General features: G+C 38.9%; 1 protein-coding gene across 1 annotated transcript; it reads right to left on the reverse strand.

Annotated features, from left to right (window-relative positions):
* Positions 1-4,055: 4,055 nt before the first annotated feature.
* LOC126248007 (uncharacterized) lies at positions 4,056-113,645 on the reverse strand. The gene is made up of 4 exons (XM_049948589.1): positions 113,613-113,645; positions 83,092-83,201; positions 55,267-55,452; positions 4,056-5,773 (listed from the first exon to the last, which is right to left on the reverse strand). Exons 2-4 carry the CDS (start codon positions 83,103-83,105, stop codon positions 5,488-5,490), a joined length of 486 nt encoding a protein of 161 aa, XP_049804546.1. The 5' UTR covers positions 83,106-83,201; positions 113,613-113,645; the 3' UTR covers positions 4,056-5,487.
* Positions 113,646-144,179: the final 30,534 nt, after the last annotated feature.

The following is a 144,179-nucleotide window of genomic DNA, read 5'->3' on the forward strand; positions in this document are numbered from 1 at the left end:
ATTGCAACAAACAGTGTATTTCTATCGCTGCTCGTTTAGTTTTTATTGCCGTTTCAAATATACCAGTCATTTTTGAAACACCCTGTACAAACTGATTAGTTCTGTGAATTCAGACAGTAGTCTTTTATTATGTGCTAATTTGTTCATTTGATATTTTTTATTGTCTCTGGTTATTTTTATGATCTTTCTGTTCAGTTTAACTGAACTTAATTATTTAGCTTTTGTGATCATGTAAAATTAGGTTGAAAGAATAACCCTTCTGGTGTTTGTTGTAAATTATTTATTATTTGTTTATAAGAAGCATCAATGCAATAAGAAGCATCATGTTTTGTATTTGTAAATTTATACTTCTGGGTTAAATCTATTTAATTTCAAACATCATTCTGGTTGATGCTCAGAAAGATTTAATCAGGCAGTTGACATGATGCCTTACACACATTAATATACTTTTAAGTTGTGCAATTTTTCTTTGGTCAGTTAAGTAGTTAGTCAGAGGATGTAATTCGTGTGGCTAACAAACTCAAAATGAATTTTACTTGCAATGCTTGCATCCCCATGATTAAGTTAAAGCAAACTGTTGTGTTTCAAAATTCTGTTCTGCGACTTTGACCTGTCCTGTCATGAGGCCAGCAGCCAATTTGTGCCACCCTAATGGTTACCTAGGCCCCATGTAACGATGTTGCACACAGTATGCCCATCATCATTCTTTTTTTTTAAAAAAAGGTAACTGTCTGCAGTCTGATGAGGAGGCCTCACAATGCCATGTGGCTCCTGCTCTATCACAAATTACATTGCGTCTGTTATCTCCTCAATAATGATAGAAGTCAATCATTCATTTCCATTATTATTAGAGAATATTAAAAGAAAAACTGACCTGTAAACATGTGTTGATTATTTTTTAGTTATATCCTAATCCTTGTCATTCGAGTGTTTCAGTTGCTTGTACTCCTCAAAGCTGTCTCTGAAACCAGCTTTGACTATATTTGTAGTGCCACCACTGTCACAGTACTGTGTCAATAACTGTAGTCATTGCACATTGTCATAACAATTATATTCACACTCCAAGACTTTAATTTTTAAATGCAATACATGTATTGTACTGTTAATAAAAATGAAATATTGTTATTGCCTGGAATTATGGCCCCATTGAGACTGTGAAATTGATGCGTGGTGCACTATTTCAGGGAGAGGAGTGGAGTTGTACAAGGTGGCCCCAGACCATAAGTAATTTTCATTATTTAAATTTTACAAAGAGGCTGCTTTTTTTGTCCATCACCCTCCAGCTGTTCCAACTATAATTGACCACTTCCTGCAAGAATAATTTGAATCGCCTTCAGTAAAGCCACCTTACCAAACATGTTGCTGGTTCCCCAGACTTGTAAAACTGAGGACTCTTGGAGCTGTGGCTGAAAAACATCACCCTCTTCTGTTCCACCACATGGAGCAGATGCTTATTGTCTTATTTCCTTCACCTTTGTATTTTCCATTCTCTTTTAAGATGGCTTTGGGACTACTACAGTTATCTTCTGTCACCCCCAAGCAATCCTTGCCATATAATTATATAATCCCCCACCCCAAGTGCTAATAAACAGATACAGTTTATTTTTATAAACCTCAGTACTATATATTAATTAAAAGCCTGCACCTCTTTCCAATCCAGACTATACCTACAAGGGGGTGCAAATTAGTCCTGGTTGCAGATGATACAAGCACTGATGTGAAACTATGCCCACATCTGTATTCTGAGAACCACTGTGAAATGCATGGCAGAGAGAGAGCAAATGAGCATTACTAGAGATGAAGCAAATACTTTTTTGTGAAAGTTACTGACTGATTTTGCATAAAAGGGCTAGCTTTAAAGTCTGAAAAAAAAAGTAGCTCATCCAGTTTTCTCCTCTCAAAAATATCGCATCTCCTATTAACATACTACATCAACAAGAAGTAATAAACACACTAGAAACTTCTAAGTCCTTAGGAATGTATGGTGATGAAAACTTAAACTGTAAAATCCATATAACTGACCTGTTAAAATGTTAAATGTGGCTACTTTTGACATTAGAATAATAGCTAACTTTGGAGATATAAAACTTGGTTAAGTTAATATATTTTGAATATTTTAATTCACTGATGTCTTGCAGGATAAAATAAAGTAACTCCTCACTTATGTAAAAAGTACTCATTGTACAAAATAAGTAATTAGAATTATGTCTAGAATTCACACTTGACCATCTTCCTGCAGACGTCTCTTTATGCAACTGGGAATATTAACCACAGCCCCACATTACATTTATACACTTTTGAAATTTGTTATAAACAATTCATCTGCGTTTGAGGGTAGCAGTGATATTAGCTGCCATTACATTAGAAGGAAAAATGATCTGAGACACCCTTTAATGAATCTGACTTTTAAAACTCTTTGAAAATCTACACATGAAAATAAATGTCTGACAGACAATAGCAGTGTTTCCAAATGTAGAGTAAAGATATTTCTTCTTGACAACTATTTCTATACTGTAGAGCAATTCTGGGGAATAAATAAATAGTTTATAGAGAAAAGGCCTGTCAATGGAGAGCATGTAGGTACATAAGTATTTTTCAACTTTATTTTTTAAAATATATGTACTGTGGTTTTTGTAATTAAAAAGGAAAGGGCAAAGATGGTTGGGGCACATACTGAGAAAGTCAGACAGAGCAATTAAGAAGGATGCATTTGAATGGAACCCTCAGGGACTAAGGAAGAGAAAGAGGCCCAGAGCTACATGGAAGAGGATGGTGGAAGGGGAAGCAAGGATGGTTGGCAAGTTCATGTTGGAATTGAGGGAAATGAGCAAAGACAGATGTGGATGATGAGTTCTCCTGGATGCCATATACCCCAAAAGAGGCCAGAGAAATGAAGGTAAGTCTATGTTTTTTCAGTTGACATATTATTGTGATCTGTGGAACATATGTAACTAACTAAACGTAAATTGGTTCACTTGATTTTTTTAAAAATAAAAAGCAGTCCAGGTCAAAATAAATTTTTATTTTTAATTCTGGTTATCAGTCTATAAGACCATCTTCAGATCATGCCTCCAGATGACATGAGAAACCAGTGTATAGACCCGCTGCATAGTGCAGACTTTTACCTTCTGTGAACTGCTCCAGAACTGGGCACTTCTTGGCAGGTATGCCAGTACTACATACTGACTCTGTGCACTGTCCGCCCTGGAGCTGGTCCAGAATTGTCAGTCTAACAGCAGCTCCTTGCTCTGCCTCCTTACATCATCTGGAGACTTGGACTGAGGATGGTCGCATAGATGAAAACCAGTAACCAGAATTAAAAATGAAATGTTATTACGATTTGGACTACTTTTTAATAAAACATTAAGTATGACTGCTGTGTTCCAAAATGATATCAACAATTATTAAATTATTAAACAATTTTTTCCCCTGTGTGTTGAGGATTTATTGGGTTCTTGTTTGCATATACACTGTGAATACCAAGCTCACATATCCTATTACGTCCTCTTTTGAGACTATTAAGAGTCCTGTTGGTCATAGGTATTACCTCCAGCATCACTACTATGATGTGCTTGCAGCATCAAGAAAATAAAAATCAATACATTTTAAAAATGTACCAACAAGAGTGGCTGGTTCACTATCAAAGCAGAATCTGTTAAATACCTCATTAGGGTAATGGTGCGTAGACATCTATTAGGCACTAAGGAAATTTCATTAAATGTAAATTACAGATAAATGGAAAAATTATGCCAGAAAACTGGAAAGACAGGATGACATGAATAGTAGAAAGGAGAATAGGTGGGAAATAGGAACACAGGAAAGGAATGATTTACTTGGGGGGCTTGTTTTTAAACAGCTAAAATTTTTCTTAATGACGATGAATGAGACTGGGAAGCTCATTTGTTAGAATAATAATCTTTATTTCTGTAATTTAATAATACTTTTACACTGTAATATATTTGTTAGTTTCCAAATTATAACTTATATAGTGAAGAACACAATTTATGGGTACTAGTAGTGCATTTTTATGCTCCACTTTCAAAATATAGGTTACAATTTATTAGTAACATGTAAATCAGATGCACAAAAGTTCATGTGTGTCTTATTGTTCTCATTACATATTACATACATTCTCTGTGAGTAATGCTGAACTGCAGCCAAAACAGGAAGTCCAACTACAATTACACTCATTAACTACTGAATAACACACATTTACTTATAGCTCTATTTTTGAATTTATTGTATAGCTTATTTATCGCTAATAACTTCTTAATGCTATTACTGAAACACAGCTTCTATTAAATTTTATAGTCACATATTTAAGCCGCAAGAGTAATGTAGTACCAGTGGTGACAGTGTTTGCCAACAACTAGTAACCCATGACATGAATTAATGATTCTGTAAATCACTTCCTCTCAGTGGACTGTACAGATACCACAATGTGAGTATAAGAGTGCCAATTATGTTTTGCAGATTTTATGCAAATTAATACCACCAACAGAGACATAACTTTCCTAAACCTGTACTTTTATTTTAAATTTGCAAAATTGCAGTGACTGTGCCATGAAAACATGCTGTCCAAAATGAGCACTAGGTGTAAACAGATGCATTTGAGTTTTACTTCCCTACAATGGAATTAATGCTCTGACTAGAAGATAAAAATGTGCAGAATAAGTTATACATATAGTTATCAAATACAAAGTCCTTAACCACTGAAATGGTTTCAAATATTGTTGAAATAAGTACTGAAAATGCAAAATTACAAACTGAGCTAGTACATAAGGCAATCACTGAAAACAGATCATGTTCACCTCCACTATCTCATATATGTATTCTGCTATGTGCATTATGCACCACTGCCATCTCTCATCACACACCACCTTTTTTATATTTTGTCTATATATCCTGTATGTATTCTGCTATGTGAGTTATGTACCACTACTGTCATCTCTCGTCATATACCATCTTAACATAATTTTTCAAATTGACTTGTCCTATATCATGATGTGCTTTGCTGTACAAATTGTATGATCTACAGGACCAATAATATATCAAATCAAATCACTACCTCCATAGCACTGGGATTTCAAATATCACGATGTCCCAACAGAGTACTGGTCCAAGATTTAAAACTTTACACCTTCATTGTTTACTGAACAACTGGCTGCAAATACAGATTCATTACAAATAAACAACAACAGAATTTTAATATGTGTAACAAAGCACATAAAACTATTGGTTGTAAACATTTCAAAGTGTCAAATTCTGCCAATAAATCATCAGAAAACTACCTCTAAAATTACAAAAATAAAATATGGCAAGTGCTCATAACAGTGCATAGACCTGCTTATGTCAGTGATATGCTAGAAAGAGAGTAGCCACAGCTCAACATATATCTTTAATCAAATCATCTTACTGTTCAGGTGCCAAATCATTGACCACCTCACAAAACTTTAACTCTGTCAGCATACTTAGAGTGCGTACAGCTCAAAACATTTCTTTAATCCAATCGTAATATTGTTCAGGGGTTAAATGATTGAGAACCTCACAAAACTTTAACTCTGGCTGCATGCAGCTTCTTGAACACAAGTTTATAATGAAGCCTGGACCATGTAAGTGTCCATTTCCTGGCAAAACCTCAATGTAGACTCTGAAACTGGGTATATAACGGCATGCAATAGAGCTCTCAAAATATCCACCAGAGCATATTGCACAAAATTGCACACTTTGCAGATACTCTATAAGACACCATGGTAAAGTGGTCACAGGTAATCTGAAAGAAAAAAGCACATTTGAAGATTCATATCAGTATAATGTTACCACTTAATACATAAGCTGAATCTTAAAAAAAATCTTACTTCCAGGAAATGAAGTTTCAAGTACAATTAATAGACACTTTTAAAAGTGTGTGTGTGTGTGGGGGGGGGGGGGGGGGTGGAGGGGGGGGGAAGCGGTGGCAAATTATGACTAGTTTTTGGAATGGTTAGTTTCTCCCTCAGGAAAGAAAGGTTGGTGAAGGCTAGAAAGGAGGGACAGTTCACTCAGCATCAAGGATGATAGGGATTCACCTGTTGCATGGACAACAAGAAATGGACCCATTTCAGTCTGGGGTGTGAGTGACCTGTCCCTTCTGTCTAATCTCTCCCAACCTGTATGTATGTTTTATACTTAAAGGAGAACTTTTAGTGAACCAGATAGATCCACACCTGATATCCTGTCATGCAGTTGTAAGGTGTGCCACAGAAGTCAGCAGATGCAGCTACAAGTTTGACAACAACTGGAGGTTACCACTCATGGATGCACATGCAGCCTCTTGTCTGCACACTCCACCATCTGGATAACAGCTTTTAGAGATGGGCTCAGCCAGCTCTAACTCAGTTACATGTTTACCTTGCATATGTGTCATCAGACTGTTACTGTGAGACACTCCTTATAATAAGTTGTTTTTTAGACTTAATAAAGTTCAGTGTGTCAGTTATTGTGTGGTATTCTCTTATGGGACACATTGGCAATGGGTAGGGTCATATCTTCACATGTTTTTAATTGTACAGTTGCTTTTTGCATTTTGTTATAGCATGGATTCTCTGACTCAAACATTGGTGCAGCAACAGGATCTCATAACAGCCATGCAACAGGCTTTGCCAGCTCCATTTCCTCCTCAGTTCATGCTGTTAAATAGGGCAGCAGAAGATTGGGAGGTGTACAAATACCACCCATCGCAGCATTTTCATACCTTCCACATTACAGGTGCAGAGATATGTAATTGACTATTTTTTCCACATGGATTTACCCCTAACTTTTGTGAGGTGTTGCAGCATTGTAGGAACCTTCCTCATTATTGTTTGACACCTTATGTGCATTGTTGTCTTTCTATTATCAGTGCCACACAGATGTCATGGCCACTAGGGTTGAATTTTACCAGTGCAAGAAGCAGCCCCATCAGTCTTATTGTGCCTGAGTCATGATCCTCCATGGCATTAATCACAAGTGTTATTTTGTCACAACTAAATCCAAAGAGTCATATGCAGATGTCATAGTTCACAATATAATCATCTGCTCCATCCCAGATAAGGAATCCCAACAATCGGTCCGGCTGCTAGAGAACCCTTCCTTCGAAGAGGTTTTGTCAACTGCTCAGTCACATGAAGTCTCACAAGCTGCTGGTCAGCATCTGGAAGCCTGGTGCGATGTTGTGACCCTGAAAGTTGGCCCAGCTGTGTCCAACTGCATCTGGAAAGAATAACATTGTGGTGGTACAATCCATCCAGTCCGGCAGCTCCTGCGAAGTACTGTAGTGCTCCAGCCACCACTTCCTGTTGCTGTCCTGTGTGTCATGTTACTCCAAAGATGGCAGATCAGAGTGTCCACATTGTTAGGCCATCTGTTGTAAGTGTCAGAAAAAAGGTCACATTACAGTAGTCTGCCACTCAGCTGCACAGAAAACAGCATCAGAGGCCATGGATATGGATATTCAGGAAGTGTTGTCATCAAGTCAAGTTCCTAATCAAGATTCCAACAAGCTTTTTCTTGACATTTTGGTTCTCCTGTTACAGCTGCACCTCGGCTCTTTGCAATTGTCACCGGTAACAGGCATCTCATGGGTACAGTAAACAGCACTTCCCCTTGTGTAGCCAATACATGAGGGATGTCACCTATCAAACAGTGACTCAACCTATTACGTTTATTGTCATCCATGACACTAGTTCAGTAAATCTTTCATGTCTTTAGCTTTTTGGTTACAGACTCCATACAGTTGGAATCTGCCAAGGTGCCCTGTCAGTCTTTGGAATCTCTGTGCTCAGAATTTCAGGATACCTTTGAGGAAGTCCTAGGGTGTGCCACAGACTTTCAAGCCTACATAACTTCAAAGATGTTGGCGCTTCCCAGATTTTTTCATTTTTGGCAGATTTCCCTAGCCCTCCACCCCAAAGTGGACCAGCTCACCTCTCTCAGCATTGTGGTTCACATTTACTCTAGTAAATGGGTCACACCACTTTCCATTTTTAAGAAATCCTCTGGGAAAATGCATCTTTGGGGGTGATTTTAAGGTTACCATGAATTCACGGTATGTGGTCAACACTTAGGAATTGCCATATCCTGACAAACTATTCACATGTATAGCAGAAGGTCAATTCTTCTCAAAATTTGCTCTTTCCAAAGCATATCACTAGTTACCCCTGGATGATGAGTACAAGCAATCATTGTCATTAACATGCCATTCGACCTTCATCAATACCAACAGTTGATGTGTGGGGTGGCAAGTGCTCCTGCAATTTTTCAACACTGTTGAACAGGTCATGTCCAATATTTCACACTGCTTTAATGATAATAATGTCGTGAGGCCAGAGCCTCCCGTAGGGTAGACCGTTCGCCGGGTGCAGGTCTTGCGAGTTGATGCCACTTCGGCGACCTGCATGTCAATGGGGATGAAATGATGATGATTAGGACAACACAACACCCAGTCCCTGAGTGGAGAAAATCTCCGACCTAGCCGGGAATAGAACCCGGGCCCTTAAGATTGACAGTCTGTCGCGCTGACCACTCAGCTACCGGGGGCGGACTTCACACTGCTTTAACTGCCAGGATGACATCATAATTATAGGATATACTATGAGAGACCACCTGCACAACTTCTGGGCCCTATTTCAAAACCTCTGGACTGTGGGTCTCCAATGCAATCTGCATAAGTCCATGTTTTTCAACTATCTGTTGATTATCTGGGCCTCCTCAGCTCAAGGCAGGGTATCTGACCCATGAAATGTCTTTTCAGGGCCCATACGGACCCACCACATACCTCATGATTGCGTGAACTGCAGGCTTCTTAAAGTAAAATTGCCTATTATCACTGGTTCATTACTGGGCCATCCACCATCATGCAGATACTGCATCTCTTTCTCCACAAAGATGCTCCCCCTGTCTGGTCTCCAGCATGTGACCAGGCCTCCACCATGCTGAAGGAATGCTTCCAGTAGCACTGGGTCTATCTATCTTTGATCTCAACAAACCATTGAGTTTGGCCACGGGCACATCACAGCGTGAGCACAGTCCTTGCCAATTGGAATGCAGACAGCCAAAACTCTGAGCCCAGCACTGGTTGAATACTCTCAGGTTGAGAAAGAGGCTCTGGCCATTGTGTATGTGCTCACAAAATTTCAACTAATTGTGAACCACAAGCCCTTAATTTCATTATTTAGTCTGTCCACCTGGGTCCCTGAAGAGGCAGGCCACATGTTGCAGCAGTGGGTTTTGTTCCTCTCCAAATACAACTATGACATTCGTTTTCCCACCTCAGGATGACACGTCAATGTGCACGCCTTATCCCCACTGCCCGTAGGCCTGGACCTTGAATTTGATCAGGAGGACCTCAAGTGTTTCAATTCGTAAGTCTCCTCCTGCCAAGCAGTAGACGGTTTTCTGATCACTAGAGCGCGAGTCACTGAGACAACAGTGACCGACCCCATCCACAATCAGGTACTCTGCCTCATCCAACAGGGTTGGCCTTCTCGTCCTCCAGGCCACTCGTCTGATCTACTTTGCAACTACTTCGTTTTGTGCCGTTGTCTCGCAGTCTCAGAGGGGGTCCTCCTTCTCTCCACAGACGACACAGCTCTCAGAGTGGCCACTCTGATGTTTTACAGCTCTTACTGGCGGGGCATTGGAGTGCTTCCTACACCAAAACATTGGCTTGCAGATATGTTTACTGGCCTGGTGTTGACCAAAAGCTGGAACAAATGGTTGCTGCACGTCCACAATGTGCTAGTCAACAAGCAGTTCCCAGGTCACTGATCTCTCCAGAGCCTCCAGCAAACCAGCCCGGGGAATCCATTCATGTTGATTTTGTGGGTACATTTCTGAATGTGTTCTGGTAGGTTTTCAATGATGCATTTTCATAATTACCATGTGAGGTCTGGTGCCCTCAGCCACTAATGAGGTCATTATTCAAGCTCTCTCCAAAACTTTTCCTGTGGAAGGTCTTCCCGTTACCCGTGTTTCAGAAAAAGGGCCCCAGTTCCTACCTCAGGCATTTCGTGATTTCTTTCTTCAGTCAGGAATTCGACACATTCTCTCCCCCCCTTTCACCCACACTCTAACGGGAAAGCTGAGCACATCGTTTGACCCTCAAGACCCAGAGGAAAAAAATATTAGCAAGACTTCCCCACCGAAGAAGCATTATATTTTTTTCCAACAACCTACTGGACTACTCGTATCGCTTCCTGTAGCCCAGCGGAGCCTCTCCACACTCACCGGCTGAGGACACTGCTCCATCTCCTACATTCTGGATCTCCCCGCCATCGTGTTCTGGCATACTGGTTTTTACACTGGGGATGTGGTTACCACCATTGGAAACCAGCAGTCATCATGCACCAGGATGGCTGCCGCATGTACATCCCAATGGCCAGAGGACTGGGTTGTCAAGTGCCATCAAAATCAGCTCTGAGTCTGAATAACCAACACTACCCCCTCCCCCAGTCCGGGCCACAACACCACCTTCACCAGTACCCCGGTCGCTGGGCACCACCTACCCTCACGGGTTCTGGCCTCCTGTTCCACCAGTGGCAAAACTTTCGCCCAAAGAGCCTACACCTTCACAGACTCTGGCAAGAGCTTTGGTGGAACAGTCCAGCCGTAGCACGTATCCGTCACTGGTTCGATGTCACAGAAGCAGCCTCAGCTCGCTGTGGTGTCACTTCCACCCTCCGCACTGCCGCTCGACGTCGCCATGGATCTCGACTCAGATTGCTCGTTTCTGGTTTTGTCATCTCGTGCTCTGACAGGAGGCAGGGGGGAGAGGCCAGCTCTCCTTATGCTGGCCACTTTACCCCTCGTATCCCCGGGTCTTTGGCATTCAGCAGTTGCTCGCTGCTAGCTCGTCTCGTCTGCCCGGCCTCCAAATCGCAGTTGTCCATAATTCACCTTGGGGATCAACGACATTCTCAATGGGGGAGGGGTGTAGTTGACCCACGTAGATACTCACTCGAGATCGGGGCATGCAGTCGTAAGGTGCTCCACTGAAGTTACGAGATGTAGCTAGAAGTCTGACGTCTGTCCGGGAGTGTCACTCGTGTATGCGTGCACAGGCTCTCATCCACACATTCTACCAGCTGTCTAAAAGCTTTTAGAGACAGGTCCACCCAGCTCTAACTCAGTTGCATATTTACCTCTGCATGTGTGTTATCACATTGCTATTGTGAGCCACTCTGTGGCTAGTGTACCCATTATAATAAATTGATTTCTAGATTTAATAAAGTTTGTTATGTCAGACATCATGTGGTATTATCTTGTAGGATTAGAAGAGAACTAACGGTTCCAAAAACAAGGTACACTTTTTTTCCTTTTTATAAGTGTCTACTGGCTGTATGGAAATAGGAGCTCTCCTCCTGAAAGTAGGTACCTGACAGATATTTTGTGTCCTTGTAATTTTACAGGATCGTGGCCTTCCGGTAGTAACAAAGAACTACATAGTAGTTTTGAAAAGCCGTCTTTTAACAATCACGAACCCCTAATTTTGTGAAAGTGGGTTGATAAACTTAGTAAAAACGTAATAAATTACACAGTCAGTAACATGAAACCTCAACTCTCAACATAGTCCCCACATCAACAGATTACCTCTTCATTTAACAAAAATTTATTACTTCCAAGCAACTTTTTTATGTTCGAAACAGGAAAAAATACATTGGATATTTAAAGCACAGGGTTGGCAAGAACCTACTTTGAAGCCAAGGTTTTGCACTTTTGCCATTATAATGGATGATGTATGACAATCTGAACCACTGTGATACAAAAGTAGATTTTTAAATGCTACTCTTGGTTACTTCTGCCCGGGAATTTGACTTAAATTTGCCTAACCAAAGTTTTGAAAAGTACTCTCTTGAGCATTTTGATAGGGAGTTTACAAACAAAACTCCTAATAGTGACTGAAATTTTTCATATGCAGAACTTCCTTTAAGATAATATGCACTATCTTCTAAATGAACCTTTATTGACTACCTGGAATGTGCCAAATAAGTAGTGTTTGTGCAGTCATCTTTAACTCCATTTATTTAGTTGGCTTTGAACATTAGTACAGAAAAACTCACTCAAATCAGTTAATATCTGGGATCTAGTTCTCAGTTTTTAAAATAAGAATGTTTTATCACCATATACTGTTACTACTCATCTTAGATGATCTTTCTCCAAAATGTGTGATATCAGTTACTTACACTAGATGCCAAAACACAGATGTGCATTGCATTATGTCTGAAAAATGTGAACAAAACAATTTCAGCAGTCTTACTTACCACAAAAATGTTGCCATCCTATCAAATGAAAGTGTAAGGAAGAAAAACCAGTTATTCTTCTTTTCATTGAGTAGGTGGTTGGTACAAAAGCAATAACAGCTTGATATATTAATAATAATTTCTTAAATTTAATAGAAAATATAGGGGCAAACAATTTAAGAGAACAATGAATGTTTCCTGATCAAGCACCTTCCTTAAAACATAATCATATGGTTGTCTCACTCATTTCTCCTTCTGATACTGAGAAAATTACATATTCTTTCGAAAATAATAGGTCACCTGGATTTTCTAGGGTTTCCGACACAGAGCTATATACTTGATATCGTGTAATGAGCGTTGTCTTTACTGAAGTATGTAGCACATTACTAGTTCAGGACTTTTGTCCACAGAAATTGAAATATGCCATTGTTAAATCCCAGTATAAGTCACAGGAGAGATGTCAATATCTACTAACCCATTTCACTACTGACATCATTTGCCAAAATTTTTGAGGAGGTGATGTATTCTACAACAGTATTCTGTCTGAATAACAATAACATTCTTTGTAAATCAAAGTTTGGATTTCGGAAGAGTTACTCGACTGAGAATATCATGTACACATTCACTCACCAAATTTTAGAAGTGTAGCGGCACTACCATTTGGGATAGGAAAAGTCAGTTTTGGTGCAATATTTCTGAGCGTGCAAGTTACAGCCAAGCGAGGGCCTCTTTACAGTGAGTTATGCTCACCAGCAGCTGCGAAGTAAAACAGAGGCCACAGGGGCGTAGAACTGCTGGAAAAAGTACACACAGCAGTTTGCACGGCTCAAGTCACAGGCAGAAAGGACCCATTGGCCAACCTAAGCATTACGAGTACCTGACACAGAGTGGCGCATTTAACAAAACAGAGGCACACAGCAGCATATAAATAGGTGCCGGTTCACTAACAAGGCATTCAAGTGTGGCAGCCCTCCTGGAGGGTGGCGCGTGTCACACCACTGGCTACACACAGGAGCAGATGGGGTGCCAGCATTCCAGTCCACGGCGGGTCACTGGTTTCACCCTCTGAGGCTGACACGGAGTCTGCAGCTATCCAGCGGTGGGCCACGCCACAGCTCGCTACTGTAGGGAGACTTGTCGGCTGCCGACACACGCCGGAGGCATCCCGAGGCGAGGGCAGCAGATTCGGACGCAGCATCGCAGGCACTTGTTGTCGCCCTCGATCTGAACCACGACAGCGAAGAAGTGCGCAGCGAGCTGCCTGTGGCTCCCGGCGAGCGGCACTGAGGCAGCAGGGGCAAAGACCACCGAGTCGACTGTCAGCGCATCCTGATGTCGCGGCCGTACGAGGCCATCACACGGCAGTGCGTGGACGAGTCTCTGAGGCAGCCATTCCACACCGAAGTGTTTCGCAGACAGCCGAGTAGTGTCCTCAGCATCGCGGGACCCGGTGACGCACACTGAGGGGAACGTGGCACTGTACTTGGAAACAATAAATCACTAGGAAAGCTCGAACGAGTCTTAATACGGTGCCTTCTTTCTCTTCCCACTACATTTGGTGTTGCCGTTACATTCGGTGTCAGAAATTCCGATTACATTTGGTGTCAGAATAGCTGGACGTCGTCTGTACAGCACGATGTTCGAGCCCACCACCTGCATTACAGTCACGAGATGTGAGTTTTGACCAGTTTTATTTTGAGTGTTGGACGTTTTTTTTCTTTTTTTGTGTTTTTGAGTACGGCTTGTGGCAGGCCATTGTAGATGTTTTGCGTGGGCGTAGTATTTTTTGCTGTCAGAGTAAGTGTTAGTGTATTTGGGGCAGTAAGATGTTGTTTTTGTGGCATTTGATTACTTTTGTATTGGTTTGAGTATGATGTTACTGACTATGATTACACTGAGGTGTAGAGAGTCGGGTTATTTCTGTACTTAACTGTTTTGTTTTGGAATTAACGAGGAATGAAAGCGAAACGATGGCAGAGTCGTGAACGCAAGCTGTGTTGGAACCAGAAGCAGAACAGATGTTGTTAGAAAAGGTAGCACAGTTGACAGTGGACAATACATAGTTGAGGAGTGAATTAACATCTAGAAGTGAGCAGGAGACCACATCAGATCAGTTGTTGTTGCCTAGGATGCAGCAGCAGGACATTGATCCAGCTGCTGCGAGTTTGATTATACTGTTTTCTGGCAAGGCATCTGAGGATGTGCGTTCATTTGTGGAGGACTTGGAAACTTCAGCTGTGATGAATGGTTGGTCAGATGCACAGTTGTTACATGCAGCCAAGATTAGATAATGGGTGAAGTGAAGACATATGTAAGGTGTTCTGAGGCATTAAGGAAGGCAGAAGAGTTTAAGCAGTTGAAGGAGGGGCTAGTACAAAGGTACAAGAAACAGAACAGCACTCCTTACTTTAGGGAGAGGTTGAGTACAATGACAAAGAGACAGGGGGAGACAGTAGAGAAATTTGCAGACAGAAAAAGAGAAATTAATGAGTACACTTACGAGTTGGGTCAGAGTGATGAAGCAAATGGTGTTCTGTTGCAGGAGGCCGAGCAAAGGGGACTTGATGTATTTTTGAATGATTTACAAGCGCATATATTGCGGAAAGTCAGTGAAGTGACTCTTAAAGATTTGTATTTGGCCATTCAGCTGGCAATCCAATATGAGGAAATAGACGTGGTAATGGGGGTATGTGATAGATAAACAGTGTTTACAGCGGGTATAAAATGTTAAGAGTGTGGTAGTACGGGACATGTGCAGAGGAAATGTACCCAGTCCCCAAAGAATAGAGGAACAGGTGGAAATCAACAGTGTGGAGGATGGAGAAGTGGAGTTAGTAGATGTTGTAACGGAACATATTAAAGGCTTTACTTTAATGAAGTATGCGATCCCTTCCAAATTCAACCAGTTTAACGAGTATTTATGATTATAGAAAAGTTATTGTGTATGTTAACAATGATTGCACAACATGTCTCCATAAACAGTCAACCCATTAAATTATACTGAATAACTGACCCACACAAAAGTTTATATCACTTGATCACTGATACAGCAAATGTCATCATGAAAAACACTAAGTTTATCTTAAATAATTAATATGAAGTACGAAAAATAGTGGCCAACTTAGGTATTTTGGATCTCCTTAAATAAAAATCACCCAGTGAAACCTATTTGTTCACTAGGAGCGTTTTCACTCAGTATTCACGTAATCAATCCTATTTTAGACGAAAACCAATGTAATTCTTCATAATTCACGTTACTTACTTATTTATGCAAATTAGAGAAGTCAATTGACAAACTTCTAAAAAACGACCTTTTTGTAACAAAGAATTATTCTGTCAAGTCAACAAATCTGTCTGTCATTTTAATAACATGTTAAATTATGTCACTCGATGCAAATTAACAACTTTTCTGCACAAATTATGATAACAGATGTACATGTGACTTATAAACTATATCTCTTTTTAGTAGTTCTTTGACAATGTTATAAATACAAGCAGTCGGAGGCAGTCCGGGGCAGTCGGAATGTCACTTTGGTGAAGTGTGTTTCTGTGTTATTGTTTGGAAAAACAATGCAAAGAACATGTAAAGGAAGTACTACTTTGTGTTGTGTTATGGTCTTTGGTGGACAGTGGAATTAATATGGCCACTAAAGTAATAAATATTTGATGTTTACATACGTGTTGGTTTCGCTCGTTCTTTATCATCAAAAGCACATGAAAAACACGGGACCTCATGTTTTTTAACCCTAGACAACCAGATTTAGAGCCAGCATCAGCATCGAGACACAGCAGCGATCCAGCAAGCAGCAGCGATTACTACAATACAATACATTGTAATGGCGCCAACCTAACATCAAGTGCTAACAAGCTCCGTAAATTGGAGTGAAATAGTGCGTTTACAGCAATTAGCGATATCAACGACGACCAGGTAGACCATTTACAAGGTGGACAATTGTTAAACAGTAGAGGAGGCCCAAGGCCCACCTAAGGGAGCTACTGTTCAATTTAAATGCTACAAATACATATGCAGAGGTGGAACATTCAGTGGTAGGTTCCATAGGAAATAAAAAGTTTAAGATTTTGTTGGTCACAGGGGTGCAAGTGTCAGTAGCTGTTAAGAGTTTAATGGGAGTTTTAGGCCCACCTCGTTATAGGTTGTGTGGATTGGGGGATAAGGAGGTCACACCTTTGGGGTCAGTGACAGTTGACTTTTGCATAGGGAAAGTCCAATTTGAGGCATGCATGGATGTAGTAGTACCATGGGTAAGTGAGGGCTATGACATGATCCTAGGAGTAGATTTCTTGCATCAACATCATGCCAAAATTGGCCTTGGACAACGAACTGTGGAACGTGGTGTAATGTTATCTCAGCTAGGGGAAACTGTTGTCGATGCAAAGCTGTTGCAAGGGGCGTTCAACATAATGAACAAACCAATTGAACCACGTACACTAGTATTAAGGCTTAATTCCCATGAGTGTGTGTCTGGTGGCACCGGGAAATTGCTTTGGGTAAGTGTGGGGTCGAATCTACCTGTGGGCACAGTATGTGTTATTGAGCCATTGGAGGATAATGAAGTTTTGGGTCCTTTGGGTTGTTTTGTGAAACATAGTATTTTACGTGTACAGGAGGGGAATGACGAGCGAGTAGTTCCCATGAATGTGGATAATTTTAGCGCTGTAGATGTGAGTTTGAGAAAAGGAGTTTTAGTAGAAAATTTGGATGTGCCAGATGATGAATACTGGTGTTCAAGAGGTAGGCAATGCAATCAACCACTAAATGCCAGTAGAACTGCAATGCGTGACAAAATTAAGCATTTGAAAGAAGGGGAAAGAGAGCATATGGAAGAATTATTGTGGGAATTTAAGGATTTGTTTTTCCACAAGGCCCATTGCCAACAACTCCATTAGTTCATAATAGGATACCAACAGGGAATGAAGCACCTGTTTACCATAAACCATACAGAATACCGAGGTATTTGCAGCCGATTGTGGAGGATTTCGTTGATTAACAGTTTGCGGACAGTATTGTAGAGCATAGTAATAGTTGCTGGGGAGCGGGCATTGTCGTTGTGCCTATAAAATCTATGGATGGAACTAAGAACTACAGGTTCTGTTGTGACTACCAATACCTCAATAATAAGACAGTAACGGACGCATACCCCATTCCAAACATATCGAAGACTTTGGATCACTTGGGACAGTGTGAGTACTTTTCTGCAATGGATTTCATAAGTCGTTATCATCAGTTAGAGGTGGCTCCAGAGGATCGTCCAAAAACTGCGTTGTCTACTCCTGGAGAACATCAGAATTCCATTTGGTTTGAAAAATGCTAAGGCAATGTTTCAGAGGTTGCTAGACAGTATGTGCAGGGGTTTGAAACCACGGCAGTGTCTTGTCTATTTGGATGACATTATAGTGTTTTCAGGTAGTATGGAGCAACATAGACAGCAGGTAAGGGAAATCTTTATGAGGTTAAGAGCAGCTCGTATGGCATTGAGCCTGGAGAAGTGTCATTTCACATTAGAAGAAGTAAAATATTTGGGTCATATTATCAGTAAGGACGGAGTGCGAACAGATCCGAGGTTGGTACAGGCTGTAAGGGATTTTCGGGACTGAAAACAGTTAAGGAAGTTCAGTCATTCATCAGAATTTGCAATTTCTATCGAAAGTTCATGAAGGGTTTTGCAGATTTAGCCAGCCATTGGCGTGATTGTTACGGAAGGGTGTGAAATTTGAGTGGACAGAAAAATGTCAGGAAGCGTTTGACAAACTTAAAGAAGTGTTAACATCAAGTCCCATTCTTGTGTTTCCAGATTTTCAAAAGGAGTTTATACTAGCCTGTGATGCATTGAATCAAGCATTAGGGTGTGTTCTTAGTCAGGAAAGTGATGGGAAAGAACATCCTGTAGCCTATGCGTCCAGGCAGTTTAATCCAGCAGAAAGGAATTACTCAACTACAGAGAGGGAGATGATTAGTGTAATCTATGGAATCACATATTTTAAATGTTATTTATATGGAAGAAGATTTCAGGTAATGACAGATCATGCTGAGTGGAAGTGGTTGTTGGGGTTGAAGGATCCGTCAACTAGACTCACTAGATGGGCTGGGAGGCTTAGTGAATTCGACCACGAGGTGAAGAAGCACGGTAATGTGGATGCACTAAGTAGGAAGGTGGCAAAAGTAGAAGTCATAGGTTATGACCTATTGGTATGGCAAGAATTACAGGACACAGACAACAATTGCAAATTGTATTGAACACAGTCGCAATTTAATATGTACGACAGTCTTCTGTGCAGGGAAACAAAGTCAGGACCAAGGGTAGTAGTGCCAGCGAAACTGAGGGATGAGGTTTTAAAGGAAGCACATGATCATGTGTTATCTGGTCATGGAAGGTGTAGAGCAATGAATAGGAGAGTGGTGGAGAGGTATTGGTGGAGAGGTAGGAAAGTAGATGTGGATCAGTATGTTCAGAATTGTATACCATGTGCGATGAGAGCAGATTTGAGTTGGAAACAGATACAGCTACAACGATTGCCAGAAACGACATGTCCATTCTCTATGTTGGGGATTGATGTCTTAGGACCTTTCAGGCAAACACCATCAGGGAACAGATTTGTTCTGACAATAATAGACCATTTTTCAAGGTATGTGGAGATGGTGACTATGCCAAATCAACAGGCAGCAATGGTCGTGCAAGCATTAGTAAACAACTGGATTTTGAAGTATGGTGTACCGGAGACAATAATTACTGACCAAGGAACCAACTTCATGTTGGATTTAATGAAGGAACTGTGTAAATTGCTGAACGTATAGAAGTTGAAGGTGAGCGTGTTGCATCCATAGTCCAACAGAAGTACTGAACGGGTACATAGAACAATCGGGAAGATGCTGAGTTTTTATGTGGATTCTCATCACCATCAGTTGGACGAGTATTTGAGGCATATTGTATGTGCATATAATGCAGAAATCCATAGAAATACCGGTTTGTCTCCGTATGAGGTAGTGTACAGGCAAAAAATGCCGTCACCGTTTGATTTGGTTAGGCTACAGAAAGGAAGGTCCAGTGAATCTGTACATCAGTTCGTGAGAACAATTCGGGATGTTTGGAAACATGTACAAAAGGCAAATATGAAGGCTTTGGAAAGGCAGGAAGACACAGTGAAGTGGAAAGGAAGTTTACCGGAGTATAGATTAGGGTGATGGGTAATGCTATCCACCTCCTATACGCCAAAAGGGAAAACAAAGAAGTTCCTTACAAGGTATCAAGAGCCATACCGAATAGTTGAAACCATATCCCCCATTAATGTTAAGCTTCATCTGGCAACTAGAACAACAATAGCACACATTGGGCAATTGCGGCCATTTAAGGGTTACCCAGAAGTGATTCCAGGTTTGTCACAGGAAGGAAAGAGGAAGAAAGAGAAGAGTGAAGAGAGGTGCTAAGCACAGAGAAAACCAGGAAGATAGAGTACAGCATGAAGTACCATATGCTTTGCAATCCAGAAAGCAGTAGAGCATTTGTAGTTTTTTTTTTTTGTTTTCTTGTTATGTATCATTGGGTTTGTGCAGATTAATTAGGCATTGTATTTTCATATATGTATTTTCGAGTGTGGTGAGCCTGCTAGGGACAGCAGTCTTTGTGAAGAGGGAGAAAGGGTGATAGTGATTCTGTCCTCAGGTCACTGAAAAGGGGAGCGTTGAGCAAGTTGGTAGAAGTAAAGAACTGAGGAGGTATTGCTGATCTCAGCAGTTAACAGCCAGTATGCCGAGATGACAAGGGAGGAATTACGGAGCTGGCATAGAGGGAAGGTAACAGTATGTCCAGCCATGGTGATAAGCACCAATCCAGACATGTGCACGGTGCAGTAACGTTTAGCCATGAGGTAAGAAATAGACTGTCCAAGGGACATTGTGGAGCCTAAATTGAGCTTGCAATGGGTCGGGATGCACTGGATCTTCTCCACCTACAAGAATTTGTTAGTAGCAGCAAGTTGTTTTGAGCGGGGAGTATTGGCAGAAGCGAAACATAGAGAGCTCGAGGGGAGCAGAATTTTAATCAATGGCACTGCGTGTTACATAACAGGACCAACCTTCCATCTGCCAGCGTCCATTTCAGGAGTCGTGCAATTGAATGTGACACAGCCACAGCTGTACTGGCCAGAAGCAACTTTGGCCAAGGCAGAATGTGACCTTGTTAAATCAAACTCTGGAATTGGGTCTGTTGAGATCCGTAAACCAGTACATTTTAGAGCAAGAGGGGCACATATCACCCGTAAAGCTTGTGCAGTATGTCGCTTAGTATAAGATTAGATTAGATTAGATTTACTTTCATTCCAATTGATCCGTAGTGAGGAGGTCCTCCAGGATGTGGAACATGTCAGAAAAACAACAATACATGACAAATATTTACAATTAAAACAAATAAGCTAATGTACCATTCCACAGGTCCCAAGTGGAATGATCATCATTTTTTAATGAACACTAAGAGTAATTTTACAAATACTAATGCACTGAATTTAAATTAAAAAGGTTTTTTATTTATTTATAAGGTAATACAACTACTGTAATACTTATTTACAATGAACACATTACTGCACTGAAATGGTGCAGAAGTTAGATTATATTAACACACACACACACACACACACAAATTTTCAATGAACACATTACTGCACTGAAATTGTGCAGAAGTTATGTTGTACTTATATACAAATCAGTTGGTTTTACTAAGAAATTCATCAATGGAGTAGAAGGAGTTGGCCACCAATAAATCCTTTAGGCTTCTCTTAAACTGAATTTCATTGGTTGTTAAGATTTTTATGGCTGCTGGCAAGTTATTGAAAATGTGTGTTCCTGAATAATGCACACCTTTTTGTACAAGACTAAGTGACTTTAAATCCTTGTGAAGATTATTCTTATTTCTAGTATTGATTCCATGAATTGAGCTGTTGGTTTGAAAAAGTGATATATTTTTAATGACAAATTTCATTAAGGAATAAATATATTGGGAAGCAGTAGTTAGTATCCCTAGTTCCCTAAACAGGCTTCTGCAGGATGTTCTTGAGTTCACACCACATATAACTCTCACTGCACGTTTTTGTGCCCGGAAAACTTTAGCTTGGCTTGATGAATTACCCCAAAACATAATCCCATATGACATTATGGAATGAAAGTAAGCATAGTATGCCAGCTTTTTCATTTTTATATCCCCTATGTCTGACAAAATTCGCATTGCAAACAGAGATTTGTTAAGACGCTTCAGCAGTTCTGTGGTGTGCTCCTCCCAGTTGAATTTATTATCAAGCTGTAATCCCAAGAATTTAACACTGTCCACTTCTTCTATCTTCTTGTCATCGTATGTTAGACATATACTCTTGGGACACCCCTTACAAGTTCTGAACTGCATGTAGTGTGTTTTTTCAAAGTTTAGTGACAAAGAATTGGCTAGGAACCAGTGATTAATGTCCACAAATATTTTATTGGCTGATCTTTCTAAGACTACATTTGACTTGCTATTTATTGCAATGTTTGTATCATCAGCAAACAAAACAAACTTGGCATCTGGTAATGTTACTGATGAAAGGTCATTGATATACACAAGAAAAAGTAAGGGCCCCAAAATGGAACCTTGTGGGACCCCACATGTAATTAGTTCCCAGTTGGATGAGGCCTGATAGCTTGATACATGTCTCTTTCCTAATAACACCCTTTGTTTCCTGCCAGAGATATAAGATTTGAACCATTTTGCAGCATTTCCTGTTATACTATAATATTCTAGTTTACTTAAAAGGATATTGTGATTTACACAGTCAAATGCCTTTGACAGATCACAAAATATACCAGTTGCCTGCAATTTTTTGTCTAATGAATTAAGCACATTTTCACTGTAAGTGTAGATAGCCTTCTCAATATCAGAACCTTTTAGAAATCCAAACTGTGACTTTGACAGTATGTTATTTGAGATAAGATGGTTATAAAGACGACTGTACATTACTTTTTCGAAAATTTTTGAGAATGCTGGCAACAGTGAAATTGGACGGAAATTTGATGCTATTTCTTTATCTCCCTTCTTAAACAGTGGCTTAACTTCAGCATATTTCAGCCATTCAGGAAATATTCCACTAATAAACGACTGGTTACACAGATAGCTTAATATGTTACTTAGCTCAGAATCACATTCTTTAATTAACTTTGTTGATATTTCATCATACCCACTAGATGTTTTTGATTTTAAAGATTTTATGATGGACATTATTTCTGTTGGGGTAGTGAGGGTCAAATTCATATTAAGGAAGTTACTTGAAATGTCTGGTCTAAGGTAATCCATAGCAGCATCTACCGAACCTGACAACCCCATCTTGTCAGTAACAGTTATAAAATGTTTGTTAAAAAGTTCTGCAACACTATACACATCTGTCACCAATGTATCATTTACTCTTAATGCTATTTGTTCCTCTTCATGCCTGGTTCTACAGGTCTCCTCCTTCACTATATCCCATATTGTCTTTATTTTGTTATCTGATATGACTATCTTTTCCTTGTAATATATTTGCTTTGACATCCGTAAGGAAAGGCAACGGCACTCTTAACAGCCATTGTGGCAGAACAGGTGAGTGGAAACCTTGAGAATATTTCATGTAAGTTTCCTGGTCATATTATAGTTTTAGGTGGAGATTTTATCTTAGGTGCTATAGACTGGGAGATATGAGCAACTATGGTGGATAACAGGGAAAAAGAAACATGCAAAATTGTTCTAAGTGGTTCATCCAAAGTTACCTTGAGCAGTTAATCAGAGAACTGATGCAAGAAGGTAACATCTTACACCTGATGGTGAGAAAAAGACCCAAACTTTTCAACCCAGTTAGCATAGGAAAGGGAACCAGTCATCACAAGGCCATTACAGCATCACTGAATATAGTTATAAATGAGAATACAAAGAAAGGTAGGATATCTTTCTGCTTAGCAAGAGCGACAAGAAACAAAATTTACATTAGTTGAGTGGTAAGCATGAAAATTTCATCTCCATTACTAACAATGTTGCATATCAATGGGCAAAGTTCATGATTATTGTACAATATGCTTTAGATAGATACTAGCTGAGGAAAAAAATTAAATGAACCAAAAATTAGTTTAAGTAGAGCCATGTGTGAAGCATTCAATAAATTTGAAAGTAAAATTCAGTCTACAAAATTGACAGAAAATTCTAAAAAGTTTTAGTCTGATGTTAAAACAGTAAATGGATTGAAGCCATCTGTCCAGACAGTCCTTGACCATAATGCCACTGAAATGGATGATAACAGAGAAAAGGCAGAATTACTAAATGTCTTTTACCGAAAGTGTTTCACACAGGGAGGTCGCACTGTAATGACTACAGTAGCACACACAGCAAGAAAGGCATTCTCCAATTGCTGTGATTTACTGTTAAAGTTCTGAGAGGGTATATTCCTAGAAGAGTCAAAAAATGTATTTCTTTCTCCTACCTATGAAGATGATCAAGATAAAATTAGGGAGAGTCAAGTGCACATGGAAGTTTATCAGCATTTTTTCTTCCTGCAAACTATTTCCAATTGGAACAGGAAAGGTTGAAGTGACAATGGTGCTCAAAGTGTCCTCAAAGACACATCACAAGGCAGCTTACATAGTACACAGGGTGAAGAAAAAATTCTGCACTTGGTGTTTGGTATGCGATTCCTTATCCCAGTTCTAGACAAAAGTGTATCTAGCAACACCCAGTTGGTTTAATACAAATGAGAGTTTAAAAAAACAAGGCTATGGCAACACTGTAACTGCATACAGCATGGCCAAAAACAGATAGCACGAGCTCCATGCTGTGCTAGAGCTGTCCCATTTGCTCAGTGAGGTGAGGCAATGTCATGGGCAACAGATATGCAGACGGGCCAAAGTTTGTGTTGTTTTCCCGCCAAACTTTTTTTTCAGTTAAAGCATCAAATTGTATCTCATTTACACCTCCACAATACAGTATCATGTATATTTCTTTCTGTTACTGCTAGATTTATTTAAGAATGAAGACATAACATGAACTTATTGCAGACATAAATGACCACTTTGTTTCGTTCGTGACACGCATAATGCCAGCAGAAATAATAGTCAATATAGTAGCATTGTCTATGTCCAATGATGTACAAAAAATACAATACATAGGATACACTAGACTGCATATTATGCTAAATACAATAATTGCATTCTGTACGTTTGACATCTGGGTTTATCTTCACAGAGCTAGTACATAACTGTACAAGCAACATTCCAAAGTGTGGCAGTGCACCATCATGCTAAAACCATAGCTGTTGATGTGAACACCAAGTGGAAGGTTTTCTAGTGCATCAGACAAAGTATTGCAAAGAAACATATGAGCTGCTCGGGGGAACACAATGGTAAGCGCCATCGCCGTGTATTTTGCGGTAAATGGCTAATGATACCACCTGTGGGATGCACAATGCAGTAAACTTACTAGTAGTTCCAAATTCACTCAACAGATGTCAGGGCAGAGCTTAATGGTAAGTGCCACTGTCTGTCTGTTGCGGAAACATAATGGTAAGTGACAGAGAGAATGGTGGCCAGTAAAAACATCTCCGAGATTATGGCAACAGTGAACATGGCAGAAGACGAGGAATATACTTCCAATGATACTAATATCTTCAAGAGGGATCCAGAATACATTCCTAATGATTCAGATGACTCAGAGGTATGTTATTTTGTAAATATACTGTTTTTAGTACGTTTCACGAACATAATGGTAAGTGCATGTACATAATATTATGTTCCTTAAGTACATTAATTTTGAGGTTATTTTAGAATGGCTACATTTTTTTGGCTAAGTGGTGTGTGAATGCGCATTTCTCATATATATTGTTACATGTAATAATAATAAAGGCAATGGTAATAGTAGTTTTTGTTGTTATACAGGTTAATAGCGAATCAGATCATATTGCCCAAAACAACGAACAGTGTATCGCTCCTGCAGAAACCATTCAGGAAGGGGCCCTCGAACAGACAAAGAGGTCATCTCAGAAAAGGCTGAGAGTTGATTCTCAATGCAAAATTAAACAGAAGAGGCTTAATTTGGGCGAAGAGTATGTTTCTTGTACAGGAGCAACTGTAAGTAAGACAACTGTGGGACCTAATTGCCAGTGCCTTCGTAAATGTTTCGAAAAAGTAGGAGATTTGAATGTGATAAAACTATTAAAAACATTTTGTGAAGTAGGTGATTTTAACATTCAAAATGCATACTTATTTGGTGCAATGAAATCTAATACTGTTGCACATCACCGAAAAGCAGCTGGAGAAAATTCCTGGAGAAACTGTACTATTTCCTACAGTGTAAAAGTTAGTGGCAGTGATACAAAAGTATGCAAGAAAGCTTTTCTTGCTATTCAAGCTCTACATAACAATCGCGGTTGTGTCGAAAATATACAGAAGAAAATCGCATCCGGATCGACCACGCCACCCCAGGACAAATGGGGCAACCATACCGTACGTCCGTATGCTTACTCTGAAACTAGTGTTAACCATATCAGGAAACACATCGACAAAATACCGAAATACGAGAGTCATTACAGACGCTCAAACAGTCGTGCCAGATTGTACCTGGGCACAGATGCAACAATCGCCTCCTGTTACGAGCACTATAAGAATCTGCAAGGAGATGTCCTATGAGCCAGTATCTGCAGACAAGTACAGGCGAATTTTCATTGAAGAGATATAACATATGAGTAAAGTCACCAAAGAATGATATGTGTAAGACTTGTGACATGCTCATAGTGCAAATTGAGAGCACTGATGCCCCCCAACTGAAAGTAAGTCTGGAGCATCAGTTGGAATTACACCAACATCGGGCAGAAGCAGGGCAAGCTAACATTTCCATCCACACAAAACGAGCAGAAGCAGACAGTAATGTACATGTTGTGATTTTTGACTTGCAGCAGACTCTCCCAGTTCCTAAGCTAAGTTGTGTTCCAGCTTTTTACAAAAGGAAGATTTGGTTGTATAATCTCCATATTCATGATTGTATCAAGAAGAAAGGGCGCTGCTTTTTGTGAAATGAGACTACTACTGGCCATGGATCAGAGGAAATTTTGAGCTGCCTTTTACGTTACTTTGCAAAATCTGATAACTGCTGTGGCCAAAATAAGAACTGGAACATGGTACGCCGGCCGCGGTGGTCTAGCGGTTCTGGCGCTGCAGTCCGGAACTGCGGGACTGCTACGGTCGCAGGTTCGAATCCTGCCTCGGGCATGGGTGTGTGTGATGTCCTTAGGTTAGTTAGGTTTAAGTAGTTCTAAGTTCTAGGGGACTTATGACCTAAGATGTTGAGTCCCATAGTGCTCAGAGCCATTTGAACCATTTGAACATGGTACTGTTTTGGAAATATCTAATTTCAACTGGTAGAGTTCATGTGATTGAACACCACTTCCCCGTGAGCGGGCACACAACGTTGGCGTCCGATAGAGATTTCGCGACAATTGAAAATTACGTTCGCCGACAAGTACAACATGTGTACAGTGCAGATCAGTGGTGCGAGATCATCAAGAAGTCAGCTAAGAAGAATCCATTGCTTGTATATAATATGAAAAGAGAGGATTTCTATCAAATGTGACACTCTAAAGAAGCATTTGTCTTCAGAAAGAAGACAGTTGATGGTCGAGATGTCAACCTAAGGAAAGTATGTAGGTGGAAGGTAACCTCCGAATATTCATCATCTTTATTCATCAGCGAGACATTTTGTCATAACATTTGGCATGAGATAAGCTTCAGGAAACGTGGAAGGCAAGGAGCAGTTCCTACACTTCGGCTTAAATACAATGGGCCAAGGCTTATTGAAAAGAAGAAAGTTGCTGACGTCCTGTCGCCCCTAAATTACATACCTCCTGTCCACCATGGATTTTTCCTGTCACTAAAGCCAACAGTTTTGGATGAAAAAGACATTAGTAATGAGAGTGATGAATGATTTTACAGTTTCAGTAAAGTGTTGAAGACTTAGTGTAAAATTTAATATGTAATGTTCTATCACTATGTGTTGTTAATGGTGTATGGTAATGTAATAATTTTTGTATATTTCATTTGTTTTAGTCAGTTCTGAGTTTCATTTATGTCTGTATAGTAGAAGATATATGTTAGAATCACTACAGAATAAAAGGACTGTTCAAAAAAAAATTATTCAGATTTGCAGATCAATTGAAACTTTATATGTGCTGTATCTCGAAACTGTGATTTTGGCGCTTACCATTTTGTTCCCCCGAGCAGCTCAGATGATATTGGGGCACATTCAACTTGTCCAGAAATAGATAAGGGACCAAAAGCACCCCTCCCACGATTCCAGCCCACAGGTTTATGCCAAAGCTTGCCTGAAAGCCACATTCATGGGAGACATGTGGGTTGTGTTCTGGCCAACAATGGCTGTTGTGGAGGTTGAAAATACCTTCACAAGTGAAGCTGGATTTATCAGTCTATATCATATTATTTATAAAATGTTCATGATCTTCCACTTGGTGCAAAACACTGTAGTCATCAAATTCGATCTTCTGGCCATTAGTATTGAGTTAGTATGTAATGACATGGATGCAGTTCTTCATCGTACAACACTTCTACAACCAGTATTTGAGACATCTGGAACTGTCTTGCTGTATCATAAGTACTTTGCTGAGGTGATTGGTGAACTGTTTGTTGAGTCCATTATTTCAATCATTGTACAAACACCAAACTGACAGATAAATAAGGGGATACACTATCAAAAGTCATCTAAAATCATTCAACAGAAAAAAGGCATGTGGACCTAATGGGACACCTGTACAATTCTATGTCAGATGTGCACAAGAAACTATTTCACTTTCAGCACCTATTTATCATATGCCGTTGGAGTAATGAACTGTTCCAAATTATTACGAAAATGTGCAGATCATTCTTATTATACAGCAGGGTCATCAGACATATGTACATGACTATAGGCCTGTATCACTGACCTCAGTCTGTTGTAAAAATATGGAGCAAGTTCCGGCATGATGTGAAATTTTAAATATTAAAATGCCTTACATGACCGATCAGGGAAAACAACTTGCTTTTAAATGCAAATAAGACAATGTACATACAGTTACAAGCAACTAAAACTACCAAGACTGACAATGTCTCACTTGAACTAGTTAATTCAGTTTTGGGCAAAGTAGGGAATCACAAATTCATTCATATATTGCTAATAAACACTTGACACCAGAGGACGATATCAGCAAAGTATGCTCTAAAGCAATTGCTACCCTATTCTTAACGAGAAAAATGACAAGGGCAGTGAACAAAGGTATACAGTTAACAATGTGCTATGGCCTAGTCTACACTCACTTATCATACTGCATTACAGTCTAGTGATATGCAGCACACATACATATTCATAGGTTACCGAAGCTTCAAAAGAAGGCTGTTGGATACATTATAAATGTTACCCAAAGACAATCATGCGAAAATAAATTTAAAGAACTTAATGTCATGACTATCCATTCATTATATTTATTTGCAACAATAATGCACTTCAAAGCAAATAGTACTGCACAGTTAAATAAAGATATACACTACCAGTCAAAAGTGTTTGATCAACTATCACAACTATGAATTTGTGGTTAAAACAGGGATTTCATTTTAAATATTCTATCAAATCCTAATTCTGATAACAAAACAAGTATAATCATGTAGAGACTAACTGCCTCCCTTGTGTATCTGACTGGTTGTTCACATAGACTGGTGCTGATGAGTATCAAGAACAATATTGACATGCCTTTGTCTAAGATGGTCCCTCCGAATAACCCTTATTCCTCCAGTTGTCTGTGTATCGAACAATTTGCACTAGTTTACAATACATTATGTGCACCTAGCAGTGTGTTTGTATACCTGATCAAGTACATACCACATTACCTTGTAATGGGGCAGAAGCAAGAGACTGGAATTGAAAAACACACTGTAATTGTAGCTCTGCATCAGGAAGGCTATTCTAGTAGGACAGTAGCAACAAAGGTTGACATAGCCCAATCTACAGTGGTGTATACTTTTCAGTAGTTGAAGCCAACTGGTGCTCTTCCAAGTGTCTCATGCTCTGGAAGACCTCAATTAATATCATACAGGGAAGATCAATTTATATGTGTACAGAGTAAATGTCAGAAGACATGTACAGCACCTGAAATTCTGTAGGAAATAAATAGTATACGAGCAGCTCCAATCTCCATTTCAACAGTGCAATATTGTCAGTGGATAAGCTTTAAAGGGGCCACCAAACCTTTACTCTGCTGACAAAATAAGGTGAAAAGATTGCAATGGGCACAGCAACATAAAAACTGAGGCACGCAGCAATGGTCCACGGTGTTATTCATGGATGAATCTAAGTTTGGAATATTTGTAAGCCACCATCAAATCTTTATTCATTGAGTTTTTGAAGAACATATGAAGAGTCAGTCTGTGAAGCCAATGATGAAGCATGGTGGAGGGTTGGTCATGGTGTTGAGATGAGCTGTGGGTGATAAAGCTGGTGATCTCATGAGGATTAATGAAATATCAAAGAAGGAAGGGTATCACAGGATATGGATCCAGTTCCATCTGACATGAGACTTATTGGTCATGGAATTGTTCAGAAGCAGCACAGTGATCCCAACCATGCTTCCACATTATGAAGCGGGTATGTCAACAGAAAAGAGAACTGTGAGGAACTGATGGATATGATTTGGCCATGTCAGTCACCTAGCTTAATCACACTGAACTCTTATGAGATGGACTTAAGAGGAATATCAGGAAACTGAGGCCATCTAATGTTGAAGATATATGTTGCAATTTACAGATATGTCGGATTGGACTAAAGTACCTGCAAAAATATAGCAATATCTCATATCGAGAATCACAAGAGTTTGTGCAACTGTTCTGAGGACAAAGAGTGGGTACTTTGAAGGCGCTAAAATCTAAACCACATTGTATTGTTTAATGATAGAGAGAGAAAATATTTATTTTGTTAGTCTATTTAGTTTGTGTGATATGTTTGTGCACTGAAATAAAGTATACAGTTTTTCTTGTGGGTGATCAAAAACTTTTGACTGGTAATGCACATACCTACAATACAAGAAATAGGGCTGATTATTATCTACACAGGAAGAGGCTCAAGTTACCTGAAAAAGAACCCATAAATGTTAAGACACATTTTGTACAATAAATTATCACAGAGAATAAAATGCATTGAAAAGACATCAGTTTTTAGAAACAAATTAAGACATTGTTTGAAATCTTTATTTCGTACAGCTTAAAAGGATACCTAGAAGTTAAACAGTAGAGAGGATCTCCCACAAAACAAGAAGAACATCATAAAATGTTTTTGTGTCCATGAACCAGGAAGCATGAACATACAACATACATATTTTCTTGTTGTATAAGAATGATCATGCTGTTGCTTGCTCTTTTTTTATCATTCTGGGTGCCTTAGATAGACATGGTGATACAAAGTGAGGGTGACATAGCATTAGACAGTAAAGATCAGTGGGTGCATCATGCACACTGTAGAAGTTAAATGATGAAAGTTTAAAATCACAAAAATATGAAGGTGAGTGTGTGAATTTATTGTGGACATCAAATTACTGTTATTCATATTTTTATTTAATTCATTTTATGTTAGTGAAATACTGGTTTGATGTTGGGTATGATAAATTAAATTTTGACTAAATTAGGTGATTCTTTGTAATGACATTTGTATAAATGCAACTGAAATTGTGTATGTCTTGGCTATATCTATACAAAGGAAATGGAGTCCATTTCCTCTGTATAGATGTAGCCAAGACATACACAATTTCAGTTGAATATATATTTTACCCATTAAATATGTATATTAGTATGTTTTTAATGTTACTGTTAAAAGGTTTCACTTTTCTATGTAATATTTCAGAAAATGTGAAAAATCATACAGCAGTGTTGTTGTCATAGTCTTGTTTAATCTTCGTTGATCCATTATGGATCGTGGGACGATGACTGGCATGAACTTCTTGATGCAAATAATTTACCAACAGCCGTATGTATTGTAGAAATTTATTTTATTTTATGAACTTCTATATGCTACCAGTTTCAGCATTACATTGATGCCATCTTCAGTCGCCTTTACAATGAGTAGAAGAAATGTACTATTATAAAAACTATAAAAAATATAGAACATACATTAACAATTGAGAGGTATCATGTTAACTATGTAAGTGGCTCAAAGAGATATATTGTATATCATTAAAATTGTATGTAACATTAGGGTACATATGCTTCTACCTATTTCATGCTGTTGTTAATAGTTTTCACTGTTTTACTCAAATAATTAGACAGAATATGATGACACTGGATGATGTACTTAAGATCCAGATAGTCATCTCATACACTACTACACCTGCCCCTAATGCAACCTCAGAATAATTTGACATGGTTATACGTCACACCCTTAGTCTTTGGGATTGTATACATTTCATTTTGAGATTTATCTTCATAGATATAGGCGGCCTCCTATATTTCTCTTTTTCTTCCTTTCCTTTTATTCAATCGATTCCACTTGGTATAATCCTGCATAATTGTATAGGAATTATATGTAGGGAGATAGACATTTCTTGATATACAGAGATTGAGAAACTTCTTTGTAACCATGACTACATGAGGCAGCTACTGGCGTTGCATTAATACACTCAGCAGAAATCTCTATTTGCAATGCGAATTGTGTCAGACATAGGGGACATAAAAATTAAAAAGCTGGAATACTATGCTTACTTTCATTCCATAATGTCATATGGGATTATTTTTTGGGGTAATTCATCAAGCCAAGCTAAAGTTTTCTGGGCATAAAAACGTGCAGTAAGAGTTATATGTGGTGTGAACTCAAGAACATCCTGCAGAAGCCTGTTTAACAAACTAGGGATACTAACTACTGCTTCCCAATATATTTATTCCTTACTGAAATTTGTCATTAAAGATATATCACTTTTTCAAATAACAGCTCAATTCATGGAATCAATACTAGAAATAAGAATAATCTTCACAAGGCTTTAAAGTCACTTAGTCTTGTACAAAAAGGTGTGCATTATTCAGGAACACTAATTTTCAATAACTTGCTAGCAGCCATAAAAAGCTTAACAACCAATGAAATTCAGTTTAAAAGAAGCCTAAAGATTTATTGGTGGTCAACTCCTTCTACTCCATTGATGAATTTCTGAGTAGAACCAAAAAACTTTTTTATTTTAAATTCAGTACTTTAGTATTTGTGAAATGATTCTTTCATATAGCGTTCATTAAAAAATGATGACCATGCCACTTGGGACCTGTGGAATGGTACATAAGCTTATTTGTTTGAGTTGTAAATATTTGTCATGTATTGTTGTTTTTCTGACATGTTCTACATCCTGAAGGACCTCCTCACTACGGATTAATTGGAATGAAAGTAAATCTAATCTAATATAATCTAGCACAATATGGGGTTGTCCTACATAAGGGTCCTAATGAAGTGTCTACGATGACCAGGTGTTTTGATGATTTTATAGTATGATTGCATTGGTTTACTTTACAAATGCATTTGGATTTTAAGATGAACTCTTTTATCCTTTTTATTGTTAATATTGCGGGAGCTGTTTGTTGTACCACACGTAATACGACCTAGACCACATGTAAGTAACTATGTATTCTGACATGGTTGTCACATTTTCTTGTATTTTAATTTATTTTATTGTTACTTATATTAGTTAATTTTTATTAAAAGAAATTCTTCCACTGTTCCTCTGGACATACGAATGTACGCAGTTCATCTGATGTGTTGCATGGCCTATTACAACTGTGTGTTATGGTTTTATGAATAACAGCGCACACATATGTTCATATATCATACTTTATTTGAGTAAAACGGTGAAAACTATTAACAACAGCATGACATAGGCAGAAGCATTTGTGTCCTAATGTTACATATAGTTTTAATGATATACAATATATCTCTTTGAGCCACTTACATAGTTAACACGATACCTGTCAATTGTTAACATATGTTCTATATTTTTTATAATAGTACATTTCTTCTACTCGTTGTACAGGGGCCTGAAGATGGCATCAATGTAATGCCGAAACTGGTAGCACACAGAAGTTCATAAAATAAAATAAATTTCATCAATACATACAGCTGTTGGTAAATTATTGCATCAAGATAGTCTTGTTTATGTTACGATGTAGTAAACCTATAGAATTTCATTTAATTGTTCTTTCTGCTTTCCAGTAATTTAAGTAGAGTGCATATCTTCATTATTTAGTTCACATTTCCAGAAAGCAGTGTAAATTTTACGTTGATTCAGAAAAATTGCACTAGTTGTTTGTCTACATACAGTTGTGTCTGGGCCTAATTTTTCTAAATGTGTTTTCTTGTGTATCAATAATTTAACTGACTTAGTATTACTAAAGTATTATACTTATAATGAATGAAAAGTGCCTGACTTGCCATAGAACTGTTAGGTCGAGGTGCTGTAGTTTTCTTCACGTGAGTAAATGTAGTGGTGTGGGAATTGGGGACGTAATCTAGGCTCTTCAGGATACATAGCAGAGATAGGAGGACAGTGGAACAGGCTGAATTAGAAAAGGCCAGGAAAGATCTGGACAAGTAGAGGTGGGAAGTGGCAATAGACAACAGAAAGAACAGGCTTAGGACTTCATCTGACAGCTTTGTGGTGAATGTTTGACCTGTTGCTTCAATTTAAAACTGATGGCCCTCAAGCAGATGTAGGTGTAGATAGAGCACAAAAAACTTTCAGCAGTAAATTGAAAATTAAAAATGCAGGAAAGCTGTAAAGAGAAAGTAAGTTTTGTTATTAAGTAGTTCTTGTGCTAGAGGTGTTGGCTAGTTAATGCAGAATGAACTAGGATCAGAATACCAGATCACTAATTTTTTTAAACCTAGTGTTGGACAGGAGAAGGTGACAGAGGATTTAGGATCACTTTGCAAAGATTTCACCATGGAAGACACTGTAGTTACAGTGGGTGGCCAAATAAGTGTATTGACAGAGGTCCTGGATACAAATTACTTGTGGTGTGAACTCAAGAGCATCTAGCAGAGTTCTGTTTAGGGAACTAGTAATATTAACTATGGCTTTCCAATATATACATTCCTTAATGAAATTTGTTATTAAAAATATATTTCTTTTACAAATTAACAGCTCAGTTCATGGAACCAATATTAGAAATAAGAATAAGCTTCACAAAGATTAAAAGTCACTTAGTTTTGCCCAAAAAGGTGTCCATTATTCAGGCACACTAATTTTCCAATAGTTTTCCAGCAGCCACAAAAGGTTTAACTACAAGTAACATTCAGTTTAAGATGAGCCTAAGGGATTAATTGGTGGCCAACTCCTTCTACTCTATTGATGAATTTCTTAGTGGAACCAACTGATGTGTGTGTGTGTGTTACTAATAATATCAAATAATTTTGTGTATTAGTACAGTCTGACTTCTGTACAAATTCAGTGCAAAATGCAATCACTGTAAACAAGTGTTTTGAATTATTTTTCAATTTAGTGTTTAATATCTTTTAAATGAAAATATGTTTAAATATTTTCACTCATTCTACATCCATGACAATTATTTCGCTTGGGATCTGAGGAAGGTACATTAGCACATTTGTTTTTCCTTGTAAACATTTATTGTGTATTGTTGTTTTTCTGACATGTTCTACATGCTGGAGGATTTACTCACTATTGATCAATTGGAACAAAAAGTATATCTAATCCAATCTAATCTAATCTATAATGAAGTTTTTTCACGTGCCTTATTATGTCAGACAATGCTGTAAATATCACATAACAATAGGCTTCAAAAAATGGGATAGACAAAGAGAAATATACAAATTACATCACAACTTGTAACCTTACTGGCTTGATTTGACGCCTGTAATTAGCCTTTATTGGATCAACATTTGACCTTAGCTTGAAAATTAATTTGACGCTGTTTGTTTATGAATTTCACACAATATCATTGGATTAGACTTTCACATTAATATATTTTTATTCATGTTATCACTCACAATGATGATCAGTTGTAGATTAGTGTTTAAACACTTCATTTGACAGGTCAATAAGCTTACATGCAAGTGCCAATAGCACTCTGTTCATCTCATGATGACTGTTCCATACAAGGTGCTGTATTTACATGGCCCAATTTATCACTGTGGACATGGAATGTTATACAGTGGGGGCATTCATTGATACCTAGCTATGGACTGACTTAATGAAGCAACTGCCTAACACGTAAACAATTTGGGAGTAAAGGTGACCACTCACCAAATATTAGAAGTGTTGAGTTGATGGCAGGCACATAGAAAACAGACTGAAAACTTTGACAGCTTTTGGAAGAAAACATCTGATGAGCTAGAACAGTGTTTTTCAACCTTTTTTAATAAGTGACCATTTTCCAACTAAAAAATTCTGGTGATGCACACAACCATAATAAAATTATCTTAATGATTTCGAAGACAACATAGTTAATTTTCTTTCTGTTGATACTATACTGACTGAGAAATCAAGTGCATTGTGCAAGGTAGTTGCAGTGCTCTGCAGGCAGTGATATATTCTTTGCCACAGCAGAGATGTAGGGGTGAGAAGCGATCAGTGGTTGCATAGGCACACAGTTTCACTTGCTTCATCTGCAGCTACATCTACATCTACATGGTTACTGTGCAATTCACACTTAAGTGCCTGGCAGAGGGTTCATCAAACCATTTTCATACTACTTCTCTACCATTCCACTCATGAATGGCGTGTGGGAAAAAGGAACAACTAAATCTTTCTGTTCGAGCTCTGATTTCTCTTATTTTATTATTATGATCATTTCAACCTGTGTAGGTGGCTGTCAACCAAATATTTTTGCATTCGGAAGAGAAAGTAGGGATTGAAATTTTGCAAATAGATCTCACAGTAAAGAAAACCACCTTTGTTTCAGCGACTGCCAGCCCGGCTCGTGTATCATATCAGTGACACTCTCACCCCTATTGCGCGATAACATGAAATGAGCTGCCCTTCTTTGCACTTTCTTGATGTCCTCTGTCAATCCCACCTGGTAAGGATCCCATAGAGCACAGCAATATTCCAGCAGAGCTGGACAAGTGTAATGTAGGCTGTCTTTTTAGCGGGTTTGTCGCATATTCTAAGTGTTCTGCCAACAAGGCACAGTCTTTGTTTCGTCTTCCCAACAATATTATCTATGTGGTCTTTCCAGTTTAAGTTGCTCATAATTTTAATTACTAGGTATTTAGTCGAATTGATAGCACTTAGATTTGTGCAGTTTATTGTATAACCAAAATTTATCACATTTCTTTTAGTACCCATGTAGATGACCTTGCACTTTTCTTTGTTTAGTGCCAATTGCCACTTTTCACACCATACAGAAATTCTCTCTAGATCATTTTGTAATTGGAATTGATCATCTGATGATTTTACTAGACAGTAAATTACAGCATCATCTGCAAACAATCTAAGGGGGCTGCTCAGATTATCACCTAGATCATTTATGTAAATCAGGAACAGCAGAGGACCTATGACCTACTCGATGATTTACCATCTATCACTACAAACTGTGACCTCTCTGAGAGGAAATGACAAATCCAGTCACACAACTGAGACAATCCTCCATATGTATGCAATTTGATTAATAGTCGCTTATGAGGAGTGGTGCAAAAGACTTCTGGAAATCTAGGAATATGGAATCAGTCTGAGATCCCTTGTCAACAGCAATTTTACCTCATGGGATTAAAGAGCTAACTGTGTTGCACAAGACTGATATTTCCTGAATCTGTGTTGGTTATGTATCAATAAGTCATTTTCTTCTAGGTGATTCATAACGTTAGAGTACAGTATATGCTCCAAAATCTTACTGCAAATTGAGGTCAGTGATGTTGTTGTTGTAACCTACATCCTTCTGAATCTGTTTAGTGTATTCATCTGTTGGTCTCCCTCTACGATTTTTACCCTCCACACTGCCCTCCAATACTAAATTGGTGATCTCTTGATGCCTCAGAATATGTCCTACCAACTGATCCCTTCTTCTAGTCAAGTTATGCCACAAATTTCTCGTCTCCGCAATTCTGTTCAATACCTCCTCATTAGTTATGGGATCTACCCATCTAATCTTCAGCATTCTTCTGTAGCACCACATTTCAAAAGCTCCTATTCTCTTCTTGTCTAAACTATTTATCATCTACGTTTCACTTCCATATATGGCTACACTCCATACAAATACTTTTAGAAAAGATTTCCTGACACTTAAATCTATACTAAATGTTAACAAATTTCTCTTCTTATGAAACGCTTTCCTTGCCATTGCCAGTCTACATTTTATATCCTCTCTACTTTGACCATCATCAGTTATTTTGCTACCCAAATAGCAAAACACATTTACTACTTTAAGCGTCTCATTTCCTAATCTAATTCTCGCATCATCACCCGATTTAATTCGACTACATTCCATTATCCTCATTTTGCTTTTGTTGATGTTCATCTTATATCCTCCTATCAGGACACTGTCCATTCTGTTCAACTGCTCTTCCAGGTCCTTTGCTGTCTCTGACAGAATTACAATGTCATCGGCAAACCTCAAAGTTTTTATTTCTTCTCCATGGATTTTAATTCCTACAATGATTTTTTCTTTTGTTTCCTTTACTGCTTGCTCAATATAAAGATTGAATAAAGTTGGGGATAGGCTACAACCCTGTCTCACTCCATTCCCAACCACTGCTTCCCTTTCAAGCCCCTTGACTCTTATAACTGCCATCTGGTTTCTGTACAAATTGTAAATAGCCTTTCGCTCCCTATGTTTTACCCCTGCCACCTTCAGAATATGAAAGAGAGTATTCCAAACAACATTGTCAAAAGCTTTCTCTAAGTCTACAAATGCTAGAAACATAGGCTTGCCTTTCCTTAATCTATTCTCTCAGATAAGTCGTAGGGTCAGTATTACCTCACGTGTTCCAACATTTCTATGGAATCCAAACTGATCTTCTCCAAGGTCGGCTTCTACCTGTTTTTCCATTTGTCTGTAAAGAATTTGTGTTAGTATTTCACAGCCATGGTTTATTAAACTGATAGTTTGGTAATTTTCACATCTGTCAACATCTTCTTTCTTTAGGATTGGAATTATTATATTCTTCTTGAAGTCTGAAGCTATTTTGCCTGTCTCATACATCTTGCTCACTAGATGGTAGAGTTTTGTTAGGCCTGGCTCTCCCAAGGTTGTCAGTAGTTCTAATGGAATGTTGTCTAATCCCGGGGCCTTTTGTCGACTTACATCTTTCAGCGCTCTGTCAAACTCTTCACGCAGTATCGTATCTCCCATTTCATGTTCTTCTACCTCCTCTTCCATTTCCATAATATTGTCCTCAAGAACATTGCCCTTGTATAGACCCTTTATATACTCCTTCCACCTTTCTGCTTTCCCTTCTTTGCTTAGAACTGGGTTTCCATCTGAGCTCTTGATATTCATGCAATTGGTTCTTTTCTCTCCGAAGGTCTCTTTAATTTTCCAGTAGGCAGTATCTATCTTACCCCTCATGTTACATGCTTCTACATCCTTACATTTGTCCTCCAGATCAGTGATATGGGTCTATAATTCAATGGGTTACTCCTATTTCCTTTCTTGAATATTAGTGTGACCTGTGCTACTTTCCAGTCCTTAGGAACAGACCTTCCGTCAAGTTAGCGGTTGTATACGATTGCAAAGAAAGGCGCTATTGTGTCTGCATACCCTGAAAGGAATCTGATTGGTATACCATCTGGACCAGAAGACTAGCCTTTCTTAAGTGATTTGAGTTGTTTCGCAACACCTGAGATATCTGCTTTTATGTCACTCATGCTAACAGCTGTTCTGGTTTGGAATTCTGGAATATTTACTTCGTCTTCTTTTGTGAAGGAATTATGGAAAACTGTATTTAGTAACTCTGCTTTAGTGACACCATCATCAGTAACATTTCCATCGCTATCATTCAGTGACGGTATTGACTGTTTTTTGTCAGTGGTGTACTTCACATACGACCAGAATCTCTTTGGGTTTCCTACCATACTTTGAGACAATGTTTCATTGTGAAAACTATTGCATCTCACATTGACATCTGCACTAAATTTTGAGCTTCCGTGAAACTTACCCAGTATTGGGGATTTTGCATTCTTCTGAATTTGGCATACTTTTTTCGTTGCTTCTGCAACAGTGTTCTTACGTGTTTTGTGTACCATGATGGATTAGTCCTGTCTCTTATTAACTCATGTGGTATGAATGTATCTATTGCTGTCGATACTGTATCTTTGAACTTGAGCCATATCTGGTCTACACTTACATAATTAGCTTGGAAGGTATGGAGATCCTCTCTTAGGAAGGCGTCAAGAGAATTTTTATCTGCTGTTTTAAATAGATAAATTTTGCATTTATTTTTAGTGGTTTTGGTTTATATCATTTTAAGCCTCGCTACAATGACCTTGCCTTCAATAATCCCTGTATCCGTCATGACACTCTCTATTAGATCAGGATTATTTGTAGCTAAGAGATAAAGTGTGTTTTCGCAACCATTTACAATTTGCGTGGGCTCATGAACTAATTGTTCAAAGTAATTCTCAGAAAAAGCATTTAGTACAGTTTCGGAAAATGTTCTCTGTCTTCCACCAGCTTTGAACATGTATTTTCGACAACAAATCGAGGGTAGACTGAAGGCTCCACGAATTATAAGTGTATGAGTGGGGTACTTATTTGTAATGAGATTCAAGTTTTCTTTGAAGTGTTCAGCTATTATATCATCTGAATCGGGGGGGTCGGTAGAAGGAGCCAATTATTATTCTGGCACGGCTGTTGCGTATAACCTCTACCCATAGTAATTCGCAGGAACTATCTATTTCAACTTCACTGCAAGATAAACTACTACCAACAGACACAAACACACCACCACCTACTTTATTTAATCTATCCTTTCTGAACACAGATTGCGCCTCTGTAAAAATTCCGGCAGAATTTATCTCCGGATTTAGTCAGCTTTCTGTTCCTATAATGATTTGGAAGAAAAACTTTAAGGTATCAACCTGAGCTGGACCCTGAAGGTGAAAATGGGCATAGACAGATACTAAATACTTTTTTGGATATGTCAGTACAACTGGCTGATCTGAGCACAAATATGAAACACAAATAGATTTTGCTACTGATGGCATGTTTAAAATGGCATTTAACATGCAAGAGACTGACATCTGGGTGAAGAGAAAAGAAGAATATCCACAGCTGAAAAGGGAAGCTTTGAAATTATTAGTGTCATTCACCACTTCCTACCTATTATTGTTAGCAAGACTTCTCGCATTGCGATTGTTGTCTCCAGTACTTCTGCTCTGACCTTTCTGGCAATGTTGCAAATTCTTTGTGATGATATTCCATGCTCTGCTAACTCATTAATTCATGGTCTTGAAATACCTACTCAAAAATTCCATTTTAGAATTGTCACTGTTAACCAACAAGAATTCAATAAAGCTGCCCATTAACCAATACATAAAGGGATGCTTCATTTCACTAGCTGTCTACTGTGTTTTGAACTCATTTGAGGAGAAGGCAAAAACAAATGTCTTTAGACAACAGTCTTATAAAAACAAGCATACATTATTGTATATTATATTACTATTTTATAAATCGTTTTAATTTTTTCAGACTGGAACGCATTATCCTATTTCTAAGTGAATTCCTACAGAAAAATATGTTTCACAGAATGAGTGTTTCATATTGCAGGTAATACTGAAAAGTGAACTATGCTCATTAAGCGAATCCCACTGTAGAGTCAGTTATTAAAGAGATAGATCTTTTTCAAATTTCTCAAAGTTACTCACTGTATCTCATTCATTTAGTTATTGATCAGTTCCTGAAATAGTTCTCAGGTGCTGCATTTACTTATTGTTAACATGATATAGTTAAAAACAATCTACATTATATTAATTTAGAGAGATACATGTCAGTTGCACTAATTATGTATTCAAACAGTGAGCAGTTTCAGGATTTTAAAATCTCATCTTTAGGCATAAGAAACATATAAAGGAAAGGAGGGAAGAAATATAATATGACATACCTGTAAAAACCAAAAGAGCAGACTACTGAAACAAGGCAACTCACTTAGTGTATTTGGTAATGTATAAAATATGACTGGTCCAGTAAGTGCAAGAGTACTTGATGGAACTAGAAAAATGGAGAGGGTCTAACAATTAAACTGACCTAAAGGTGTAATATACGGGCAGGTGGGATGAAGGAAACAAAAACCAAGAACAAACTCTGCACTCACACTGTGCGCCGTGAGGCAGCTGCACAGTATGTATACCAACAACAACTGACTGGAGGGCCATGCTAGAGGTCTGGAGACATAGTGCAGCACAGGCACCAGTAGCGTATGAGCAATCGGACTGACGTTATTATCATAGATATAGAAAATATCTGGACTGACTGGTCCGAGCACTTGCAATACTCCATTTAAAAATGTAATAGAATATGAATGAGCTGTAGTATGCCATTAGGCTAATTAACTCTCAAATATGTAATACCTTGTGATGTTTTTAGGAAACAGAGCAATGGAACATAGAAAAATGAATGAACAAAGGATAAAAGGCAGAACAATAATGATAAAAATTACTGGTAACATACACCAAGCTACGTAAATCATCACATATGATACATTATGGGCTCAAGTGACATAAAAATACGTTAAAAACATAAAAGCCATCACAAATGTAAAATGTTAGTGTATTAATGTAAGGAGTGTAATAACAAATGAAAATGATCAGCTGAGTGCCCTACATATACAAAGCAATAACAATATGGAATGATGACTAGGAGGTGAAACAACTAAACAAATGGCAGAAAAATAAGCCTGAACCTCAAAGATTTGTAAAAATTGTATAAAAAAGGGGATACGTCTGATGTTAACAAGTACAGCCCAATCTCTCTTCTGACTGCCTTATCCAAAATTCTTGAAAAAGTAATGTATTGTAGAGTAGCTTCACACCTTTGTAAAAATAAAGTTGTAACAAAATGTCAGTTTGGTTTCCAGAAGGGTTTTTCAATGGAAAATGCTATATATACTTTCACTAATGAAATATTAAATGCTCTGAGGCAAGAAGTAATGAAGATTTTGTTGGAATCCTGATCAACCCACATAGCTATGAAAAATAGAAATGTCAACACACAGTGTGTCAATTATAATCTGAGGTGAGCTCAAGAGTCCTAGATCCACTTGGGAGAAACTGCTGTACTTGATGCCATATTTAAGTGGTGCCAATCCTAGTGATCTATTGTTTGATTCAAACCACGGTTACTGAAATTCATTCAAGTATCTGTGGAGCAAAGTCCTGCAGATGAACTGTGTGTGTGTTTTTGCAGCCATTTTGTATCACATTTTGACATGAGCATCTTTTAAATGCACTTTCATGAACTGTTGTAGTTCTGTGTGATATTTTTACCAGCTCAGATGATCAGCGTGAAAACTAAATTGTCAGTGCTGCACAAGATGCTGCCCTGAGAAAGCCATTTCCACCCAGAAATTAATGTGGTCTTTCTCCTCTCCCCATAAACCTCTCAAAGGTGAACTCATGGATATGGTCTGAACAGGGCTTATTGACACTTGCCACACTAGTCAGGTTTTTTAGGTGTTAGATAAGTTTGATGGACATCGTGTCACATCTTACCACTCCAAGTCTTTGTCAATTTGAATTGTTCAACAGGTTTAAATTAATTTCATAGTCATTACTACAAATAAGTACCAAATCTGAATGTGGGAGTCTTTACAATGTTCTTCCACAAAACCTTGTCACTCCTGTGTGACATTTCTACCATAGCAGATGATTATCATGAAGCATATGTTATCAGCTATGCTGCTACTGCTTCCTCCCACAACTGTGGCCACCGAACAAGACTTTTCAAAGTCCTGGCAAGCTTGCAGGCACAGCCACACATACCTATGCACTTACATTGTGCCAACTGGACACACAACCACAGTAACTGCTATCTTTGAATGCTTGCTGCTGACTGATTGCCACTTTGTGTGATGTCTCTTTAAAAATATGTGTAGGACAAATATTACAAAATGTTAAAATATAAAGCTGTTACCTTTTAGATATTTATATGAAAGACAAAAAAAAGTATACAATATATATTCACTTTAGGTAAAGACATTATTTTGGTTAACAATTACTGTATTTCCTCGAATCTAAGCCACACTTTTTTCCTGGGTTTTGTAAGCGAGTGCAACATAAGCAGAAGTTCTGAAAAATGTTGGTAGGTGCCGCCACAACTAATTTCTGCCGTTGAATATGTGTAGCACTACACAGGAATGCTGTGCAGACATAAAGATAAATACTGGCGCCAAAACCTCTGCGTCAGTAAATAAATAAATAAAAAAAAAAAAAAAAGGTAGAAGAATGTAAACATAATGGCATGTATTCTTTTGTGTTTGCTGCTATCTCATTTAAATGCTGTCTGCCTAATAAACAACAAAACTAGTGTGAGACAGCAGCAAATGCGGAAGAACATACATACCATGTCATGTTTATATTTGTATTATTCTTATGCTGAATAGTGACAGTCAGAAATTAAGCATGACAACTGACTAGATTTTTAAATCCAAGATGACTCTAATTTCTGTCCAGAATACAATGTACTAAAGAGGTATCTGCAAAGATTTTCAAACGGAGAAAACTTTTTGCTTAACTCTCGTTCAGAACATCTTCTTTCATACGCAGTCTATTATTTGGTTCCTGTTGATCATTGTCAAAGAAAGCAGCAGTGTAAGTAACAACAAATAGCAGTCCCTTGGCATTGTTTCGCTAATGAGACAATTCCTCTCTTCTTTTTATTGTAAGCGGCGGTAGAGTGCACAAAAGCAAGCCATGCTGCGAGTGGCAACAGGTCATATACACTCATTATCTGAATGCAACAAACAGTGCATGACAAGGTATGATCATGCATTTTCAGCTTAGAGTGACATAAACACCTATAACAAAGAGAACGGCACTTATCAGATCAAAGCAAAATAAGCAATCTATTCAAACCAGACGAAGCACGTGAAAAAGGAAGGGAACCCGTATAAATACAGACAGAGCGCCTGATGCATAGCAATGGCTACCTGGTAAAGTTTAACTGCTAAGCTTGCGACTCGAACCAAACTACTGTAGCTGTATCTTCATCCATTCAACCTAAACTGTGTCTCATGTTACAATGGATGAACTTTGTTTCGATTTGGAGGTGCAGTCTAAAACTTTTGTCTCCCCTTGAAATTCGAGTCTCAAATTTCAGGTGCAGCTTAGATTTGGGAAAATTTTTTTTCCTTGATTTCGAGTCTCGTTTTTCAGGTGCGGCTTAGATTCGAGTGCGGCTTAGATTCAAGTAAATACGGTAGCTGAATGTCTTTAAACTAGTACAAGCAATTACATGTTGTCAGAAAAGATAACATGTTCTTTAGAAATATAGAAATATGAGCTTTCAGATGTGGTACGTCAGGCTATCTCAATTCTACGTTCCTACTTGATGTCTCACTTGATTTCATCCCATTTTTTTTTTCTACTGACATTCCTAGTGGCACGTAAGACAGACAGTTTGCACTGTGGGTGGTGGCACAGTTAACACAATATTTTAGGCCATTGCAAAGAGGGGAGACATGAAGAGGAAATACACTACCAGCACCAAAATGCACCAGAGAAATCTACTACCAGCATTGCCAGCACAACCTACAATGTTTAGCTTCACCATGCAGTTATAATACAACTACTGCTAGGTTGTGGCAGGAATGGAAAAAAATGCAAGTTAATGTGAAGTGTTATGGACTGAGCCAATATGTGACAAATAAGCCCAGCTGCCACCTTTTCTTGTGTAATTTACAGCTTAGTTTCATCTTTTTGCATGTATTGCTGATGCACTGTATTCAGCAACAATATTGATTGCCAATCTTTTAAATGGAAACACCGAGTCTCGAAGAATATGCTTGATCAGAATCAAGGAAACATTGCTTATTTCCGGCTAGTGAGCTGTTATTGTTTGGTAACTTGTTACACCACACAACAGCCAGTGCAGCTACCACACCACACTGATACACATAAAATGAGCTTACTTGCTGGATGTGGAAAAGGGAGAGTGGCCCTTCAACAACGGGAGTGCAGGTAGGGGTGAAAGCATTCTGCGAAGTGCTGAAAATATACTGTTTGTGCAGATGATTTGCTATGGCAGGGATGTCACACAGAAATAGAACAAGGTTTCCATGATAGCACATTTGAAAGACTTTCATGTTCAAATCTGGCACGATATAGTTGCAAAACCTACATACACTGTTGATCATAAAAATTAGCATCAGTGATAGAAGGCATGAAGCAAAACTATAGAGCCTGAGCTTTCTTTTAAATTTATATTTTACACATTGTACAAAATTCACTGAGCCAACTTCTAATAAGCTTCGCAATGATGTGGAATGTGTCAGGTTAATAAAAGGTGTATATACAAAATATTACATTACACAAAATATTACATGACCTTTTTTTGGGTTGGGGGTGGGAAATTACACACTTACTACATCCAAAAATTAATCTAATGGGTAGAAGGAGTTGTCATTCAGAAATTCTTTTAATTTCCTTTTAAATGCTATATGGCTATCTGTCAGACTTTTGATGCTATTAGGTAAGTGACCAATTTTGCGGCAGCATAATTTACCGGCTTCTGAGCCTAACTTAGATTTAACCTTGAGTAATGAAGATCATCCTTTCTCCTAGTGTTGTAGCCATGTACACTGATATTACTTTTGAATTGGGGAGCGACGTGTAGACAACCTCCAAGATGGTGCTCCCCGGGCAACGCTGCAGTAAAATGCAACGGTAAAAAGTCTACACAATTCCGGCGACTGGATGCTTAAATGCCTCCCGGCCCACAAGAAGGCAAACGATTCAGAAGCGGAATGACTCCAAGAAGATGGTGAGAGTGTGCCACTTCAATATAGAAGGCTACACAAGGACGAAAGGAGAAATCCTTGAAAAAATTGTAACAAGAGAAAGAGTAAGTGTTGTACTCTTGCAGGAGACACACCTGACGGATGAAAACATCGAACGATTATGCATACCAGGATTCACCAATGTGGGATACTCAGGACATGACAAACATTGTATGGTGACCCTGGTGAAAAATGATTTTCTAGGAAACCTCGAGAACAATGTGGAATCAGTTCCACACGCAATGGGCATTAAACTGGGAGAGACGACAATCTACAATGTCTACAAACCACCTTCGCAGCAATGGCCTATAGGAATCTTACCGCAGGCTAATCATCCAGCAATCTATGCCAAAGACTTTAATTCCCAGCAGACCAGATGGGGATATCAGAGAAGGCGTTGCACTAAGTGACTGGGCTGACAACCGGGACCTACACCTCCTGTTTGATCCCGAGGACAGAGCGTCCTTTAATTTAAAAGTATGGGGCACAAAGACGACACCTGACCTGACCTTTGTCACACGCGGCGCAATGGGCGTACCAATGCAAGCTACAAGAAGAGTCCTCGAAGCTTTCCCACGGAGCCAACACCTCCCGATTATTGTGGAGATCGGCCTTTCCATCCCGATCATAAAGAGCCCCCCGATTCCACGGTGGAATCTGAGAAAAGCAGACTGGGGGAAATATAAATCCTTTATTGACAAGACAATAAATCGAATACCACCAAGTCCAGAGAACTACCAAAGGTTTGTAAACCTGATATACGAGGGTTGTTTTTTAACTAAGGGCCGTTTTTATTTTTAAAAAAAGATACAAATACTTTTGTAAAAAAACATTTATTTTCTGATTCTACACACTTTTACCTATTTTTCTACATAGTTTCCTTGTTTATTTAAGCACTTGTCATACCGTACAACTAAGTTTCTAACTCCCTCTTCAAAGAATTCGGCCACCTGCTCCGACAGCCAAGAGTTCACGGCCGGTTTCACTTCATCGTCGTCATTGAAGCGCTGCCCGCCAAGATGGTGTTTCAGGTACTGGAAAAGGTGAAAATCGCTAGGAGCAAGGTCGGGGCTGTATGGTGCATGGTCCAAAACTTCCCAGCCAAAAGAATCAATCAAATCCTGAGTCTTTTGAGAGGTGTGAGGCCTAGCGTTATTGTGCAGGAGCAAAACTCCTTTTGTCAGCATGCCGCACCTTTTGTTTTGAATTGCTCTGCGGTGCTTCTTTAGAGTTGCACAGTAGGCATCTGAGTTGATTGTCTTTCCTCATGGCATAAAGTCCACTAGCAAAACACTGCGCCGGTCCCAGAACACAGTTGCCATAATCTTGCGCTTTGACAGCGTCTGTTTGGCTTTGACCTTGACGGGTGAGGTTGTGTGTCGTCATTCCATCGATTGTCGCTTGCTTTCGGGAGTGATATGGGATACCCATGTTTCATCTCCAGTGACAATTTGACTCATCATGTCATCCCCTTCTTCCTTGTAACGAATCAAAAAGTCCAATGAAGTGGCAAATCTCTTCCCTTTGTGGTCCTCTGTGAGGAGTCTGGGTACCCACCGAGAACACAGTTTCTTAAAGTTTAGGTTTTCAGACACAATTTTGTACAAAACCGATCTTGAAACTTGTGGAAATTCCAAAGAAAGAGTGGAAATTGTGAATCTTCTGTCCTCATGAATCTTTGTTTTGACTGCAGCCACCAAATCATCAGTGATCACAGAGGGCCGGCCTGAGCGTTCTTCGTCGTGGACGTTTTGACGGCCATTTTTAAACTCTCTAACCCATTGACGCACTTTACCTTCACTCATTGCATTCAAGCCATAAACTTCTGTTAACTGACGATGAATTTCTGCAGCTGATAGGCTTCTCGCGGTCAAAAAACATATCACTGACCGTATCTCACATGCGGCGGGCGATTAAATAATCGTAAACATTATAAAGTAGCACAGCGATGTGTACACGTCAGCTACAGAGCTGCAACTTGCATCAGTGTGATCGGGAAGGATGCCAGCAAGTGGCGCGGTGGCTTGTTGCGGCGTCTGCGCGAACTACGGGACTATACACGCGAACGGCCCTTACTTAAAAAACAACCCTCGTATAAAGGGGTCCTAAAGGCTATCCCCCGAGGGGCCTGGAGGGAATACATTCCTTGCTGGTCAGAGGAGTGAGAGTCACTGTTAGAGCAGTATGAGAGGAGTGGGGAGGACGAGACTGCAGAATGACTGATCAACACTATGAATGAGGAATGTAGGAACAGGTGGAAGATGGCAATGGAGAATCTGGACTTTACCCATTCTAGCAGGAAGAGCTGGGGTCTACTACAGAAACTGGGTGGTGCCACAACACCACGAAGATCGGCTGTGGGTGTGGGCCCATCCGAAATAGCGACTGCCATGAAACAGAGCTCCAAAATACGCCTGAAGACTGAGGAGAAGGAAAGGATCTCCAGGAACCTAACCGAGGAATTAGTGAATAATCCAACTAATCTAGATATTGTCAAAGCAGTAGACATCGAGGAGATTACCCAGGCCCTAACACTAATGAAAACAGGGAAAGCAGCCGGACCCGACGAAATCCTCCCAGAATTTCTGAGGGAACTGGGCCCCTTGGGAGGAAATGGATGGCCAAGCTCTTCACGGAATGCATTAAATCAAGTGCACTCCCGAAGTTATGGAAAGAAGCTAAGGTAATAGCGTTACTGAAACCAGGGAAGGATGGAGATAATCCAAAGAACTATAGACCGATCTCACTGCTTTGTACCTCTTACAAACTATTTGAGAGAATATTACTGGCTAGACTAGCACCATACATTGAGGCGAACTTCCTGGACTATCAAGCAGGGTTCCGTGTGGGAAGGAACTGCTGTGAACAAGTTTTGTCCCTTACAACATATATAGAGAAAGGCTATCAGAACAACCTGAAAACGGGCCTGATATTAATAGATCTTACATCAGCCTATGACACTGTCTGGACCGAAAGACTACTGCTCAAGCTTACTCGAATTATCAAATGCAATCAGACGTACACATTACTAAAAAATATGCTGACAGGCATGGAAAGAGCAGCGAAAGCATGGTCATAAACAATGGCCTGCCACAGGGGTCAGCCCTGGGGCTGACCCTTTTTAATTTATACATATCTGATAAGCCGAGCACCAGGCCGCGTAAATTTGTGTATGTGGATGATCTGGCAATCGCATACCAAAGCAAAAATTTCGAAGATCTTGAAAAAACATTGAATGCGGACCTTGAAGTGCTGAACACCTACTACCTTAAGTGGCATTTGCATCGCAACCCCAATAAAACGACCAGTACCATAATGCACCTTAATAACAGAGCTTCAAGCAGGAAACTACAGCTTTCCCTGAATGACCGGCATATCAGACATGAAGTTAAGCCCAAATATCTGGGAGTAAAATTAGACCGTACACTAACGTTTAGCTCCCATTTGGAAGACACCAAACAGAAATTAAAATCTCGAAATGCCATTATGTCTAAACTGGCCGGAATATCATGGGGTGCGGAGCTAATACACTAAGGACATCAGCATTAGCCCTCGTGTACAGCGTGGCTGAATATTGTTCACCAGTCTGGGTGAAAAGTGCGCATGTAAATAAAGTAGACACCCAATTGAAAGAGACGATGAGAATTATCTCAGGCACACTTAGGGCTACCCCATGTGACTGGCTCCCAGTCCTTGCCAACGAAGAACCCCCTGATATAAGGCACTCCATGGCGACCTCAAGAATATATAGGAAGATCGTACACAATCCAGAGCTCCCTATACACCAAGACTTATCACCCATCAACAGGCTAAAATCTAGGTCCCCCTTTTGGAAGATTGGCAGGGAATTACAGGACTTCGACCCAAAGCTAGCCTGCGGGGAATCATGGCGCAAAGGGACACACAAGAACCAAAAGCTTATCGATGACCTCAGCAAGAAGATAAATGGTTTTGATCTCCCTCGGAAGCTCTGGGTTGCCTTAAATCACCTTAGAACAAGCGTGGGAAGATGCAAACATCTAATGAATAAGTGGGGACTTGCGGAGAGTCCCGTGTGTGAATGTGGTGAAATCCAGACAATGGACCACCTACTGGTGTGTGAAGTGGTAGGATATAGTGGTGAACTGAAGAACATACATTACTTGCCTGACCTAGCCATAGATTGGCTCAAAACTATAAGTAGCATTGTGTAGTGTTGTAATTTCCTGGTGGATTGTAATGACACTGTAATATTTGCCTTGTATATGCCGAACGAATAAATAAACTTTTGAATTTGTTCGGATTGTTAATAACAAATTTCATAAGTGAATATATATATTGTGAGGCTACAGTGAAGATCCCTAGCTCTTTAAATAAGTGTCTGCAGGATGATCTTGCATGAACTCCTGCAATTATTCTGATTACACATTTTTGTGCAATAAACACTTTTTTACTCAATGTTGAGTTACTCCAGAATATGATGACATACGAAAGCAGGGAATGAAAATAGGCATGGTAGGCTAATTTACTGAGATGTATATCACCAAAATTAGAAATGACACTAATAGCATAAGTAGCTGAACTCAAACGTTTCAGCAGATCCTCAGTGTGTTTTTTCCTGTTCAACCCCTCATCAATGCATATACCTAGAAATTTTGAATATTCCACCTTAGCTACTGATTTCTGATCAAAGTCTATATTTATTAATGGTGTCATTCCATTTACTGTGTGGAACTGTATATGCTGTGTTTTGTCAAAGTGTAATGAGAGCACATTTGCAGAGAACCACTTAATGATTTTCTGAAAACCATCCTTTTACAATTCCATCAGTTAATTCTTGTCTTTTGGGTGTGATAGCTATACTTGTATCATCAGCAAAAAGTACCAGCTTTGCATCTTTGTGAATATAGAATGGCAAGTCATTAGTATATATTGAGAACAGCAGAGGACCCAAGACAGAACCTTGCGGCACCCCATTCTTGATTGTTTTCCAGTTTGAGAAATCACCAGTTTTTTTGATATTATGTGAACTGCTTATTTCAACTTTCTGCACTCTTCCAGTTAGGTATGATTTAAACCATTTGAGCGCTGTCCCATTCATACCACAGTACTTGACCTTATCTAGAAGTATTCAATGACTAACACAATCAAAAGACTTAGAGAGATCACAAAATATCCCAATGGGCGACTTCCGGTTACTCAGAGCATTTAATATTTCATTAATGAAAGTATATACGGCAGTTTCCGTTGAAAAACTCCTTCTGGAAACCAAACTGACATTTTGTTAAAACTTTATTTTTAGCTACTCTACAATACATTACTTTCTTCAAGAATTTTTGATAAGGCAGTCAGAAGAGAGATTGGGCAGTAGTTGTTGACATCAGACGTATCCCATTTTTTTATGCTGTGGTTTAACAATGGGATACTTCATTCTATCTGGGAAAATACACTGCTCAGAGAGCTAATACGTAAATGGCTAAGAATCCCACTTATCTCTTGGGAACAAGCTTTTATTATCCTGCTGGAAATGCCATCAATTCCATGTGAGCTTTTATTCTTGAGAGAGTTTAATATCTTCCTAATTTCGAAAGCAGAGGTGGGAATTTCAATTGTATCAAATTGTGTGAGTAAGGCCTCTTCCATTAACTGCGCTGCTTCTTCTAAAGAACGTTTAGATCCTATTTTCTCTACAACACTTAAAAAATGACCATTCAAAACGTTTTTGACTTCCGGCTTGTTATTTGTCAAGTTTCCATTCGCTTTGATGGTAATGCTGTCATCCTGTACTCTCGGTTGCCCTGTCTCCCTTGTAATAATATGCCAAATTGTTTTGATTTTGTTATCAGAGGTATTAATCTCAGACATGATGCACATGCTTCTAGACTTTTTAATAACCTTTCTTAATGTAGCACAGTAGTTTTTATAATATTTTTCTGTTTCTGGGTCATTACCCTTTCTTGTTGTTAGATACAGTTCCCTTTTGTGGTTACAAGATATTTTTACTCCTTTAGTAAGCCAAGGTTTTTTGCATGGTTTCTTATAATTAGATTTAACTACTTTCTTGGGGAAACAGTTTTCAAATTATCTTACAAGTGTATCATGAAATAAGTTATATTTTAAATTAGCATTGGGTTCCTTGTACACCTCATCGCAGTCTAGCTGCTGAAGATTTTCCCTGAAATTTCTAATTGTTGAGTCTTTAACTGAACACACAACTTTGCAGGGTAGTTTTGAATTACTGAATGGAGCTATGTCATATACTGTAACTAGCTGAACACCATGATCAGAAAGGCCATTCTCAACACGACATGAATTTATGTTTTTAAACTTATCTTGGTCTACAAAAGAGTTATCTATCAATGTGCTGCTGTCCTTTACTACCCAATTAGGAAAATTAATGACAGATGTCAAATTGAAAGAACCAAGCAAGTCTTCCAGGTCATTCTTCCTATTACACTCTGTCAGTGAATCAACATTGAAGTCCCCACATATAATAATCAGTTTTCTTCTATCTGACAGATAGCACAACAAGGCATCCAAGTTTTCCAGGAATAAATGAGTTTCCTGAAGAGGACCTATACACTGTTACAATTATAAAAGAGCCCTCCTTCAGTTTAAGTTGACAGGCAGGTGCTTCTATATGTTGCTCTAGACAACACTTAACTACATCTATTTTATTGGCGCCTCTTGCTTACTTAACTGTGGTAGCAAGACAAATCTATTGATTGTGACAATTGGGAAGCTGTCAGACACTGTTTCTGAAAGCTGTTGGGCACCAGAATTTCAAGATTTAAAACTGATACATGGTTAATGTTTAGTAATTGTACCAGTTAACATTCCACATGAAATATGAATATTCTGTAGTATTATTTATTTTTATTCTGTGCATTGAATAAATTTTTGAATACTATGTCTGCATGCTTCCTTCATGGTTTTCAAATTATATAGTACACAATCAATGTTCATTGTGTGACCTCCTGTTGGTTACATTTTTTGATACTTATTTATGCGCGGTATTAGTTGCCAATGTTGTGTTTCTCACCACTACTGGTCCCCATGTGCATTCAGATTGGCATTAAGTTTCGTATATGTATGACTTGTTTTTGATACCTTATTTCCCCACTGCTGTGTGGTTAGTTCTTGTATTTATTTCTAAGCATTGATGTAACAGCTGACTATTTTTCATACACAGTGGTGACAAACATTATGGGATACAGATATGCACATACACAGATGGCATTAGTAACACATACACAAGTATAAAATGGCTGTGCATTGCAGAGCTGTCATTTATAATCAGATGATGCACTTGAAAAGGGTTCTGAAATGATTATGGCCACACGACAAGAATTAATGGACTTTCATCTACATCTACATGATTACTCTGCAATTCACATTTAAGTGCTCGGCAGAGGGTTCATCGAACCACAATCATACTATCTCTCTACCATTCCACTCCTGAACAGCACGCGGGAAAAACGAACACCAAACCTTTCTGTTCGAGCTCTGATTTCTCTCATTTTATTTTGATGATCATTCCTACCTATGTAGGTTGGGCTCAACAAAATATTTTCACATTCGGAAGAGAAAGTTGGTGACTGAAATTTTGTAAATAGATCTCGCCGCGGCGAAAAACGTCTTTGCTTTGATCACGTCCGTCCCAACTCGCGTATCATATCTGCCACATATCTGAACGTGGAATGGTAGCTGGGGTAGATGCACTGGACATCCCATTTTGGGAATCATTAGAATACCAAATTTTGGGCATTATTTCTCACCACAGCCTTCACTTAATGACTGAGAGCAGCGCTGTTTGTGTAGAGTTGCCAGTGCTACCAGACAAGCAATACTATGTGAGATAACCACAGAAATCATTGTGGGACATATGATGAAGGTATCCACTAGTACAGTGTGGCAAAATCTGGCATTAATGGGCTATGGTAGCAGACAACTGACACAAGTGCCTTTGCTAACAGTACGACACCACCTGACACTTCTCTCCTCATCCATATTGCTTGGACCGTAGATGACTGGAAAACTGTGGACTGGTCAGATGGGTCCTGCTTTCAGTTGGCAAGAGATGGTAGTAGGGTTCAAGTGTAGCACAGAGCCAAAGAAGCCACATACCCGAGTTGTCAATAGAGCACTGTGCAAGCTGGTGGTGGCTCCATAATAATGTGGGCTGTGTTCAATGGAACGGACTGAGACCTCTGGTCTAAGTGAACCAATCATTGACTGGAAATGGTTCTGTTTGGCTACTTGGAGACCATTTTCAGCCATTCATGGACTTCATGTTCCCAAACAATGATAGAATTTTTATTGATGACAATGTGCCCTGTCACTGGGCTACAGTTGTTTGCAATTGGTTTGAAGAATATTGTGGACAGTTTGAGTGAATGATTGGGCCTCCCAGACCACCTGACATGGATCCTATCAAACATTTATGGGAGATAATCAAGAGGTCAGTTTGTGCACAAAATCCTGCACCAGCAACACTTTCACAATTATGGACAGCTATAGAGGCAGTAAGTTTCAATATTTCTGCAAGGAACTTCCAACTTGTTGGGTCCACGCCACATGGAGCTGCTGCACTAAGCTGGGCAAACGGAGGTGCAACACAGTAATAGGAGGTATTCCATGAATTTTTCACCTCAGCGTATAACTGTTCTGTGGTATTTCATGCCGTAATTCCCTCTAACATGGCTATGACTTGATGATGTTGCACGGAATTGTGTCAACAAATTAAATTGTAACCAAGACTTTCCACAGACAATCAAGTGTCAATTCTGAATGGTTGCCTATCTCGTAGATGGAAGCATATATGTACCAAGTGAAGTACAAATTTTTTCATAGGAACACAGTTTTCTGTTCTGTCAATCTACAAAGATGATACTGCAAGAAACAATGCAAGCAAGTAAGCAAGCAAATGTATAAAGGGCTATACTTCAGAAGAAAAATAAGTGATCATGGAAGAAAGTTTGATAGAATTGTGCACAAGTATATTGTAGCTGTAGAAAAAATATGCGAGAAATTACCTGTAGTCAACCACAGTTCGGGCAGCAAGTTCCTTGAGAGATGGTACTTTGTACTTCTGAGGTCTATCTGGTATCACAAAATAGCTTGAAGTGAATGGATTATTTGACAAATCCAAAGCAAATTCATGTAATGGAAACAAATTGTATGGAAAAATTCGCATCATATTGTTGGAGGCTGTTAGAACACTGAAAAATAAGAACAAGAAGATATTATCAGTTAACAAAGTGACAAATTTTATACCATCAACAACAGTTTCTCTCCAGTTCTGATCTAATTAGGTATGATAAGAAATATATATAACAGTAACTTGTGTGCCATATTTATGTCACTTTCATGAAAGTTCATTAGAAGATATAGCTCATCTGGTGCAACAGACTATGACAGTGAAATTGTTGACTGAAGAAAGATCTAGTGATGTGGTAAGTACTACGTTTTATTCTGCTCTGTGGGTAGAGAGTATATTTGCACATATGGTATCACCTCCTAAGTCTGCAAGAAGAGCTATGATCAATCAATCAATCAATCAAACTATATCATAATCAAGTAATAAATCTAATCTAAATTTTCTTATTTTTGACATAGTATTCCAAGACAATCCAGGTGCTGTAAAATATGAAGATAGATCAAGTTTATAAGATTTAACAAGTGTATCTCTAAAATTTTCGAATATATCTGCTAAAATTAAAAGATCAGATTTATTATATAATTTTGTATATCCATCCATATGCTTAATATTGACTTTTTTCTAAACTGTTTTTGCTCTTTTATAATCTGCATCAGAAATAATATTTTCATTAAGTTTTTGATGAAAACATTATTTTTATGTAATTTTGTTTATTGTAATTTTTCTGCAGAATTCATATATTCATAAGGAAAAACTTCCTTTTTACTTATTAAATCTAATTGTTCACGTTTTGATGTTTCTCTAAATTCTTCTTTTGTAAGATTAGATGATAATTTATCAATACTTGACGCCATGAATTTAAATGTATCGAAAAATGTTATTGTTAATCGATCATCATCATATTTACTATAAGGAATATTGTTTTGTTTATTATATGGAATAGAGTCAGCATCTTTACTATCTACTGCTAATTATTTGATAAACAAATGAACATCTTAATTTGTTAAATATGAGTATGAACTGGAATTAATTTAAGGTTTTGGTAATTTAGATTGGAATCTTCAGGTGCAACTTCTAGATATTTTCTGGTTAAATGGCAATGATCTCTTACTTTTTTTTCCAAATACATATCGTTTCCCAAAAAACGGAAGTTTCCGAATTTGTAAAGTTGATTACATTTTCTTTACTTATTGTCATCAGAATATTTCTTTTATATATTTTAACAATTACTAAAACAAGTTTCCGAGTTTTTAAAATTGATTACAGTCTCTTTAGTTATTGCCATCAGAATATTTCGTTGATATATTTTAGCAATTACTTTAGATTCTTATTTTAAATTTCAAGGAATTTCTTGCTGCATTTTTACTAGTATGTGTACCAGTATTTTTATAAGCACAATTAGAATGTTTAACATAATAACTGAATGAAATTGGTAAATGTCTTTTTGTTTGTTAATATAACATTCTTCAGGATTTGAATGACAAGTGTTAATATCTTTTAATAAATATTCGAAATCTGCATAAATTACAAAAGGCATCCTCAATGAATGATTATAATTTTGAAATTCAATTTTCTGACACTTATAACTCATATTTATTTATACTTCTTTGTGTTCTTTACAATTGTATTCATGAATCTCTAATTTTTACCTGTGAATGGAAATATCTTAAACATCAATCACAAAGCTAAATTCTTTGATTGGGTTCACTTGTTTGTGAACTAATTAATCTAGAAATATTTCTTATCTAACAATAATGTGAATTATTTTCTTCTCGAATTAAATGAAGATTAATAGGTTTTTCTGGTTTATTTTGTGTATGGTAAAGAGGATTACAATAATTTTTTCTTCTTCATTGCTTTCATATCCATAAACATCAACTGAAGTATTTTATTTCTTATCAAATTTTGTAATATCTGTTAAGTGATGAGGTAGAATAATTTTCGGTTTTTCAAAAATTTCATCTAATTCTAATCAAACATTTTTATAATTATTAATGGCCTCTACCTGATAACTTGCTGGATATTTAGATGATTTTATTGTAGAAAAATATTTTTGATTACATTTTTTACATCAATTACAGCTTTCTTATCTATAATTACTTTTTGCAAATCCACATAATAAGAAGCAGAAACTGGACTGTGTTAGTTAACATTTAATTCTAAACTATCTTTATAAAATAAAGGCTGACCAGAATCTTTCATCTGCATTTCTTCCATTTCGGTTAATAGTTTATCTGATGATTTTTGATATTAATCTTCTAAATCAGTTGTTCTTAATATAAATGATTAGTTGTTTTAAAATTAAACTGTTGTACTTTATCTTGATTTTTAAAATTCCAAAAATATCATGTTACATTTAATTGTACTTCTTTGTATTAAAGTATTCTTTAATTTGGTGATTATTTCCTCTTTAATTGGATTAAAACATTCTTGTGCTTCAACAATATTATCAATTCCACAAGTTATTATTCTTGATTGCACAATATTATTTCTATAAATTCGTTTGGTTGATTTGATGAAATCTTAATCATCTAGAAAATTGGAACGTGGCAAATTTTTTGGATCACGTTTTTGATTAATTTCTTGATATTCTTCTATTAGCAGCTTTTGAAAATAATTTTCATTATCATTATTTTGTTCTCAGGTTTATTGATAAGATCAATTAATGGTTGTTTATTAAGGTCAGAATAATTTTTAATTTTTTTTGTTTAACAGATTTTACAATGATCACTTAACGGTTCCTTACCCAAATATTTATCATCATTAATTTTACCTTAAGATTTGTTGATAAGATCGATTAATTGTCTTTTTCTACGTTTACAATAATTTTTTATTTTTTTTCGTTTTAAATATCTGATGAAGTTCTTTCAAAGATTTTTTGTTCAGTTCATTATCGTTATCATTGTTCTTAATATTGTCATCAAGATTTACAATAAGATCGTTAAATTTTTTTAATTAAGCTTGGAATAGTTGTTTAAATTTTCTGTTGAATTTCTGATCGAAGTTCTTTTACAGTCTTATATTTTAGTACTCACTTCTTCATTTCTTTCTTATTAAAATAATCAGTAATTACCATCAGATCTTCTCTAGTTACATTTGAATAACCATTTTCTTCCCAAATATTTTCTAAATCTCTGTAACTCAATCCATACTTAATTTTACTATAATTTTCCAAGCTTTTAAATTACTCAACTTCCTTGTTCATTTTATTTAGGTTGTAATTATATAGAATGAAATTTGATATTTATCTTATTAAGACGATTACAGTTATAATGTAGCTTTGAGTTTCTTAATCGAAATTTCAGTTGATGATATAGGTAGCTAAGATTTGATTGATGCTATTTGCAAAGAGAAACATTTATTAAGTTGCTACTTTTTAAATAAACCAGAATCTGTTTTTTTCAGTATAGGCAAATGAAGTTTGATGCTTCTTATTTATAAGGAACAAAATTTATTACATTTTTTTAATTTTTAAATGAATAATGAGAATTTAGTTTCTCAGGATAGGTAAATGATTTTTGATGATTCTTTTCGTAAAGAATAAAATTTATTATATTTGTAAATCTTTTAAATGAGCAAATGAGAATTCATTTTTTTCGATATAGATAAATAAGGTTATGATGATTGTTATTTAGATCACTAGGGAACGATTGGCAAGAATGGGGGAAAGAAATACAGTAGAGGAAGAATGGGTAGCTTCGAGATACAAAATAGTGAAGGTATGGTAGCAGAGGATCAAGTAGGTAAAAAGATGAGGGCTAGTAGAAATCCATGGGTAACAGAAGAGATGTTGAATTTAACTGATGAAAGGAGAAAATATAAATATGCATCAAATGAAGCAGGCAAAAAGAAATGGAAAAGTCTGAAAAATGAGATCCATAGGAAGTGCAAAATGGCAAAGCAGAAATGGCTAGAGGAGAAATGTAAGGATGCAGAGGCGCATATCACTAAGAGTAAGATACTGCCTACAGGAAAACTGAAGAGACCTTTCGAGAAAAAAGAATCACTTGCATGAATATCAAGAGCTCAAATGGAAACCCAGTTCTAAGCAAAGAAGGGAAATCAGAAAGGGGGAAAGAGTATATAGAGAGTCTATACAAGGGTGATGTTCTTGAGGACAATATTACGGAAATGGAAGAGGAGGTAGAAGAACATGAAATGGGAGATAAGATAGTGCGTGAAGAGTTTGACAGAGCGCTGAAAGATGTAAGTCGACAAAAGGCCCCAGGATTAGACAACATTCCATTAGAACTACTGACAACCTTGGGAGAGCCAGGCCTAACAAAACTCTACCATCTAGTGAGCAAGATGTATGAGACAGGCGAAATAGCTTCAGACTTCAAGAAGAATATAATAATTCCAATCCTACAGAAAGTAGATGTTGACAGATGTGAAAATTACCGAACTATCAGTTTAATAAACCATGGCTGTGAAATACTAACACAAATTCTTTACAGACAAATGGAAAAACAGGTAGAAGCCGACCTTGGAGAAGATCAGTTTGGATTCCGTAGAAATGTTGGAACACGTGAGGTAATACTGACCCTACGACTTATCTTAGAGAATAGATTAAGGAAAGGCAAGCCTATGTTTCTAGCATTTGTAGACTTAGAGAAAGCTTCTGACAATGTTGATTGGGATACTCTCTTTCATATTCTGAAGGTGGCAGGGGTAAAATATAGGGAGCGAAAGGCTATTTACAATTTGTACAGAAACCAGATGGCAGTTATAAGAGTCGAGGGGCATGAAAGGGAAGCAGTGATTGGGAAGGGGGTGAGACAGGGTTGTAGCCTATCCCCAACTTTATTCAATCTGTATATTGAGCAAGCAGTAAAGGAAACAAAAGAAAAATCCGGGGTAGGAATTAAAATCCATGGAGAAGAAATAAAAACTTTGAGGTTTGCCAATGACATTGTAATTCTGTCAAAGACAGCAAAGGACCTGGAAGAGCAGTTGAACAGAATGGACAGTGTCATGAAAGGAGGATATAAGGTGGACATCAACAAAAGCATAACGAGGATGATGGAATGTTGTCGAATTAAATCGGGCGAAGCTGCTGGAATTAGATTAGGAAATGAGACTATAAAGTAGTAAATGAGGTTTGCTATTTGGGGAGCAATATAACTGATGATGGTTGAAGTAGAGAGGATATGAAATGTAGACTGGCAAAGGTAAGGAGAGTGATTTTGAAGAAGAGAAATTTGTTAACATTGAGTATAAATTTAAGTGGCCGGAAGTAGTTTCTGAAAGTATTTGTATGGAGTGTAGCCATGTATGGTAGTGAAACATGGACAATAAATAGTTTAGACAATAAGAGAACAGAAGCTTTTGAAATGTGGTGCTACAGGAGAATGCTGAAGATTAGATGGGTAGATCCCATAACTAATGAGGAGGTATTGAATAGAATTGGAGAGAAGAGAAATTTGTGGCACAACTTGACAAGAAGAAGGTATCGGTTGGTAGGGCATCTTCTGAGGCATCAAGGGATCACCAATTTAGTAATGGAGGGCAGCATGGAGGGTAAAAATCGTAGAGGGAGACCAAGAAATGAATACACTAAACAGATTCAAAAGGATGTAGGTTGCATTAGGTACTGGGAGATGAAGAAGGTTGCATAGGATAGAGTAGCCAGGAGAGGTGCATAAAACCAGTCCCTGGACTGAAGGTGACAACAACAACAACAACAACATTTATAAAAAATAAAATATGAGATTTGTAAATTTTTAAATGAGAATTTTGTTTTGTGTGTATAGATAAATTTTTTGGTTGGTTTAAAAGGGAGTGGGGGGAATGGTCCAAACTGCTTGGTAATCAGTCCCTGATAAATTTTTTGGTTTGGAAATTCTGTGAAATTAGAATTTTGATTTATAACCTGGAATCTTTAATTCAAAATGTTCTATGGTCCAGAACTCTCATCAATATACTACTTCCACGTTTAATAGTTCTCCAATTAGATGAGAGCAGGACAGTATGGTTCTCATCAGTACTATATACTACTAAATTCTGCCTTTGAGGTATGTTCCACAATTCTTGTATATATACGCTTTTCCAGAATCTTTGAAAAAGCAGTTAGAAGGGAAATTGATTTTTAATTTGTGACTTCAGTTTTGTCGCCTTTCTTATTTGCTACGCCACTTATTCCTGATAGGTCTGCTTGCTGTAATGGGTTTTGGTGGTTCAGAGTGTCAAAGGCTTTTGACAAGTCACAAAATAATTTTATTGTTACCATTTTGTCATTAATTGAATCCAGAACTTCATTTGCGAAAGCATAGATTGCTTGTTCGGTTGACAGACATTTTCGAAAACCAAATAGACTTTTACTGAGAATGTTACATTTATCTGTATGTTCCACAAGTCTCTTATATATATGCTTTTCCAGAATCTTTGAAAAAGCAGTTAGAAGGGAAATTGGTTTTTAATTTGTGGCTTCAGTTTTGTCACCTTTCTTGAAAAGGGGTTTTACAACAGCACATTTCAGTCTGTTAGGCAACGTCCCTTGTTGTAAGGTTACATTGAAAATGTGACTAAGTACATCACTTATACATGCACAGCTCTGTTTCAGTAAATTATTAGAGATATTATCTAAACCAGTGGAATACTATTCCTTAGAAAGATGATTGTTCTTTTAATTTCAGATGCTGTGCCAGGTGTAATATGAATTTTACCTGTACGTTTGGGTAGAGTCTTTTGCATATGATACAGTACTTCATTAACACAGCCCTTTCAGTCTATCTGTTCTGAATCTGACAAGAAGTGGTTGTTGAAAATATTGTCTATGTTTTCAGAATCATGTACTAGACTTCCTTCATGTTCAAATCTTCAAAAGTTCTTATGGACTTCCCTGTCTCCCTTCTAACGATATTCGAGATAGTCTTCATTTTGTTATGAGATTTATCAATTTCTTTCGCATAATAACAATGCTTTTGATTATTTCCTTCTTTAGTTTTACATGATTGTTTAATTCCCATTGTGATCCAAGGTTTGTTTGGTAATGTACCAGTATTGCTTCTAAGAAACGTGTTTTGGGAATGCCTTTTCAGAGATGGCTGCGAAATCATTTATGAATATATTAAATTTAGCATTAACCTCAGCCACCCTGAATATTGGGCTCTAGCCCAACTGTTGCAGTTTTTGTGTGAAGATGTCCACTCTAGACATTGACCTAATGGATTTCCAGATGGGGATTAATTTCTTGAGAGGTGTACTGTCATACAGTGTGAGGAGCTGTCCATCATGGTTACACAACCCATTCAGGGGTGACAGTGAAGCTGTGGTACCTGCTTAATTCTATAAATACATTGTGTATCAAAGCCTGACTCTAAGGTGTGGTACTAGTGGGAAAATCAACTGCAGTAAGATTATATGAATTCATCAGATGTTGGAGCTCTACTTTGCTGTAGGTTTCAGTTAAAAAGTCTACATCAAAACCGCAAATAATAATTTCACTATTTTTAGTAAATAAATGAGAGAAATATAATTCTATTTGAACAAAAAAAACCTAAAATTAGTTCCAGGTGCTCTGTAAATTACCACGACTATTACTGAGGAGTTATCTACATTAATTTCTATTGCACACGCTCCAAATAGTTGTTCTAAACAGTATTTCCTTACATTTATAGTTCTAAACATAATATTATTTTCAACGAAAATAGCTACACCACCTCTTTCCTAGTTCTCCCCAGAACAGTAGCATGCAATATTGTAGTCAGACTCTAAATGTAATAAATTAATGCCAGTTGTGATACATTATTTAGGAAAATATAATATTTGAGCATTGTTTATACAATTTCTCTCATTTATATTAACTGATAGCTGATCTGCTTTGCTGATAATCCTCTAATGTTTTCATGAAAGATAAACAGGTTAGACTTGATTGTAGAAGTGGCACTTGTCTTGGGTGCTTTTTGTTCTTTGTATCTGTAGTTTAGTTAAAAATTCTTTCACATGAGATAGGTGCACTACTTTCCATCTTCTTACTATTCCTTGTGCAGTCTGCTTTGCTGTTGTGTTTACTTCTGTTGGTGCTGGAACTCCTTTTTCTTCTTCTTCTTCTTCTTCTTCTGCAGGTGATGTTATGCCTAAGAAGTTCTTGGTGTATTTTTAGGTGCTGCTTCATGGTGATCATCAAGTGGTGAAGCTATTTTTGAAGCTCGCAAAATCTGTGCTTCATTCACCTCTGTTCTTATTGGCTTGAACCATTTCGTGACTTGCATTTGTTTTACTGTTTAATTGTTACTTTCTGACCTACTGGGCTTAAACCACTTTGTAATTGGCAACTGATTGATGGCTTTACTGTTTGCTGCTTGCCAAACACTTTGTGGTTAGGCATTTGATTGCCACTTGTCCTAATATATTCATTGTCCAGTGAAATACGAATAAATATTTTACCAGCAAGTATCCCCTTTCCTGGTGCATTTAAATGAAGTCCATGAGCTGTGTAGAAAATCCATTCCAAAATGTCTATGTCTATAACACTGACATTCTGGAAATTAGTATATATTTTGGTGAAACTCTTTTTTGCAACACTAATTTCACGGTTCATGCATGACCAACTAGCCATTCAGTAAATCATGATGTTGTGGGTCATTCACAATGAGTACATTTGTATGAATTAAATTATTTAAGCATTTTATCAGTTCTGTGCTAGACTTGTAAATCTCACTTCGATAAAAGCCATTACAGCCTCCCAGCAATACAATGAAATTGTCCTAAGTCAAACTAGTTACATACTTCACTTAATTTTGTTAGAAACTTTAAACATTGTTATTGACTGATGTCCAGCAACCACACATTTACTTAATTACAGAATGTATGTATAGCCACTTTGGCTGCACAAATTTGTCAAATTGAACATGGTTTTGCCAGCACTAAAACGGTCTTCATCAGAATTAGTGGCTCTATCTTGAAAAAAGCTTTTGTTGCGTAATTGTAGCTGTTCATTAAGAATGAGACCACCCTTCATTCTGATTTAGACCACTATAGTGCTGTCAAAACCATGGTCAATCTGACAAGAATTTTATGCAGCCAAGGTGGCTATACATACATTATGTAATTAAGTTAAACCATGGTTGCTGGACGTCAGCCAATAACAACGTTTAAAATTTCATGATTCCCACCTGCCGAGCTCTCTAAGGCTGTGACGATATACAGAGACTTGAAAATGAAAATTCTGAATTCTTCCGATAGGCTGAACACCTAAGATGAGCTAGAGATTTTTAAACACCTATCTCATTCTTAACAAACAGTTGCAATTACGCAAAAAACACTTTTATCAAGGTATAGAGCTGCTAATTCTAATGAACACTGCCTTAGTGTTGTTGAAACCATGGTCAATTTGACAACAATTTTATGCCACTGAGGTGGCTATACATACATTCTGTAATTAATTTTGTTAGGTTTGCTAGTTCACACAATGGAGATCCAGGCTTCAGATCCCTTGAAATTGTATTTTTCCTTTACCACTGCAGATATTCCCAGTCGTGAGTATTCCCAGACACACATATTTTTTTGTATTTTATAATTTTTGCACTCAGGGGATCGACTAGCAATGGTCTGTTCAGTTTTTGTGATTGATTTCCCAACTTTTCGACTTCAGCTGGTGTGATCATTGTATCTTTAGCAGTGAACACAGAAAAGTTTTTATGCACTCGAGTTTACTGTTTTTATGCACTAAAGTTTCAGTGTTTTTGCACACAGAAGTTTCGCTGTTATTTTGAGATTGTATTTCCCGGGCGCTGTTTTCTTCCTTGTTCCACTTGTCTGCTGAGGCCGAATTTTCTTGGTTCATCAGTGCCTCACCTTTCTTGCATTGAAGTTTCTTTATGTACAGTTTCAGGGCACCGACTATAAATTGTAAACTGGAAATACGTTCATTTAGCTTTGACATTTCCTCCTATATATCCTATTGAATTTCTATAACATTGCCTTCAAGTTTACCTCCCTTGTCCAGACCTTTTATACACTCCTTTCACCTTTCAACTTTCTCTTCTTTACTTAGTACTGGTTTTCCATCTGAGCTCTTGATATTCACATGGCTGCTTATCTTTTCTCCAGAGGTGTCTTTAATTTTCCTGTAGGTGGCATGTTTCTTTCCCCTAGCAAAACTGCTTCTAAATCCTTACATTTGTCCTCTCACCATTCCTGCGTAGCCATTTTACACATCCTGTCAGTCTCATGTTTTAGACATTTGTATTCCCTTTCACCTGCTTCATTTGCTGCATTTTTATATTTTTCCCTTTCATTAGCTAAAGTCAATATCTCCTGTTTTACACAAGGATTTATAGTTGGCCTTGTCTTTTTACTAATTTGATCCTCAGCTGCCTTCACTGTTTCATCTCTCAAAGCTACCCATTCATCTTCTGCTGTATTCCTTTCCCCTGTTCTCGTTTCCTAACGCTCCCTCTGAAAATCTCAAAAACCTGTGGTGATTTCTACTTTTCCAAATCCTATCCCCTTAATTTTTTATCTTTTTGCAATTTCTTTAATCATAACCAATAAATTGTGGTCTGAACCTACATCTATCCCTTAAAATGTATTACAATTTAAAATCTGGTTCCAAAATCTATGTCTTACCATTATACAATATGAAAAAAAATGCCACATTTGGTGGTCAGCATGTGAGTCCTCATCATAATTCAAAACAAAAGTGTATCTAGCAAAATCCAATTCCACTAATAGGTTTTATAGAAATGTGATTTAAAAATTGAGGCAAAGCTGTAACTAGATGCAACATGGCCAAGAACAGGTAGCATGAACTCTACACTGTGCCAAAGCTGTCCCATTAGCTCTGTAAGATGAGGCAATGCTGTGAGGAATGATATGCAGACTCACCAATGTTCGAGTCGCACTCATGCCAAACACTTTTTCCAGTTACAGCATAAATCTGCATCCACCGTGTGTTATCTTGTGTATTTCTTTCTGTTACTGTTAAATTTACTTAAATATTAACACACACGATGACCTTCTTACAGACATAAACGACCAATTTGTTTTGTATGTGACACAAATAACGCCAATAGAAATAACTGGATACAGTAACACTGTCTGTATCCAGTGCGGCACAAAAAATTATATAAACAAACTACACTAGAGTGCACATTCTGTATGATTGATTCCCAGGATTATCTTCACACAGCCAGTATGTACATGTATGGGCAACATTCACTTGAGAGAAGATGCTCAAAGTGACCATCTTGCATTTTCAAACACCTTGCCACTTCCTGGATCATACTTTCTGGACCCTATGCAACACAACTGCATCCACCACTGCGAAAGTAGTATGTACACAAGCTGCTAGGTCATGTACATGCATACATGGGATTACAAACTGGCTCCTGTAAATGTCGCCACACATAAAACTCTAGTGGATTAAGGTCCAGGGAACATGGAGGCCAGAACATTGGACCTCTACAACAAATTCATTTCTGTGGAAATGCTTCATCTAAATATATATGCACATTCATTCAAAACTGCAGCAGTGTACCATCATTCTGAGACAATGGCTGTTGCTGAGCACCAAGTGGACATTTTCTAATGCATCATACAAAGCACTGCAAAGAGATGGGTGATAATGGGGCACATTGAACTTGTCTAGCAATAGGTAAGAGCCCAAAAGCTCTCCCCCCATGGTTCCAGCCTACAGGTATATGCCAAAGTATGGCTGAAAGCTGTACTCGTGTGGGACATGTGGGTTGTGATTCAACAAATAATGGTTGTTGTGGAGGTTGAAAATAACCTTCACAAGCGAACCTAGATTCATCAGTCTATATCACCTTATTTATAAAATGTTTATTATCTCCTACTTTGTGCAAAAGCCATTCACAAAAATTGTACTCACTGAACATGATCTTCTGACCACTGATGTTCTGTTAATGTGTAATGATATGGATGTAATTCTTTATTGTGCAACACTTCAACAGTCAGTCTTTCAGATATTTTGAACTGCCTTGCAAAATCATGGGTATTTCACTGAGGTGAATGGTGAATGGTTTCAAGAATTGCTTCCTCTGTTTGTGGAAGATGCCTAGTCCTTGGATGACCTCTGCCATTTACTAGTGGATCAAGACTACCAGTTAGGCATAGGTGTTTCTCCTGGTGACAAACAACATTCTTATTGGGATGGCACCTTTGAGGGTATTGTGCAGAATACACATGAGCAACAGCAGCAGCTTGGTTATCAGATGCACCCAGCACCAAAAGCACATTGACATATTCATTGTTTGCATAGTCTATCAGGAAGTTGCCCTACACGACCTTGATAGGACCAGTTAATGTTGAGCTCTGTGTGGTTAGTAGACATGTGCATACAGTTTAATGGAGCCCACTCTCATGACAAATGACAAAATGATGTCCTGCTTATAAACGAAGAGAACTAGGGAATGAGCAGGTAAAAATTAAAAAAGAAACCTGACATTTATTTGAACGTGGGTTTTGATGGAGTGGGGATTTTCCCACATGACCATTTCATGAGTGTACTGTGAGTATCAGGAATCCGGTAAAACATCAAATCTCTGATACTGCTACAGCCGGAAAAAGATCCTGCAAGAACTGGACCAAGAATGATTGAAGAGAATCATTTAACATGACAGAAGTGCAACCCTTCTGCAAATTGCTGCAGGTTTCAATGCTGGGCCATCAATAAGCATCAGCATGCGAACCATTCAATGAAATATCATCAATATGGAATTTTGGAGTCAAAGACCCTCTCGTGTACTCTTGATGACAACATGACACAAAGCTTTAAGCCTCGCCTGGGCCCATCAACACCAACATTGTGTTGGTGACTGGAAACATGCTGACTGGTCAGATGAGTCTCATTTCAAATTCTATTGAGCTGATAGACGTGTATATACAAGTATGGAAACAACCTCATGAATCCATGGACCCTACATGTCAGCAGGGGACTGTTCAAGCTGGTGGAGGCTCTGTAATGGTGTTGGGCTTGTGCTGTTGGAGTGATATGGGACCCCTGATACAGCAAGATATGACTCTGACAGATGACACATACGTAAGCATTCTGTCTGATCACCTGCATCCATTCATGTCCATTATGCATTCCGATGGACTTGGGAAATTACAGTAGGACAATGGAACACCCCACATGTCCAGAATTGCTCCAGAGTGGCTCCAGGAATTCTATTCTGTGTTTAAACACTTCTGCTGGCCATCAAACTCCCCAGGCATGAACATTATTTAGCATATCTGGGCTGCCTTGCAACATGCTGTTCAGAACAGATCCCCACCCCCTCGTACTCTTACATATTTATAGACATCCCCGCAGGATTCATGGTGTCAGTTCCCTCCAGAACTACTTCAGACATTACTTGAGTCCATGCCACGTTATGTTGTGGCAGTTCTGCGTGCTCTCAGAAGCTTTACATAACATTAGGCATGTGTACCAGCTCCTTAGGTCTTCAGTGTAAATATAGCCTGCTCAGTTGATACTCCTTTCTGAAATACAAACGTTTTGTAACTGATAATGTTTTCTGTGACAACTATTTATAAATTCTTTTGAACATGATTTTGTCAAAAATTTATGAAAACAGTGGCATTAATGAGATGGGTCTACAAATCTTTACCAATACTTTATCTTTTTATATCCACTGTGAAGAGATTCATTAGATAAGCAACTTATGATGATCAACCAAACAATATTTGATTATTTTACTACTGATTTTCCCAAAGCTTTTAAACATTTACTTTTAAGAGAGTTGGTTACACTGAAAACTTGTTTTGGATATGCAAGATGTAGATGAATTTTATTAAACTTATTTAGAAATGCTGCTCGTAGAATTTGTAGGTTATCTGCTAAGAAAGTGTTCAGATCTAAATTTTCTACTTCTGACTAAAACAAGTTATTAAAAGGGTCAATAGTTTTTGTAGTTTAAGTGCTCCATGCTTTATTTTCCTTGAAAGACATTTCCTCATTTTTCTAATTCATTTCTGTGTTCCAAACAGTTCTTGTTATTGGAAAAGCTTTTTTTAAACACATGTATTTTTATGCTCTGATGGCTTTGCTTACAACTGTACAACAAAGTTTGAAACATAGGTTTTTACTGTCGTAATCTATGTCCCTTCATTTCACATAAAGTCGTCTCTTAGTTTTTAAAAAGTTATTGATTCTTGAAGAGTTTAACCTCATAATGCAAATCTCTTTTTTAAGACAACAGTTTTCAAGGAACCTATGATTAAGTTACAGATTACATTATATTTTTCTCTAACACCAAGTACACCATCGACTTTGTGACCACCGATCAATGAAAGAGTGAAGGCCATTGGGTGGTACCATGTGCACGTGCCACAGTAAGGAAAGTATGTAAGTGGAGCAGAGCTGAACAGGGAGTGATTCTAGTGAAATGGGGAAATTCACTGACGTAAATGGCTTCGTCAAATGGCAGATTATTATGGGCCACCACCTGGGCATGAGCATCTCAGAAATGGTGAAGCTATAAAACTGAAACCACAAGTAGGTAAAGATGTTGGATATCCATGCATCAGTCAATCATAGTATACATAAATATACTAATTTACTGTTTTGTACATCCAGAAAGGTGACAGTTATTATAATGGTAAATATAGCTGAATGTAAATATTTTGCAGGTCTGCCATGCTGAGTGCTGTAACGGAACATATTAAAGGCTTTACTTTCCCGAAGTATGCGATACCCTCCAAATTCAACCAGTTTAATGAGTAGTTATGATTATAGAAAAGTTATTGTGTATGTTAACAATGATTGCACAACATGTCTCCATAAACAGTCAACCCATTAAATTATACTGAATAACTGACCCACACAAAAGTTTATATCACTTGATCACTGATACAGCAAATGTCATCATGTAAAAACACTAAGTTCATCTTAAATAATTAATATGAAGTACGAAAAATAGTGGCCAACTTAGGTATTTTGAATCTCCTTAAATAAAAATCACCCAGTGAAACCTATTTGTTCACTAGGAGCGTTTTCACTCAGTATTCACGTAATCAATCCTATTTTAGACGAAAACCAATGTAATTCTTCATAATTCATGTTACTTACTTATTTATGCAAATTAGAGAAGTCAATTGACAAACTTCTAAAAAACAGGCTTTTTGTAACAAAGAATTATTCTGTCAAGTCAACAAATCTGTCTGTCATTTTAATAACATGTTAAATTATGTCACTCGATGCAAATTAATAACTTTTCTGCACAAATTATGATAACAGATGTACATGTGACTTATAAACTATATCTCTTTTTAGTAGTTCTTTGACAATGTTATAAATACAGGCAGTCGGAGGCAGTCAGGGGCAGTCGGAATGTCACTTTGGTGAAGTGTGTTTCTGGGTTATTGTTTGGGATGGAAAAACAATACAAAGAACATGTAAAGGAAGTACTGCTTTGTGTTGTGTTATGGTCTTTGGTGGACAGTGGAATTAAGATGGCCACCAAAGTAATAAATATTTGATGTTTACATATGTGTTGGTTTCATTTGTTCTTTATCATCAAAAGCACATGAAAAACATGGGACCTCATGTTTTTAACCCTAGACAACCAGATTTAGAGCCAGCATCAGCATCGAGACACAGCAGCGATCCAGCAAGCAGCAGCGATTACTACAATGCATTGTAATGGCGCCAACCTAACATCAAGTGCTAACAAGCTCCGTAAATGGGAGTGAAATAGTGCGATTACAGCAATTAGCAATATCAATGAAAAAGTCGGACCACTTACAGTGCTTAGCCATAATGTTTTTCCCAGTTTAAGCTTTCATCAGTATGCATGCATAAGAACTTAGAACTTTCTAACCTGTTTATTATTTTCTGTTGGTTGAACACATTAACAGAAATATCAGTTGTGATTGACTAAGTATCCCACTGCTACACAGGTGGTGTGTTGGTGTTGTTTGGGGAAAGAGACCAAACAGTGAGGTCATCAGTCTCATTGGATTAGGGAAGGACAGGGAAGGAAATTGGCTGTGCCCTTTCAAAAGAACCATCCCAGGATTTGCCCGGAGCGATTTAAGCAATCACGGAAAACCTAAATCAGGATGGCCGGACACGGGATTGAACTGTTGTCCTCCCAAATTCGAGTCCAGTGTGCTAACCACTGCACCACCTCGCTCGCTAGACAAGTGGTGACAACAGTAAAGAACATTACTTATGAGACAAATTTATAAAATGATGTTTAGTATTCCTGCCTATAGACATCGTGATGAGGCAGATGAGATGGTACAGGTGTCACAGCAAAATAGTGCAAAAACCTTCCACGGAGGAGGCATGGAATGTGTAGTATGGGTAGACCCACTGCTGGAGGTGTTTACCTGCTGGCAGCAGAAGGCAAGGTGGGCCAGTGATTATCCAGAGTTCAACCACAATGGACCTTGCCTTGCACTTCATGCTGTGTGCTGTTGCTGAGTGCTTAGCCATTAGCCATTATCCATTAGCCATCCACACCTGTCTCTACATGGCTTCAGACTATCTGTTTCATGTATATTAAAGTGCATGGCAAATTTCTTTGCTTCTCAGGAGGTTCTGATCGCTGGCTATTATTGAGCCACTGCTAGCCTGTGAAGTATCCACACTGACCCTGTCAAGTAACAGCATTTCATGCCTATGCAGATACTAAAGTGGCAATGAAGTATGTTCTTACACATGTGACACCCCTATTTTTATCCTTTGCCCCTTTTCTTTTTGTTAACTTGGGCCACCACGGTCCCGTAACTTCTGAAATGCTGACAGGAACAGTTGTGCCTACAGAAGGAGCAACAGCTGCAGCAGCAGCAACAGGAGCAGGAGTAGGTGCTGATAAACCAGAATGCAGACTTGCTTAGTGCTCTTAGAGTTCCCTTGCCGTTTTCTACACTGCTCCTACCACCTGCTGTTTGTCAGTTTGATGGGTCGACAGAAAGCTGGAAGAGTTACCTGCACCAGTTCATACCACATTATCAGGTAACATGTATGGTTGATCCCTTTGATAGGGCTGCCTTGTTGTTGTCCAGGAGCACAGGTTTGTACCAAGTTCTCCAAAATTTGGAGCTCTTTGTTGAGCTCAAGAAACTTCCCTTTGATGAGTTCTGTCAGTTACTTACACAGTATTTGAGACATCAAACCTGTGTGGTGGTGGCACTGTTGCAGTTTAACCAGCACAACAAGCACCCTGCACAGTCGTATGTGGTCTAGATAGCTTTATCTGCAGGACATCTCACATAAGTGTCATTCTCAATGCCCAAATGAGCTTTCTCTTAAGCAGACTCACTAATTCAAGACATGATCATCTGGTTAGCTCCTGATCTAAAAGTTCAGACTAGGTCATTGACTATGTCCAACCCTTCTTTAGCCAATGTTGCCCAAATTGCAGAATCGCATGAGCATACAGAGGCAGTGAGGGATATCTTTTCTGATAATTAGCAGGTGGAGCAATTCGGTAGCATGGTAAACAGTCCCCAGTGACCTGTGTGACCTCCCAGGTGGCCTCACCTCTGACCAAGTCAGCACGTGTTGCTGCCATTGGTGATTCAGGTGCACTGGCATTGCTGCACTGCCGATCCTTGTCCTTGTGGGCTCAGCAGGTCTAGGCTGCTCACACCATCATAATTCCACATGCGGCATTTCTTGTGTCATCAGTGCCATTCTCCATCTGCTTGTTGCGTGAGCCAGCTAGCCTGCCCCAATTGTCATTTGTTGCGTGTTCACCAAGACTGCTTGAATGTGTATGGTCATCCATCAGATAAGCCATTTGGTATCTGTTTCTGACTGTAAGTGGGCCATGAGAGGCACTGGATGCCCCAGTGTTTTCACTGCACTCTGGGGCTGCCTCCGGCACCCCGCACAGGTCACCCCTACATATTTTGCTGACATTGGTAGTGGACAGGTAACTGGTCAAATTTCAGGCAAACACAGGAATGATGGTTAACCTCATTAAATTAGATACATAGAAGCTCTTGGTGTGCCTGGAGTCGCAATAGCCTCTTTATCAGGTTGTGCCTTATAGTAAACAGCGCATTCCTTTGTGAGGGCTCTTCTCCATTTCTGAGAATCTGGAATGGTAACTTACATTGTTAGTTGTCTTTGGATTAGACACTTTTTCTATTTTTGGGTTCCAGATCACTGAAAAAGTAAATATAGTATCTCAATCTGTGCCTTTTCAAGATCTGAACTCCTTACTGTAATCATACAGCCAGCTGTTTGAAAATACCTTGGGCCGGCAGAAAGTTTTGAGGTACAAATTTCTCTTAAGCTGTCAGTGGTACATAAATCCTGTCATTCCTTCTCACTTCCTTTTCCATGTATGACAAGATAAAGGCAGGGTTGACAGGATCAAGGTGTCATTTCTCCTATTTTGTTGGGTCAGTGGGCCACCCCTTAGGTGGTGATTCATATTCGCAAAAGCACTTTGCATCTTTGCTGTGATTTTAAACTGATGATCAATGCACAATGTGTCACTGATTTGTATCTCATTCTGTGGCAGGCAGAATTATTGGCAAAGTTGTCACCAATATTTTCCCTGCATCAGCTTGTAAGATGCCTACCTGCAGTTGCCATTGGACACATTTTCTTGGACTTTCCTGGTCCTCTACATAGCCAACTGGCTTTTCCAGTTTATTTGCTTGCCTTTTGGAATCTCATCTGCACCTGGACTTAATCAACACAATTTGGAACAACTGATTTAGGACATTCCCTGTTGCGTTAGTTACCTTGACTGATGATACCTGGGTAACATGCCCTACTTGGGAAGAACACCCACAAAACCTGCAATCAATTTTCCAATGCCTCCTGGAGAATGGAATTTGTTGCAAACTGGAAAAGTGCTGATTTTCTTCCTAAATGTGCTCTTTTTGAGTCATGTGCTTAGTAAAGATGGTGTCATTCCTATGGATGACCACATCAAAGTCATCATGAACCTGCCACCAAACCAGAACCTGAAGGAGTTCCCATCTTTTTGGGTAAGATTTTGTATTATTCCCAGTTCACTCCATGAGGTGTGCACATCTGCCAACCTCTTAACCGGCTTCAACAGGAAGGTGTTAAGTTTGTCTGGGTTGCAGATTGTCAATGGGATTTTCAGTCTCTCAAGCAGTTGTGGCGTAGAGCGCCATAAATATCGATATTTGTTCAGTGTATAAGTGTGCTATCTTTGAGGAGAGGGCTTTGGAAAGATGTTGGCCGCTAATGGCAGTTAGCCTCCGGACTTGGTTCTGTGTAGAAGGGAAGTGCTAATAAATCTGTGTCTGAGAGAATTCTAGTTGTTAACCTACAACTATATCCTATACCCTCACTGATGACCCCATTTTTTGTGTAATATGCATCCGAGTTACCGCCCGAAGGTTATTTATGCGCCTACCACGTTGGGTTTCTTCGCGATCACGAGGGCCGTTGTTCAGTTTCAGACAATGGCCTTTCAGCACTCACCGCCGCCCGGATTTCAGCAACATCTCTCCAGCACTCCTGCCGTCATAGTGGACATGCTGCAAGGCTCTTCGGAATCCTTCAGCCCAAACATGCAGTGGAATTCATCGAGTGCCGCCAGTTTCTTCCAACCGCCAACGGTTGTGGACTCTGGCTTTGTTAGCCTAGACCTTTCCACGTGTTCTCCACAGAGTGTTGTTCGGAACATTCCTACTCCTGTGTCAAACGCACAATTCAATACAGTTCGTGGCGCCGAGCGAAGTTTTGCTACTTTGGAAAATCCAGTAGTAAATTCAAACTCGAATCAGTTCCCACCACGTGTGTATCCTCAATGCTCGCCAAACAGCAAATATTACACCGATTGTGCATCCTAGTGGACGTGTGTGGGATCCTTGTGTTGCTTCTAATCAGGTCAACAATTCTGTGCTGGACAGTAATTACTCCGACATCTACAACCAGCCCCACCACTCATGGTCGAGTGAATACTGTGTCCATAATGGACATTCACAGGCATACTTAAGCACTTGTGGCTTCTCTCCGAGCTACCACGTCAATTGAGAATGCACATTTTGACTACGATCCTCACACCGTTCGAGCGTCCGTTGCTTCTCAGCCCCCCCCTCCCCCCCAGCGTCAAGTGAATTTTTTGATACCCGCATTACAGGACGCCAATAATTCGGACTCACTATCTTCTGCATGCTCTACTTCCATCCGAAGAAATAGGCGCACCTCCGCAGTGACTGCAGTGCCGAATCTGCCGAAACTACTGACTTTAAATCCACTCACCTGGAGTTCTGGTTTAACCTAGTTGAGCAAACCTTCAATGTCTGGCTTTGGACGACGACACACGCTTTTCCTGCCTCATGAACCATCTTCACGACCGCGTTGATTTAATTTACGATCTGGTCAAAGCACCCCCCCCTAGCAGGGAAGCATGCTGCGGCGAAATAGATGATACTGGAGCTCGTCTCGAAAACCAGGAGAAAAAATGTGCGACAGCTCATCTACAAAGAGCTTCTCGGCAACAGGTCTCCTTCCCAGCTGTGGCGGTGCATCTGTCTTCTCGTCGATGAGCGCCGCTTTAAATTGAGCACAAGTGCTGCGTGTGGCAATCTACATGCCTTTGTTAGGCCTTTTGGCAAGGTGATTCTCCGCCCGCCTGCTGACGAAGTGCTATACCTCCACTCTAGGACGGGACGTCGTCTTCAACCACCGGCATATTGCTTGCTGACTTAGCCGTCGACCGCTTCCGCCGCCTGACGCGGAAGAACTGTCGGTTACCTTCGTAACTTCTCACCCCCCCCCCCCCCCCCATTCATAGGGACGTACTCCATACTGTGTGGGGAGGGGGGGGGGGGCTATGTGGTATAGAGCACCATAAATATCGATATTTGTTCAGTGTGTAAGTGTGCTATCTTTGAGGAGAGGGCTTTGGGAAGATGTTGGCCGCTAACGGCAGTTAGCCTACGGACTTGGTTCTGTGTAGAAGCGGAGTGCTAATAAATCTGTATCTGAGAGAATTCTAGTTGTTTACCCATTCCCTCACAGTGCTTGTCTCTGTATCTCTGCCTGGCTTTCTTTACACCAGATAAACCTTTTAACCCTGGCCTGTGACGTCTAGCAGTGTGGTATTATCACAGAAAAAAGTGCTGATGGCTTGCACTAGATTTTCTTCTAAAATCATTTTTGTCAATGTTACTGCTAATGTCCAAAAACATGTGTATTAGTTAATGACAACAAATCAGAATTGTAGTTAATAAGTTGCAACATCATTGTGGAGGCTGCAGTATTAGTACCAAAAGCAACAATGGAGGCACAAGGTGCATCATGACTAGTACATTTGAATTTGGATTTGTCAGAGCTCCTATCATACAAAGCAGAGTGTGCGACACATTGTCCATTTGTGGCAAAGCTGATCTAGATCAGAAGGCAGTTTTTGATATGGTTATTAAAAACAGTAAAAATCACAATGCAGACTCACTGTCCAAGATTTTGGTCATTAAGAGACTCAGTTTTCTACAATTTGTTCTGTTCATTATGAGAGGTGACTGCTGAGCAAAGTTTGTAGTTACCATGACATTTTTTACCATTGCAGATGACGGTTCCAAAACACGTGCACACATGTTGACAGTACTGTCACAACTGTTCCCCCCTCCCCCTTTTCCATGGTCTTCAATTTGGTGATCGAGATATGCCACTATTTTCAACAGGACAATGCTCATCCACATGTGGAACATTTCTGTATGAATCGTCTGTGTGATATTGAGATACTCCCATGGTCAGCAAGGCCCTCAAATCTGTCTCCGAAACAACACGTGTAGGACCAGCTCGAATGTCAACTCTGCCCCAGTGCCAGTATCAGGAATATCGAGGACTAGTTACAACAGTTGTAGTCCAGGTTATCTTAGGAGAGGATACAAAGATATAATAAAATGTTCATTTCCATGCATTAAAATGTCAAGATGCTCATTAAAGATATTTTTATTTGAAAATTTATGAAAATTAGATTTTTTTTTCAAATGAATGGGCATAGCTGTTACATGTTATGTTGTATGTTTATTGTGAAAGAGAACAGAGGGGACAGAACAGTCATCTTGCGAGAGCAGCAAAAATCTGTACCAGGAACGTTGCCCGATGTTGACACAATTATGTGCTAGCTGCAAAAAATGAATTTGAGCTAGCTGCTAAAATTGAAGGTCATCATTGTAACAGCTGTAATACAGAACCAAAGCATTGTAACTTTGGCTGTTTTAGGACTTTCGTGTGACTGTTCATTAGAATTTTGCCTGGGTCAGCACATCAGTCATAGTGGTAAATGAGGAGCTCTACTAGTATGTTACAATGTGGTAATGTATGTGATAGACCATATTCTGAATCTCTGAAGTTGATATTGGTGTTTAAGTCTAATTTCTAAAATATTTTGGAAAGTAATAGTGAGAGAGTAGGACAGTGATTGGTAATCAAAAACGTGGTGGAGCCATGTACGATTTGTCCCAATTTTTGTTTTGTTCCTATTGAATAGGAAGTGTAGATTGGAAAACCTTAGATCCTTAGTGGGATTTTAAGATTTTTTCTATGACTCAACACCACACCAATCAGTGTACTATGCTTTAATTGGTCCAGTATAATTGTGTGTTCATTTTACATGTAGTTAGAGAGATAACAATAATAATAATAATAATTAATAATTGAATAGCAATAATCTAACAACAGAAGAAGAAACTAACTCATGAAAAAATGTCTTTACCATCACTAAATAGCTAGGGTCATATGAGAAAGTTATTTTTACCATTTGTGCAGTTTCAGTATAAAACTATTTTTTTGAATCTGGCAAAGCTTTTTCGCAAAATTTGATCAAGTGATATTAGTAATTCATAGCAGTCAGATGCAGGTAAGAGTTTAAATTAAATCAAATACTATATGATAGCACAGACACAAAAATATTTGTCAGGCACCTAGCAGAATATTAAGCATTATTATGATCCAAAGTCATATAAAGTGAAATTCAAATTAAAAATATAAATCTTGTCTGTAATAATAATCGAATTTACCTGTGGTGATACACTTTTGAATACATTGGTTACTTTGAGAATGTATTACCTTTGGTATATCTAATCAATAAAATAATAAAGAATATTACAGAGGGAAACATTCCACGTGGAAAAAATATATCTAAAAAGAAAGATGATGAGACTTACCAAACAAAAGCGCTGGCAGGTCGATAGACACACAAACAAACACAAATATACACACAAAATTCAAGCTTTCGCAACAACCTGTTGCCTCATCAGGAAAGAGGGAAGGAGAGGGAAAGACGAAAGGATGTGGGTTTTAAGGGGGAGGGTAAGGAGTCATTCCAATCCCGGGAGCGGAAAGACTTACCTTAGGGGGAAAAAAGGACAGGCATACACTCGCACACACACACATATCCATCCACACATACAGACACAAGCAGACATATTTAAAGACAAAGAGTTCGGGCAGAGATGTCAGTCGAGGTGGAAGAGTAGAGGCAAAGAAGTTGTTGAGAGACAGGTGAGGTATGAGTGGCGGCAACTGGAAATTAGCGGAGATTGAGGCCTGGCGGATAACGAGAAGAGAGGATATACTGAAGGGCAAGTTCCCATCTCCGGAGTTCGGATAGGTTGGTGTTGGTAGGAAGTATCCAGATAACCCGGACGGTGTAACACTGTGCCAAGATGTGCTGGCTGTGCACCAAGGCATGTTTAGCCACAGGGTGATCCTCGTTACCAACAAACACTGTCTGCCTGTGTCCATTCATGCGAATGGACAGTTTGTTGCTGGTCATTCCCACATAGAATGCATCACAGTGTAGGCAGGTCAGTTGGTAAATCACGTGGGTGCTTTCACACGTGGCTCCGCCTTTGATCGTGTACACCTTCCGGGTTACAGGACTGGAGTAGGTGGTGGTGGGAGGGTGCATGGGACAGGTTTTGCACCGGGGGCGGTTACAAGGATAGGAGCCAGAGAGTAGGGAAGGTGGTTTGGGGATTTCATAGGGATGAACTAACAGGTTACGAGGTTAGGTGGACGGCGGAAAGACACTCTTGGCGGAGTGGGGAGGATTTCATGAAGGATGGATCTCATTTCAGGGCAGGATTTGAGGAAGTCGTATCCCTGCTGGAGAGCCACATTCAGAGTCTGGTCCAGTCCCGGAAAGTATCCTGTCACAAGTGGGGCACTTTTGTGGTTCTTCTGTGGGGGATTCTGGGTTTGAGGGGATGAGGAAGTGGCTCTGGTTATTTGCTTCTGTACCAGGCCGGGAGGGTAGTTGCGGGATGCGAAAGCTGTTGTCAGGTTGTTGGTGTAATGTTTCAGGGATTCCGGACTGGAGCAGATTCGTTTGCCACGAAGACCTAGGCTGTAGGGAAGGGACCGTTTGATGTGGAATGGGTGGCAGCTGTCATAATGGAGGTACTGTTGCTTGTTGGTGGGTTTGATGTGGACGGACGTGTGAAGTTGGCCATTGGACAGGTGGAGGTCAACGTCAAGGAAAGTGGCATGGGATTTGGAGTAGGACCAGGTGAATCTGATGGAACCAAAGGAGTTGAGGTTGGAGAGGAAATTCTGGAGTTCTTCTTCACTGTGAGTCCAGATCATGAAGATGTCATCAATAAATCTGTACCAAACTTTGGGTTGGCAGACCTGGGTAACCAAGAAGGCTTCCTCTAAGCGACCCATGAATAGGTTGGCGTACGAGGGGGCCATCCTGGTACCCATGGCTGTTCCCTTTAATTGTTGGTATGTCTGGCCTTCAAAAGTGAAGAAGTTGTGGGTCAGGATGAAGCTGGCTAAGGTAATGAGGAAAGAGGTTTTAGGTAGGGTGGCAGGTGATCGGCGTGAAAGGAAATGCTCCATCGCAGCGAGGCCCTGGACGTGCGGAATATTTGTGTATAAGGAAGTGGCATCAATGGTTACAAGGATGGTTTCCGGGGGTAACAGATTGGGTAAGGATTCCAGGCGTTCAAGGAAGTGGTTGGTGTCTTTGATGAAGGATGGGAGACTGCATGTAATGGGTTGAAGGTGTTGATCTACGTAGATCAACACCTTCAACCCATTACATGCAGTCTCCCATCCTTCATCAAAGACACCAACCACTTCCTTGAACGCCTGGAATCCTTACCCAATCTGTTACCCCCGGAAACCATCCTTGTAACCATTGATGCCACTTCCTTATACACAAATATTCCGCACGTCCAGGGCCTCGCTGCGATGGAGCATTTCCTTTCACGCCGATCACCTGCCACCCTACCTAAAACCTCTTTCCTCATTACCTTAGCCAGCTTCATCCTGACCCACAACTTCTTCACTTTTGAAGGCCAGACATACCAACAATTAAAGGGAACAGCCATGGGTACCAGGATGGCCCCCTCGTACGCCAACCTATTCATGGGTCGCTTAGAGGAAGCCTTCTTGGTTACCCAGGTCTGCCAACCCAAAGTTTGGTACAGATTTATTGATGACATCTTCATGATCTGGACTCACAGTGAAGAAGAACTCCAGAATTTCCTCTCCAACCTCAACTCCTTTGGTTCCATCAGATTCACCTGGTCCTACTCCAAATCCCATGCCACTTTCCTTGACGTTGACCTCCACCTGTCCAATGGCCAACTTCACACGTCCGTCCACATCAAACCCACCAACAAGCAACAGTACCTCCATTATGACAGCTGCCACCCATTCCACATCAAACGGTCCCTTCCCTACAGCCTAGGTCTTCGTGGCAAACGAATCTGCTCCAGTCCGGAATCCCTGAAACATTACACCAACAACCTGACAACAGCTTTCGCATCCCGCAACTACCCTCCCGGCCTGGTACAGAAGCAAATAACCAGAGCCACTTCCTCATCCCCTCAAACCCAGAATCCCCCACAGAAGAACCACAAAAGTGCCCCACTTGTGACAGGATACTTTCCGGGACTGGACCAGACTCTGAATGTGGCTCTCCAGCAGGGATACGACTTCCTCAAATCCTGCCCTGAAATGAGATCCATCCTTCATGAAATCCTCCCCACTCCGCCAAGAGTGTCTTTCCGCCGTCCACCTAACCTCGTAACTTGTTAGTTCATCCCTATGAAATCCCCAAACCACCTTCCCTACCCTCTGGCTCCTATCCTTGTAACCGCCCCCGGTGCAAAACCTGTCCCATGCACCCTCCCACCACCACCTACTCCAGTCCTGTAACCCGGAAGGTGTACACGATCAAAGGCGGAGCCACGTGTGAAAGCACCCACGTGATTTACCAACTGACCTGCCTACACTGTGATGCATTCTATGTGGGAATGACCAGCAACAAACTGTCCATTCGCATGAATGGACACAGGCAGACAGTGTTTGTTGGTAACGAGGATCACCCTGTGGCTAAACATGCCTTGGTGCACAGCCAGCACATCTTGGCACAGTGTTACACCGTCCGGGTTATCTGGATACTTCCTACCAACACCAACCTATCCGAACTCCGGAGATGGGAACTTGCCCTTCAGTATATCCTCTCTTCTCGTTATCCGCCAGGCCTCAATCTCCGCTAATTTCCAGTTGCCGCCACTCATACCTCACCTGTCTCTCAACAACTTCTTTGCCTCTACTCTTCCACCTCGACTGACATCTCTGCCCGAACTCTTTGTCTTTAAATATGTCTGCTTGTGTCTGTATGTGTGGATGGATATGTGTGTGTGTGCGAGTGTATGCCTGTCCTTTTTTCCCCCTAAGGTAAGTCTTTCCGCTCCCGGGATTGGAATGACTCCTTACCCTCCCCCTTAAAACCCACATCCTTTCGTCTTTCCCTCTCCTTCCCTCTTTCCTGATGAGGCAACAGGTTGTTGCGAAAGCTTGAATTTTGTGTGTATATTTGTGTTTGTTTGTGTGTCTATCGACCTGCCAGCGCTTTTGTTTGGTAAGTCTCATCATCTTTCTTTTTAGATATAAATAATAAAGAATGACTGATATAATCCACAGGTGGTCAGCAGTTGTCACTCAATGGCTGTAAGTTTAATGATTGTGGAATACGAGGTTCTTAGGAAACTATGATTTTAACTATCATGAGTATGTGAATCCCCATGGGCATATCAGATACCAACTTCTAAAATATACAGGGAAAAATATCACAATGGCTGGAGCAATATATTTAATATTAGCTGTCACTATCACATTATGAAGCCTGCTTAGTATCAAAAAACCCAACATCTGATAATATGACGTGGTAACATCATTCATGAAATCTGAGGAAGTGATTTCTTCTAATATACACTAGTTATGAAAGGATTTTCCAATTCTTGGGACTCTAGCAGGCATCATACATCCTGAAGATAACCTACTTTATTTTTTCAGATGACACATGAATGATTTGGAAGACTAAAATAACATGCACTGTCACTTTAAAGGCAGCACTACATGGACCATTGGGCACAAATTTGCTGGATCTCATCAGAAACATATGCTTACGTGTTTTCCCTGCATAGCAATGATATATCAGAAGTGAGGCACCACAAATTGAAGACACCACAAATAAATGACTAAAACTGTGAGCTACATAACACATCCCCAAAACTTTCTTGTGCAGAATGTCTTACATAGTGAGATGTCAATGAAAATGTTTTACGCAGCAGAGCATTAGCTTGTACTCATTCTGTTATAAACATAGAGTAGCAGAGAGAAGGTGTGGAAAGAAATAGTAAAATAAGTGCACCACAGAGTCACACTATTTTGAACAGTGGTTATCACTTTTTTGGAAAAAATTATAATTACTAGTCTCATTAAATCAAAGTTGCAGCAATCTAAATATCAATAACATACCTTAAACCATCCATCTCTTTTAAAGCAGTTGGAAGGGTCACTAGAAAATTATCATCCAACAGGCAGATTGCAAGGTCAAGTTCCACCACTTCTTTTGGTACATTCTGAAGCTGTCAAAACAAAATAAATACTTAAATTAAAATTTGTAAGATCACTAACACAGCATCATTTTAATGTTTTTTTAATTATTGTCACCTGCAGTGTTACTACTTGAAACATTACACTGCAAAATCCTACATGCAATACAAACAATGGAATGATTAATGACATCCACTCAAAATACAGTGGAGGACTTAAGCAGTGAATAAGTGTGTGATCAAAGCTTCAACAAAGTAGTTCAGATTAAAAACTTGTATTCTTCTTTGAGCACACATATACCCACAGCAACACTGTCCAGGTTCTGCTGCTTGAATGGGATGACTGGTTGTCTTTGGTGGAAGAATGAAGAAGAGATGAAGAGAAGGAAACTGAAATGGAAAAAGGGGAGGGGGATTTGGATTGGAGGAGAACAGGACAGATGTGTGGCATCAGAGACAGTTCACTACAGTGTCGATTTGTGTTACACACAAGTATAAGGACACAGGATTATAAAGGAGGTTCAGAAAGGCCACTAAGAGAATGGTGTAGATTGATTAGATATAAAAACAATACTTTGCGGACAAAAATAAAGGAATTGCTAATGCAGTACATCTTTTTACTGGTAATGAACACTTGAAGGCAAACTTACATTAACTATGTCCTCCATCCCTCCCTCAAATGATTTTAAGTTTAAAAAAACTGTTCCTTATATGTATTATGTATAGAGGGTTCAACAGTGCATATAGTTTGTTTTTATGTTTTAAATTTGCTTGAAGTGTAATGTTCTAATAGCCCTATATCTCGAACAGCTGTTACACTGTTAGATGCACTGGCCAAATAAAGAAATAACATAAATGTATTTATTTCTGTCATATTCTATGAATGTATTAGCATGTATCATTGATATTTTTAAAATTGTTTTTTTTATATTTTTGTATATTGGCACAGCTGATGTAAGTTTTCTCATTTCTATATTGCATAGCAGCTGTTGTTTTGGCACAGTGAGTATGCAGAATTTTGTTGTCTATCTTCTGTTTTCACTTACTTGCTGCTTAAGGTAAATGGTATTTTTTCATGTCATATGCATTTTTTTGTTGTTGCAAATACTGTATCTGTACAAAATCATTTTTATCCAGTATTTAAAATTTTATTGCCATCAGCCATCTATCTTTGTGGAAACACAAGATTTATAGCTTTCAATAAATAAATAAAAAAGAAAAAACTGTTAAATCATAAAATAACCTAAAGTGAAGGATCCAGAGAACAGAAGTGAGAAGTCAGTGTCTGATGGGGTAGAGAGGGAGTCACAAAAAATGAGACAGGACCAGAGATGAACACCAGTGTATGATTAGGTCTTATTGTTGATGAGACCAGGAAGGCTGTGGAAACAGAAAATATATTTGAAGGGAAATTGCCATTTGCACAATTCAGAGAAGCTTAGGTATAAATCAAGATTCTAGCAACTGTAAAGCAGCCACTGACACTGACAATGCCTCCTTTTAGATAACCCGAGAGCCAAAAGTCACATAGATTCAGATCAGATGATCTTGCAGGCCATGCATTTGGAAAACCTCTGGAGATAGCATGTTCAAGGAATGTTGCATTAATCAGCTCTTTCAGTGGTGGAGGGAAATGGGGTGTTGCCTCATCTTGCATAGAAACAGTGATTTCCATGCTGGTGAGCTCTTCCAAACAGCATGCTGTACAAGGAGATCTCAATAACTTTCAGACATCACGCTACACCTGACAGGTCTTCTGAATGTATTCTGTTCAAAGAAGAATGGACAGAGAATAAAGGTGTTTATGAATCCACACCACAAAGACACATACAGTGAGTGAAATGGCTCTTTGTGCACAACATCGATTTAACAGAATCTCAAAGCTCGCATGTCTGTTTATTTACTGCACCCTGTAGAGTAAAATGTGCCTCACCACTCCATAGAATATTGCCTGGCCACTTGTCATCAATTTTGATGTATGCTAGAAACTGAAGAACAAATTCATAATGTTACTGTAGATCACAAGGTTTCAGTTGCTCAGCATATGAGTCTTGTACAGGTACCAGTGTAAAATCGACCATACAACTTTCTGTTCTGTTGAACATGGGATGGACATAACACTGCCTGAGCACTAGCACTACCTGGGGCACATGCTGCATGGTCAGTTACAGCAACAGCAACCTCATCAATAACTTCCACCAGGATAGGATGCCTTCCTCTTCCTGGTGCCTTGAAAAGCTCACCCGTGTTTTCAAATTCCATTATCATCTTCTTTAAGCCATTTAATGATATCAAGCATCTCCTCAGAGCTGTGGGTCAGCAATACTGTCTAAAGGCAGCGCTGTAATTGCTGCCATTTACATAAAACAGTTTCACTAACAATGCACAGTCTCTCATTTCAATAGCCACATTGCTCACTCACATTACGGCTTGTCAAATGACAGTGTGGATGTCATACCATCATACAACCAAAGTACAGTGTACGATCTGGACTTGATGGTCAAAATTGGAACTAATAATTTTCCAGTGTAAATCGGTTCCATATTAATCAATTAGCACATTTAGTTCTACTGCTATATGATAATTACAGCTCACACTGAACTTCCATGGGTAACACTTTAATTATAACCACCTGGAAGTTTGGTGATTGTCATTCATATGGGTGAACTGTTCATGAATACTTGTGCACATGTTAAAAGCCATGCAGCTGTTGAAGAGGTATTGCATATGATGTGATTGTTGTCAGAGGTGACCCTGCCTCTGGCTGCACTGTTGACAGATCTGGAACAGGATGTGCTCCATGGATGCATGGGACAGGCCTTGCATGTCAGTATTTTAAATGGATATTAACAATAAGGCAAGTGGTTGTACATTGGGACCTCAAAATGATGGATTAGAATGTTTTGTAGAAAAGTTAAGTTTGCATGGCCAATACCACTACATAAGAGACAGGAGTGATATTCCTCATTTTGGGAATAATGAAAACAGAATAGTCATAGCCCTGATCGAGGACACTGTTCAGCTATTCCAATCCCATGTGATATTCAATATAATCAGTTTACTAGAGTAACTGGTTTACTTTCTTCTTTATTTCCCTACACAATTTAGCAGTAATAGAAAGATGGTAGATAAGTTGTTGGTACTGCTTCCTCCTCAAATGTCTATTTCAAAAATATCCTCTAGTACAAGGAAGAACATAAGGTCAAATAATAACTGTTCTATGTTTGATAGGAACATCAAATATAAAGTACTCTCATAATTCAGAGATCAATCTAGCTGAACATGTCTTCAGTTAGGATATAAATTCAGCTTGAGAGAACTTCGAAGTTTATTACGTAAGATCATTACAGTAAATGTAGTGAATATATAAATACGTTACATAGAGAATAGGCACTTGTAAATGAGGTTACATTTTTTGTTTCTTGCTCATGTGATTGTGTAATTACTTCAGAGTTAAGTGCAATTCTGATTTTAAAAAAGTGGTGATGAAAGAAATAAACTGAATGCAACATTTTGCAAGCTCTAGGGATTGAACACATCAGTTCGTTATTACAACAGCTACAGAAATCCTATTAATTAAAAATTTACCTATTCTTATTCTGCTTTAACAGGAATGTCTGAGTATATTCACAGGAGAACAATGAAAATGGTTAAAAATCTGTCTGCAACATAGAGGAAGCTCATACAATTCAAGAAAAATCTGATCTGGCAGATGATTATATAATGTTGAAATTGATTTTTAAGATTTTAATTTTAAAGTTGTATATCTGTTTAATATAAGATATTTAACATGTACATTTAATGTTAATACAAATTTTTTTATCTTTGCATTGCAGTTGTAACAAGCTATCACTAACACAGCCTATTAACTGTATGTGTTCAGTGACAAGTAAGTGATCTGAATTATAAAAAAATGGCCATTTTCTGATGAAGCCAGCTCAGTAAAGGTGTCTTCAGTAGTCCCTACATCTTTCTCCTGCAGAAAATACAAAAATTAAATTAAGTACTGCTCATGTATGGGTCTATATTTTGTACACAATCCATATATAGTTCACCTATGGATGGAATTTGAATAAACTTTGATATGCAGGAGACACAACTAAGATAGGATGCCCAAAATATATTCAGAATGAGAAAATGAAGTGTGAGTCAAAAGTCTAACATTTGACAATTCAATACTTCATGGAAAAATGTAGGTAGAGAGGTGAGAATTGACACATATGCCTGAAATGACAGGGGGTTTTACTGAAACAAAAAAGTGCACAAAGTGACTGACATATGCTGCTTCATATGACACAAAAGCAATAATTAGCATATAAATTGATTTTTAGCAAAGACAATGTTCTTTATAGCAAATGCTTAGCATGTTGGCCATCATTCATCAACAATACCTGTAGTCAGGAAACAAGGCTGTGAACAACATTGTACAGCATATGAGTAGGTATGGTGAGGAAATTACTGGTTTTAGACCATTTAGATGGAACCACACATTTAGGATTTTCTAGAGTTTTTATGACATTTTCAGAAACATCTTCTGCATTTTTCTTTTCTATCAGTACTGATGTGTCATCGGTGAATAAAACCAAATGATGATAATTATAATCAAGGTATATATAACTGAGAGTTGAGAAAATATCTCCTTCCAAGAATTCTGTTCTTATTATAATTTTACGTCTTATTTCCTTTTTTTGAGCAAAGCAAACTAATTGATTATGTCATGGAAGTCAAGTTTAGCAGCTGTATCGTAGTCCATAAAGACAGCTGAATTTGATAGTCTGTTGTCATTCATGCTTAACCTTACAAAGATTTTTATAATCCTTAGTTCGCTGAAACTGTGTTCACCAAATACTGCAGTCACTAATATTGTCATAAATATCTATAACATTATTACAACTTTTTGAATATACATTTCTTGGCCTACACTTAAAAAAAAAAAAAAAAAAAAAAAAAAAAAAAAAAAAAAAAAAAAAAAAATCTTCAAAATATCAGAATGGGAAATTGTGTCTATGCTCTTCATCAGCTCTTAAACCTTTAACTTGAAAGCAGCTATTTCATAAACTGTCTCCACTGTATAAATGTCTCTGCTACATTTTTCATGAGTTCCTCTCCATAACTGAGAGGTGAGCATAGATGGCAGCCATGTGGAGGACCGAGGATCAATTGCTGCTAGTGTCAAGGATTTTCCCTTTGTGGGAGAACTGGTATAGTGTGCACCCAGCCTCATGATGCCAACTGAAGAGCTGCTTGACTGAGTAGTAGGGCTTCACAGTATGGAAAGTCTATAAACTGGCTGGGAGAGAGGTATACTGACCACATGCCCCTCCATACTGCATCCACATAATGCCAGAAGGTAGAGGATGAGACGGTGGCCAGCAGACATCCCTTGGGCCTTCACACCCTGAACAAGAATTCATTTAAACAGTTTTCAAGATACGATACTGAGCTTTCATATTAAGACATTTCTTAATAGGAAATTTTAGTCAGATTAAACTGAATATGGGTGTCAAAAACACATCATATATTCTTCCATGTATTTTATGTCACTGGATTCTTCATCTTAAGTATGATTATAATGGTCTGTGCTGCAGGTTTACTGCTAGCACACCTCCAGTGCCGTCCATCAATGATGAAACAAACCCACTAATTTTTGGCACTTTTGACCTGCAACAGCACTATACACCTCACTATGATTCACTCAGATATGCACATACAAATGACATCCAGCAATCACTGAACTAAGAGAGAACTTGAAAGACTGTAATATACTCTTTAGAGATACTAAATTACAATATTTTTAACAAAATACAAACTCACCAGAAAAAATACAGAGATTATCTGACTGATGTTAAAGCTCTGCTGCACCCTGGAATATCAGGCTAACACTAAAAATTTGTTAAAACTCTTTTCTGGTGGCACCAGAAGTCAAGCCATGTGAGTCAACAACTGTCAAACTGCAAGCTAGGGGGAAATACTGAGCAGGCTGAGATGAACATGGATGTGATTGTGACAAGTGGGACCTGCTGAGTGACCCAATTTCCAAGTGAAGCACAACAACATTGTGGCAACAGACAGATATCATAATACTGGTAACAGAGCAGAGTGACACAAGAAACCACAGTCATAAGACAACAGTAACTATACAGCCACTGATTCTACAGAAAATGGCATTTGGAAAGATGAAGCTAATAGGAGAGCCAACCATGCAAGAAATCTAGTATACATGACGTAATTGCTACCTGCACTGCAGCAGAGTGGACAGAAAGTACCAGTATAAATACTATGCAACTCTCAGTTGCAGCAGTCCCGTGATACAGGGGAAGCTATGTCAGTTGACCCTCTGCATGCCTTATGGTCTACAATCATCTATGGAGTTGCCAATCTCACTGGTGAGACTCTGACACTACAAGCTGCAGTGACAACTTCTGAGTCATCACTGATTGGGTGCAGAGAATGCCACCAGTCTGCTGGCCTACTGGAGACTTGACCAGCCAGGCCAGAAGCTGTATACTATCTGCCGATGTGAGAAAGAACCACTGCAGCTGCTCGCCCCATTCCTGCAGCCAACAATGATGCTGCCAGCCTCTAGGGGCCGTGGGTTGGAATCTACACAATGAGTACTTCCAGCTGGGCTGGATGGTGAGCCTCCTGGCACACATACTCAATGAGAGCACCTCAGAGATTGGCCCACAGAGGCTGCTGTCCACCATTGTCCCGTAAGGACTATGTCTGTCAGTGTCTGGGGCCACTGACCAAGCTGTGTCATTAATGGCCAACACACCATCCTTATGTGATGCAGCAGAACTGCTGAAGATGAACTCTCACTTCTGCTGACTGGGTCTACACTCCACTGGCCTGACGAAGCTACCATTGCCTGAACTTCTGATTGATAAATGTTTTGTTATGATTCATGTTTTTTTTATGCTGTCAAGCATGAGCAGATCCTTCTCACCACATCCTACTCAGTTCAGTCCGGACACATGTGGGGATCTGGGCTGTCTTGGTCACATATATCCAACATCAGAAGTGGCTGACACCACTATATCTGGGGTTAGCAAATGGCTACCAATGGTGGAGACGTCTGAGCTTGCTGCCACACCCATATGTCTACAACGGCTGCAGCTGTTATTTTCTGCGCAGCTCTGCTGTAAGGTCAACAGTTATGGATTGCAGTTTGCTATGATGCAGTATGGTGAGTGACTTATATTTGTCAGCCGTCTTCTTGTGTCTTCAGTAATGACCATGCTGAGCTGTGAGGATCTCCTCAATAAATTAAAAGTGTCATTTGTTATGCCACAAGAAACTGTGGAGTTGTCTTTCTTTCGTGGAAATACTAGGGAAGTCTATCTACAGCCAGCAAGATGTCAGTATTACAACCTATCCAGGTATGATTTGCCATATGTTCAAGCTGTGCTAGTTATGTGTAGTACATGTAGATGTACAGAGTCCAGCTGGGTCATGGTACAGCACAAAGATTAGGTGCATTTTGTTCTTATTTTTGTATTGGGCAAACTGTTCTGTATTATTCTTATGTAATGGCAGATGAAGGTAGCACAAATGCCAGACATATGGCCAATGACACTGAATAAAATGTTGGAAGCCCTGAAGGGGCAAATAGTTGTGTTATTATTGACTATAGTCCTACAGAAACAGAACAATGAGGAATTGTGTCAAAGGGTAGAGGAATGGGAAGCCATTGGTGATCAAGGTGAAAACTGTGTTGAGGGTACCTGTCCTTTTCATGCCACAACAGCTAATCTTATGGCAACATTTTCCATAAAAGTAACCACAGATGTATCTCCTTTTGCTGCTGATGTGATATCTGCCACTGAATTTGGTAAATGGTCAGAGGAAATGTCCTTGAATATGGCTAAATTGTGGTTAGTAGGAGACATGAAAATTTACCACTAGACTCTTAGTAAGGTCTCAACATTATGTATGAAGACGGTGGTCAACAGCAATATTATGAACATAACAGCATAACATTAAAAGAAAATGATGAGATGATAAATGACCCAAAAGAAGTGTGGGAGAAATTCATGCAGCAGAACAACTGGCAAAAATAAAGTACATAATTAGGTACCTAGTTTTACTGTTAGAAACATTAGCCAATACTTTTCCAGCAATGGCATTACTGGCAGTCATTTCAAAACTTAAAGCTAAAATTCTGGAACAACATTTCTCTGAAGCTGCTAAAGAAATGAAGCGGAGACTCAGTGAAGCCTCTGACATGCCTAATAAATACCCCCCTCTGTCATGGAGAATTCCCTGACACCTTGAAAATCAATGAAATTCTAGCAGTGTATAAGAAGTGAATAAAGACTCACACAAAAAACTACAGGCCAATATCATTCACTTCAGAACTTGGCAAATTATCATAGAAGGTAAAATTAAATCTGTTCATGGTATATTTCATCAAACATAATATATTCAACAATTTACAATGTGGTTTTAGGAAAGGAAGATGTACTGTAACAGCAGCAGCAATTTTTATACATGAAATAGTAAACAAGCTGGTTAAGGGAGTCAAGGTAACAGGCACATTCCTAGATATGAATGAAGCTTTTGATAACCTGAATTACACTATCCTATGGCATAAACAAGAATATGAGAGGAGTAGTCTTACAACTACTTATCTCTTATTTGAAAAACAGGAAACAGAGTGACAATCTAACTTATGAAAGGAATGAACCAGTTTGTAACAATGAAATGAACCTACAGGATACTTCAGCGTGGTGTGTCTCAAGGATGTTCCTTGTGTGTGTTAACGATTTAACCAACTCCCAAAAATGTAATGCCATAAGCTGTACTGATGACATATTTTGTCAGCTGAGGCCATGATATGCAAACTGCTGCCAATAGTAGTGAAATCAATTACAATTTCCTGTCAACTCACCTTACTGCAAATAAATTACTTGTATGAAACTTCCTGGCAGATTAAAACTGTGTGCCGTACCGAGACTTGAACTCGGGACCTTTGCTTTACATGCTCTAGAGTAATTGCCCGCAAAACGCAAAGGTCCTGAGTTCGAGTCTCGGTCCGGCACACAGTTTCAATCTGCCAGGAAGTTTCATATCAGTGCACACTCCGCTGCAGAGTGAAAATTTCATTGTGGAAACATCCCCCAGGCTGTGGCTAAGCCATGTCTCCGCAATATCCTTTCTTTCAGGAGTGCTAGTTCTGCAAGGTTCACAGGAGAGCTTCTGTAAAGTTTGGAAGGTAGGAGACAAGGTACTGGCAGAAGCGAAGCTGTAAGGACAGGGCGTGAGTCATTCTTGGGTAGCTCAGATGGTAGAGCACTTGCCCATGAAAGGCAAAGGTCCCGAGTTTGAGTTTCGGTCCGGCACACAGTTTTAATCAGCCAGGAAGTTCCATATTAGTGCACACTCCACTGCAGTGTTAAAATCTCATTCTGGAAGTTACTTGTAAATGAAGGGAAGACAGTAACAGTGCAGTTCCTGCTTTGCTATAGTGAGAACGTAAATGGTACTAAATTGAGACCTCTATTGGCACTTACTATGTAAATAAATACAAAGTTTTGGGTATTATTGTTGGTGAATACCCATCACAGAAAGAGCACATACGTTATATTTGGAAGAAAATCCGTGGAAATGTGTATCTATTGAAACAGGACTCAGTCTTTCTGGGCCATGATAGCTTCAGGAAAATATATTTTGTATTGATACAACCCCATCTTCAGTATGGTACTGAGATATGGAGCACCAGAAATCTATACAGACAGGCTTCATAGACTAGAAAAAAAGGCAGTAGGAGTGGTAGGTAAGGTAAAAAAGAGAGAGCCTTATAGAGAAATTTTCAGAAAATATAAAATATTTACCATATATTCTATCTATTCCTGCAGGCAATCATGTTAGTGAAACTAAATTCATAACATTAACAGTAATATACATAATGGAAAATCTTCACAGAATTGCAAGTAAAATAAGGTTACAGACCATAATCCACATACAATGGGAATGATTTTTTACAACAGACTACAGTCTGAGCTCCGGATAGCTAATTTAAACACCTTAAATAATAAACTGAAGCTTTTATTAATAGAGAAAATCTGCTTCCAGTAAAAGATTTCAAATTGAAATGTCTCTTTGTAAAACAATGTACATAGCCATAAGTTTGTTTTTGCAAATCAGTATACATTTTTTGGTAGTAATTGCATCTTTATGATGCAACTTGGATGAAATGATACTGTGACAATAGTGTTCATTTACAGTCACACGCTGAAGAAAAGGATTCCTCTCGTAGGAAGAAGATGGGAGCACAATGCACAAGAGAACTCACATACCTCTCTCAGTTAATTTTTGAATCACCTTTCTTTCTTTTTGTTTCAGTCAGTTTTTAGACCCTCAGCAGGAGGGGGGGGGGGGGTGTTCCTATCTCACCACCTCCTTATTATGGCCCTGAACACAAGTAGTTTTTAATGTTTATTGCTGGTAAATTAAAATACTGACTTTGGCTTTTAGTGTGGAATTATATCCACATTAGAAAGAGCTATCAAAGAGGACTTCATAAACATAGTACATGTTGAACTTGATCATACAGGAACAAGATAATAGCACTGAAAATCGCTGTACCTCTGCCAGGTGAAGATATGCCACTAATGTCTACCATACTGTAGCACATGTAAACAGACACATAACTCATGTACAGTTTGTGTGTTTGCCTGAGCACTTGAAGTGCATCAGTCTGCATTGTGAAGCTATTCAGAATGACTGCAAAAGTCAAGAAAGTGGATATGATTTTTGTTTATGACAAATGTTGCCAAATGATTAGAACAGCAGTGCAGTTGGATGCTGAAAGATATCCTGATCATTTCAAGCGCCTAAAATCTGTCTTTCCAAATATTATTAAAAAACTTTCCAGAAACAGTATCTATGAAGAATGAAATACACTAACAAAGAAGAACAGTAACTGGTTAGAGAAATGCAGACAACATTTTAGCAGCAATAACACACAATGTATGATGAGATAAAAGAAATTATTCAGATAGTGAAGGGAGACGAAAATTTAATAGTCATGGATGACTGGAATTCGAGAGTAGGAAAAGGGAGAGAAGGAAACATAGTAGGTGAATATGAATTGGGGCTAAGAAATGAAAGAGGAAGCCGCCTGGTAGAATTTTGCACAGAGCATAACTTAATCATAGCTAATACTTGGTTCATGAATCATGAAAGAAGGTTGTATACATGGAAGAACCCTGGAGATACTAAAAGATATCAGATAGATTATATAATGGTAAGACAGAGACTTAGGAACCAGGTTTTAAATTGTAAGACATTTCCAGGGGCAGATGTGGACTCTGACCACAATCTATTGGTTATGAACTGTAGATTAAAACTGAAGAAACTGCAAAAAGGTGGGAATTTAAAGAGATGGGACTTGGATAAACTGAAAGAACCAGAGGTTGTACAGTGTTTCAGGGACAGCATAAGGGAAGAATTGACAGGAATGGGGGAAAGAAATACAGTAGAAGAAGAATGGGTAGCTTTGAGGGATGAAATAGTGAAGGCAGCAAAGGATCAAATAGGTAAAAAGACGAGGGCTAGTAGAAACACTTGGGTAACAGAAGAAATATTGAATTTAATTGATGAAAGGAGAAAATATAAAAATACAGTAAATGAAGCAGGCAAAAAGGAATACAAACGTCTCAAAAATGAGATTGACAGGAAGTGTAAAATGGCTTAGCAGGGATGGCTAGAGGACAAATGTAAGGATGTAGAGCCTTATCTCACTAGGGCGTAAGACAGATACTGCCTACAGGAAAATTAAAGATACCTTTGGAAAAAAGAGAACCACTTGCATGAATATCAAGAGCTCAGATAGGAAACCAGTTCTAAGCAAAGAAGGGAAATCAGAAAGGTGGAAGGAGTATATAGAGGGTCTATACAAGGGTGATGTACTTGATGAAAATATTATGGAAATGGAAGAGGATGTAGATGAAGATGAAATGGGAGATACGATACTGCGTGAAGAGTTTGACAGAGCACTGAAAGACCTAAGCCGAAACAAGGCCCCCGGAGTAGACAACATTCCATTAGAACTACTGACAGCCTTGGGAGAGCCAGTCCTGACAAAACTCTACCATCTGGTGGGCAAGATGTATGAGACAGGTGAAATAACCTCAGACTTCAAGAAGAATATAATAATTCCAATCCCAAAGAAAGCAGGTGTTGACAGATGTGAAAATTACCGAACTATCAGTTTAATAAGTCACAGCTGCAAAATACTAACGCGAATTCTTTACAGACGAATGGAAAAACTGATAGAGGCCGACCTCGGGGAAGATCAGTTTGGATTCCGTAGAAATGTTGGAACACGTGAGGCAATACTGACTCTACGACTTATCTTAGAAGAAAGATTAAGGAAAGGCAAACCTACATTTCTAGCATTTGTAGACTTAGAGAAAGCTTTTGACAATGTTAATTGGAATACTCTCTTTCAAATTCTAAAGGTACAGGGAGCGAAAGGCTATTTACAATTTGTACAGAAAGCAGATGGCAGTTATAAGAGTTGAGGGACATGAAAGGGAAGCAGTGGTTGGGAAGGGAGTGAGACAGGGTTGTAGCCTCTCCCCGATGCTATTCAATCTGTATATTGAGCAGGCAATAAAGGAAACAAAAGAAAAGTTTGGAGTAGGTATTAAAATCCATGGAGAAGAAATAAAAACTATGAGGTTCGTCGATGACATTGTAATTCTGTCAGAGACAGCAAATGACTTGGAAGAGCAGTTGAACAGAATGGACAGTGTCTTGAAAGGAGGGTATAAGATGAACATCAACAAAAGCAAAACGAGGATAATGGAATGTAGTCAAATTAAGTCAGGTGATGCTGAGGGAATTAGATTAGGAAATGAGACACTTAAAGTAGTAAAGGAGTTTTGCTATTTGGGTAGCAAAATAACTGATGATGGTAGAAGTAGAGAGGATATAAAATGTAGACTGGCAATGGCAAGGAAAGCATTTCTGAAGAAGAAAAATTTGTTAACATCGTGTATAGATTTAAATGTCAGGAAGTCATTTCTGAAAGTATTTGTATTGAGTGTAGCCATTTATGGAAGTAGAACATGGATGATAAATAGTTTAGAGAAGAAGAGAATAGAAGCTTTCGAAATGTGGTGCTACAGAAGAATGCTAAAGATTAGATGGGTAGATCACATAACTAATGAGGATGTATTGAATAGAATTGGGGAGAAGAGGAGCTTGTGGCACAACTTGACTAGAAGAAGGGTTCGGTTGGTAGGACATGTTCTGAGACATCGAGGGATCACCAATTTAGTATTTGAGGGCAGCGTGGAGGGTAAAAATCATGGAGGGAGACCAAGAGATGAATACACTAAGCAGATTCAGAAGGATGTAGGCTGCAGTAGGTACTGGGAGATGAAGAAGCTTGCACAGGATAGAGTAGCATGGAGAGCTGCATCAAATCAGTCTCAGGACTGAAGACCACAACAACTACAACAACAACACACAGTTGCATAAAGACCATAAAGATAAGATAAATCAAGGCTCACACGTAGGCATATAGACAGTCATCCTTCCCTTGATGTATTTGCAAGTGGAACAAGAAAGGAAATAACTAGTAGAGGCACAGGATACAATTCACTAAGCACCATACAGTGGTGCTTAGAACACGTGTAGATGTAGATGTAGTAGTCTACAGGTCACTATGAGGCAGCTTCAGTGAGTGAGTGGGGCGAGCCAAAGGACTGTTCTGAGAACACAACACCATATTTCAACACATTTACCCTTTCCACATTCATCACCACTAACAACTTCATGTCAATGACTTTCAGAATTAATTACAGTTCTCCAAATGGTGTCTACAAAAACTGCAATGTGAGGTGGCATTTCTGTGCATGATTTTGCTCACAAGTGAATCATCATTTACATACTGAGGCTTAATCAATCTTCACAATGTGCACTACAGGTCAGTTGAATATCAGTGCTGGCTAGGGAAGAGGACTGGCAACAGCCTTGGTCTGTCAACATGTAGTGTGAGCTTTACAGGAATCTCTGTTTCGTTTGTAAGACTCTAAATAGTCACAAATATCTACAGCTCCTAAAAGATGTGCTGTCACAGTTATTGAAAGATGTCCAATTAGACCTAAAGCACCCTATGTGATGCCACTAAGTTGTGTATCCCATGCATTCTGCACAGATAATTACAGACCTTCTAAATTGAATAGTTGGATATCGCTGGATTGGTAATTCAGTGATCTACATGCTCACCAGACTTCGCACCTCTGGACTTTTACATGTACAGAAAATTAAAACAAGAGGACTAAAAGTAAACAACAATGACGCCCAAAAAAATAAAATTCCGATGGTGTAATATGTCCAGATGAAATTCAGTGTGCAATAGTGTCTGCCTGGAATTGTTTTCTAGCTTGTGTCAACGCTCAGGGTCTGAACTCTCAATATGATAGTCATAATAATGAACATATTAACCTTACCTGAGTTACGTGTTGGCTTACATTTTGTACAGTAGGGCAGATGCCTGTGGGACTCCTTTTCTGATGACAAGACTGTAGTTAGTGGCACTGTTGTATTATTACTATTTGATCAAGTTCCACACATGCTATGGCAATGAAGTCCTTTTTTAATGCTCTTTTCAATACCACAGCATAAGTCTATAGTACCATTTTAAGGAAAGGAAGTTGGTTTAATAATTCAACACCAACAAATGTTAAAAATTACTTGCATATGTCACAGCACTGTCTGCTATTATTTAGTGAAAACTGTACCTCTATACATTTACTCATTGTGGATTACTGCCATTAAGTTGTGATTCTAGCAGTCTGGTGTAGTGGTTGGTGTCAACAACTACCATTCTGTGGGTCACGAATTCAAATCTGAGCACCAGCCAATATTTTTTTACTCAATAATTATCATTTCTGAAATGTTCTCATTATGTCTTATAGTTGTAGCGTTTGTATATTCTGGTATAGCTGTGGTTTGTATAAATAGCAGCACTATCTGTCCAGAAGTTCATTTATGTTCTGGCCATATTGTGGAGTCAGTAATAAATGTGTTTTCAGTGCTAAGTGTTGTACTTCATTGATAATCCTACCTTCGGATTTGGACTCAATTGTGGTTTTGACGTGAGATGGTTTGTTGAAGATGCAGCTTATTTCAATATGTCTTCATCACCACGGTTCCAATTAGGCAACATAAAAGTCGTCTCCTACATGGACACGAATTGGAATACAAATGGTGCAGCACTCCTAAGATATGTATGTTAAGGAGACTATTGATTCTAAAACTGAAGTAAGTAAGCTGCATCTGAGGTATCCATTAGTGTTTTCCAGAGATGCTGGTGAGGACCTGACAAAATGGCTGAAAGAATTTGACCAAGCCACAATATACAAAAGGTGGGATGACATGATGTGTTTGACTAACATATACTTTTACCTGTATGGCAGATCCCAACAGTGATTTGAGAACAATGAAGAGAAGCTCAATAGCTGGACCAAATTCCAAGCCAAACTAAAGAGAATACTTGGTGACAGTCAGCAGAAGGTCCACATAGTTGAAGAACAACTCAAGAACAAGGCCCATCGTCATAGGGGAATGACATACAGAATGTTTTAGCCCCTATGTCACATTGTGAATATAAATATGGCAGCAGCTGGCAAAATCTCGCACTTGATGAAATGAGTTTGAGAAGACATGTACCCACCTCTTCTGGTAAAGGATGTCATAACAACAAAGTAATTTATCAAGTGGTGCCACCATATCAAGGAACTGTAACAGAAAAGAATTGGGCAAAAGAAGTATGACCGACTCCCAAATGTGGTCCCCATGGCAGCTGTGGAAGACCACCATGACCTTGCCTGTCTCATATGCCAGATAGTAAAAGAAGAGCTGCAGCAATGTATGGAAGTCAGAAATATCAGACCAAGTACAGCACCCACGAATGTGAACCTCATAAATCGTGACGTAATAGAGAACGACGAATAAGAGGTGTATCCGTCTTTCGCACCAATCTCTACCACCAATCAAATGCACAATGAATAATGGACTAGACCAACTTGGACTTCTGTTGCAACTGTCAAATGGGAACCCAGCATCAAACCAGTGAAGGTACAACCAACCGCTCCACCAAATACGAAGCCCCATAAAGAAATGGACAGTTGGAAGGCAGAGAACAACATGGTGGTATGTTTTCACTGTGAATAGTCTGGACACATTGTACACTACTGTAGACAAAGAAGATGAGTGTTCAATCACTATTATGCCATGAGATGTGCGCTATCACAACAATCCTCTTCATACCAGTCAACTGTAGATGATTATAGTCATCTTGTAGGGTGAAGCTCATCACAGTATCCTGGACAACATCACTCTCCAACGTATCATAGCAATATCCCATCACCATAAAGAGAAACTAACCACTCACCTAGCAAAAAAAATTCAGGAGGTGAGGCCACCACAGATAAAAATCCTCCACAGACAACAGTCATCCTAGATGTCAGCAAATTTCAATAACATGATTATTAACAGCCAACCTGTCTGAGCACTAGTTGACTCAGGGTCTTCCTTCCCTGTAATGTGGGATTGTGATCGTCATCAGCTAAAGAAGACTATGTCCGTGAGATAAAGCAATTGTGCTGAAAGCTACAAATGGGAAATATTTCCAGCCAAAAGGAACATGTATAGCAAGAATAATTATCAATGGTAGAACTCAACGCTCCAAATTTGTCATTTTAGCAGAAGCTAGTGATAATGATATCCTCGGATGGAAGCTCTTGCATGCATCACAAGCAGTCATAGGCTACAGAATATCAGATCTCCAGACTGATGAAACAATTCCAAAAAGCTCACATAACATAGATTTCTCCGGGTGGTCGTTTGCCGATGAAAACATTGTTATCCCACCATCGTCAACAAGATGAGTTCTAGTCATCAATAAAGATGCTCAGCTAAACTGTGGAAGTTCTTTACCTACAAAAAACTGCTCAGGCTCACAAAAGAAATCTACTTGCCAGCAATGACCATAATCACTGCAGGCGGCCAAGGAGTACTTTGTATCACTAACTGTCAGCTTCAACTCATCCCTAAAAGTATTTGTATAAGTATAGCTCAACCAGACCAGGAATGGCACCTTAATGTCACCAATGAAGAATCATTCTGCACTACCACTACATGCAACACCAGGGAGGAAGCTACTATCAAACTGCCAATAGTATCTGGCCTCACCAAAGAACAAAGGTGGTTCAAATGGCTCTGAGCACTATGGGACTCAACTGCTGAGGTCATTAGTCCCCTAGAACTTAGAACTAGTTAAACCTAACTAACCTAAGGACATCACAAACATCCATGCCCAAGGCAGGATTCGAACCTGCGACCGTAGCGGTCTTGCGGTTCCAGACTGCAGCGCCTTTAACCGCACGGCCACTTCGGCCGGCTAAGAACAAAGGTAACAAAGGAAATTCATTCTGCATTAATTCACAGATGTTTTCAAATCCAAAGTGGAGAAAAGATAGGCCTAGCAGCACATGGTAAAATGCTGTGTCAATACTGGGGATCATCCATCAATTAGCCAAGGTACATATGGAGTGTCACTGGGTGACCGATAGATAATCCCGGGGGGAAGTGGAGATGATGCTGGAAGATGATATCGCCTTGAACCTTCAGAGAGTCCTTGGTCCTCACCTGTGGTCCTTTTCAAGTGAAACAACAGCTTGTTACATTTCTATGTCACCTGCCAATGGCTAAACAAAATCGTGAAAAAAAAAAAAAAAGGTCTACCCAGTTTCGTCCATTGATGACATCCTGACTGCTTGAAAGGAACGAAGTATTTCTCAACTATGGCCTTGCAGACATGCTAGTGGTGAGTCAATATTTATGCGTCAGACTGGGAAAAGACTGTGTGCATAACATCTGACAGCATCTATGAGTTCAAAGTCATGCTGTCTGGACCAGATAACACTCAGCCACCTTGGAGTGTATGATGGATAACCTGCTGCAAAACCCTACATGGTTTTCTATCATGGATAACACCATAATTTTTTCAAAGACCTTTGAAGAACATTTAAGCTGCTTGTCAGCTGTGTTTAAGTGTGTACATACCGGAGCACTCTGCCTGAACCTGACAAAGTGCCTTTTCATCAGACAAGAAATAAAGATCTTCGGGTACCCAGTTAATGGTGATGAAGGCCACACCAGTTCAGAGAAAATAAGATTTTCTGACTCCTTGGCATATTTGTGAAGTGAAAGTTTTTCTTTAATGTGCTCATACTACCTATGATATGCAAAGGACTTCTGCACCAAGGCACATCCCTTGCATGAACTATTGCGAGGGGACACCAAATTTTCCAGAACGAGATGCAGGAAAGGTCTTCCCTCGGCCCTTAGAAGGCACTAACATCTACAGTTCTAGGATTTTAAGACAAGAATGACAGGTCAGAAGTTCACAATGATGCTAGCAGTTTTGGGATACATATAGTTCTTGTATAAACACAGGAAGGTGCTGAAAAGGTGACACCTTATGATTCCAGGATACTTACTAAGTTCATGATGAACTTCTGTACATTCAAGAAAGAGGGCCTTGCTGTTGTTTGGGGCATCAAGAAGTTCTGTCTCTATTTGGCAAACGATTCACCATCATGGTGTACCAGCATTCTCTACGCTAGCTAACTAGCCAGAAGGATCCGTTGGGTCAACTGGTGAGATGGGTACTGAGACTTCAGTAGTATGATGTCACAGTGGTATACAAAGTCAGACACAAACACAAGGATTCCAACAGTCTTTCACGGACTCCTGTTGTGGAACCCAGCAGGATGGATGAAATATCAGTCATTACTGCATTAAATTACATTGCTGCTGAACAGAGAGAAGATCCACAACTGCTGAAAACCACAGAAGCTTTGAAGAAGGAGGAACCAACCAAAGAAGAATTCCAATTAACAATTGGAACATTGTATAAGAGGAACTATGATTTGGTGGGATGGAAATGGCTGCTCGTCATCCCAATTCATATGTGGCCAGCTTTCCTGAAGTATTTCCATGATTCTCCAATGTCTGGTCACCTGTGATTCATGAAAATTCACCAAACAGTGGCAGGAGAACACATATGTAAAGGTATCACAGTTTTCAAACTTTCAGAGCGAGTGACTCCTGCTTCTGGGAGAGGGGATGAAGGGAAAGGAAGAAGGGTGCATGAAAAGAGCTGTTGAGGTTTGGTAATAGGGGTAGAGTTCAGGAAAGTCGCCCAGAACCCCAGATCAGGAGAGACATACTGGAGAGGATGAGAAGGAAAGGCTCTTTCCTTCTCATCCCATCCAGTAAGTCTCCCCTGATCTAGGCTTCTCTTCCAAGCTCTAACATTTTCCTAAGCCTCATCCATCCTTTACCTTCACCCCTCTTCCTTCCACTTCAAGCCTTCTGCCAGAATAAGGAGTCACTGGCTCTGAAAGCTTCTGAACTGTAATACCTTTTACGTGTGTGTACTCCTGCTGCTGCTATACAACTACTTATATTATCAAAAACTGATTATTTTCATTGATATTCCAGACAGAATCAGATGCAGGTATCACTGGCCAAGTCTCTACTGATCCAATTACACACTACATGAGCCACTGAAGGAACACCAAGGATGGTACCACTTGCTGCAGTTATCTCTGGGATATCTGGTACCAATCCTGGCTGCAGCAGCACCAATCCACCAGACTGGAATCAACCTGTTGGACAAGTTCCTCCAGTAAACAAATGGGAGTTAAGTGTACAATAGTTTGCACTGACTACCTCACCTGCTACGCTGTCACCAAAGCTGTACCAACTGCCATAGCTTCAGAAATTGAATTCACTTCTATAAAAAATTAATTTGAAGCATGGAGCACCATGTGTGATGATCTGTGATTGTGGGAAGCTTTTCCTGTCCAGAGTACTACCCAAGGTGATTACACTTTGTGACATCACTCACAGGATGACAAGTGCCCACCACTCACAGATGAATGGCCTAACAGAATTCTTTAATACGACATTGGCAGATATGCCCTCAATGTATTTTAATGATGAACAGAGAGATTTGGATACAATATTGCCCATCAGTATATTCTCATATAACAAAATGAAGCAAGATACTAAAGGCTTAACACTGTTCTTGGTACTTCATGGTTGCGAGGTCAAAATGTCAATTGATACACTGTCTGGATGACTACTTCAAACACCTTATTACCAGGAATGAATAAAGAGGCAGCTGGCTTACATACAGTCCCTGGACAGCAATAAAAAACATTGATAGTGCTTTAGTGCCAAATACCAGCTGGTGAGATGCAGCCTGGGACACTTGATATGGATTTTTACACATGTGCTAAAAGTGAGGCTATCCAAACAGTTAACTAATTTGCTACTCTGGTCTACATCATATATCACATATGAAGTTGAAGCTTATGACCTTTCATCAAGTAGATGAAAGTGCAGAGATGTCATCCGTGTCCTCCACATCAAGTCCTACCGCAGTCTTGAGGGGCATATCGATAATGGGAGCTTCAAGGAAACTGAAGACCAGCTCAACAATCATGAATCTCTGATGGGAGGGGCTATCTTCAAAGCTTAACATAGAGAAGAGGATATGACAACACAACCACCAACATTGCCATACAGGGTGCCATTAACAAGCTCTATATCCAGGATGCTGTTGTTGGTCCCAATGAGAAATTTTGAATCAGAGGGTCACAGTTTCTCCAGGAGAGGGAGCAATGCTGCAAGTTGTGATGCTACCAGTGTGGTGTAGTGGTTAGTGTCACTGACTAGTGTGCTGTAGGTCACCAGTTGAAATGTGCCCACCAGCCATTACTTGTTATTTAGCAATTATCATTTCAAGAAGTTTCTCAAAAAATCTCATATTTGCAATGTTTGTGTATTCTAGAATATTTGATGTTTGTATAAATAGCAACAGTCTGGAATATCTGATGTTTGTTTAAACTGCAGCACTCTGCATGCAGGAATTCAGTTCTGTTCTGGCTTTAAATTGGTGTCAGTAATAAACATATTTCACTGACAACCCTGTCTTTAGATTTGGACTTGACCGTGGTTTCGACATGACAGTATTTTGGGTGGCTTATCTTAGTTGTCTTACCATGTATAGCATAACAAAGAGTAGCAGGTATTAAGAACATTTCAGTGTTGGGCAAATTTTTTTCATACATACTACAGAGAGAATCTATAACTCATAATACTGCCTCAAGTCTCAAATATAATGACTTTTTTTTGTAGTCTAATATGTGGGAGAGTGACTTAGTTATTTACTTTACCCTGTTATGTCTGAATACAATCCTGTATCATCTCCAATAATTGATTGTCCGAATCATAGTACAGTATGGTGACGTTGTGGAATATCCAGGACTATTCTCATGGCAAGATCCTAATGTAAGTGGTTTGATATTGCTTTTTTTTATGACTTTTGCACAATGTTCCAGATGTGTAACTCTGACATAGATGATGATTATGCATGAGTATGGAAATGAAAGAGAGGTGGAGACTTTACTTCTGAACAGTACTGCAATTTTAGCACCAACAGGAATTCCAAACTTAATGTTCGTTCTTACAAATGAATCACCAACGATGTCACATCCCCTCACAAACTTCATTAACTACTGGGAGAGTTTTGGGGACTCAGGACTGTAGTCCACAGTATGGCCATGAAGCAAAAAATGTCATCACTTTATTTGTGTTTATCAGCCAATTACTGATTATGAAAATGTCTTTTACTGGTACAACTGTCAACCTCTGAGTTCGGTGCTACTGTACTAACATGTATTAGAATTAGTGGTCTAGGTATGTACTGCACTAAGGCATCAAGGCCTAGATGTTTAGTCTATTAGTCAAACACCCATCTGAATGAAATAGTGAATGTAAATTTTATGATTTTTATCCAACTGAAATCAATTGTATTTCTACAGCTAAACTGCTCATCACAAACACCAGTAAAGTGCTTGGCAGACAATACTTTTTACTGGAGTATACACAAGTCTTTTCTTTTTCATTTACAGGCAAATGGAATGAAGGAAGATTAAAGTTTAATGTCCCACTAGCTGCATGGTCATTAGAGACAGAACACATGCTCAGATTATGAAAGGATGGTGAAGGAAATCGGCCATGCCCTTTTCAAAGGAACAATCCTGGTCTTTACATGAAGTGATTTAGGAAAATGAGATTTGCAATAGAAGCATGACACAAATCTCTGCAAATGGATTCCCATGTGATGTTTTGTTATTGAAATTTTATCTTCATGTCCCCATACCATATTTTCTGCTCCCAAGTCATTGGCGGACTAATGATTAGTGTCACTTCCTCTAGATCACATAGTCCCTGGTTCCATTCCCAGCCAGGTCAAAGATGACTTTGCTGGGGACAGCATGTTTGTGTCATCCTAATCATTTCACCTCACCATCTTCTATGGCAAGGTGCATAAGTAGAATCAAATAGAAAGTTTTTGCCCAAGAGGCCAGATAACACCAGATGGGGTCTGCTGGCCAATAATGCAATATGTTCATTTCATTTCATTGGGGAGAGCTATTATTCCTAACTTCTGTCAATCCATCTTACAAATAAAGTAGCTGTTTCTTAAATTAATATAATATTTAAAATAACTCAAGCAACATAAAACTTGAAATGCCCACCTGGTAATTTATCCCAAGTCTCTATATATTAAGACTTCAGATATAATGAATTAGTGTGTTCCTACACTTTACCAGTAAGCTCTGCCATGTTCATACTGGCAACGGTTATTAATTTGAATTAGAGTGCTCCAAATCAAATGCAATTGCATCCATCACAAAAAGAAACAAGGAAATTATTGTGAACTGAACAGAAAGATTTTTGTCCTCTTCATTATTATGCATAATATTTCACTTTCAGTCTTCTCTCTTTCTGAAGTTTCCTAAGCAGGTGTTTGATGGGTGGTGAGCATGTTCCTGTATCTTCTGGTTTAAAGATTTCTCGGCAATTCTGTGACATCCTCACACTTAAAATCAGTCTTTCATAATTTTGTACAATATTTTCCTAAACATGGTTGAAAGGCTCTTAGTCTGATCTAACACATATACAACATAAACTTACATTGTCCATATTAGACTGTGGTTTGGAAATTGTGACTTTTATGAGATTAAAAACAAATTAAAACAATTATCTGTATCAGTCACTTTTATTTTCTCCCAATATGTATTTTGAGGGTTTACACCCTCATCTTCAGGTGGATCAGTAGACATGCACCATTCTCACAAGATGGCATTGTGAATAGATGTGGTTGTAAATCGTTCTCTAGAAATCAGAAATATATTTAATCTTTTATGTGTATGTTGCAACGAAGTGATGGCACAGGTATCAGATTGTGTGCAGTAACACACGTGTGGGCTCACATTTTGTGTTTGGTGAGTGTAGGCACAGTAACTAAAGCATGTGACTGTGACATGGAAACATGCAACCCTCAAGAAACTGCTGTTAAGAGGTTTTCTCTTGGAGTAGAAGAAAGTACTGCTGATGCACTTCAACAGAAACTTATGGCAGCAAAAAGGTTTGTTTGTAATTTGGAGACAGTCGTAAAATCACTCACAGTGAAAATGTCTAGTGATGGTACTGGTAGTGAAAATGAGAACTGTTGCATTGTGCTGAAAGCACTTTCAAGTGAGAAACAATACCAGCAAGTGTTTACAGTGGCCGTGTCTACCAAAAACAGTCCTGAAGTGATTTCAGATGATAAATGTCCCCATACGATAACTCAAACATTGCGAAAACCAAGTGATTCTTTAGATACTGTAAATATTCCCATGAATGTTACAGAAGTACATAAAATTGAATAACAAGGACAGTATGTTTCCCCATGGCAACATGAAGTGCCATGACATAAGTTATAACGACAGAAGAGTGCTAGTTTTAGTTGATAGCCATCCATGGATGAAATATTTTGAAGATGCTTAGTGAAATGAACATTAACATAACATCATTCATAAAACAAAGTGCACCTATGTATGAAGTAACAAAGGACTGCTGTACACTATTGGAGACACTCACAAAAAATGATGTTGTTATCTTAATTGGAGGTTCTAATGATGTGTACCATAATAATGCTAAACAGGCTGTCAGAGAAGCAGTGAAAGCCCTAAGCAATTTATGAAATGTAAACATGATCGTCTCGAGCATGCCAACAAGATATGACTTCCAGAATGAGATTTTCACTCTGCAGCGGAGTGTGCGCTGATATGAAACTTCCTGGCAGATTAAAACTGTGTGCCCGACCGAGACTCGAACTCGGGACCTTTGCCTTTCGCGGGCAAGTGCTCTACCAGAAGAAAAGCTGGCAGAAGTAAAGCTGTGAGTACCGGGCGTGAGTCGTGCTTCGGTAGCTCAGATGGTAGAGCACTTGCCCGCGAAAGGCATAGGTCCCGAGTTCGAGTCTCGGTCGGGCACACAGTTTTAATCTGCCAGGAAGTTTCAAGATATGACTTAATTCCTACATCATGCGTCAACAAAGAAATCGAAAATACTAATAGGAAACTACAGAAAATTGCTACAGCATTTCCTAATTCATCTTTCCTCGAATGTCATTCCCATTAAAGGGCTCATTATACCAGGCATAGTATGCATATAAATAATAAGGTAAAGCGATTTATGTGTAATCAAATTAGAGAACATATTAGTAGCATAACTAAGGGAAGCAAGTCAAAACTGTCGAAATGGTAATACAAGGACATCCTGGTGCTGAAAATGCAAAGGAGAAAAATAACTTGTCAGCTGGTGTACAAATCAAAATGCTAGGTCCATTTAAAACACTCTTCTATGCTGAAGTTGTGATTTCACCTACAAGATTAACATCATCTGCAGAAGAAAAAGATGTGACATCTATGAGAAAAATGGAAATTCCAAATTCAAAAAATGGGAAGAAATCTTCATCAAGCAATCCAAATAAAAGGTTGTTGGGCAGAAGGAATACTGAGCCTCCTTCACATCTCAAGGATTTTTTATGTGTGGGCCTGAAGAAAAAAAGGGACAACAGTAGGTAGTATCATTGGATTCTCAGTCAGGTAGCAACAGCACTAATAGAATAAAAAAGCATTTCATCTAAATATGGGAAGCCTCTTAAGTAAAACAGGTCAACTACTTATTAACATTAATGAAAAGGACTGTATAAATATTGCTCAGGTTTTGTGCTTAACTGAACACCATGCTGTTGATAAATGTGCCTTGCCATCTATAGTAAGTTATAGTTTACTAACAAAATACTGTAGGAAAAGTAAAGACAAAGGTGGAGTAACAATTTATGTTAAGGATAGTATAGCATACAAAGCTATAAATATTAAGAAATACTCTGTGGAACAACAATTTGAGGCATGTGCAACTGAAATAATAACTAATTTCTACACAATAATAGTGCTGGCTGTCTACATGGCACCTTCAGGTGACATAAAAACTTTTCTACATATAATAGAACTCCTCCCGTCAGGGTTACATGCAAGAGCCTAGGTTATTGTAGTTTAGACGATTTTGATATAAGCTTTTTGACAGAAAATATGAATAAAATAATCTGATATCGGTAATAAATTTTCCAACAAGAATTACATCTGAGTCCCAAACTATGACAGATAACATTCTTTTAGGTGAAAGTAGACATCAGAATGATACTATCAGGCAGTTTATAAGTGGGCTTTCAGATCATGATGGACAAATTCTCATTCTTTATGACGTTAATCTGTTTAAAAAACAATTTTCCTCAATGGGAGCTCATAAGAGTAATGAACCAAGAGGCAAAAGAAACTTTCAACCATAAGTTGTAACAAATGGATTGGCCTTCAGTATGTAGCCTTGATAATACTGACTCCAAATTTAACTGTTTTATACACGAATTCTTAACTCTTTTTGAAGAAATATTTCCACACAAATGGGTCAAAAACAGTGCTTCCAATTCTGTAAGTAAGCCTTGGATTACAAAAGATATAAAATAGTCATGCAAAACCAAAAGGGAAACGTATGCTGCAATAAGATTATCTAAAGATGTAGAAAAATGGGAACACTATAGATTATACTGTAAAATTTTAAAGAAACTAATACAGAAATCAAAAGCCCTTTATTATGAGAAGAAAATGGATAATTCTAATAATGAAATAAAAACAATTTGGAGCATTGTAAAAAAAGAAATAGGAAGTGATACAACAAGCACAGAAGATGTAAATGGAGGAACACCACTAAATAACCCAAAAAGTGTGGCTGAGGTTTTCAATACACACTTCCTATCAGTTACTCAACAGATTGGTTGCAAGCTGATGTTGATGAAGCCGTAACTCTTTGTCAAGCTGTATATTCAAACACAATTCCAGAAACACACCTTAACCCCGTCACTGTAGACGATATTCAAAACATCATCATGTCTCTAAAAAGTAAGAACTCTGCAGGGGTTGTTAATCATTCTGATAATTTATCGAAATATTCTTGTGTGTGGATAAGGGACATTCTCTGTCATATTTTCAAAGTATCCCTTCAAAAAAGTGTTGTTCCCAGTACGCTGAAGTATGCCATTCTGAAGCCCCTATACAAAAAGGGTGATAAAACTGAATTAGTCAACTACCAACCTATCTCTCAGATTACAGCTTTTTCTAAAATTCCGGAAAAACTAAAAAATGTAAGAATTACTGATCATCTCATGAATGGGGTTCTCAGGAAGAGCCAATTTGGCTTTCAAAAGGGCCGTAACAGAAGACACAATGTATGCACTTGGAAATGAAGTCCTAGAAACCCTTAATGAGAACATCTAGCAATTTTTGTCTTCTGTGATTTGTCTAAAGCATTTGACTGTGTTGATCACCAGATTCTCTTGCCAAAAGTAAAATTAGTAAGAATAAGTGGTGTTGCAGGTAATTAGCTACAGTCGTATCTCCAAGACAGAAAAGAAAAACTTGTCTTGAATAGCTCAGGTAGAGTATGTGATATTTCTGTACATTCTGAATGGACTTCCATTACATGTGGAGTGCCTCAGGGCTCAATTCTTGGACCACTATTATTCTTCACTTTTATAAATGATTTACCATCATGTACAAGCCTCCCGTGTAAATTTACTTTATTTGCAGATGATACCACAATTTCTGTGAGCAGTAGAACAGATAGGAATCTTGAGGAATCCATTAATCACATACTATCAGATGTGGTTAAATTGATCAAGGTGAATGGTCTCTCATTAAATTCCAGTAAGACCAATTTTATTCAGTTCTGTACAAAAACAGCAAAAGAGAGAGAACTAAGTGTGACATGTGGTAATCAGCCAATAGAAAGAATGGAAACAACAAAATTTCTTGGACTTTACATTGACAAGAAAATGAACTGGTCTCCACTTATTATAGATCTCTGTAACAGGCTTAGCTCTGCTACGTTTGCTTTACGGGTTGTCACTACATGTATTAAACCTAACACTGCAAAAGTGGCATATTATGGCTATTTTCACTCACTCATTGAATACGACATTACTTTTGTGGCAACCAGCCACTACCAAGGAAGGTGTTCATTGCTCAGAAGCGAGCTTTAAGAGTTATATGTGGATTACGCCCAAGAGACTCATGTAGAAATAGCTTTCAAAATATACACAACTACGTGCCAATATATTTTTTCACTTGTGTGTGTTGTCTATAAAAATATAGAGATGTTTCCACCAAACAATAACTATCACGAGCATAACACATGGAGGAAGAATGACAAACACGATGAGCAAAGAAATTTGGGCTTGGTGCAAAAGGGTGTCCACTACACTGGAACAAAACTATTCAGTGCTCTTCCACCTAAAATAAAGACAGAGATTCATAACGAGAGTACCGTATTTACTCGAATCTAAGCTACATTTTTTTACGGTTTTTGTAATCCAAAAAAACCGCCTGAGGCTTAGAATCGAGTGCAAAGTAAGCAGAAGTTCTGAAAAATGTTGGTAAGTGCCGCCACAACTAACTTCTGGCGTCGAATGTATGTAGCGCTACACAGGCATGCATTGCAGGCACAAAGATAAATACTGGCGCCAAAACCTCTGCGTCAGAAAATAAATTAAAAAAAAAAAAGGGTAGAAGACGAGCTTTTTTCTCCGCCTCGAGTTTCGACAACTGCATTTTCATACATTATCCAACGAAGTAAATAGAAATTCCGTATTGTTCATCTTCGAATGTAGCAGCCTTTCAAATATTCGTAACAACAAAAATAAATTTCTTTACACAAAAATACCAACAATGCACAAGACTTTAGGACTGCTGTACGAGTTGATACGCTGGCGCTCATTAAGATTTCACGTAGCGGCACATATTGCTTCGTGGAATTTTGTGAAATGCTTGTTGGCGTTAGTGAACCATAATGAAACGCTTTCATTACAGTGCCAAATTCAAGCGGGGAGTTATTTCTTTAGCGGAACAAGGTTCTAATCGTGCTGCAGGTCTGCGATACAGGATTGATGAGAGCAACGTCAGGTGATGGCGACTGAAGAGAGACAAATTATTTGAATGTTCAAGTAGCAGGAAAGTATTTAGTGGGCCAAAGTGTGGACGATATCATGCACTAGAAGTGATTTTAAATGAATTTGTTAAGGAATAGTGTCAGAGATTCCTGCCTGTGAACGCAGAAGTTTTAAAAATTAAGGCACATGAAATGCATGCTAGAGCGCAAAAAATCGAAAATTTTAAGTTTAGTCGCAGCTGGATTGATCTATTTATGAAGCGCTGTGGTTTTTCACTTCGGAGGCGAACTTCAGTTGCACAGAAGCTGCCGAAAAATTATGAAGAAAAACTTGTGGAATTTCAGCGCTTCATAATTAGGCGGCACACAGAAAAGCAATACCTTCTTGGTCAGATAGGAAATGCTGACCAAACTCCCGTATATTCTGACATGCCGTCAAATTATACGTTTAACGCCAAAGGAAAGAAAGACATAAGTGTTCTTACATCAGAGGGTGAAAAACAGATGTCCGCCATGCTTGCTTGCACAGCAGATGGACATAAATTACCCCCATTCACAGTTTTCAAGCGAAAGACTTTACCGAAATCGGAAGTGTTTCCAAAAACTGTAATTGTAGGAGCAAACGAAACTGGGTGGTTTTCGGAGGACATGGTGCTTGAATGGATTTGGCGTTTGTAGAATCGTCGTCCTGGCGCAATGCTTGGTTTACGCAGTCTGTTGGTATTAGATGCGTACGCAGGCCATACAACACCTGCAGTAAAACGAAAATTAGAGGAAAGCAAAAGGGACTTGGCAGTAATTCCAGGCGGGATGACGTCAGTTCTGCAACCACTTGACGTCTGTTTGAATAAACCATTTAAGGGCAAGCTTAAACGCATGTACACAGGCTGCCTTTCGAAAAGCGACAGACAACTGACGCCAACAGGACGTGTACAACGGTGACAAGAGATGGTTGCTAATAGGAAATTTTATGAATCGTGAAACCCATGCAGTTATGTAGTATTCTCTTCACCATAAGAATAATACGTATGTAAACATTATGCCATGTATTCTTTCGTGTTTGCTGTTATCTCATTTAAATCCTGTCTTCCTAATAAACTACGAAACTAGAGTGAGGCAACAGCAAACGCAGAAGAATATACGTATCATGTCATGTTTACATTCGTATTATTCTTATGCTGAATAGTGATACAGTCAGAAATAAAGCACGGGAACTGACTAGATTTTTAAATCTAAGATGACTCCAATTTCTGTGCAGAATGTAATGTAATAAAGAGGCGTCTGCAAAGATTTTCAAACGGAGAAAAATTTTTTGCTTAACTCTCGTTCAAAACATCTTTCATACGCAGTCTATTATTTGGTTCCTGTTGGTCATTGTCAAAGAAAGCAGCAGTGTAAGTAACAACAAATAGCAGTCCCTTGCCATTGTTTCGCTAATGTGACAATTCATTCTTTTTATTGTAAGCGGCGGTAGAGCGCACAAAAGCTAGCCATGCTGCGAGCGGCAACAGGTCGTATACAGTCATTATCTGAATGCAACAAACAGTGCATGACAAGGTACGATAGTGCATTTTCAGTTTAGGGTGACGTAAACACCTACAACAAAGAGAACGGCACTTATCAGATCAAAGCAAAATAAGCAATCTATTCAAACCAGACGAAGCACGTGAAAAAGGAAGGGTACCCGTATAAATACGGACGGAGCGCCTGACGCATAGCAATGGCTACCTGGTAAAGCTTAACTACTACTTGCGACTCGAGCCAAACTGCTGTAGCTGTATCTTCATCCATTCGACCTAAACTGTGTCTCATGTTACAATGGACGAACTTTGTTTCGATTTGGAGGTGCGGTCTAAAACTTTTCTCTCCCCTTGAATTTCGAGTCTCAAATTTCAGGTGCGGCTTAGATTCGAGTGCGGCTTAGATTCGAGTAAATACGGTAAGTTTAAGAAAGCATTAAGAATATTTATGCTAGAAAAAGGTTTTTAGAGTCTAGATGAGTAAGCAGACCGAAAATGGAATGGCAGCACTCCAGTAGGTCGCGGCGAGCAGGTGCAGACTGCCTGTAACCGCCGGTGGAGGGGGAAGGCAACAGACATAAATACTGGGCCAGGTCCACTCGAGGAGCAGTCTCAGGTTACAAGCTACGTTACTGAAATATCATGCAAGAATGACGCTGTTATCCAGCAGAACACCTGACAACCCAAGATGTCATTAGCTCGCTGGGGAAGTCTCAAGAGTTACAACTGTCTGTATACTTCCATACAAGCCCTGATTTGGTTGGCAACGCTGCGCCGACGCGGACTCTTCGAGTATTTGCTGCATTAAATAATTATAAAAAACGTTGTTATTAAGCTGTTTTTAAACATTTAGAGTTGTTATAAATATAATCTAAGTGTTGTTAAATTAGTAGGAGTGTTAGTGAAGTATAAAATAAGATTAAACGGGGTAAGAAGCGTATTTTTCTTCTCGCGCCTGTAGCACGAATCCTAGGCCTAACTTCACGCGTGCGAATCGTAAGTAAGCAGTGAATTAAACTTATAGGTAAACGTTTCCTGAGGGTATAAATATAATATAAGTGTTGTTACATTAGTGGAAGTGTTAGTGAGGTGTTAGAAGATTAAACGGAGTAAGAAGTTTATTTTCCTTCTCGCGCCTATTGCACGGATTTTAGGCTTAATTTCAAGCACGCGTATCGTAAGTAAACAGTGACTTAAACTTATATGTAATCACCAGTTTTTTTATTCAGTAATCTTTCAATTTATTTATATCTGCTTGAATAGTTTCTAGGGTCCTTTGTTCACGTTTTAGTCAGTACTTAAATCAGTTTATACGATTTCTGTTTTTACCATGAGTGAGAAGTGTGTTACATGCCGTAGGATCGTTAGTTCCGGGGTGTGGTGTGATGGGTGCTGTAGTTTCTTTCATTGGGGCGAATACAGTGGCGTGGGAAATGGGGACATAAATGAGGCTCACCAGTGGTATTGTAGGATCTGCAGTAGAGACAAGAAAATACTGGAACAGGGTAGGAAAATTGCAGCTCTTCAAGCTGACTTAGACAAGGCAAGGGAGGAACTGGACAGGTTAAAGAGGGAGAAGGATGAACAGAGGTGGGAAGTGGCAACAGGTAATAGGGGGAACAGGCAAAGGAGAGCTTCAGACAGCTTTGCCATAAATCTTGAAAATAGATTTGACCTGTTGCCTCAGTCAGAATCGGATGAGCCTCATGTAGCTGAAGCCGTAGAAAGGGCACAACAAGCTTTCAAGGACTTGAAAAAGGTAGGGAAATTTATAAAGGAAAAGAAAGTTCTGTTGTTAGGTTGCTCCCATGGTAGATGTGTTGGCTAACTACTGCAGGAAAATCTAGGTCCAGAGTACCAGGTCACAAACTTTAGTCTAGTGCAGATCTGGGTCAGGTAACAGAGGATGTAGGTTCTTTGTGCAAAGATTTCACGAAGGAGGATGCCGTGGTTATAGTGGGTGGTCCGGGAAATAGCATTGACAGAGACTCTGAATATTCCATAGAGAGTGACCTGGTGAAGATAGCATCAGCAACGAAGCATACGAGTGTGGGATTTGTGTCTGTGTTGAGATGCCATGATCGGCCTCATTTTAACTCTTCCGTCGGGAGGGTGAACTTGGAGTTGGAGTGGCTGCTTAGGACGGATATAGGGTCCCATACTGGTTTGATTCCTGTGGATGCTATCGATAGGTAGGACTACACTAGGCATGGCCTTCACCTCAATAGGAAAGGGAAGGCGAAAACTGTCTGGGTTGAAAGCAGAAAACGTAAGGGGGGGCACTGTCACAAGTGGTAAAATACCAGTGGTCACAGGTGTCAGAGGGATGCCTTTTTTAGGATAGGGAAGGGAGAAAGAAAACGAGTTTTAAGAGAGATTGGCAGACACACTCAGTTTGAGAAAACAGATGAACAGGACTCAGATTTTAGCATACAGATTCCATTTAAACAATGTTTAACAGAAAGTAATCAGAAACTGCCAGTTCATCTTCGCCAAAGCAGTTATAATCCCATTAGTATGCAGTATCAGTTTTCTTTATTACCCCAGAACATTCCGGGACTCAGAAATAAAATTGATGAACTACTCATTTGTATTGATGAAATGAATTCATCTAACCAAATTGACATAATCTACCTCTCTGAACATCAAGTGACCACTGGCATAGATATGTTAGACATTTCAGGATTTAAGCTAGCTTCCTACTTCTGCAGAGTAGATATGGATGGAGGAGGAGTTGCCACATTTATTAAAAACTGCCATAAATTCAAGAACATTGACATTAATAAATTCTGTTTAGGCCAGCATCTATAAGCATGTGCAACAGAAGTAGAGCTCCATAACAGATCCTACATAATAGTAACTATTTACCGAGCACATGCAGGAAATTATAATCTATTCATAAATCATCTAGAAGCTCTTTTGGGTTATTTAACAGGAAGAAACAAAGAAATTTTGATTGCTGGTGACTTTAATACAGATTTTCTAATGCAATCTTCCAGTAAACATTTACTGCAGTTAGTAATGTTGTCTTTCAATCTAACTCACACTGTAAACTTTCCAACTAGGATCACAAAATCCTCAAGAGCAGCCATTGATAACATTTTTATAGACAAATCAAAGGAACAAAATCATATCATAAAACTTGTAATAAATGGACTATCAGATCATGACATGCAGCTCCTTGTTTTAGATGTAAATTCTGAGCAGATTATCAAGACTGCTAAGTCTGAGTACAGGAGAGTAGTCAGTCAACCAAAAATTGAGTGTTTTAGAAAACTGCTCAAATATATGAACTGGAAAGATGTTTATACTGCCCATGACATGAATGAAAAATATAATACATTCAAGGACAATGTCAGTACCATGTATGAAAACTGTTTTCCTCTAAAAGTTACTCAAATTAAACAGAAGTCTATACTTGTGTAACCAGTCAATTATAACTGGGACATTTCCTGACTGGCTAAAATATGCAGATGTTAACTCTATTCAAGAAAGGGGATAAAGAGATACCATCAAACTACAGACCGATTTCACTTTTGCCAGCATTCTCAAAAATTTTAGAAAAAGTGATGTACAGGCATCTTCTCAACCATCTGACCACAAACAACATATTATCAAGAACACAGTTTGGATTTCTGAAGGGTTCTGATATCGAGAGGGCTATTTACACCTACAGTGAAAATGTACTTAATTCATTAAATAACAAATTACAAGCAGCAGGTATTTTCTGTGATTTGTCAAAGGCAATTGACAGTCATCATCAGAATGGGAAGAAATTACATGTGGTGTCCCACAAGGATCCATCTTAGGGCCATTGCTTTTTCTTGTGTACATTAATGATCTCTCATCAGTTACACTGCCAGAAGCAGAGTTCGTTTTGTTTGCAGATGACACAAGTATTGCAATAAATAGTATGTCGAGTGTAGTTCTCGAAAGATCTGCTAATGATATTTTCATGGATATAAACTTTGAAAAGACTCACTACATACAATTCAGAACCTGTAACAGGTTTCCACCCAGCATATGCATAAAGTATGAAGAAGAGCAGATAGAAGAGGTTGACAGTCTTAAATTCCTGGGATTACAACTTGATAACAAATTCAGTTGGGAGGAGCACACCACAGAACTGCAGAAACGCCTTAACAAATCTGTATTTGCAATTTGAGTGTTAGCAGACAGAGGCGACATAAAAATGAAAAAGCTTGCATACTTTGCCTACTTTCATTCCATAATGTCATACGGTATAATATTTTGGGGTAACTCTTCAAGTCAAACAAAAGTTTTCAGAGTCCAAAAGTGTGTAATACGTATTATTTGTGGAGTAAATTCACGGACGTCATGTAGAAACCTCTTCAAAGAACTGTGTATACTAACCACTGCCTCTCAGTGTATTTACTCCTTAATGTAATTTCTCCTAAATAATATATCTCTTTTTCCAACAAACAGCTCAGTTCATACATACAATACCAGGAACAAAAATGATCTGCACAAAGACTTAAAAGCACTTACTTTAGTTAAAAAAGGGGTCCACTAAGCAGGAACACTCATCTTCAATAATTTGCCAGCAAACATAAAAAATTTAGTTACAAATAAAGATCAATTTAAAAGGAGCCTGAAAGACTTACTAGCGGCCAACTCCTTCTACTCCATAGACGAATTTTTTAATAGAAACAAATGATGTATTGTATATATTCATACTATTAGTATTGTTATTTCAGCTAAAAAAAAAGAAAAAAGTTGACATGTTCCACATCCACGAGGATCTCCTCAGCATGGATCTATGGAACGAAAAACTAATCTAATCTATATCTGTTATCTTGTTGTTGTGGTCCTTATGTGAGAGGTATGTTGGTTCCAGTAGAATTTCTCTGCTGTCTGTCCCAAATGCCAGTTCTCTAAACAATTGACCTTCCCTACAACCAATCTTACATGCTCATTCCATTTCAAATCATTCCATTTCACACTGTGTACCTTATCTCCCAATACCTGCTATGCAGCAGAGTATGACATTATAGCTTTCATCTACCAGTGCAGTGTGGCACAGAAATCCAACCGACATACCGTATACACTCGGATAATCCACACGCTCGAATAATCTGTGCACCCTAATTTTGAGGGGGGGAATTCTTTTATTTCCTTTAATTTGTTCCATTTAGAAAAAAATTGTTCTAACTTACATATAATATCAATTGGTTTGAAAAAACGTGTCAAAACCTTGACATGCTGTTGAACAGGTTGATAAATCATTAAAATGCAACTGATTCGGTGGCACGCAGCTGGCTGGCTAGCAGGCCTGCTGGCTGGCCCATTAGCTAGGCGGTCAGCTGGGGAACATTATCCCTGTCAGCTGGGACTATAGGCCTACCTACTTTAGCAAAAGAAAGAAATGAGAATTACCGTGTTTAAGAATTTAAGTTAATATCTGCAATAAAATATTTTAGTCAGTAAATATGCTGCATTACCTCTCTACTCACCATCACTTTCATCGTCATCACTAGCAGCAGAGTAATTGTTATCGTAGTCATGTTTCTGTAGATTGTTATCCTCTGTTGCATCCAATGAATTTGTGACACCACATTTTTTGAAGGATTTTTCCACCAGTGGATGCACAATGGAGTCCCGTGCACTTTTCACCCACTCAAAAATCTGGGCATTTGATTTTTCCACACGGTATGAACTTGTGGTTTTCATAAGCCATCCATTGTGTATATAGCTGTTTAAGAGCAACTTTGAATGACTGATTTATACACACACCTAGTGGTTGTAGGATGTATGTTAGACCCCCAGGAATAATGACAAAATCAGTTTTCCCTTTTTGTAACTGGTCTCGCACTTCCTTAGCTGTATGTCCGTGGAAGCTGTCCTGGACCAACATGTTACGTAAATTCAGTATCGTACCAGGACAACGTTGCCAAACGTGCATCACCCAGTAAGTCTCAAGATTCACTCTTTCAGATTCACTCTCACTAGTATGCCTTGCAGTGATATTTTCAGAATAGTTTTCCTTTTACACATCATGTGAGATGGCAGTTTTCATACATCGCCAGTTACAAACAACATTACTGTATGCCTTTGCTTCTCACTGTCGTTAGTTTGTATCATGATGCTGGAGTCTCCTTTCCTGTTCATGGTGTTGTCTAGCGGCATCTCAAAATAGACTGGCGTCAGATCCGCATTACCAATTTACAATAATATATGGGACTATTCGCGTCGCAGTTTTATCGTGTAACGATGAAAGCACACTATTTTTTCCTGGTCATCACCTGGAAGCCATTGAGCGATAGTAGTTTTCCTCCAGAGTCCTTATCCATTTTCGTTGAAAAATCTTGGTAGCCAGCCCTGCCTGGCTTTGAAAATGGTAATACCCAGTTCTTTGGCTAAAGCCAGTGCTTTAAGTTGGCACATTTCACTGTGCATCCATATAGTCGCTACTCATCTACGTAATCGTAGAGCCTTTTTTGGGGGTCCGGATGCTTTGCTTTTTGGCCACGAAATGCCTGGTGATTACTATTAGTTTCTTGAAGCCATGTTTTGTTTTTTTTTTCCCCGGTTGTGAATACAACTTTCACTCACATCATACTTTCCTCCTGCTGCAAGGTTTCCAATGTTCTTGGCTTCTTCAATAATTTTCAGTTTTTCTTTAGCAGTGTATGAGCGATAACGAGAACTTTTAGCCATAATTAACACGTTTGAGATGTTGTTAATTCTTCACTTCTGACATGCTACTGATGCATCACAAACTGAGGTCACGACAATGCAATAATGTAATGGGATCTATTGTTGGAGGTGGAGCAGTACCAACCTTGTTTCAAATAATCTGTGCATCCCAGTTTTTTGTCCTTAACTTTCGGAAAAAACAAGTGCAGATTATTTGAGTATAAACAGTCATGTTATAAAGAAAATAATTACATTTTATGTAAATATGAGGAACATCAATAACTCACCATATATTTGAGGCATTCAATCCTCAATAAACACGTAAAAAGGACTGAGAACATTGCTAACTTTTAGATGTATCCTTCTTCAAAGCTAACAGAATACATATATGCACACATACATACACATACACATATACCTGCACGACTGCAGTGTCCAGCTGACAAAATCGTGCAGCTTGACGGGGATGAGAGGTTGAGTCTGGTGGAGTGGCAAAGAGGAGAAAGGAGGCGGGGAGCAGGACCAATTCAGCACATGTGAACTTTTTCTGGTCAAGGGGGAGTTGTGTGCAGTGTTTAATGACATAGGGGAGTGGATCAGAGGAGAAGACAGAAGAGCAGAAGATGGATACTATGGAGAAGAGGAGTTGAGTGCAGGACTGTTAGGATCACAGGGCAGGGATGCAGGTGAGTGGAGGATAGAAGCTAGCAGAAATTGAGGACAGGAGAGATATGAAACTGAAGCGTGTGTTGCAATGACAATTAATATGTGTATAATTCAGAGAAGCTGGTGTCGGGGAGAATTTCTGAAGACACAGCTTGTGAAGCAGCTACTGAAATTGATTGTGTTGTGCTCAGCAGTATTTGCACCATTTAGCGGGCATCTCCACCCTCGGCCACAGTTCATTCAGATGGATAACTAGTTGGTTGTTATTCCTACTGAAAATGGTGTGCAGAAGTTAGAACAGAGCTGGTATATGGTATGGTTTCTTTCACAGGTGGCCTGTCCTCTGATAGGATAGGATCTGCCTATGACCAGACCGGAGTAGGACGTACTGGACAGGTGCGTCAGGTTGGTCTTGTACTTCCTGTACTTCAAGACAGGTATGATCCCTGTGTCAAAGGGTTGGGAGCAGGTGTGATATAATGATGGACTAGGATATTTCATAGACTGGGAGGGAAATTAAATACCACTTTTGGAAGGCAGCGTTCTCAGACTTTTCTATGTATTTATCTCTGAATCGAAACTTCAGCTTTACAGTAAGTTGTAACTCGTACTCTTTCCATTACTTACTTTTAATAAAAGGCTTTAAATTACTACAATTATATGTCATATCCTACAGCAAATTGTCTATTATGAGGATTGACTGAAACTTTTGATAATGATACCAAATTTCAATGAGAAATACTAACCCAAATAATAAGTAGTGTTACTGTAGCTACCGCCTAATGATTTATTGGTTATCACTTCCATTAGATCATATTCAGAAGCTTGTTTATAAATACAATACAAAAACTAAAAACTTTAAATATTACAAAAGCATAGAATCACTGTAATAAAATGTATAATAATTGTTTGGAGAACTGTACCTCATTATCTTGCAAATTAAGTACAACTAAGTTCTGTCTAATATGAGGGCGTGAAAGGAAGTCCCAATTTTCTTGTGCACCTAATTTGTTGTGAGCCAGGACTAATACTTTCAACTGGGGAAGATCGCCAATGAAGACTGGAATCTTAATCAGATTGCAATTTACTACTTCAAGGTGCACAACATTGAGAAGTCTGGCAAGAGACTGTGGTAGACAATCCATTTTGATGTTACTGAGCTGAAAAAAGGCAAATAAGCAAGGAAACCTTAACTTCAATCAATTCCTTAAATCAATTTTTAAGACACAGAATATCACTACAAAGATTGAATAACATGATACCACTGAACTTTGTAATTTTTATGGCACACTGAATACTCAGTAGATGTTTTGAGAGTGCAGGTGGTCACTGTTTGCTACCACACACGATCTTTCATTTGGGAATTTACCACACACCCTCAGGAGAGCTGTGTTTGACAGTTCTTCTGAAGATATCTGGTAGGTACTCAGATGAAATACAAGTATTGTAGGTGGTAGTACATAATGACCAGCTGCACTCATGAAGCATGATCAGATGATACCATACAGTAATCAATTTCATTGTTTCACATGTAGAGGTTGACAATCTGGGTATCTCTTCACGCAAAAAAGTAAATTACCTTCCCATCACCCACAGGTACAGAGTTTCATAAAAAATACACATTTTGCATGAATTCCTGTTCCATTTGCATCTTAGAACATCAAATGTGACACTTAAGTATACTTACAACTAATGAAAACCGTTCCCTTAAAAAAAATGAAAATTTGAAGTGAACTTTTTACACAAGTAGTGTAATACATACCTTAAGCACGGTCAGGTGCTGAGGTAAATCTCTAATGTTTTCTATCTCTCTTGGAATGCCAGGTGGATTTTCATCTTGTGAAGGATCAACTCTCTTACATAGTTGCCTTAGAAGAGTTTCAAAACGTTCAAGAACAAGTGTGTTGTTATGTATTCTCAGTTCATGAGGAGGCTCCCTCAGCACTATAGTAAGATTGTCTCTAAACAGTCCACCTACAGATATCTGCAGCACATTCTCTGTTGAAATCTACAGTAAAAAAATAAAATAAAATAAAATATTCCTCTTTCATTGAAAAACTGACATCAGTATTCACATACAATAGTAAAAATTAACTTTTACATCTAATGCCATATTCCATATTTCTGCATGTCCAGGGAATTCATTCATTTGAAAAGGATATGACTTCAGGCACTTAATGAAAATAGAAGACTGCATAATCAACAACCATTTTTCCATTAATATTATGACACTGATAAGAGATAAGTAGAATCATTGGACACGTAAAAAAAATGACAAAACATGTCAAGCACGACAGAAACACTAAAGAGCTCATCATTACTTTCATACTATTTGAACTGAATTTTCTCCTGCAGAAATAAGGAGAAAGAAGATTGAAGTAGGTAGATGGAAAGGGAAGCAAGGTAATTTATAATAAACAAGTGAAATCAGATCATAAACAAAAGAGAGAGGTGAATGTAAATAGGAGACACAAAGAGAGATAGTGGAAAGAGAAGACAGATAAGCACAGGAGAAGTAACAAAACAAAATACCCACTTGTTAATTTCCTGAGTGTTGACGAACTGAGATCTGTTAAATACTCATCATATAGAGGCATGTACTTTAGATTTTTGTAACAATGGTTATTATCTTTTAGAATTATCTTAAAGGCAAAAGAGTTAGTTTATATTTATCCTATCTGTACTCCATGATTAATGTAATTTAAGCAATGCAGATTTATGCCACTTACAGTACCTCAGTTGGGTAATATGATCTATTGTTGTTATCTGCTTGTTGTTTCTCAGCCTCTGACTGTTTTGGTTAGTACATTTTTCATGATTTTATATAACTTTTATATAGTAGGCAATGAATAAGAGCACTTGTGCTCAGATACAGGGTGAATTGGCTGCTGCCCAAGAACAGCTAGAATCTGTATTAACCACAGTCTACAGTCTACAGTCTTCATGTTGCTATCCTAAGCTACGGCATCACTGAAGCACCTGTAGTAAATGCAGTGACATCTACTATGTCACTGGAACCCATGAAAAGCTAGATGCCAATGCTTCTTCTGATCTATGACAGCTTACTACTTGAGCTCGTTTGAGAGTGATTGGTGAAAAGCAGAAGGTGAATGTGGGAACTGGCTACAAAATGTGTGAAATGGTTGCACAGATGTCTCTCATGGCCAAGTGGCAGCTAAGAGGTGCTGTTCAGTGCTGATGACACATCTGAGTTCAAATGGGATGCCTTGCCTATTGCACCAGTGGCCAATTTTCTTCCCAAGACTGGAGAATCACACAGGGTGAGTATATTCATCATTCAGTGCTCCAACACTAGGCACATAAAGAACACTATCAGAAAAATATAAAGGTTGGGAAAGAAGCCACACTGTGCACTCAGAATGCTAGCTGAGCTGTCTCAATCAAAATGTGGAGGAAGCTTTGCTACTGGCCATTGAAAGCACTGGCTGTAAATCATAGCTCATGTCAGCACAACTGATATTTTCCACCTATGCTCTGAGAACATACTTTGTTCCTTATTCCTTTTATATGTTACTAATACTGCAAATAAGACAAAATAATGGTCAATACATTGTGTTTATTAATATTTTCATAAAAGGATTTGAAAGCAAAAGGCAATAGAAAAGTTCAGATTGCAAATGAATTTCCAGGAAGGAACATTAAGGCATAAATGGAAACTTCATGCATAAACTACATACTTTTAAGATTTTATGGTTGAAGATGGAGGAAGCAGTATAATTATCTCATCATCTTGCACAAGCTATAAACACAGTATTTTTACAATTACATGGATGTTCTCATAGTTTTAATGTTTCTATGGAAAAGTAAACTTCTTTTAGATTCATGAAAAGTTTTCTCTCACTGCAGAGTTTGGCATCAAACCATTCATAACACATTACTTTGCCATATATTGGTGAGGAAAGTTGGTACTGTACAATGGAATGTATTTAGAAGCAGTCTTCTCAGGATATGATTTCTTTTACTCTATCGATGGGCCAATTTTACCTGCACTGGAAAACTACTGTTTGGGTGCAACTGCTGAGGGCTGCTCAAGAGACAAAATGGAATTAATGGACTGGGGAGTGTTGTACACTTTAATTTCAGTCCTTTCTTGTGGAGTTATTTACAGAGTCCTTGCGGATGCTGTAATTACAATTCTTTCTTGGAAATTTATTTGCAATCCCATATTTTCCTTTGCACTGCTTTTCATGCTTTTTATGGATATATATTATTAAATTCAATATACTGAGTATTTTGGCTTACTTGCAGAGTAAGTAACATAAAAATTAAAAGAAAAAAAAAAAAAAAGGTTTTGCCTAGGAGCTCAAACCCATGAGCCTCAATTTACCATTCTGTACTCTTTACACTGCACCAAATTCTGTGGTGCAACTATGCTAACATAAATAGCTCATGCCACATTTGACTCACACCAAAAATGCTATATTTTCTTAGCACTTGGCCATCTTGATCTCCAAATTCTGTCACTTTCATTTCAGCCAAACCCTGCACCAACCAAAAATCTGGACGAAGTTGGTGGTGATGAGTAGACGTAGTCACTGTGTATAAGTAGGAAGGACTGACATGATTAAATAATTGAATGTTACACATGCATTTTACAGAAGCATTCATGGCTATCTCAAGTTGCCTGGAGTCTTCACTATTTGCACTGTTCAGAAACACATCATGGAAGTAAAAGAACTGGAAACCAGAGTAGCTTTTGTTTTATTTTTGCTGAACATGTTTTTCTAAATTTTTAGATTGCAAGCAGGCAAGAAAAAGTTTTTCTGTGTGTTGTGACAGTTTTTTCTTCTGGATTAAATGCTCATCAAAGATTATTCATAGACCTTTTACTATTATTTGATAGGGTAATTAGCTACCAGGGGCGCCAACTTATAAAAAATATTGGGGGGGGGGGGTGTGAGCATACTGGGGGTCTTGCCACAGGAAATTTTCTAAGTTTTAGATGAAAAATAGTGAGTTTTAAAGTTTTTTAAGCATTTTAGAGTCATATGATCAACATTAGAACCCCAAAAACTTGGCTCTTGATAACTCAACACTCCGGGAAACTCGACAAGCCTGACACTTTTTTTGGCTTTGAAAAAAGAAACAAACCATAAACACACAAGATTTTTTCATAAAAAGCTAATTTAATTTATGGTAATAATCATACTCATACACTATTACAGAGCAGTGAATGTATATCTCTGAAAATACTGAAATTATATTTAAATAAATCCTCAACTATCATTAAAAGAATAAAACATAAAATATTGCTGTAGCGCAGTAATAGCACTTTGATTAATAAGTGAAACAGCTAATTTAAGCTTACTTTGAATAAGGCTCATGGTTCATTAAATAAAAACAATATCTCAAAGTTAATGCTTTAATACAGTTAATATAGTTAATACAGTATGCCCAATACTTTCAGTCAAAAAGTATGTAAATAGTAGGTTTTAATTGGGTCTTACACCCTAAAAATATATAAGTATTTGAAAATAACTAATACAGTACTATAGTAATACAGTGCTAAACTAGTACTAATATTTTGAAACTGAAAATTTAACATTATGCATGTATTTAATTCTCTATTTTATAAAGATTTTTAATAGTGCTCTAAATGCCATTATTAGGGCTAGAGTATCTTTAGAAAGGTGTAAATGTCTGACTGGATTACTGAATGTGAAGTCGTTGATGATTGGTCAGATACCCAATTCATCCAAAACAAATCTCGGTGGGCATGAAGAACAGGCAAGTTGTTCAATCGCTTCTGTCCCATTGTTGATATCACTTAAGACGTCTAAGGGAGCTAAATGACAATTCTGCTGTTGCTGACATGATTTGAACTACTTGGAGAAGCTTAATGCATTTAACTACTTCACATAACATTTCTCCAACTGCAGGCTCTTGAGTAATGTACTTTCTTACATCATGCATGTTTTTTAAGACCAATTGTTTTTTATTAGCAATATCGGCTAACATATTCAAATGTAAGTGCAGTCTTTCTATGTCTAGGTCATTTTTTAAAAACTCAGTTTATTTTTGCAAATTTGTTTCACATCTGTTTACTAAAAGCAAGCACTCTTGTTCAACTGCAGTGACCTGTGTGAGTCCAGTTGAAGTAAACTGCTCAGTAATGCAAGACTGTACTGTTTCACAAACTTCAATTTAAATAGCTTTGTAGTATTCCTTTGGGGTTTTGAAAGTGTGTGGTGAGCTGGCTCTGTTGTTTTCATACTTCCTTGGTATACTTCAATTCTGAGGCAGCGAAGGATCATCAATTTGTGAAGGGGTTTCTTTCAAACACAATTCCCAAAAGTGTTCAAAACTATCATGCCTTCCATTCAATATACAAATCAAGTCCTCATATATTTTTTTCCAGACGAGCAACACTTAGATGAGGGCATTGAATTTTTTCATTCACATCCTCTACTGGGTTCACTGCATGGCAATAAAGACGTAAAAAGAAATAAGTCTTGAATTGTAACATCGACTCAAGGTAGCCTGCACATTTGTAACCTGCCTCTGTTTCGTCCTCTGCAGAAAATGTTTCAAAAAACTCTAGAAGTTCTTCAAAGTTTTTCAATATTCTCAAGATACTAGAAGCTCACACAGACCACTGAGTCAAGCAAAGGGGTTGTAGACCAGCTTGTTCGTTGGTGTTCTCACAGTGTATGCTTCTGAAAAGTCCTATCCTTCTGTTGGATTCCCTTACAGTGTTTATTAAGTCCTTGGCTAAAGCCATAATATCCCTCATAGATGTAACATATCCCTCATAGATGTAAGATGGTGGAGACTGTCAAGAACCGCCAAGTCCAAACTGTGAGCAGTGCAGTGCACATAACGTACTTTTGGTTGTATATCCAAAACAACTTTTTTAGTCCTTTGAACTTACCTCTCATATTTGAGACACTGTCATAGTACTGTCCTCTTAAGTTACCTATTGACAAATCAAGACTAGCAAAAACATCTTTTAAAATACTAAACAGAGTTTGTGATTCAGTGCTTGGGGTCTCGTATAAGCCAATAAAGTCTTCGTTGATGATTAAGGAATCATCGACAATATGAGTATAAAATGACACTTGTTCGTGAATTGAAGAATCGCTTGTTTCATCAAACATAATAGAAAAATGTTCAGTCTTCTTGATTGAAGCCAATACCTTTCTCAACACAGACTTTCCTAGTAGATCAATGCTCTCGTTTTGAATATTGTGGGATGTCCACTTATACCCCAAATGCCCTAACGAATCTTTAAACTCAGGTATGTCATTCTTTCGGAGTTCCAACAATTGAAAAGAATTTGTGTTTACATCTTTGTGCCCTCTAATTGCTAGTCCTTGTCAGCATAGAAATTCCATGGTAGTAAAAATTGTTTCAAGAGCTAAACAGCCTTTCTTCATATCACTATCTAACTGTTTATTCACTAACTTCAGTTAGTGATAGAATTTAGTTTCAGAACACCTTCTTTAGGCAGAAACATATTTTCATGAAGACAGAACTTTTCCAAAGCCTTTTTCCAGTTACAAAACCCTACAGAAGTAAAGGCATCTTCTTTTTTTGAAGGAAATTGTAATACATTTTGAGCATCTGCCTCTTTGCAGGTTTTGCAAAAAACTTTTTCGGTAGATGCTTCATATTATAGCCATGTATATTTGATCGACCAAGACTTCTGAAATGATCTTCCCTTATTGGATTGTCCAGATTTTGGCTGTGAATGTTCTCGCCTCAAGACGACAAAGCAATTGATGACACAATAATTGTAGGAGGTTGACTTGCAGTATCAACAACTTCCAAGCGCACCGTTTTGGTAACAAATTTATCCATTGCAAACTTAATTTACAATACACTAACAGACTAAAGTAAACGAATAAAATATTGTCATATAAAACAGTCCACTAGACACTAAAGTTGGAACACTAAACACATCTGCAGCATGCACTGAACGAAACTATTCACAATGAATGACCGCAACAGCTGGGTGGGCCTTATATAGCCATGGCATGGCAATGTCCCGAAGCGTCAAGGCGATGCAAGGTGGAGGGTTCCAGGTGCTTCTGCTCTAGTCCTTTTGATGTTGCCGCGGCTGGAACACTGGCCCACTGTCGCCAGACTTTACCCAAAGGTTCGCGCACCAGGACAAATTCTAAGTGCACCCGTAGTACCGTAACACTATCATGATTCACACCACTCATTTTCAGTTAACCTTCTTACTACCATAATAATTATTTGTTTTAACTCTTTCCTGAATGTTTTAAAAGGTAACTATTGTCAAACAAGGAAAATAAAAAATTCCAACATAATTTTGTGATTTTACAAAGCATAATACAATTAATAATTTTCTTAAATTATTGGGGTTCGTAGGATGAAGCTTAAGACCCAGATTTTGTGTCCATCGTGGTGCTGAATAAAGATCATTAATCACACCAACCACAGTAGCAGCAGTGTCCTTAGGCCCAGCACGTAGAATTGGATACCATCAGCAATTAAGTGGTAGTTACAATAGTGTAGCAGAGATGAAATATCATTGATAAAAAGAAATAAAAGTAGTGAACCTAGGACTGTACCTTAGGGGGCTCCTGAGAGCACAAGTTTCCATGATGACACTTCAGGCCCACAAACAACTCATTGACATCTGTTTTTAAGGTACATTACTCACACCAACCACAGTAGCAACAGTGTCCTTAGGCCCAGCACTTAGAATTGGATACCATCAGCAATTAAGTGGTAGTTACAATAATGTAGCAGATATGAAATATCATTGATAAAAAGCAAAAAAAGTGGTGAACCAAGCCTTGCTGAAGTCATGCAATGTTAAAATAGTCGCTTCACATGTGTCCATGCCATGTTTGATGTCATCTATCAATTTGATTAATGCAGTTGGTGTGTGTAGAGGACAAGGGGTTATTTTTAGGAAACACGGTGCAAAATTGTGATTTAGTGTGTTTCAGTGCACGATGCGCCAGCCTCACTGCAAACGGCGGACAAAGGCCGGCCAGCGCGTTTTGCAGGTGACACAGTTTTGCAACAAGTATCGGTATGTGTGTACGTGCACGGAAGCCATCAGAACGCAGCATTAGCAGAATTACACAAGCGCTGGCCGCGTGTGGCGCGGGTGCGTTAGCAAACTCACCGAGAACCTTCTAATAAACACGCCACTGTGCAACCGGTGGATTCAGCAGCGGTCTGCACTATTTAAGGGCATCAGAGGTGGGCGTCGGCATTCGGTTACACTGATTGGGCGTTCGGTCACTTTCACGTCGTTGTCATCGGTGACGCTGTCCGCGAGGACTGGCTGGCGGGGGATGTTGCCCGCTGCTGCACCGGTGACTCCCGGCGTTGTCACAAGCCACAGCGACTGCAGGAGGCGCGCTGAGCCGGGCCTCGTATTCTTAGTGAATATTATTTTGAAGTGATTCATCGACTGGGTAAATCGCACAGAAACGCGGGTGGTCTGAGTCGTAAAGTATGCGCCGTGGAATGCATAAGAATAAATGAGAACGAATGGGTGAAGGCACAAACCGCCAACACAGATTGTCAACGATTTACCTCGCAGCGACAGTTCGTCGTGGAAGACGGGGTATTGTCACAGAGCAACAGAAAGGAGGGTAGCACAGAGTTACCGGTGGTCAACTCGTAGGCAAGATGTCGATCAGTATGTAAAGGATTGCATTCCGTGTGCTCAATGAGCGGAACTGTGTCACCAGAAAACTGTGTCGCAATGACTACCGGAAGTGGATAGACTTCTCCAATTACTGCGCGTAGACGTCTTGGGACCGTTTGTGCAAACACCAAAGGATATCGCTATGTTTTAACAATAATAGATCATTTTTCGTGCTGTGTGTCTATGACAGCTATTCCGGACTGGTGAGCCAAAACAGAGGTTCACGCCATGGTACATCAATGTATATTGAAATTCGGAACACATGAAACTATAATTACAGATCAAGGGTCAAACTTTATGTCCAGTCGCATGTTCGAATCCTGCCTCGGGCACGGATGTGTGTGATGTCCTTAGGTTAGTTGGGTTTAAGTAGTTCTAAGTTCTAAGGGCCTGATGACCTCAGAAGTCCCATAGTGCTCAGAGCCATTTGAACCTTTATGCAAGTTGTTGCACATACAGAAATTGAGAACGAGAGCATTACACCCGCAGGCTAACGGTCAGACTGAGAGAGTTCATCGTACAATAGCTAATATGTTAACTTATTATGTAGAGTCGCAACACAACAATTAGGATACCCTATTGGTGTTTGTAACCACAGCATATAACTCGAAAATGCATGAAAGTACAGGATTGTCTTCGTATGAATTACTGTTCAGTCGGAAGATGCCATCTCCGTTTGAATTGCTTGAGACCCCACCGGGAACCGATATTCCGGCCGTTAAGGATTTATCGACAAAGCTGAAAACAGTCTGGCGGCAGGTGAAAAAATGAACACTAAAGCATTAGAGAGACAGGATAAAGTTCACAATATAAAGGCAGCTTTACCCAAATATCATTGCGGACAATGGGTGATGATGACTAATCCGTATGTGCCAAAAGACAAAACGAAAAAATTTGTATCCCGTTATCGAGGTCCTTTCCGGGTGATCGAGATGACATCACCGGTGAATGTAAAATTACAGCTTCCGACTCGCCCTACTATTGTGCACGTGAGCCGAATTAGGCCTTTCGAGGGTAATTTTGAGGAACTTCCTCCATTGTCTGCAGTAACTTCTAGTGGAGAGAAAGATGAATCTAAGAAAAAGAATAAGAAAGGAGTAGATAAACAGGAGAACTGAGTTAATTGTGGAAGCAATCAGACATGCCGTTATGCTCTTCGGCCACGCGTAGAAAGGAAGAGCTAATGTGAGTTGTTTTTCTTTTGTTCCTCAGGAGGCGTGACGTTCTGGTAAGACCAGCAGTTCCAGCGTCACGGGTTGTGCTGAAGAGGGAAGGTGTGCACTATCTCTCAGCATAGTTATTCTGTTTTGCTGTTGCACTTAGCTGAAGCGTTGAAGGTACGCCCTATATCAAGTGGTGTTTTGTTCTCATGACAAGCGGACGTAATTATGTCCGGACATCAATGGACATTAAGGGAGGACTGTAATATTTGGGCAGTTGAAGATGAAATCTGTAAATTAGAGGATACATTTAATGAACTTCATTCCGTGGTGGCTAATCAGTCAAGGTTTAATGACACACAGGGGGAATATCAGCTACTACGATCAGCTTTTGCACGCTTACAAGCTCAGATGCGGCAAACTGCAGGGTTAATCCCGCACGTCCGTAGGAATAGAGGATGGTTACATGCAGGTGGTCGTATCCTAAAAAGTGTTTTTGGGACCGCTGACGCGTAAGATTTAAAGTATTAATGAAATGCTACAGCAGGTACAGGATAATGCGAATAGCAACCAGAGAATGCTAGATCTTCACACAACCCAATTAGAGAGTTTGGAGAAAGACGTAGTGAATAATACGCGCCAATTGCGAGCTTTGGCTGCGACCTTGGTGTCCCACATTAAGGCCACAGCTGACACAACCAATCACGACTGGGGTATAATCAAGTACCGGTTGGATAACATCGATTCACAGCTGATAATCGCTAAGCTGCTCCGTTTTCTTGCTGATAGTATTATGGAAGCACGCATAGAAGCCACGGAACTACAGGAAGCTTTGTTGCACGCAATGCGCGGGCACCTAACCCTGGTACTGTTACCTTTGGAACAACTTCGGGAAGGTTTATGGAAAGTTCAATCGGAACTGCCCGCATCCCTGGAACTACTGAAAACATTAACAGACCAACACTTATCTCTACAAAATGGCCACTGTTACCAGTATGCAGATGGGTACCCTGCTGAGAATTCATATCATAATACCATTAACATGTAAGGATTGTAAATTTGAATGTTACACCTTGCATACGTATCCAGTGAAGTGGGAAATTTTGCAGAAATTCGTACAATTAACCGTACGGGAAACACTGTTAGTGGCACGTAACAGACAAGCTCGTGCGTTCCTCACTGCACAAGACTTGCTGCGTTGTCGAACAGGTCCAGTTACCATCTGCCCCGCGAAATTGTTACACACTGTTCCCAAATCTTGTGAGTATTCTCCATCCCGCTCTCAAGAACCAGTATGGAGTGGCCTAAGGAAATTATAGTAGGCATGGTGCAGTTCTTTCAGCAAGTGGGTCCACATTGGGTATTTTCAGTAATGGAAAACACAGTCGTTATTTGCGTTTGTTATGAGCAGGGTAAGCAAAGGAGAATGCAAAGAACAGAATTGCAGGGGCAGGGACTGTTAATTAATGGCACACAGTGCGACATTTCAGGGCCACCTTTCCGTTCACCAGCCGTGATTACTGGAGCTACAATCATGAACATTACATGCACATTGATGTATGTACCCGACCAACTGGTGCAATTCGTCACGAAAGAAAATCTCACACTTTTGAATAACACATTAGACTAGACTTTGCTCGCCTCTTTGGACCAGATGCTAGCAGCTCATGATGGACATATAACTATGGAACATCTTTTTCAACGAGTGCATGAGTAGCGTAATGAGCATAAGCAATGCTTACTAGTTATTGGATCATCAACCACTGCCATCTGTATTTTTATATTTGTCGTAGGATTAGTGTACTATTGGTTCAAGAGGAAGGTAGCCCAAATCTCGCCCCTTCCAACCTTTAACCTAAGGGTCCAGACAAAATCACTGAACAGTTGTGAAGCACTGCAGCAGAACACTGAGTAATGTTTATGGACAAAGATTAGACTGAGGATAGAAATGAATGAACACAGTGTAAATAGTGAATCAATCGCATTTTGTGGTGGTGTTTCTGAAGTGAACTGTAGTTGTTTTGACTTTTTGGTTGAATTCTGGGACAAATTCTTTTCATACGAGGGAGGAATTGTAGAGGACAAGGGGTTATTTTTAGGAAATATGGTGCGAAATTGTGATATAGTGTGTTTCAGTTCGCGATGCGCCAGCCTCATGGCAAATGGCGGACGAAGGCTGGCCAGCGCGTTATGCAGGTGACACAGTTTTGCAACGAGCGTCGGTATGTGTGTACGTGTGCGGCAGCCATCAGAACGCAGCATTAGCTGAATTACACAGGCGCGGGCCACGTGTGGTGTGGTTGCGTTAGCCAACTCATTGAGAACCTTCTAATAAACACGCCACTGCATAACCGGTGGGTTCAGCAGCAGTCTGCTCTATTTAAGGGCATCAGAGGTGGGCGTCGACATTCGGTTCGACCGATTGGGTGATCGGTCGCTGTCACGTCGTCATCATCAGTGACACTGTCTGCCAGGACCAGCCGGCAGGGGGCGTTGCCCGCTGCTGCACTGGCGACTCCTGGTGTCATCACGGGCCGCAGTGTCTGCAGGAGGCGCGCTGGGCCGGGCCTCGTGCCGCTAACCTCCTACCGCCTGTACAGCCGCTGACCGAGCGTGGCGTCGCATTCCCTGAGCTGCATGCATCAGCATGTCTCCACCACGACATGAGCGGTGGGGCTGAGCTACCGGAAAATGTATTGGAAGAACCGACAATAAAGAGGAAGACTGCTAAAACAGCCACCTTCTTCTACCCAGCCACGCCGTACAACCCCGACCATGTCACCCGCTCCGGTCATCCTATTACATGTGTTATGATGTTATGAGAACCATGATTGACATCTTACAAGTTTTAAGGTAGTCCATCAGCTGTTCATAATCAATTTGCTTCAAATGCTTTACATACTGTGAGCAATATGTTGATTACCCTCTGGTCGCCTAGTGATTTTGGGTTATCTTCCTTGTGTACTGTCAAAATTAAGCTTTGTTTCCACCCAGTAGGATAACTACTGCTAATGACAGATGAACTGAAAATGTTTTTAGAATCTGATGTAACTATATCAGCAATGTTTTAATCATATCTGCATATACTTCTTTATTACCTACTGTCTCAAAGGAAATTCTCATAATTTCCTTATTCGGTTAACAGACAGAGATGCTTTTGTGTACAACATATGAATAACCCACTACGTATTTAATTTGGGGAGGAAATATGCGTGTCTTCTAGGAATACAATTTGAAGAGAGATTATCAATTTCTGCATATGACATGCATTTGCCCCTTGATCACCAGACTAGGTTTTCATCATTAAAGGCAAACCCTACATCAACACAAAATATCTTCTCAAAGTAAACAAAAGACTATGTTTCCACTCTGCAACATATTTACTATGTTTCTGAGATAACATGAAGAGGCTGCAGATCAAACAATGAGGTAGAAATAGGAAAATCTGTGCTGAGAGATTATATGCAGGCATGACATGTCCTGGAAAGTTATTAGAATCTGAAACTGTTTCTCAGTGGTGAAATGAAGAGCAGAAGGCATAGGTGATGAAATATTAGAGGTACCAACAACAGCTTTGTGCTACACAAAGAGTTGACAACACTTCAGAGACTGAAGGGTACAATCTAGTTAAGGCACATACTTAAAAAAGTGTGCAAAGTCTGAAAGAAATGAAATTGAGTTGAAAAAAAGTAAAAAAAAAAAAAAAAAAAAAAGTGACCACTGATGGAGTTATAAATATGGTAAGAAGTAAAGTTACTAAAATGAAACAAGAAATTTCAAATTGTTGTTCTGACCCTCCAATTTCCTTTCATTGTATTATACATCAATGATCACTTCACAGTAAAATTTAAAATGGAGATCATTTGATGCGTTTGGTAGTAAAGAGCTGAATTTTATAAGCAGTCAAGATTTAATCACTGATAGTGCCTTCTGTACCCTTGGGTACAGCCACTGACCACATAGTGAGATGGTTCTACCAGCCTATCCGTACAATAGAGGGATTTAACGCAGAGTACATGAAGCAACTTGCCCAAGGGCACAGGTCATCCCCGTTTTTAAGAAGGGACATCGAACAAATGTGCAGAACTATAGACCTATATCTCTAACGTCGATCGGTTGTAGAATTTTGGAGCATGTATTACGTTAAAGTACAATAACTTTTCTGGAGACTAGAAATCTACTCTGTAGGAATCAGCGTGGGTTTCAAAAAAGCCGATCTTGTGAAACCCAGCTCACGCTATTCGTACACGAGACCCAGACTGCCATAGACACGGGTTCCCAGGTAGATGCCGTGTTTCTTGACTTCTGCAAGGCATTTGATACAGTTCCCCATAGTCGTTTAATGAACAAAGTAAGAGCACATGGACTATCAGACCAATTGTGTGATTGGATTGAAGAGTTCCTAGATAACAGAATGCAGCATGTCATTCTCAATGGAGAGAAGTCTTCCAAAGTAAGAGTGATTTCAGGTGTGCCACAGGGGAGTGTCGTAGGACCGTTGCTATTAACAATATACATAAATAACCTTGTGAATAACATCGGAATTTCACTGAGGCTTTTTGCAGATGATGCTGTAGTATGTCTAGAGGTTGTAACAATGGAAAATTGTACTGAAATGCAGGAGGATCTGCAACAAATTGACGCATGGTGCAGGGAATGGCAATTGAATCTCAATGTAGACAAGTGTAATGTGCTGCGAATACATAGAAAGAAAGATCCTTTATCATTTAGCTACAATATAGCAGGTCAGCAACTGGAAGCAGTTAATTTCATATATTATCTGGGAGTAGGCATTAGGAGTGATTTAAAATGGAATGACCACATAAAATTAATTATCACTAAAGCAGATGCCAGACTGAGATTCTTTGGAAGAATCCTAAGGAAATGCAATCCGAAAACAAAGGAAGTAGGTTACAGTACACTTGTTCGCCCACTGCCTGAATACTGCTCACTGGTGTGGGATCCGTACCAGATAGGGTTGATAGAAGAGATAGTGAAGATCCAATGGAGAGCAGCGCGCTTTGTTACTGGATCATTTAGTAATCGCGAAAGTGTTACGGAGATGACAGATAAACTCCATTGGAAGACTCTGCAAGAGAGATGCTCAGTAGCTCGGTACGGGCTTTTGTTGAAGTTTTGAGAACATACCTTCACCGAGGAGTCAAGCAGTATATTGCTCCCTCCTACGTGTGTCTTGTGAAGAGAGCACAAGGATAAAATCAGAGAGATTAGAGCCCACACAGAGGCATACCGACAATCTTTCTTTCCACGAACAATAAGAGACTGGAATAGAAGGGAGAACTGATAGAGGTACTCAAAGTACCCTCCGCCACACACTGTCAGGTGGTTTGCGGAGTATGGATGTAGGTGAAGATGTAGAAAGTCCCATTGTTCTATGGCTACTTGGGCATGTCCACTTGTCAGCAGTGTGCATAAACCGCACAAGCCACTTCGGTTAGCAACTACAGAAAAATTTTGCAGTGATGTTCTCATTCTATCCATAGGCTACCAGGATTCATGACTGAGGGATTCCATTTTTGTTGACTTTGTGCTCAACCACCATACTTTATATAATTTTATTTATTTTTGTGTTCCTTAGGTCCTTGATGCAAGTGTATTGCTAGGATGTAGAACATGTAGTAATCATATGTAAATGATCATGAGGCTTACAAACCAAATGACATACAAACAGATACATGAGGTTAAAGCGTTCAACCAACAACAACACAGATTATAGTAGTAATAATGATTACACAAACAAATTATAAGTCATACATTCTAATACGTATAAAAAACATTCCGTCATCAGCTGATATGCCAGTGCTACATAGTCAGTTCTTATAGGAATGCTTAAAATTAAACACTTTGTACTAATTGTTACACACTGTCAAAAAATTCCTGTAATGAACAGAAAGAACTATTCAAAAGATAAAGTTTCAGCTGTTTTTTGAATTTAGTCGTATCCCCAATGACTGTTTTAACATGAAATGGAAGTTTATTGTATACTTTTATACTTGAATAATGTACTCCTTTCTGTACCATGCTGAGACTTTTTACATCTTTGTGAAGATCATGTTTACTTCTTGTATCATGATCATGACATTCACTGTTTCTTTTGTAAAGTGTATGATTATTGTTCACATGCCATATTTCTGCAAGAGTATATGAGGTGCACTATGTTTGCTCATGACTTGTTACCCCAAAATATGATGCCATATGTCATAAGTGAATGGAAATATCCTGGGTATGCAGCTTAATTGTTTCCAAGTCACAAACAGATGAAATCGAGTGATTGGTAAATGCTGCTGAATTCAGTCTTTCACATAGGTCATTGATGTGAACTGACCAGTTTAGAGAGTTGTTCATGTGTAATCACAGGAATTTGGAAGAATCAACTATCAAAATTTCTGTCACCACATTTTATTTCAACATTTTCCTGTTTTTTACTTGCTGTTTGAAACTGAATGAATTGAGTCTTGTTCACATTGAGCAACGGACCATTTAAAGTGATCCAGGCTGGAGCTTCTTTGAATACAGTGGTCGCAGTGTTTTCTAGATTGCACGATGTTTGTGTCATCAGCAAACAGGATGAAGTGTGCTTGTTGTGTCATACAGGATGGCAGATCATTGATAAAGATGAGGAAAAGTAAGGAACCAAGCACTGAGCCTGGTGGCACAACATTTTACTGTATGTCAGTCAGAGCAGGCAGGTGCCATTGCAGAATTGATCAATCCTACCTTCTGCCTTCTGTCATCTAGATATGACTAGAGCCACATCCTTACTTTACCATTTAATCCATACTGCTCAGCCTTCATACATGAAGTTGTGCGATCTGCATAGTCAGCTTTAGACAGATCACAGAAGATTCCAACAGGTAACATGTTATTGCTTATGGATTCAAGGAGTTGTTTGACAAATGAGAAAATGGTGTGTTCAGTTGAAATACCCTTTTGGAATCCAAACTGATTTTCATGAAGGATTTTATTTTTATTACGATGAGCCATGATTCTGTTGAACATTAGTTTCTCTAAGATTTTAGAGAGACTTGTTAATGATGAAACTGATGGGTAATTGGAAACATCAGCTTTATCACCATTTTTGAACAGTGGTTTCACAGTTGCATATTTGAGTCTATTAGGGACGGTACCTTGATTTATGGGCTCATTAAATGTGTGACAGAGAACTTCACGAATAAATTTGCAGCAGTGCTTCAGTATGTTGATAGATATTTTATCCACATTAATGGAATTTTTATTTTTCATTTGCCTTATTACCTTCTCAAACTCTTCAGTTGTAATATTGGATACATGCATCTGACTAATTTTGTTCTGCACTGCTTTTTGTAGAAGACTCATGGTTTCAACTCTAGACTCTTTACAATTTCATCTGCTACTGTCAAAAAATGGTTGTTCAAGATCTTGACAACTATATCACCTTCATCTACCATGCTTCCATTATGACACACTTTGATACTGTCTGTACTTTCTGTAATTTTTCCTGTCTCCCTTTTGATCACATTCCAAATAGTTTTTATCTTTTTATTTGAATTGTTAATTTAAGAATTAATAAACATGCTCTTTGATTTTTTAATGACACTCTTTAGGCTGCTACAGTATAATTTGTAGTGCTTCCTATCCTGAGGTTTGTTATAATTTCTGAGTGAAACATAAAGCATTCTCTTTGTTTTACAGGATGTTTTGATTCTCTTAGTGAGTCAAAGTCTCCTGTACTCACTCAGATTGGTGCTTTTTTAAAAATTCTTTTGGGAAATACAGCTTCAAAAATGGTAATGAATTCATTCATTAATATGTTAAATTTGTTATTGACATCCTTAGCTTGATATGTAAAACTACTCTTTTTGGCTGGGCTTACATCATGCACTTTTAAAAACTGCCCATCATGATCAGAATGGCCATTTAAGATTTGTGTTATATAAATATTATCAATTCTGTTATTGTCTACAGAAATACTGTCAATCAGACTTGTGCAGTTCTTAGTCACTCTTGTGGGAAAGTCAAGAACTGCCCTCAGATTAAAAGAGCTCATTACATTGTCAGTATATGTTCTATAATTATTACAGGTAAGAAAATTTATATTAAAATCACCAAGCATAATTATTCTTTGTGTTTTTGAGAACACGCGAATTAAAAGTAATTCTATTTGCTTGAGAAAGATATGAAGCTTTCATGAGGGTGATCTGTAAACAGTAATCACATAAACAGGCAAAGTATTAATGTGGAGTTCACAACAAGCCTAAAAATGTTGATCAACACAATAATTTTTTTACATCTACAGACCTGTACACTATATTATTTTTAATACATTATTACTCCACCACTATCCATTGTATTTCTTGTATAATGAGCTGCTAGGTTGTAATTATACAGTTGCACCATTTCAATTTTTTCTGTCAAATGATGTTCTGTTAAACATAACATATGAGCATTGTTTATTGCAGCATTGACATTAATGCCCAACTGGTCCATTTTTTTTCTTAGACCTACTATATTCTAATGAAAAATACGAAGTTTGTCATTTCCTAAACTCTTTGTTCTGCTGTCACTGTTTTGTTGTAAATTGAAATTAGTTCAAAATGGTTCAAATGGCTCTGAGCACTATGGGACTCAACTGCTGTGGTCATCAGTCCCCTAGAACTTAGAACTACTTAAACCTAACTAACCTAAGGACATCACACACAGCCATGCCCGAGGCAGGATTCGAACCTGCGACCGTAGCAGTCGCACGGTTCCGGACTGCGCGCCTAGAACCGCGAGACCACCGTGGCCGGCTGAAATTAGTGATTACAGGCAATGTACCTACAGATTTCTGACTTAAGTTAGTCCTGGAACTGAGGCTGGGTACCAAAACTCTTGTAGACTTGTGCATTTCCTGGTTCTTGGGATTCTTCTGCTTACCTCATCAGGTGGAGTAGGGTCTTGTAATTCTGTAGATTGTGGATGGACTCAGACTGATGACGTGTCTTGAGTCGCTGATGGAAAGTCAACAGTACATGAAATTTCTACCACTGCTGCTGGTGAATGCAGGGGACAGAAGTTGCAGGTTTGACTGCTGCATTTTGAGATTCTACTGTTGCAGCACCTGATGTTTGAGGTAGTGTTGCTGTTGAGTAATCTGTTGTTTGCACAGATATGGTTGGATCTTCAATACTTGTCGCTGCTGCCAGGGGAACTGAGATATTGTTTATTTTATTTGTTGATAGAACAGCTTTCACTATTCCAGCATGCATGGCATCTTTACCCCTTCTATTTCAGTGATGACCATGTTTTGTAAAGTGCTTTCTCTTAGAGCTGTCAACTGGTATGAAAGTTGCATTGGGAAATGATTTACAATTTTGTTGTTGTTTCCTATTAGTATTCATGATTCCAATAGTAACACACAATTTTTCTATTAAATAACGTCCCCATGGAACAGTAACAACAAAAAAGGTAATTTGTGGGTTATTTTGAAGTCTGTATCATCTCCCTCCACTCACCACATTCGTGTGCTCTCCACATGGCGTTTTCAGTTGGTTCCCACCGCACAATCAGATTGCAAACTGTTATTGTTGGTATTTATGGGAGCTTGAGACCTTCATTGGCATTGTATGCATGCTACCCATTCTAGGGAACTGTGGATGATAGTTGTTGTTTCACTAATTGCCTCCTTCTGGGTTGTCAGTAGTCATAGCATGTATCTTGCATTCACTAGTCCTCACAGCTAATACAGCACCAAAAGTCACAAATTCAGCTTTTACAGTTACAAGTTTAGTAGACCCAGCAGCTGTTCCAAGATGTTACTCAGGTGCTTCAACTACAATTTACAGCAGCAGCATCCCAAAAAGCAATGTCCATATCAGCACCGACATTCAGAGGATCCGATGGCCAGTGGGGCTGCTGGGCTGAGTACAGTGCAGAAATGGAGGCACACTAAGCTCCAGCACTACTGACTCTAGCACTCCCCCCCCCCCCCCCCCTTTAACTCGGGTGCAATTGGATGTGGGCTGAGCACCAGAAACAGGGAGAGAGGAAGGTGTAACTGAAGGCAACCAGTCAGCGGGGAACAAGTTGTGATCTGTGGAGTCAGAAGAGAGTGGGGCGGTGCCGCCATTGGATGGAGAGTGTGAATACGTGGAATGAATGGATGTCAGTAGCAAAGCAAGCAAGGAAGAGAGGACTGGAGATGGGCTTTGTATGGGCCTGTGGCATGAGGACTGGTGAAGGAGATGCTGGCAGCATTTGAGCCAGTGGTTTCACTAGAAGAACAAAGGCTGCTAAGACTCAGTGTGGACTCGTATTTCTCTAATTTTCTCTTTGTGGTCTATTTGTGAGAAACATATGGGAGGAAGCACTATATTTGTTGACTATTCTAGGAATGTACACTCTTGGAATTTTAACAGTAAACCACAGCATGATACAAACTGTCTAGATCACACTGAATGCAACTGGAGTTGGTTGATTATCTCTGTGACACTATCGTTCTTAATAAGCGAACCTGTAATGAAATGTGCTGCTCTTCTTTGGAACTTCTCTATTTCCTCTGTCAATCCTATTTGGTTTGGATCCCATACTGATGAGCAATGTTCAAGTACTGGTCAAAAGAAAGTTTTGCAGGCCACCTCTTTTGTTGAGGGACTGCATTTTCTGGGGACCCTTCCAATTAATCTCAGTTCGGCATCTACCTTTGCTATGATTACTTTTATGTGGTTGTTCCACTTTAAATCACTCCATACACAAACTCCTACACATTTTATGGAAGTAACTGCTTCCACTGACTGTTTTTCAATACTGCAATCATACAATAATGGGTCTTCCTCTCTATGTATGTACAATATGCTACATTTGTTTATGTTAACTGACAATTACCAAACCAGGACCAAGCACTGATTCTCTGTGGGTCTTCCCACATTTTGCTACAATTTTCTAATGGACCTATAACTCTTCCTTGGGGTATGCTCCAGGTCACTTTTACATCTGAAGACTTTTCCTCATTGATAATGACTTGCCAAGTTCTGTTTGCTGGAAACTGTTCGGTCCATTCACACAGTTGGTCAGATATTCTGTACACTCAAATATTGTTCATTGGGTGGCAGTGCAGAACTGTATTAGATGCTTAACAGAAGCCAAGGAACACAGCAGCTACCTGGGCACCAGTACCTACTGCATTCTAGGTCTCAAGGATGAAGAGAGCAAGCTGGGTTTCATATGACTGTTGTTCCTGGAACCCACTTTGATTCCCATACAGGAGATTTTTGGTCTCGAGAAATGACATAATATGTGGGAATAACACATGTTCCAATTTTTTTGCAAATGATACACAGATACAGGCCTATGGCTTTATGCATCTGTTTGACAACCCTTGCTGGAAACAGGAATTACCTGTTCTTTTTCCCAGTCATCGGGAACACTTTGCCCCTCCAAAGACGTAAGGTACACAACTGCTTGAAGAGATGCAAGTTCTTTAGCATAATCTAGATAGAACCATACTGAAATCCCATTAGATTTTGTGACCTTCTCTCTGTTGTGCAGTTTCAGTTGCTTTTCTATCCCATGGTCACTTATTTAGTTGTTTCAATAACAGCCATATTGTTGTTTGTGTGATGATTTAAAGGGGATGCCACAGTGCAATCTTTCTCTGTGAAACAGTTTTGGAAAAAGGCATTTAGCATTCCTGTCTTTTCTGTGTCATTCTCTATTTCAATGCCATTAGAGTCACAGTGTCTTGACAGATGGCTTCAATCTAGTTATGATTTAACATCAGACCAAAACTTCTTAGAATTTCTGTCAGGTCAGTAGACAGTATTTTACTTCTGATTTAATTAAATGTTTCACAGATGGCTCTCCTTACATAAATTTTTGCTTCATTTAGTTTAGTTTTTGAGGCTTTGGCTGCATAAATTTGCAGTGATGTGCTCTCTGCTATCATAGAAACTTTCTAACATGGTTGTTGAATCACATTGGGTCTTCTCCATTACTCATAAATTTGCTCATCACATACCGGTCTAAAGTGTATCATACAACGCTCTTGAACTTTCTCCATTGCTACTGAATGCTGTTAGTGATGAAGATGAAATCATTGGGCTGATGGCTCAAAAATGGCCTTGTGATCAATGATTCCCTGCTCTATGCCAGCTGCCTGTAGGAACCAAAGATGGCCTCTGAATCCATGCTGACATGAGCCAAAATTTGCAGCCAGTTGTACCTAGTGTGCTCAATCACTGCTGAAAGATCCTCCTCTACATCTTGGAAGGGACCCCCAGTGATCAAACAGAGAAGACACTGGCCTTCTTCCCTGAACTGCCTGGTATTTCACTGAAGGGCTCTATCTCCTGTCTAGCACTGAAGCACCCAGTAACAAGTAATGCCAGTCTCTACATTTGCCCAGACCTCTCAGGAAGATCAGCCACAGTTCCCGTAGGTGAGGTATCCTGTGCTGGCTCAGATGTACTCACACAAATACGTAATACCTCAAACCTGCTTTTAAGACATAAGGGGACATCAGTACAGTTGGTACCCACTTTTGCCTTCTGCCCAGAGATTCACAATCCTGTCACTAGTCACCAACAGGTAAGTGTTGACTGGTCATGACATGGGAATCAGAAGCTGCAGTACCATCAGAGATCTCAAGTGATGCTATAGGCTCCAGAGGTGCCAAAGAAAATCTCTCAGATGCCACTACAGCCAAGGCCAGCAACCTGAAGGTTGTCAACTGTGGCAACACAGATTCCAGTTAATTATGGACAGTGGATAATTCCCCTTGCATTCATACATAACAGGTACAATACACATAAATGTTTAATCATTCTTTTCCTGTACCTCAGCTAATGTAACACTAACCCAAGAAGTTGAACTCACTCAGCACAAATGGCCAAAAAATGTGCAAACTCTTACAACAAAATAAGTAACACCACAAAAAGCA

This window comes from Schistocerca nitens, chromosome 3 (genome assembly GCF_023898315.1).
Source record: "Schistocerca nitens isolate TAMUIC-IGC-003100 chromosome 3, iqSchNite1.1, whole genome shotgun sequence".
Classification (NCBI taxonomy): domain Eukaryota; kingdom Metazoa; phylum Arthropoda; class Insecta; order Orthoptera; family Acrididae; genus Schistocerca; species Schistocerca nitens.

Coding starts and splice junctions, on each gene's coding strand:
- LOC126248007 (XM_049948589.1), bottom strand. Junction 5,774..55,266: donor CGAACTGTGGTTGACTACAG/GTAATTTCTCGC, acceptor TTTTTCTTTCAG/ATTACCTGTGACCACTTTAC.